The sequence below is a fragment of the Eublepharis macularius genome, chromosome 10 (assembly GCF_028583425.1).
Source record: "Eublepharis macularius isolate TG4126 chromosome 10, MPM_Emac_v1.0, whole genome shotgun sequence".
Classification (NCBI taxonomy): Eukaryota; Metazoa; Chordata; class Lepidosauria; order Squamata; family Eublepharidae; genus Eublepharis; species Eublepharis macularius.
This window is the reverse complement of record NC_072799.1, coordinates 67,573,681-67,717,859: the sequence shown is the minus strand read 5'-3', so window position 1 is coordinate 67,717,859 and position 144,179 is coordinate 67,573,681. Positions and strand designations below refer to the sequence as shown.

The following is a 144,179-nucleotide window of genomic DNA, read 5'->3' as shown; positions in this document are numbered from 1 at the left end:
ATACTACTAAATATATTGCCGCTCCTGCAGCCTATTTTTACTTCCTTGAATCCGGTAACTCCAGAAGGGCATTTAGTTTAGCTAGAAGTTCAACTCTACCCTCTGCCGTTCTGGAAGGAAAGTTTAAAGCTGTCCATTACTCTCTTAGGCTTTGCTCCTATCCCCTAAGAGAAATTGACTCAATGGAGCACATCTTCTTTAACTGCCCAAGTCATAGTAAAATTAGAGCGGAAACCATCAGTCCATTAGTAGAAAGATTCCCTGGAAGTTCAAATAAAATCAAACTTGATTATCTTTTGTCTGATCAGAATCACCAGACAACACATCAAGTAGCAAGATTCTGTGGCCAGGTCTACAAGCAACATAACTCACATAAGGCAGACTGAATGTATTTTAACCTTTTAAACAACTAATTTATGATGATCTTATTTTTTTACTCTTATATTTATTCATCGTTCTTCCCCTGTATCCAGTCTCGACTGTTTTTAAACTGATTTGCAAATGGTTTTATATGTACTGGTCGCAGACTGTAATAATAAACTTGACTTGACTACCTCTGCACTAAGAACAGCAGAAATACCTGAACCTACTTCATGGGATGAATTATCCTAGCTACCACCAGAAGAAGCTGAGAAATGGAGAAAAACGGAGGGTGTGGTGTCAGTGTTGAAGAGAATGATAGCACATTGAAAGAGCTCCGTCTCTCCCATGCCTGAAATTTAAAATTTATGTTGGAAGGGTAAAGTAAAAATATTTACCCTTCCAACGTAAAGATACACTAAGAGATCCAAAAGGCAGATTCATATTTATTAAAGGCACTATAGAAAACCAAACTTACACATTTGGCTCAATTTATGCCCCAAACCAAGACAGCCTAATGAAATTCTAAAACAAAGTTCACATGTATCACTTAGTATAATGTGCTCTAAACCATATTTTCATGACAAACCCACAGAAACAGCAGCAACATAATCTAAGAGTATAATGGAGAGCAACAACTAGAAACAGAAGGCTTAAAACTCACTAGGCTGGAGGCAAGTTCTGACAACAACAGGGCCAACAACAAAGATTCTCAGGTCAAACTCCATGGTCAAGTAACAGATTCCAAAATCAAAGACTGTGACCCACCAAGGCTCAGGCAGCCAGAACCGAAGAGCTCACCAACAGCCAAGTCTAGAATACCACAATTGTGACTAGCTAATCCCATGCTAGCTGTGGCCTTATAAAGGGAGTTTCTCCTACAGGTGAGGCTGGGTTCATTAAGCTTCTTTCTCCAAGCTGGCTCATCTCTGCTACTCAGGAGGAGTAGATCAGATCCTGTATTGGCTCTCCTGACATTTCCTCAGCAGGGGGAAGGCTGTGGGCTCCCAGGCATGTGCTCCTGTGCTTGGTCCATGCCTCTGCCCATACCCTCAGCCTTCACTGCTCCTGAGGTTCTTTGGGAGACAGTGGCAGGTCTAGCAGCAGGCAGGTCCATGCTAAGGCCGCCTGGCTTGATGACACTGTGGTTGCCAACCCTCCTGGAGATCCCCACAAATTACAACTGATCTCCAAATGACAGATTTTAACATTCTCCGAGACATGGAGGCTTCTTAGGCTGGCCTGTGTGGAATTATACCCCACATAGGTACTACCTGACAATTGATGCCAACCCACCTAGAGAACTCCGAGAGTTACAAATGACTTTCAAATGACAAGTTTTAATTATCGCAAACAGAATGGTGGCTTTGGAGTGTGGCTTCTGTGGAATTATACCCCACTGAGGACCCTCCATATTGTGATTGCCGTACCTGGAGATCTCCTCCCATTTCAGCTGAACTCCATATGTCCTATTTTACCTAAATTGGAGACAATGGTGGTATTGGGTATTGGCAACTGGGGTGTCTGAAGCACCTCCTTACAGTAGTTGCCAACCCGCCTGGAGATCTGTTTCCATTAAACTGAACTCCATATGGTGACGTTCTCTCTCTTGGAGACAATGGTGTCATTGGAGGTCCGTGCCTGTGGCATTATACCCCTCCGAAGCCCATCTTACTGTGCTTCCTAATATCCAGCTGGTATCATCTGGCCCATAATTTAAACCCTATCCTCTGCTGCCAACAGGAACAGCTCCCTGCCCTCCTCTAAGTGACAGCCCTTCAAATACTTAAAGAGAGCAATCATGCCCCCCTATGACATCATGCAATTTGGATGTTATGCCTCTGTTGATAGACCCCAAGATCGCACTCACCTTTTTTGTCACTTCATCACACTGGCTGCTCATATTTAACTTACGTTCCATCTGAACCCCAAGATCTTGTTCACACACACTGCTAACCAGAAGTGTATCCCTCATCCAGTATGTGTGTTCCTCATTTTTGCTACCCAGATGTAGAACTTGGCACTTATCCTTGTTAAATTGCATCTTGTTCACATCCACCCACTTTTCCAATGTGTTCCGATCTCGTTGAATTCTATCCCTATCGACTGATTTTGTTTGCTGCTTCTTCCAATTCGATGTCATCTGCAAATTTAATGCATAGCCCCTCCACACCCTCATCCAGATCATTTATAAAAATATTGAAAAGTACCAGGCCCAGTACCAAGCCCTGTGGCACCCCACTGGGCACCTTCCTCCGTTCAGATGAAATGCATTGACATCTACTCTTTGAGTGCGGTTCTCCAACCAGTTCCCTATTCACCTAACTATCCTAGAGTCCAGTCCACAGTCCTTTAATTTACCCATCAGAACATCATGAGAAACCTTGCCAAAAGCTTTACTGAAATCCAGATAAACTACATTAATTCTCACAATCCAGTAAGCCTGTCACTTGATCATAGAAGGAGATGAGGTTGGTCTAGCACGACCCATTGAGGACAAATCCATGCTGACTTCCGCATATCACTATGTCGTCCATCAGATGCTTGCATACAGATGTGTTTAATATCTGTTCCAATATAAATTTTTTTGTCACTGCATCACACTGGCTGCTCATATTTAACTTACATTCCATCTGAACCCAAAGATCAGCTGTAATTCAAGGAGAACTCTTCAAATCAGCTCTGCTGTTCTCCTCTATATGCTTGAATCATCTCTCCATGCACTTACTGATGCTTTAGTCAAATCCCTCTCCAAATATCCACGCTTTGTGCAGCTTTCTGACCAACATGTCGCCAAGTTTTGTTCACATTCATCCACTGTTCAATGTTCACACACAGCCCCTTTCCATTATTGTTGCATTCACCTTCATTTTGACCCACTGACTGAACTGATCTATGGGGAAGCAGTTTCCTTTGTTTGGTTGATTATATATATTAACTAGCTTGATGACCGTGCTTCGCTATGGTATTTAACTACTTAAAATCCAGTTATAATATTTATGGGTAAGTAACGTTTTTGGTTTGGGGGGGCAGGTTGAGTTGGTTTTGTAGTATAATAGCATAGTACCCGAGCTTCACAAAAGTGTTTGAATAAAGCGAAGGGTGTTGATGCCTAAAACTGATGAAGTGAATTTCGAAATGTAACATTTATTGAAGAGATTTTTAAAAGGAAAAGATTGTCGTGCAAGAAATAAAGTGAAAAATACGTACAACGTTATTTTTCTACTGAAGGACCTCTTTATAAACCTCATGGGTGGTTTTCTCCCACTTTGGAGAACCCACTTTGAGGAGAAGCTTGTGGGCTTGGAAGTCAGGAGGGTTGAGCACATTAAGGAACTCCACAGGGAGTCATTGAATGTGTCCTGAGAACTGTTTAGAATGTTGGGATAATGACCAATCAAGGCCACATATGCAAATGACCTCAGGGCACAGCGGCGGAGTTGGCAGTTGGCAGGGGGAGTGGGATGAGCAGCCTCCCAGCCACACAGGGAAGCTGCATCCCCATGGGAAAACACATTTTACCCCTTTTTACCTCCTTAGGGGCCAAATTTCTTAAAATCCCTTCTTAGTGAGCCTCTACACCACAAAAGGAACGTTCTCCCCAAATTTCATGCTTTTAGGTTCAGGGGTTTGGGCTGGGCATTGATGAGTCAGTCAGGACACTTGTCTTTAGATAGATAGATAGATAGATAGATAGATAGATAGATAGATAGATAGATAGATAGATAGATAGATAGATAGATAGATAGATAGATAGATAGATAGATAGATAGATAGATAGATAGATAGATAGATAGATAGATAGATAGATAGATAGATAGATAGATAGATAGATAGATAGGACATCTGTTTTTGATTGTTTGTTGGAGCCTCCAGCCAGGCAACCGGTATTGGCTTGAAGCCATATTCTAAGCCCCAGACTAACTCCAGACAATGGGGAGGGGGTTTGAAAACCTGATCTGGGTGCACATAAAGCCCCGAGCCACTGCAGAAAACCCTGCTGTCTGCTTGTGAGGCCCCGCCCTACCCGCCACCGGCCCCCCCTGCTCTGCCGTACCCTTGGACCCCGGTTGGGGTGGTGGCAAAGGAATTCCCTCGGCCTCAGACTGGGCAGGGGCAGCAGTTGAGCCACTGGCTTCTGCCTCCTACCAGCTGCCTGGAGAGCCTATGGCCGTTTCCCCTCTCCCTCTCGCTTCCTCGCTCTGGCCGTATGCGCTCTCCCCGCCAACTTCTCCTCCTCGGCGTCCTCGGGCTCTTCCCTTTTGTGCCACCGCCTCAACCCGCTTCTCCCCTCTCCCCCAATCCGCCACCGTGCTCCGTCCTTTCCCCGCCCCGTGCTCTGCTGTCCGTCCTGTCACTCGTGCCTTCCCTTGTCTGTTCCCACCCCTTTCCTCTCAGCTCGCCTGCCTCCTTCGTCTTCCTCCCTTCCCTGCACTCTGCCGACCCCCTCTCCTTCCCCCTTCTCGTGCCAGTCTCTTCATCCTGGGGAGCCCTCCCAACCTTCTGCTCCCCAATCTGGCTCCGCGCTGCCCCGGGTGCCCGCCTCCCTTCCGCTGCTCGCACCCACGCCCTCCCCCTTCCCGGCCCGGGCCTGGCCCGCCCGGCCGCCATATCTCCGCCCAGCCGCCTCCTCGGTGGAGGCCTCTCCAGGTTTTCCCCGCCCGCCGCCGCCCGCGTTGTCGGGGACGCCGGTCTGGTGCCCATCTGTGGGGGTGGCGGCGGCGGCGGCGGCCCGGCGTTCCCCGGCCCAGCCCCTTCCTCCGGCCTGCCCCACACCCAGGCGCTGCTCTGCCACTGCGCCCGTTGGCACTCCTTCGAGCCAGCTTCCCCCGGGTCTTGAGGTGAGCGCTGGGGGTCTGGTGAGCGGGGGGGTGTTGGCGGGGCCTGGCCTTGGTCCAGGGGGGGCCCTGGGGGGGCCCAGTCCGGTGTGGGAAGGTCCCGCTCCGGACACACCCCCTCCCTGGACCCAGCCTTCTGGTCTTCCGGGGCCTCTTCGGGGATCCGCGACATGTAGTCCGCATTCACATGCAGCCTGGTCGATGCCTCAGGGTGAAGCTGAAAGGGAGCAGAGAGAGGTACCACCTAAGGATGCGAGCATTGTGGTCCTTCATCCGGGCCATCCATAGTAGGGGGCATGGTCCGTGACCAAGGTGAAGGGGTTGTTCGAGAGGTAGAACTGCAGGGCGCCCACGGCCCACTTGACGGCGAGGGCTTCTTTCTCCACTGTAGCGTATCTGGTTTCGGCTGGCTGCAGCTTCCGGCTGATGAACAGGATGGGCTGTTCTTGCCCCTCTACCTCCTGGGACAACACCGCTCCGAGCCCCACGTCCGAGGCGTCAGTCTGGACGATGAAAGGACGCCTGAAGTCCGGGTTGTGGAGGACAGGGGCGGTGGACAGGGCCCCTCGGAGAGTCTCGAAGGCCTGTTCCCGGGTCGGGTCCCACCGGACGGCGGTGGGTTGGCCTTTGCGGAGGCAGTCGGAAAGGGGGCTGGCCAGGCTCGCGAAGCGTGCTGTAATAGCCAACCAGCCCCAGGAACTGTCTCAGCTGCCGTTTCGTCCGTGGGCAGGCGCTCTGTTCTAGGGTGACCACCTTGTCGGGGACCGGACGTAACACCCCGTGGCCTACCCTATATCCGAGGTAGGTCAGCTCACGGAACCTGATGCGGCTCTTGCGGGGGTTGGCCCGGAGGCCAGCTTGCTGGAGAGCGTCCAGGACTATGCGTAGGTGCCTCAGGTGCGAGGGCCAATCGAGGCTGAAGATAATTATATCATCAATGTAGGCCCGGGCGAACTCTTGGCAGTGGGCGAGGATGTGGTCGACGAGCCACTGGAAGGTGGCCACAGCCCCGTGGAGCCCGAAGGGCATTACCTTGAATTGGAAGAGGCCCTGAGGCGTCACGAAGGCCGTCTTTTTGTGGTCCTCAAGTGCCATGGGGATCTGCCAGTACCCCTTTGTGAGGTCCAGGGCCGAGAGGTACTGGGCTGTTCCTAGCTGGCCTATGAGGACATTGGCCCGGGGCATGGGGTAGGCGTCGAAAGTGGCGATGGCATTTACCTGCTGGTAATCCACGCAGAAGTGCGCCGAGCCGTCGGGTTTCCCTACCAACACTATGGGGCTCCTCCACGTGCTGCGGGACGGTTCGATCACGTTCAGGCGTAACACTTCCTCCACCTCCTGGGCTACGACCTCCCATTTCTTCCACGGCAGAGGCCGCCATGGGGCCCGGGCCACCTGCCCTGGCGGGGTGGGGATGGGATGAGAGATGACCGCTGTCCTCCCCGGGCAGCGCGAGAAGACCCCTGAGACTTGGCGGAACACGGCTCGCACCTGCTCCTGCTGTTTTGCCCGGAGGTTGGGGTCCAGATCAGGCTTTTCCACCACTGACACGTCGGCCGCCCAGGGTAGGTCTCCTTCTGAGAGTTCTAGGGGCTCTGGGGCCAGGTTGCACTGTAGGGTCGCGGGATTGTGCCACGCTTTTAGGTCGTTCACGTGGAGCCGCTTCCGATGCCGGGGTTCGGGGCCGCACTGGACCTCATAGGACAAGGGCCCCTTGACCTTGGTGACCGGGTAAGGGCCCCTCCACGGATCCCCTGGTCCAGGCCCCATGACTCGGTGATGGACGAGAACCTTATCGCCGACCCAGAACTCTTGCGCTCGGGCGCCTCGGTCGTAGTAAGCCTTTTGGGCTTCCTGGGCCGCCTGGAGGTGTTCCCGTGCCTCAGCTCGACAGGTCTCTAGGCGGGCCTGTAGTTCCTGGACGTAGGTGGGGATGGGCTGAGCTTCCGCTGCTGGCGCTGGTCTCCATTGTTCCTCCACCAGCCCCAGAATGCCTCGATGGTGGCGGCCGTAGAGGAGCTCAAATGGGGCGAACCCCGTCGAAGCCTGGGGAGTCTCCCGGACCGCGAAGAGCAGGGGGTCTAGGTACAAGTCCCATTGCTGGGGGCGGTCGTGGGCCAGCTTCCGCAGCATAGATTTCAGGGTCTGATTAAACCTTTCCACGAGCCCATCCGTCTGGGGGTGGTAGACGCTGGTGAAAATTTGGCGGACCTGCAGAGTCCGACACAGGTGCCGCCTGAGCTGAGCTGTGAAAGGCTTCCCACAATCGGACAGGAGCTCCCGCGGCAGGCCCACATGGGCAAAGAAATGCAATCGCGCCGTGCCACCCCGGGGGCTTTCATGTCCCTCATTGGGAGGGCCTCGGGGTACCGGGTGGCATAATCCATAAGGACCAGGATGTAGCGGGCCCCTCGCGGCGTCCAGGGTAGAGGTCCTACGAAGTCCATTGCCACTCTGGTGAAGGGCTCCTCAATGACCGGCAACGGGGCAAGGGGGGCCTTAACCGGGCGACGATGGGACAGCCGCTGGCAAAGGGTGCAGGCCCGACAGTGTCGTCGTACATCCCTGGCCAAGCCGGGCCAGTAGAAGTGGGCTTCGATCCGGGCCATTGTGCCCTGGTGTCCTGCCCAGGGCGTCCCCCTGGGCGTCCCCCGCGTTGTCGGGGACGCCGGTCTGGTGCCCATCTGTGGGGGTTGCGGCGGCGGCGGCCTGGCATTCCCCAGCCCAGCTGCTTCCTCCGGCCTGCCCCGCGCCCGAGCGCTGCTCTGCCGCCGCGCCCGTCGGCACTCCTTCGAGCCAGCTTCGCCCAGGTCTTGAGGTGAGCACTGGGGGTCTGGCGAGCGGGGAGGGCGTTGGCGGGGCCTGGCCTCGGTCCAGGGGGGGCCCTGGGTGGGCCCGGGGAGGGAAGGTCCCGCTCCGGACACTGCTCTTTTTTTTTTTGAACTTTTTATTTTCTGATTTTCTGGAATACATAACAATTTTAACAAAAATTTTACACATAACATTCAAAAAACATAAACAGTGAACCTTGGAACAGTCAATAAGAGATCAGCTATCACTGAAAAGTACATTATTGTTAGAGAAGGTACAATACTAGAGAAGACTCATAAGATTGCCAAAAAGCTGAAAGTGTTCATATCTGCATTCGGCAGTTGATTGGTAGCATGAAGATGGTTCAAAAAAGGCATTCATTGTGTAAAGAACATTGAATGATGCTGTGGATTATCAGTAGAGTGAAGATAATCCACTATTTTCTCCATGGTGAAGATATCCCACACTTTCTGTTACCACTGCTGCAATTTTGGAAGTCTGTCTTGTTTCCAGTATAACGCAAGAAGCATTTTCGCTGCAGCTAATAACAAGAGTATTTAGTTTCTCCTGATCGTTGGTACTGTTGGGTCTTCCCAGAGACCCAGCAGGATTGTCTCAGGATTTTTAGGTACATCATAGCCTGTGATTTCTGTAACAGACCTCAAGATTAAGTCCCAGAATGACTGGATTTTAGGGCACGTCCACCAGAGATGAATATAATCTCCAATTTGGCCACATTGCTTCCAACAAAGCGGGGCTATAGTAGGATTAAGGTGATGGAGGCAACTAGGTGTCACGTACCATCTCGACATTATTTTAAAAGATGACATTTTAATATTGATTGCTTTAGTTTTTAGTTGTCTGCCTGACCAAATCAGGGCCAATTGGTTGTCCGTTAGTATGTTCTTGCAATCCCTATTCCATTTCATTCGGTATTTTAAGGGTGGATGTTCATTTTTTTAGGTTTAAAATGGAATAAATTCTTGCTGTCCCTTACGTTGAGATATTTGTTTTAGCAGGAACTCAAAGTCTGTTAGCTCACGTTTCAAAGCATTTGCAATTGGTTGGCTGCTTATAAGGTGTGATAGTTGTAAGTATTGGTAGCGGAGGCTAGGTGGATTTTTGAACTGAAGAGCCTGACGCCGGGTGGTTTAAATCTCTCAATGGATTATTCCTGTTTCTTAGGGTAATGGGGGGGGGGGTTTCCTCTCATATTTGCCTGTTATGTATGTATTAATTGCCTACTTCTTGTATTTGCCTGTCATGTATGTATTAATTGTTTATGTGTTGTTTATTTCCTGCCATGTATTTATTGTCTCTCTGTCATTTTTCTGTGTTTTCTGCATTGGATGGTGATTTTGGTTACAATTCTGTTTTGTGATCCAATGACACCGCCCCTTTAAGGGCTTTTCTATTCTTGATTGAATGACCATAGGAGTGTTATTTAAACATGGGGTGTGCCTGGTACTAGTTGTAACTATCGGTATACCTGGAACTGTAATGGTGTGTGGAGTGGGGAGAGATGCCAGTGGACAGTAAGGAAACCTCTACCTGTCTACATTGTAAATGACTAGCTATATTGTTTAGGCTGTGTATAATGTTTATGACTGATGGGTTGATTTTATCTATAGTCCATAGAGTCTAGCCCAGGATGAAGAAAAACCGAAACGGGAATTGGAAATAGCGAGCTGAAGCCCGTCGGCTAGGTGTCTTTGGACACGTCCTTTTTCCATTCTTGGACATATGGACAATTTCCACGCGCATGTTTCCATCCGTCTGCACTCTCCCACCACCAGAATATTAATTGTATATAGAAATATATTTATTGTTCATCCGATAGACTACCTCTTCTTGTATATATATGCACTTTAAATCTTGTTGGATACATATTTGCACTTTTGCACTTTTGCACTTTGGATATAATATAATAATTTATACCAACATTGCATGTTTGATTTTTGTGACCCTGGTTGTTGTACCTTTGAGTTGTCCGTGTAGCCAGGGGGTTCCCTTTGTTGTTTTGCAGTATTGGTACCATAGCAAGGTATCAGCTGCATCTTTTTCAATTTGCCCTTTACTTAGGATGGCCCCTTGTTTGGTTATATCCATAATTCTACTTTTCTTAAGTATCTTCCATTTCTGGAATGAGATTAAATCCTTTCCAGGTGGAAACCAAGATTGGTCCAGGAAGGATGATAACGGAGAAGGAGTGGGGGCTAGATACTGCCTTACCCTGTCCCAAGTTATTAGATCCTGAGGAGTTAGCCGTGTTAGTCTGTAGTAGCAAAATCAAAAAGAGTCCAGTAGCACCTTTAAGACTAACCAATTTTATTATAGCATAAGCTTTCGAGAATCAAGTTCTCTTCGTCAGATGCCTGATCAAAACTGGGCAGATACAGAAGAGGAGGGGGAAAGAGAGGGAAGGAGGGGAGCATAAATCACAAGAAGGCAGAATGCAATTAGCATAGAGGCAATCAAAACATTCCTTTGCTTGGAAATGTAAACATTTCCTTTTGGTGTGCAGTCAGTTTGTAGCAGTGAAGGTATCCAATTCCTATGTAGTATAAGCCTTCGGTAACCACAGCTCTCCCTGCCAGTTGCATCTGACAAAGAGAACTGTGGTCCCCGAAAGCTCACACCAGGCGTCACTGGGCTCCCCCAGATCACGCCTCTGTAAAGAGAATCTGTTACCTGTGGTAATGTGATAACCATTCATAGTCTCTATTCAGTCCCCGCTTGACAGAGTCAAATTTGCATATGAATTCCAATTCAGCAGCCTCCCATTGGATTTTGTTTTTGAAAGGTTTCTGTTGAACCACAGCGACCTTTAAGTCTTTGGTGGAATGTCCTGGTAGATTGAAGTGTTCTCCCACTGGTTTCTGGACGTTTCCATTTCTAATGTCAGATTTGTGTCCATTTATTCTTTTGCGTAGAGGTTGGCTGGTTTGTCCAATGTACAGAGCAGAGGGACATTGTTGGCACATGAGGGCATATATCAGGTTGGAGGATGAGCAGCTGTAAGAGCCAGAGACAGTGTAGTTGATGCCATTGGGTCCTGTAATTGTATTCCCTGGGTAGATATAGGGGCAGAGCTGGCATCTGGGTCTGTTGCAGGGCTTGGTACCTGTGCTGGTGACTCTGCTGGCCGATTCATGATTGTAAGTGAGAAGTCGTTTAAGATTGGGGGGCTGTCTGTAGGCAAGGAAAGGTCTTCCACCCAGGGCTTCTGAGAGAGAGGTATCATTTTCCAGGATGGGTTGTAGCTCACTGATGATACGTTGGATGGGTTTGAGCTGGGAGCTATAGGTGACAACCAGTGGTGTTCTGTTGTTAGTTCCTTTAGGTTTGTCCTGGAGCAGACTGTTTCTGGGTACTAGTCTGGCCCTGTTAATTTGTTTCTTCACTTCATTTGGTGGGTACTGTAGTCCCAAAAATGCTTGTTGTAAATCTCTTAAGTGTGAGTCTCGGTCGAGAGCATTGGAGCAGATACGGTTGTAACGTAAGGCTTGGCTGTAGACAATAGACCGAGTGGTATGTTTAGGGTGGAAGCTGGAGGCATGTAGATATGAGTATCGGTCTGTTGGTTTCCGGTATAAGGTGGTATTTATTCGTCCATTATGTAGTTGTACAGTGGTGTCCAGGAAGTGTACCTGTTGTGTAGAGTGGTCCAGGCTTAAGTTGATAGTATGGTGAAAGTTATTGAAGTCCTGATGAAATCTCTCAAGGGCTTCCTTCCCATGGGTCCAAATGATGAAGATGTCATCCAGGAATCTTAAGTATAGTAGTGGTTCCAGTGGATGGGAGCTGAGGAAGCGTTGCTCTAAGTCCGCCATGAATATGTTAGCATATTGTGGTGCCATGCGTGTGCCCATGGCTGTGCCATTAACCTGTAGATATAAGTTGTCACCAAATTCGAAGTAATTGTGAGTGAGTACGAAGTGACAAAGTTCAGTGGCGAGGTTTGCTGTGGTTTTGTCCGGGATAATATTCCGTATGGCTTGCAATCCATCTGCATGTGGGATATTGGTGTACAAGGCCTCCACATCCATGGTTGCTAGGATGGTGTCATCTGGTAGGTTGTCAATGGATTGTATTTTCCTGAGGAAGTCAGTGGTGTCCCGTAAATAGCTGGGTGTGCTGGTGGCATAGGGCCTGAGGATAGAGTCCATGTATCCCGAGACTCCTACTGTGATGGTGCATTTTCCTGCAACAATTGGGCGTCCTGGGTTACCCGCTTTGTGGATTTTGGGTAGTAGGTAGAATCTTCCTGGTCGTGGTTCCTGGGGTGTGTCTGTATGGATGCATTCTTGTATGTCCATGGGGAGTGTTTTTAATATTTTATTGAGTTCCCTTTTGTATTGTTCAGTGGGGTCAGAAGGTAGTATTTTATAGAATGTTGTGTTGGAGAGTTGTCTTTCTGCTTCTTGTATATAATTTTGTTTATCCATGATGACAACTGCTCCGCCTTTGTCAGCTTCCTTGATTACGATGCCATCGTAATCAAGGCATCGTAATCAAGGCATCGTAATCAAGGAAGCTGACAAAGGCGGAGCGGTTGTCATCATGGATAAACAAAATTATATACAAGAAGCAGAAAGACAACTCTCCAACACAACATTCTATAAAATACTACCTTCTGACCCCACTGAACAATACAAAAGGGAACTCAATAAAATATTAAAAACACTCCCCATGGACATACAAGAATGCATCCATACAGACACACCCCAGGAACCACGACCAGGAAGATTCTACCTACTACCCAAAATCCACAAAGCGGGTAACCCAGGACGCCCAATTGTTGCAGGAAAATGCACCATCACAGTAGGAGTCTCGGGATACATGGACTCTATCCTCAGGCCCTATGCCACCAGCACACCCAGCTATTTACGGGACACCACTGACTTCCTCAGGAAAATACAATCCATTGACAACCTACCAGATGACACCATCCTAGCAACCATGGATGTGGAGGCCTTGTACACCAATATCCCACATGCAGATGGATTGCAAGCCATACGGAATATTATCCCGGACAAAACCACAGCAAACCTCGCCACTGAACTTTGTCACTTCGTACTCACTCACAATTACTTCGAATTTGGTGACAACTTATATCTACAGGTTAATGGCACAGCCATGGGCACACGCATGGCACCACAATATGCTAACATATTCATGGCGGACTTAGAGCAACGCTTCCTCAGCTCCCATCCACTGGAACCACTACTATACTTAAGATTCCTGGATGACATCTTCATCATTTGGACCCATGGGAAGGAAGCCCTTGAGAGATTTCATCAGGACTTCAATAACTTTCACCCTACTATCAACTTAAGCCTGGACCACTCTACACAACAGGTACACTTCCTGGACACCACTGTACAACTACATAATGGACGAATAAATACCACCTTATACCGGAAACCAACAGACCGATACTCATATCTACATGCCTCCAGCTTCCACCCTAAACATACCACTCGGTCTATTGTCTACAGCCAAGCCTTACGTTACAACCGTATCTGCTCCAATGCTCTCGACCGAGACTCACACTTAAGAGATTTACAACAAGCATTTTTGGGACTACAGTACCCACCAAATGAAGTGAAGAAACAAATTAACAGGGCCAGACTAGTACCCAGAAACAGTCTGCTCCAGGACAAACCTAAAGGAACTAACAACAGAACACCACTGGTTGTCACCTATAGCTCCCAGCTCAAACCCATCCAACGTATCATCAGTGAGCTACAACCCATCCTGGAAAATGATACCTCTCTCTCAGAAGCCCTGGGTGGAAGACCTTTCCTTGCCTACAGACAGCCCCCCAATCTTAAACGACTTCTCACTTACAATCATGAATCGGCCAGCAGAGTCACCAGCACAGGTACCAAGCCCTGCAACAGACCCAGATGCCAGCTCTGCCCCTATATCTACCCAGGGAATACAATTACAGGACCCAATGGCATCAACTACACTGTCTCTGGCTCTTACAGCTGCTCATCCTCCAACCTGATATATGCCCTCATGTGCCAACAATGTCCCTCTGCTCTGTACATTGGACAAACCAGCCAACCTCTACGCAAAAGAATAAATGGACACAAATCTGACATTAGAAATGGAAATGTCCAGAAACCAGTGGGAGAACACTTCAATCTACCAGGACATTCCACCAAAGACTTAAAGGTCGCTGTGGTTCAACAGAAACCTTTCAAAAACAAAATCCAACGGGAGGCTGCTGAATTGGAATTCATATGCAAATTTGACTCTGTCAAGCGGGGACTGAATAGAGACTATGAATGGTTATCACATTACCACAGGTAACAGATTCTCTTTACAGAGGCGTGATCTGGGGGAGCCCAGTGACGCCTGGTGTGAGCTTTCGGGGACCACAGTTCTCTTTGTCAGATGCAACTGGCAGGGAGAGCTGTGGTTACCGAAGGCTTATACTACATAGGAATTGGATACCTTCACTGCTACAAACTGACTGCACACCAAAAGGAAATGTTTACATTTCCAAGCAAAGGAATGTTTTGATTGCCTCTATGCTAATTGCATTCTGCCTTCTTGTGATTTATGCTCCCCTCCTTCCCTCTCTTTCCCCCTCCTCTTCTGTATCTGCCCAGTTTTGATCAGGCATCTGACGAAGAGAACTTGATTCTCGAAAGCTTATGCTATAATAAAATTGGTTAGTCTTAAAGGTGCTACTGGACTCTTTTTGACCAAGTTATTAGAGTAGATTTCAGAAAAGGATTGGTAAATGTTTGAACTGGTCTGCTTTTATGATCTGTCCAGATTATATCTTTTATGTCATGTGGGGAAATGTGTGTTGTTTCAGCATAGCTCCAGTCTAAATTTTCTGTAGGATTTAACAAAAGCACTATATTAGCTAATTGAGCAGCCATGTAATAATGTTTTAAATCAGGTATAGCCAATCCACCTCTATTGGAGGCACGTTTCATGGTTAAGAAGTTGATTCTAGGGTGTTTGTTAGCCCAGATAAATTTATTTATGAGACTTTGCCATGACTGGATATCTTGATCCATGAGATGAATAGGCAGCATATGAAAGTTAAATAAGAAAAGAGGTAAAATCATGGATTTGACTAGCAGTATTTTTTCAGCCCAGGACAAATTTAACTTGAACGACAGCGACCTTTAAGTTGCTGTAGTTCAACAGAAACCTTTCAAAAACAAAATCCAATGGGACTTCCGGTTTGGGATTCATGGAGGTCTAACACAGCTCAGGGAGCTGAGCTGTCCATGCCGCTGTTTGTAGGGGCTGGAGGGGCGCAAACTGCCCATAGCCCCCTGTTCTCAGGCAGAGAACAGGCAAGTACGCTCAAGACCTTGAGGGCGCGTTGATCTCGGGTGTGAGGGGGGTTCTACGCAACGAGCCTCCATCCACCCTTGAGGTCCCACCTGAAGAAAGGTAGCCAAGATCTCTGCAGCGGCTCTGGAGTCAATTTGTGCCATAAAACCTACATGCCCAAGCTTCAGCAAACCAAGAAGGAAACCTGAATCAATTGGATAATCAAAGCAGTGACTACAACCCAAGAGAAACATCTAAGAAGGTAAAGATTGCTATCTCTCAATACGGGACAGATTACAATAAGAAATAAAGTGACAAAGAAAATTAGAAAACTGCGAAAGACTTGATATATTATTGAGAAAACTCCGGCAAATAAATTATTAAAAAGTGACATTGTAAAGAGAAGTAAGCGCGGAAAAACGATTATTGTTTACATACCTGCGGCTAGGAAGAGATAGCGGACTGTGAGAAAGTTTTAACATCGCGAGAACTGCTGTGAAATGGAGAGGAACAGGAAGTGCATCAGAATCATTAAGAGACTGGCGAGAAGCGTCTTGTAAACAACGGAAGTGGAATATCGCCATTTTGAAGTAGGGCAAAGTGGCGGCTTCAAGGAAAATGGAAGTAGGCCATCTTTGATAAGGGTAAGGGCAGTTGCCTCAAAATAAAACCATAGAGAAAAGACGCCTGACGTTTTGGATTCCGCAAACACTAATTTGTAGAAAAACAACCTAAATTTGGACTTTTAAAAGCAAAAGAAAATAATTAAGCAGCACCACGGAGTTAAGGAAAAGGGCAGACTCGTGGGAGCGAAGCAAAGCTAGCCCCACGATGTTGAAGAAGGAATGGCAAATGGCGCTGGAAAACTTAGATAAAAAAGTTTCGGAAGGAAATAAAGAGCTTAAAGATATGATGCAAGAGATGGCGAAAAATTTGAAAGACTTTAAAGAGGCACTTAAATCGGAGATGGCAGAATTAGCTAAGAATATGGATCAAGTTCAAAAAGATATGCAAGTCACACAGCAGAGAGTTAACGCAGTTGAAAATGCAGCTGACACCTTGGCAGATGTGCAGAGAATGGAGTTGAGAGGCGTGAAGGGAAGAATGGCCGTAGCTGAATGTAAACAAATGGAAAGACAAGTTAGATTTCGTGGAATCCCGGAAGTTTTGCAAAAAACAGCCCAAGAGCAGATTACTGAAATTTTGGCGGGATACCTGGGAAAAGAAGAAGAGGAGATTGCAGCGCTTCTGGACGTGGCATACAGAATTAATTCAAAATTTGCAGCTCAAAAGAAGTTACCAAGAGATATGATTGTGCAATTTACAACTAGAAATATAAGAGAGTCAATTGTGAGTAAACAATTTCAGGATCCATTAGAAGTTGATGGGAAAGTGGTGAGAATTATGAAAGAGCTGCCCAGATCAGTGTTGTTGGAGAGGAAAAAGTATAGAGAGTTGGTCCAGATGTTAAAGGATTTGAAAATTAGATACAGATGGGAAATACCTGAAGGACTGGCTTTCGAGTTTGGTGGAGTAAGGAGAAACATCAGATCTGGCCAGGAGATGGAAAAGTTCATTAAGGACAATGAAAAAGACTTACCAAAAGGAGCTAAAATTTGATCATGGAGTGTAAAATTATATCTTGGAATGTAAACGGACTAAATTCACCTTTTAAACACAAGACTATTTTCCACTGGCTCTTAAAACAAAAATGTAACATAGTGTGTTTGCAAGAGACACATATTAAAAAGCAGGATGTAAAATATTTGAAACTTGCAAAACTTGGCAATGAATTTGCAGCAGCTTCCAAAAAGAAGAAGAGAGGTGTTGTACTGTATATAAAGGAAGAGCTGCAGCCAAAATTAGTTTAAATGATACAGAAGCCAGATATATAGCAGTGGAAATAATTTGGAATTCTAAGAAGATCTTGGTGATTGGAATTTATGCGCCTAATGGGGCAAAAGAATTTTTTTTCAAAGATTTACAGAAACAATTAGATGAACTGATCTATGATCAAATAATTCTGGCAGGTGACTTCAATGGAGTTACAAACTTAGAAGAAGACAAGAAATCTAAAAGTGCACAGAAAAAAAGAGGACTTTTGCCAAAATCGTTTTCTGTGATTAAGGAACAAGAAAGTCTGGAAGATGTATGGAGGAGACAAAATCCTAAAAATAGACAATATACATTTAACTCTGCAAGACATTTTACATTATCAAGAATTGATATGATCTGGGCCTCCAAAGAATTGGTGGTATGGACTAGAGACGTGGAGATAATGCCTAAGGTAGGCTCAGATCATAATCCAATCATGTGGAGATTTGGAAAAAATACTAAAAGGAGAGGATGGAGGATAAATGAAGATTTGCTGCAGACGGAAGAAAACATTGCATTGTTACGAAAGGAGACCAAATTCTTTATATAGTACAATTTGAACAAGGATGTATCAACCTATAAGGTATGGGACACATATAAAGCTGTGATTAGAGGAATACTAATGGATCTGAATGCAAGAGCTAGGAAGAGAAAGGAAGAAAAGAGACTTGAAATTATGGAAAAAATCAAAGCCAAAGAGATACAACTTAAGAAAAGACCAGGGAAAAAGAAAATATATCAGGATATGAAAATCCTGCAGGAACAATTGACGGCAATGAATAACAAGGAATTGGAGTGGAATTTTAAAAAAATGAAGCAGAAGTCGTTTGAAGGTGAAAATAAACCTGGGAAGAAAACCATAACTAAGATTCAAGAAGAGGATAATATATTGATGGATCAATCAGCCATTGGTAGAGCCTTTTTTAAATTTTATGCAAAACTGTACCAAAAAAAGGAGGTGAATAGAGATTCAATAGCGGAATACTTGGAGAAAAGGAAGCTTCCAACAATTTCAGAGGAATGGAAAGAGAAGTTAAATAGGGAAGTGACAGAAGAAGAAATAAAAGAAGCTATACAATCAACAAAATTAGGGAAAGCGCCTGGACCGGATGGAATAACAGCAAAGTTTTACAGAATGATGGCTAATGACCTGACACCGTTTTTAAGGGAGGTAATCAATGGAATTCTGCAAGGCCAAAAGATTCCTGATTCATGGAACGAAGCTAATATATCATTGATTCCGAAAGATGGACAGGACTTGACTAACGTTAAGAACTATTGGCCAATTTCATTGCTGAACAATGATTATAAAATATTTGTGAAAATTATGGCGGAAAGATTAAAAGGATGGATGTCGGAATTTATTGCAGAAGAACAAGCTGGATTCCTACCTAATAGACAAATTAAGGACAATTTAAGGACAGTAATAAACGCTATTGAATATTATGACAAGCACTGTGATAGGGAAGTTGGTTTCTTCTTTGTGGATGCAGAAAAAGCTTTTGACAATTTAAACTGGGACTTTATGTTTGCCACTATGGAAAAGCTGCAAATGGGAGAAAAGTTCATACAAGCAGTTAAAGGAATCTATAAAGACCAGTGTGCAGCGATTGTAGTTAATGATGATTTGACTAAAAAATTGAAAATAGGTAAAGGTACAAGACAAGGTTGCCCATTGTCTCCATTGTTGTTTATTTTGATTTTGGAAATTTTGCTGATTCAAATTCGAGAGGACGATACAATTCGTGGCATAAAAATAAAGGAATTTTCCTACAAAGTCAGGGCATTTGCGGATGGTGTAATGTTGATAGCGGCAGATCCAATAGACAACATGCCAAAAATAATGGATAAAATAAAGGAATTTGGTGACTTGGCGGGATTTTATGTGAATAAAAAGAAGTCGAAGATATTGTGTAAGAATATGACAAAGCAAAAACAGCAAGAATTAATGGAGACAACAGACTGTGAGGTAACTAACAAAGTGAAATATTTAGGAATTGAGCTGACTGCGAAAAATATAGACTTATTTAAGAATAATTATGAGAAACTGTGGCAACAAATAGAAAGAGATTTGATCAAATGGAATAAATTAAATTTGTCATGGTTGGGAAGTATAGCAGCAGTGAAGATGAATGTGTTACCACGAGTGATGTTTTTGCTGCAAACAATTCCAATTATCCGGGACTTCAAACAATTTGACAAAATGGCAAAGAAAAATTTCAGACTTTGTATGGGCAGGCAGGAAACCCCGAGTGAAAATGAAAGTATTACAAGATTCGAAAGAAAGAGGGGGACTGCAACTGCCAAACATAAGATTATATTATGAAGCAATCTGTCTGGCTTGGTTAAAAGATTGGATAACGTTAAAAAACCGTAAATTGCTGGCCTTGGAGGGACACAAAAAATTGTTTGGATGGCATGCATACTTGTGGTATGATAAAGTTAAAGCGCACTCTATGTTTTTGCATTATTATATTAGAAGAAGCCTTTTCACAATCTGGAAGAAATACAAGAATTATATGGAAAGTGGTATCCCATCGTGGGTGGTACCATATGAAGTAATACACCCGAGAGCTGTTTATAATGAACAACAATGTTTAACTTATAAAGAGATAACGTCGATGGAACATAGAATATTAAAAAATAAAGACACAAGAAGAGCTATCTTCTCAATATGGATGGTTTCAATATAGGTAAATCAGGGATCTTTACAACTTGGACTGTTTAAGTGGAGGAATAAAGACTGAAAAACTCGGAGTTAGAAGAAGTGATTTTACAAGAAGGTAAAAAAGATATTTCGAAAATATATAAAATACTTCTAAAATGGCATACGGAAGACGAGACAGTCAAAGTCCAGATGGTGAAATGGGCAATAAACTTTCATAAAGAAATAACAATGGAATCATGGGAATACTTGTGGAAAAATACTTTGAAGATTTCAACTTGTACCAACATTAAAGAGAATGTATACAAAATGATGTATAGGTGGTATTTAACGCCTAAGAAGATTGTGCTTGGAAATGCAAATATGTCAGACAAATGCTGGAAATGTAAAAAACACGAAGGATCATTGTATCATATGTGGTGGACTTGTGAAGTAGCTAAGCAATACTGGGGAGATATAATTAAAATAATTAATGAGGTGTTGCAAATCCAAATAAATAAGAACTCAGAATTGCTGCTACTGAACTTGGGAATGGAAGATGTTCCAAAACAGCATAGAACATTGTTATTTTACATGATTACAGCAGCAAGACTTTTGTACGCGCAGAAATGGAAAGTGCAAGAAGTACCAACTATAGAAGATTGGATTTATAAATTGTTATACATGGCAGAAATGGACAAAATGACAAGTTGAAAGATCTTGATCCAGGAGAATACATTGCAGACTGGGAGAAGCTGAAACAATATCTAGAAAAAAAATGGGATGTGAAAGGAGAACTGTGGCAGTTTGAGAATTATTAATATGTGACTTTATAAAGGGGAGAGAGAAGTAACTTTTTATCACTAATGGGGAAATTTAGTTATTAATTAATCTAAGCTAATATTAGTAATAAAAATTGTATTAAAAATAGATAGTTGAAATAGTGGAATGTAGATTGATATATTGGAAAATTGGAGATATAGAAGAATTTGAATATGCTTAGAATAAGTGATACAATTTATATAAGATTTAGAAAAATTATAGTTAAGAGTAATTTAAATAATAAGATGGGTTGGGGGTTGGAAAGCTGTTGGAAGTAAATAAGGAGGGTGGGGGGAAGGGTGGGGGCTGAATAAATTAGATAAGACGGGGAATTTGTGAATTTAATAATATTTTATGTACTCACCAATAAATTTTTTTAAAAAAAAATCCAACGGGGAGCTGCTGAATTGGAATTCATATGCAAATTTGACTCTGTCAAGCTGGGACTGAATAGGGACTATGAATGGTTATCTCATTATCACAGGTAACTGATTTCCTTTACAGAGGCGGGGTCAGGGGGAGTCCAGTGGCACCTGGCGTGGGCTTTCGAGGACCACAGTTCTCTTTGTCAGATGCATCTGGTGGGGAGGACTGTGGTTATCGAAGGCTTGTGCTGCAGTGGAATTGGATAGTCTAGGTGCTGCTGCTGAACTCTTTTTGATTTTGCTACTACAGACTAACACGGCAAACTCCTTTGAACCTTTACACAAGCAAACTGATCCCCACACCAAAAGGAGCTGTCTGCATCTCCATATCAAAGGAGTTGTTTTCTCCTCCTCTATATTTGACCAGTTTCCTTCTGCCCTCCATGCATCTGACAAAGAGAACGTGATTCTCAAAAGCTTATGCTACAATAAAATTGGTTAGTCTTAAAGGTGCTACTGGACTCTTTTTGATTTTGCTAAATTTAAGGGAATCATGATACCTAAATAGTCCCAATTATTACAAATCCAGTGGTATTCAAAAGTAGAAGCTATATGTGAACGTATGGCTAGGGTTAGATTAATAGGGTAAATTTCAGACTTGGATTTATTAATTTTGAGGCCTGATAGTTGCCCAAATTTATACAAGATATTTTCCAGGGGAGTTAATGAGGCAAGTGGGTTAACAATATAGAGTACCATGTCATCCGCAAAGAGGGAGACTTTATATTCGTGTTTTTTTATTCTAACACCTGCAATCTCAGATGTTTGTCTTATGGTTTATGCCAACGGTTCGATATAGAGGGCAAACAATAATGGGGAGAGGGGACATCCTTGCCGGGTCCCTCTAGTTAGCTTGATGCTCTTTGATATCATTCCATTTATTTTCAGTTGAGCCGTAGGTTGGCATAAAGCAAATTGATCAAGCATATAAAGGATGGGCCAAAACCCATTTTTGACAGGAGTTTCAAAAGAAAATTAGTTTCTAAGCTATCAAAAGCCTTTTCTGTGTCCAATGCCAATAACAGTGCCTCAATTTGGTTAGTATTACAGTAGTTGATAATATTAAGAGACTTATGTACATTATCTGTGATGTTTCTATTCGGGATGAAGCCAGTTTGGTCAGGGTGGACATACTGGTTTACGATTTTGTTCAATCTATTGTCTAGTATTGCTATAAAGATTTTTGCATCCTGATTTAACAGGGAAATTGGACGATAGGATGCTGGCAAGGTGGCATCTTTCCCTTTTTTGGGAATCACAATGACCGAAGCTTCATACCAGGACTGGGGAAAGATACCCTGTGAAAGAACTGTGTTGCAGGTCAGTCTCAATGGTTCCACTAGAATGTGCTTAAAACTTTTATAAAATTCTGCAGGGAAACCATCCCTCCCCAGGGTTTTATTAAGTTTGAGCTTTTTAATGATCCCTGTGATTTCCTGAGTGGAAATGGGAGAGTCTAAAAATTCCCTATGTGCTATAGTGAGTTGCTTTAAAGAAGTACAGGAAGCTAGAAAATTGTCCATTTCTGATGGAAGGGGATTTGTGGTTTTATAAAGATTAGAGTAAAAAGCATGGAATACTTCCAAAATTTCTCAATTGTTGGAAGTATAAGCCTTGTTGCTTTTTTTGATTAGGTGAATTTGTTGAGAGGAGGCTTTTCTTTTAACCTTCCAAGCAAGCAAATGCAGTGTCTTAGAATTGCTGTGCCAGTATTTGTTTCAAAAAAAAGTAAATTCTTTTTTATATTGGAGGACTCCAGCATTTCAAGCTTTTTCCGTTCTAGCAATAATTGGTTGTTGTGGGTTTTCCGGGCTGTATTGCCGTGGTCTTGGCATTGTAGTTCCTGACGTTTCGCCAGCAGCTGTGGCTGGCATCTTCAGAGGTGTAGCACCAAAAAAAGGCATTTTTTTGGTGCTACACCTCTGAAGATGCCAGCCACAGCTGCTGGCGAAACGTCAGGAACTACAATGCCAAGACCACGGCAATACAGCCCGGAAAACCCACAACAACCATCGTTCTCCGGCCGTGAAAGCCTTCGACAATACATCTAGCAATAATTGTTTGTAAGCCTTTTTACTATTGTATTTTTTGTGTTTGTATTCTAATACTTGGATTTTATTTAAGATGTCTAATCTACACATGGAATTTGTTGCCACAGGAGGTGGTGGCAGCTACAAGCATTGCCAGCTTCAAGAGGGGACTGGACAAATATATGGAGCAGAGGTCCATCAGTGGCTATTAGCCACAGGAGATAGATGGTATTCTCTTTGTGGGGAGGTGGTGCTCTGTTGTCTTGGTGCTGGAAGGAAGGCAGTGGGAGGGCTTCTGGTGTCCTGGCCTCACTGACAGTCCTTTAGATGGCACTGGATTTCTAGCCACTGTGTGTGACAGAATGTTGGACTGGATGGGCCACTGGCCTGATCCAACATGGCTTTGCTTATGTTCTTATGTTCTTATCTAAATTTTTCTCTTTCTTTCTTATAGAATGAAGTTAAAGAAATGATCTTCCCTCTAGCCACTGCCTTCATGGCGTCCCAAATTGTTGCCTGAGAGACTTCTCCTGCAACATTTTCCTTAAAATAATTCACAAGCATTTTCTCTATTTCTTTGTGGATAGTTGGATTCAATAAAAGGGATTTATTTAACAACCAATGTGATTCATGTCTCGTTTTTTCTGCCAGATCTAGTTGACTTTCCACCCATGCATGATCTGACCAAATTTTACTGCCTATACTAGAGGAGGTAAGGTTTTGATAAATTTTACACGAGGCCAGAATAAAATCAATTCTTGTGTGAACCTGGTGGCGAGCAGAAAAGAAGGTGAAATCTTTTTCTTGCCTGTGTTGATTATGCCATACATCTTTAAGAGCTTCAGTGAATCTTTATTACGGTCATAGACCACACAATAATAGCATACAACCCAGTCATGGTAAGTCATATTATTTACAAATCTATTCACTAAAATTTCAGGGTACAGAGTCTTAAATATTTAAAACCTTAAAACCTGAGTGCCTAACAGCGCAATCCTATGGCCGGCCCCAACGCCGGCGCGGCTGCACTGGTGGTGTGGCGGCGCCACCGGGCCGGATCCTGTGCCAGCAAAGTGTGGCCGCAGCGGCGCCCGCAGCGGTGCAGAGATGCAAATTTGGAGAACCAGAAAGTGTTGTGGGCGGGTCTGATGCACAGCCGCCGCCAGGCGCAGCCAAAGGGCACTGTTCCTGACAAGCGGCAGGGGGAGGGGCCAGGAAAGGCGCAGCCTATGGGCAGCACGCGATCCCGGCCAGGCCCCAGAGCAGCAGGCAAACCGCGCCCATGCCGGCAGACTGCCTCGGCTCGTGCGTCGGGCGGGGCTCGCAGTTGGGAAGGAGAGGGGTGGGCATGGTCTGAGGAGCCTCTCCCCCGTTTGCCCAATGTAGCACCAAGTCCGTGGCGGCCGCGTCCAGAGAGGTTGGCATGGGACTGGCAGGCGCCCTGCCATGAGGAATCCAGGGCAGCAGCCAGTCTCTGGCAGCAGGGGACAGCCCCCACGTGGCGCCGAAGGGGAGGGCTGGCCTGAGGCCGCCACCAAGAGGCAGACACAGCGGGCCTGCCCCCTCGTCCCCATCCCAAGGCAAAGAACACAGACACCCATTGCACAGAAATCAGCCTTTATTATTATATCATCCCACCTCCCCCAGCAGATGTGAGGAAGGGGAGGCGTGTAGGAGAGCCGCCTGTGCAGCAAAACACCCCACCCCACCCCCAAGGCGGCAGCGGCGGTCACCGGCGAGGCCAGCGGCCGGACCCCCTTGGCCGTCCACGGGCCCGGCCTCTCGCACGCAACTGGGCCCGAGGGAGGGGTGCCTCTGGGGCGGGTGGAGCTGCTGCAGCGGGTGGGGCCGGAGGGTCGAGGATGGCGACGAGCTGCCCGAGCAGGGCTTCGGCACGGGCTTGAGAGGCACGGAGCCCTTCCCCCACTTCCAGTACCGCAGCCATGAACTCCCGGCCGCGATTGTTCGCCTCCTCCCATGCAGCGTGCACCTCTAGCCGCTCCCTCTCGATCGCCGCCCACATTGCGGCTAGTGTCGGGGGAAGCCGCTGGGCAGGGCGGGGGCCGCGAGCCCGTGCGCCTGGAAGGACCCCCTCCATGGGCCCCTCCCCCTCAGAGGCGGAGCCAGGTCCTTCCCGCACACGGCCCATGGCACCCGGGGGCGGGGGGGCTGGAGGGGATGGTGCTGCAGGCTGGGACAGCTCCTCGAGCGGCTCTGTCGATGAGGTGTCCTGAACCGGCGGAGTCCCAGGGCCACCTTCACCCTCCACCGACACAGGGAAGCCGAGCGACTGCAGGAGAGCCGCTCCGGCAGCAGAGGTCCTCCGGGAGGGTGGCAGCTCGCGCAGCTGGGCAATCACCTCACCGCCTATCTCCAGGCGCATGGTCCCTGCTGGAGCGAGACATGGGTGGGAAGAGGCCCCAGGGAGGGAAGAGCAGCGGCCCAACATGGGCTGCCACAGGCCACCGAGCCGGGCCAAGCACACCCATTCCAGCTGCGGCCGCAGCCCCTCGTCTTGAGACCGGTCGGCGCCATGAGGGGCCTTGGATGTGTGGCCGAGGCCGGCGGCCGAGCTGGTCCCTGGCCCCACCAGCAGCAGGGCCACAGATACATACCGTGCTCCGGATCCATGCCCCCCGACGGGCCCGGTTGAGGCTCCTCGTCGCTGGCAGCAGGGGCTTGCTGTGGCGGTGGAAGGGCTGCCTGTTCCTGGGCCCTGCTCCCTGCCAGGGGGGGCACAGACTCCGCTGCCTCTGCCTCCGCCTGGCTTGGGTCTGGACCCTCAGGGGCCGTGCCTACTCACGGGAGAGGCCCTGTCACACATGTGCCACGATCCATTCGTTCCCCCCCCCCTCGCCTCCCTGAATCCACAAATACTAACCGGGCAGGACCTCAACGCCCAGGCCGCCCACCACCGCCTCCGGGATGACCGCTCGCATGACCGCCTCTGGGCCTGGGAGCCCCTCGTCAAGGGCCCGCTCATAAGGAACCCCCTGAGACATGAGGAGGCGCACTCGTTTGTGCGCGGGCCCGAAAGAATCATTCCAGCGCTTCATTGCCGAGTGAGCAGTGCGGGGCGCGTTGCCCACAGCCGAGACCCTGTCAGCTGCCATCTGCCAGAATGCCCGTCGTCGAGACCAGGACGAGGCGCCCCTGTGCGTGCTCAGGGCGACCTCCGCATTCTCCACCACGAGCCCAAAAAGCAGCACTCTCTCGGCTTCTGTCCAGGTTGCCTGGCGCTGGCTTCCGCCGCCACTAGTGCTCTCAGCAGACATGGGGGTAGTGCCTGCTGGAATGTCCGGTCCCCGAGATAAGTGGTGGGAACCAGCCACCTAGTCATGTGCCCACCCATCCCCTCGGCAAGATGGAGGAGGGCACAGGGGGTGCAGGACCGGGAAGGGTGGCTGGGACGGCCCATGCAGCGGACAGAGGACCTGCTCCTGAGCACCACTTGCAACGGGCCGCTGAGACCGGTAGGCCTGCTGCTTCCAGGTGCGTGGGGGGGGGGTTCAGGGTGCTGGAACTCAACCTGCGCTCCTTCCAGGCAGGACCTCGATCATCCCCGCCTGGTGCCCGCCACTGCCGCCACGGCTCCCAGCCATCCGGACCAGCCACCTCCTGCCAGCCGTGTTTGTCCGAGCGGCCCTCAGGCGGCGCCGCCTCAGACGCCGCTGCCGGTTCCAGGCCAGGGTGCCATCCCTGCTCCTGGGCAACATGACTTGCCTGGACCGCTTCCGCCTGGACAGGGCAGCCATACAGGCTCTGTGCGAGGAGCTCGCGCCCGCCCTTCAGGGGCAAGCTGCGGCTCCCTGGGGCATCCCCGTCCTCCAGAGGGTCCTGCTGTCCCTCCGCTACCTTGCGACCGGCTCCTTCCAGGGAGTGATGGCTGAGGCCTTGGAGGTCTCCCAGTCATCCGCCAGCCGCTGCCTGCATGCCTTCCTGGACACCCTAGTTGGTCGGATCCGCGAGCACATCCACTTTCCCACCTCGGAGGCAGAGTTGGCACCCATCCGGGCTGGCTTCTCCTCCCTTGCAGGCTTCCCCAATGTGATTGGAGCAGTCGACTGCACGCATGTGGCCATATGCGCTCCCAGAGAGGAGCCGCAGGTCTACAGGAATCGGCACCGGTTCTACAGTATCAACATCCAGGCAGCCTGTGACCACCAGGGGATCTTCACGGACCTCGTTGCCAAGTTCCCGGGAAGCGTCCACGACGCACAGATCTTCACCACCTCCGGCCTGAACAGGCTCCTGTCATCATGGCCTGAGGGGAGAGGCTGGCTCCTAGGTCAGGAGTTGGTGGGGGAGCTGTGAGGGGACGGGGATGGGAAGGGAGATCCTAACACCGCCTCCCCTTGAAGGTGACCGTGGCTATCCATTGCTGCCTTACCTCCTGACGCCATACCCTGCGGATGAGCCCGCCGACAGAGCTAACTACAACCAGGCCCACCGGCGCACGAGGATGGTGATCGAACGTGCTTTCGGTTAGCTGAAAATGCGCTTCAGATGCCTCCATCACACGGGCGGCCGCCTGGCCATGCAGCCGTTCACCGTCGCCAAGCTCGTGGCTGCCTGTGTCATGCTGCACAATATTGCCGTGCGCCAGCAGCTCCCCTTGCCAGCCACAGAGGGCCCAGGCGAGGACCCCTGGCTGCCGCCCGCCGGTCGCCTTTCTCCTGACGCCCCTGCAGAGCCCCAGGAGCATGACCGAGCTGTGCGAGACAGGGTCGCGGAGCACCTGTGGCATGCTGCGCGCTGAGGGCCATGCCTGGCCATGGGGGGCTCGGCCGGCCAAACACTCGCCCTTTATGCCCCTATGGTGTCCCAGGCGGCCCCTCCGAGTCCCCGCTCCCTCGACCCCTGCATGTAGAGAGCATGGGAAAGCCGCCCCGGCCAGCAGCCACCGCCCCCCATGGACGGGCTGCACTGGAAGAGCGGTTAACGAACTTGGCTTTATTCCCAATCGATTCCAGGGCCGCATCAGGCGCCCAGAGAGCAGCTTGCCAACCCAGAACCCCGGCCTCAGCAGCCAGGAGGGTGAGGGCTAGGTAGCGCGTCGGAGCAGGGGGAAGCCAGTGGCCCCTCCACGGCATCCCCGTTACAGAGCAGGGGCCCGGCTGGGGTCCCAGATGCCTGTGCCTGGGATGGCATATCGGCAGCTGCCCGGCCGTCCGCGGGGACGGGCTCCAGCTTCGGCCGCTTCCTGCCAGGCCCCTCCACTGGGTCACCCTCTGGGTCTTCAGCAGGTGGCGGGTAGCGGGGTGGAGACCAGGCGGTGAAGCCCCTCCCAAGTTCCTCCTCATCTGGCGAGGGGCTCTGGGCGGGCGCCGCTGTGGGGGCAAGAGGTGGGGGATGGGAGCGTCAGGGCCCCTGTGGGCTCTGGGGTTGTCGTCGCGGCCGCAGGCCGCCCCACCCCACATGCCCGTGCCCCTCCTGTTGTCGAGACTCACATGGTGCCGCTGCCCGCGCCTGCTGGAATGCCCCGTGAACCCGTTCCATGGCAGCCATCCACCTGTCATTGATGGTCCCTGCAGAGGGGGGAGAGAGGGAGGGGGGCACCCGTTGGTGGCAGCCCGGCATGTGCTGCAAGCACCTGCAACCTGCGCCTCGATGGAAGTGGCTGGGACGCCTCCGGGCCCTTACGGCCTGCCCTCTGTGGCAGCAGAGGAGGCCCCCCGGATGGCGCTGAGGACCCCGACTTACTGCACGTGGGGCCCGCAGCCACCTCCTCTTCCAGGAGGTCATGCTCCACCTCGCACAGCACCACGTCTAGCCACGCTCGTATGAGGTGGGCCTCCTCCGCACGGCCAGGGAAGAGCTCCTCCAGGTAAACTGGCCGCGCAGTCATCGCACCCTCATCTGCCAAGAGGTCATTCCCGGCTGCCTTGGCAATGAGCTGGGCCCCGAGCCTGGCCGCCCACTGCTCCCGCCACCCGTCGCCCTCCATGCAGCCAGGACCGCTGTGGGTATAGTGTTTCTGTGCTGCCCGCCGAACTACACTGCCCGCCAGCATGACCTTGGAGGGTCTGAGATGTAACAATTCCCTATCTTCTGTCTGGCAGCTGCATAGTTCATGGATAGGTTCAGCACAGGCCCCCCGGCTCAGACCTGTGGGTTGGAGGGGAGGGGGCCGCGGTGGTTGGCTTCCTATGGCCCCAGGGCCCTCTTCCCTTTCGGGGATGCTGTGCTGCTCAGGTGCATCCTTGCGGGACGCGAACCCTTGGGCCTGGCCGTACGGTGCGCCGTGGGACTGGGAATAAAGCTCATCTACACATGGACCCGTGTCTGCCTGCGATACTTTGGTGAACTGCCAGCCATATCCTGCCCTGGCACCATGAGCGCATGACCAGGCCCGCGGTGACAGCACATCCCTTCCAAGAGGGGGGGTGCTTAGGATGCACAAGGACTGGCCAGGGGCCGCTCTGGCATGTCTTCCATATTGCCCTAACGCACCTGCCCTGCCTGGCATGCCGCCCTGAGCTGGGGCAGTCACGCAACCTGCCATCGGGGGGCCCTCCCGGGGCCTGGGGTGACCACCCAGCCTGCATGGCCCGGCCGGGGGAGGGGCACGCTGTGGCAGCCAGCCGGGGGGCCTCGGGCTCCCGCATTTTGGCCACTTTGCGCAGCTGATGCGCTCTTCCACTGCCCCTGTGGGCGGGGCCAGCGGCCTTCCCTGCAGGATTGGCGGGGCTGGCAGCCTAGGAGTGTTTCCCCCCCCCGGCAGGGCAACACGAGCGGCCACAATTGCTGAACGCAGGAGACAGCGCCGGGCCAGGGCGGAGCCACAGGCAGCCTCGGACGCACCCCTTCCCTCCCAACAACCACGCGGTGTTGGTGCGGGGGCCTCGCAACTGCCCCACAGGATTGGATGCGAGGCAGGACGCCCTGGGGTGGAAGGTGTTGGAATGACCAATGGGGCTGCTGCAGACGCCCGAGGGGCTGGACCCACTCTGGGAGGCGGCCGCTCACGGGACTGTGTTGCTGGGGCTGCGGCTGCGATGGGGGCGACCCTCCCCAGGCGCGCGAGACCTCCTGCCCGGGATATGGCATCCGCCTGCCACCACCCTGGATTCTCCACTGGTGGGGCTAGGGTTCCAGCGAGCGGACCGTTTCCCCTGCCATCTCCCGTCCCCTTGCAGCGGCAGCTCGCACCACCCTCTCCCTGGCTTATCGGGTGCCAGCTACTCTCCCCACCAGGGATTGATCCCCCTCCCCGCTCACATGCCCCGCCCCAACCCTCTACCTGGCCATAGATGCAGGGGGGTTAGCCGTGTTAGCCTGTGGTAGCGAATTCAAAAAGGGTCCCGTAGCACCTTTAAAACTAACCAATTTTATTGTAGCATAGGCTTCTGAGAATCAAGTTCTCTTCGGCAGATGGGTGGTACAGACACTGGTCAAATACAGAGGAGGAGGGGGGAGGAGGAGGGAGGGAGCGGGCGTTACTGTGAGGGGAGGGAGGGGGCGGGGAGGCAAGACGGGGTGTGTCGGATACATTTGTGGCAATGTGCAGGTGGAGATATGTGACGGGAGTGTTGGGGGAGGGGCGGAGGACGAAGTCAGACTCGCAGACACAGAAGACAGTTGTTGTACATCTCATTTTATTGCACTGGAAAGAGCGGGCTTGCGTTTAGGCTGGCGAGGGAGCCGGAGCATTCCACACAGCCCTCCTTCCCGCTCGGAGGGGCGGGGCTGGGATGCAGGCCGCGGCGCGACGGTGCTTCCTGGGCTGCAGCCAACCGTCTGTCAGAGATGTTTGGGGAGGGCGGGGCGCGGGGGAGCAGCCATGCCCTGGACGTGCCTGCGGGAGAAAAAGACACATGTGGGCTTTACCTCATTCTACTGCTGAGGCAAGCCCCACGCTCCGCCATCCGGGGGGGTTGCACATGGTCGAGGGCAGCAGCTGATGCCTGACAGTCTGGCGAGGATGCACTCGGCCTTGGGAAGCCTTTACCTTTATGGGAGGGAATGAGCTGGTCACAACAAACACCTGGTCACATGTGGTTTTCGAGGCGCCTGCCTCAGAGGTAGCCAGGGGCGGCCATGGTTGCCCCCCACCCCTGCTGGGCCTCACCCAAAGCGGCAAGTGAGCGGGTGGGTTCAGGTGAATGGGCGGTTTGCACTAATCTGTGGAACGCCCCCCCACCTCCTCCTCACCTGTCAGCGCTCCGTCGGTCATCACCAGGTGGGAGCGCCAGAGTCAGGGCACCTGCAAGGAAACGGGAGAGCATGCAGTTAATTTGCAAAGTGTCATTCCCTTCTGTCACGGAAGGGTTAGTTTGTTTGTGCTTAGTTAGAAGCAACTAGCGTGCATGAGTCCAGTTAGATGTTGAGTCATTCTTTCTATCACGGTAGAAAGGGAGTTAGGCAGACATTTGCACCTCTTCCCCTTTACGAGAAGTTCCCCCACTTTTTCGCAAAGTCCCCCGAGTGCATTCTGCGCCTGCCAACGTGAATGCCCTCAGCCCGTTTCGGTTTTCAAAGGGGCAATGCCACTCAGCACACGGGCAGAGCCTCCGGCAGAGTGCTCACTTACCTGGGGGTTTGGGAGGCGCTGGCCGGATGTTTTGTAGGGCGGGTTCTCAGACGATTGGGTGCAGAGAGGGGGGCTCGTCCACGCCGGGCGCGCACGCTGATTGGTCCCCGGGATAGTTCTCATCCTATGCTCCTTCGGGCCATAGGGGCGGGGCTGGGCGCTCAGAGAGGGGGCTGATTTTTCGCCGTTCCATGGACGCCTATGGGCTACGCCTTCTTTTTCTGTGGCGTAGCTTTTTTGCGCCGCTGTGGGCGTTCCCGCTTCTGGAGGAGCTTAGGGAGCGGACTAACTCTGACCCCGCCTTGTTCCCCGCCCCCCCCTGCGTCGGCGTAGGGCTCTACGCCACTCCTGCGCCGCCGCCCGGGCGCCTGTGGCTTGCACCGGTGCTGGCCCGCCGGCGGGCCAGCGCCGCGTCCCAGCGCGAGCGGAGGGCCACTTACGCGGGCGTAAGGGCCAGATGCGCCGTCGCAAGCCTTAGTTCGGTTCCTATTCACTTTCCCCGCCCTTCTTAGGATTGGGCTGCCAGACCAAATTATTAAATATTAAAATCCTTAACATTATAAAATATTTAAATATTTCCCCCTGTGAAATACTTCCTAATCCGTATGGCTTGCACAGCAAAATTTGCCATCTTTAAGAGCAAATTTATCAAATAGAAGTTGCAGGTTTGATTGACGTGGTTTTTTCCTAAGACGACTCCTATCATTCTGGGACCAGTCTAAATTAAAATCTGCAATACAGTTAAAATCCACCCCCAACAGAATTTCCCCTTCCGCAAACATGCATAAGCTGGATATGGTTTCATGAAGAAAATCAAGTTGTTTATCATTTGGCGCATATATAGAGGCTAAAGTTATCTTTGTTTCTTCCAGAGTCTCCTTAATAAATATAAATCTTCCTCTTGGGTCAACTTTGGAGTCTAGCCACTGAAATTTAACATTTCTCGAAAACAAAATTGCAACCCCCCCCCTAGCGTTTGATGAGCCGGGGGCTTGGAATTGCATATTAAACCTGTTAGATCTCAGTATCTGAGGCATTTCCTTTTTATAATGGGTCTCCTGCAGAAATAATATGTCTGCATTCTGTTTTGCTAGCGCTGTGGAGACATGTTTGAATTTTATGGCGTTGTTTAAACCTCTGCAGTTAAAAGTAATAATTTTAATTCTGTCCATAGTGTATTAGCATTTAAAAGAATTTCACTGTTAAACACAAATTGTAGAGTCAACCCCAAGAAACAAAGAATTTGTAATGTTAGAGATGCACCTCCCTTAGCTTTACATAACTGAACAGAAGTGTCTGAAAATAAACGATCGTTCCAAGGATTAGCCTCAACAATACAATCCAGTACCCAACTCCCCCCAACAAACAACATCACAAACTTAACTGTCATAACCCTCTGCTCACTTAAAACAAGGAGCAATCACTCCAGAGGCACAAAGTTAGACACTCTGTGCAATGGGTAGAGAGGAGAGGAGACTCTCCCTCTCTATGTCTGAAGATCCCTAAGAAAAACTGGGAACAGTAATAAGAACCAGGTGATTCCCCCCTCCCCCCACCAACCATAGGACTAATAGTAAAGGATAGAGCTGCAGATAAAGGTAAAGAAGATAAGTCACATAGTGATAGTAGGAAAGGAAAGGATGAGAACAGAAGAAAAGAAGAAAGCAGCATTAGCACAGCCAGTAGCTGTCTTAGACACTGTACAGAGAAGATCAATGCTGGCTGAAGATTTTGAAAAGTGATATCCGTCCATCAGCAGTGAGATCAATGAGGCCATTGAGATCAATGAGGCCATAGCTCATCGCTTTCAAAGGAGACAAGAAAATATCGCTGTCTGTCTCAGGTGGTTGGTTTTTCAGGGATCGTGGTCCAGCTTGACCGAGATGAGGGGTTCTGAATGATATCGTCATTTGTAGGTTTAACGACCACGTCCAGTGGAGGCAGGTTCAGCTCCTTGAGTAGGGTTGTGCCAGATAGAAGATCCGTCGCATGGAGGGCTTTTCCCTGATGAATTACTCGGAGTTTGGAAGAGGTCACCCATTTATATCTAATGTTAGCATTATTTAGGTGAGTGATTATGGGTTTAAGCTCTCTTCTCTGCAAAAGGGTTTCACTAGACAGATCTTGAAAAACATGGATTCTCTTTCCTTGGAAGAGGAAAAAGCCCTTTTCCCTTGCCTCTTGGAGAATTTTCTGTCTAGTGCGTGTGTCCATGAATTTGACAATAATATCTCTGGAAATGTTCTTTCTTAAGTTGCGGAGGGAGCCCATTCTATAAGCAGACACTATATTTGGCACCACACCATCCTCCAATTGCAACTACTGTGCTAACCACCCAGCCAAGAAAGCTGTTAAATCAGTGGAGCCTTCCTCAGATTCAGCAAATCCACGAAATTTTAAATTATTATATTTCCATTTATTCTCCAAGTCCATGATTTTATTTCTCATCCAGCTCTCACTGGCCTGCAGGGTGATTGTTTCTTTCTGTAGAGACAAACTGAGCTCTAAAGCAGAATCTGCAGTATGAGTCACTTGTTGGAGTGTTTCAGTGATTACTTTTAACTGATCACTCACGGGCTTCAAAAGTCTCTCCATTCTGCTAGCAATTTTATCCTCTAATTGGTCAATTTTATGATTAATATTGGGTTCCTGTACCTGGGTTGCTTCATCAGATGTCTCCACAGTAGTAGCGGCAGCCATCTTAGTTGTGAGACATGATTCTGCTGCAGCTCCCTTTCTAGGCTCTCCTGCTGAGAAGTAAGTTTTAACCAACTGTGGAGTCAGCTCCACGGCTTTATTTTTGCTGCCTCCTGTCTTACGCATCTTTATGGCATAAAAAGATCAGGCTAGAAAGCTTTTAAAATGATCGGGGGGGGGGAATGGAGCCAGGAGCTTGATCCTCATGCGTCTGGCATACATGCTCACGATGCCCCGCCCCCATCTGCTGTTCTGATCCCACTCTCTATTGCTCTCACCTCCTGAAAATCTGGCAAACTCGCCTTTCCAGAATTCACCCGTAGCTCATCCGAACCTTTCTATGGAACCTGGCAACCCCATATATTAGACAGTATTTGTGCAAGGTCTGAGCAAGTGGAAGACTTGATGGCTAGTTTAGATGGATTGCAAGTTTGCAACCTCCATGTTTAGTTCAAGATTTTTCTGTGAACAAGGGCACATGTGATATTTCTAGAAACTACTAGCATTTATTTAACGCCCATACCAGCCTGTTCCGTGGTGTTCCAGGAGATTTTGACAGGGAAAGGGTTAATAAAAGAACAATATTTTCCTGTTTTCCTTTCAAAAATATTGTTCCCTGGTGCCTTTAATGCTTCCCACGGTTTTTGTGGTACTGGCATTTCTTTAGTGCCCATTCCGGCCCATTCCATGGTGTTCCAGGACCACTTTGTCAGATAACGGGTTAATAAAAGCATGCCACTTCAGTACTTGCACTTCTAAAATCTTGTTCTGCACTGTCTGTAATGTTTCCTACTGTTTTTTGTGGTACTGGCTTTTCTTTAGTGTCTGTTCCGGCCTGTTTTGTGCTCTTCCTGGAGCATTTTGACAAGGAAAGGGTTAATAAAAGCATACCACTTCAGTGTTTTCATTTCTAAAAACTGATTCTCTGGTGTATGCAATGCTTCCCACTTCTTTTTGTGGTAGTAGCATTTCTTTAGTGTCTGTTCTGTGGTGTTCCAGAAGCCTTTTGGCAGGGAAAGGGATAATAAAAGTGTATCAGTTCAGTGTTTTCACTTCTAAAATCTTGTTTTCTGCAACGTCTGTATTGCTTCCCACTGTTTTTTGTGGTACTGGTGTTTCTCTAGTGCCTGTTTCAGCCTTTTTGTTCTGTTCCAGGAGCATTTTGGCAGGGAAAGGGTCAATAAAGGCATGCTACTTCAGTGTTTTCTAAAATATTGTTCTGGAGTGTCTTTAACACAATCCACTGCTTTTTGTGGTAACAGCATTTCTTTAGTGCCCTTTCCGGCCCGTTCCATGGTGTTCTGGAAGACTTTTGGCAGGGAAAGTGTTAATAAAAGTGTGCCACTTCAATGTTTTCATGTCTAAGATCTTGTTCTGAACTGTCTTTAATACTTCCCACTGTTTTTTTTTTTTGTGGTACTGGCATTTCTTTAGTGTCCGTTCCAGCTTGTTCTGTGCTGTTCCAGGAGCATTTTGGCAGAGAAAGGGTTAATAAAAGCATGCCGCTTCAGTGTTTTCCTTTGTAAAACCTTGTTCTCTGGTGTCCATAATGCTTCCCACTGTGTTTTGTGGTACAGGCATTTCTTTAACATCCCTTCTGGCCTGTTTTGTGTTCTTCCAGTAGCATTTCGGCAGGGAAAGAGTTAATAAAAGCATGCTACTTCAGTGTTTTCATTTATAAAATCTTGTTCTCCAGTGTCTGTTATGCTTCCCTCTGTTTTTTGTGGTATTGGAATTTCTTTAGTGCCCGTTCCAGCCCATTTTGTAGTGTTGTGGAAGCTTTTTGGCAGGGACACTGAGCCTTGCTACAAGTGACATTTTACACGTGAAGGATAAAGGATCATTTTCGCAAGTATTTCTGGGAACTGAAGTTCCTTTCCCCCACCCCTTTTCCTTCTGTTCCTTCCCCTCGCTGCCTGAAGAGACAGAGAGAGCCTACGGCAACATCCGCTTTTGCAAATCGTCTTGCTGGGGGGGGGGGGGGCGGGGAAATGCTCCGGAGAAAGCTGAGAAAGTTGCAGCTGCCTGCCCCAAAGATCATCAAGAGCAGGCTTGTGACTGGAGAAACGATTTGCAAAAGTTGCTGTTGCCGCAGGCTTTCTCTGTCTCTTCAGGCAGCAAGGGGAAGGAACAAAAGGAAAAGGGGTGGGGGAGAGGAACTTCAGTTCCCAGAAAGACTTGTGAAAATGATCCTTTATCCTTCACGTGTAAAATGTCACTTGTAGCAAGGCTCACTGTTAATGAAAGTGTGCCACTTCAGTGTTTTCACTTCTGAAATCTTGTACTGCATTGTTTGTAATGCTTCCCACTGTTTTCTGTGGTATGGGCATTTCTTGAGGAAGGGGGGAACTATAAACCCTCTGAAACCCAAAACAATCGTTGGATCACTCTAAAACACACAGATCTGAACTCCAGAGACTGTCCCCTACAAGATGACATGTGCTGGTGCTGATAGAGTCTCTGGTTCTGGAACTAAGGCCTCGAATGTGGCTTGCCTCCAAGCACCCTGTATTAGACATGGCTTTGAATAAGGAAGTGGTGAAAATATAAGCCCTCTGAAACGCAAAACAATGTTCGGATCACTCCAAATCACACACCCCTGAACTCCCGAGACTGTCCCCTACAAGAGGACGTGTGCTGGTGCTGATCCAGTCTCTGGTTCTGGACCTAAGGCCTCGAATGTGGCCTGACTCCAAGCACACTGTATTAGACATGGCTTTGAAAAGGGAAGTGGTGAAAATATAAGTTCTGTGCAACCCCAAATAATCTTTGGATCACCCCAAATCACACACCTCTGAACTCCAGAAACTGTCCCCTACAAGAGGACATGTTCTGGTGCTGATCCAGTCTCTGGTTCTAGACCTAAGGCCTCGAATGTGGCCTCACTCCAAGCACCCTGTATTAGATATGGCTTTGAATAAGGAATTGGTGAAAATATAAGACCTCTGAAACCCAAAACAATCTTTGGATCACCCTAAATCACACCCCTGAACTCGAGAGACTGTCCCCTACAAGAGGACGTGCTGGTGCTGATCCAGTCTCTGGTTCTGGACCTAAGGCCTCGAATGTAGCCTGACTCCAAGCACCCAGCATTAGAGATTGCTGAGAATAAGGAACTGGGCTATAGAAGAGCCCACTGCACCCCCAAATAATCTTTGAATCACCAGAAATCACACAGATCTGTACTCCAGAGACTGTCCCCCTGAAAAGGACGTGTGGTCATGCTGATCCTGCCTCTGGTTCCGGAGCTTCGATGTTTTATTTACGCTACCTCCCAGAAACCTGTATTGGGAACTGCTTCTGTTTTAAAGCCGGACATGTTTTGGGCCTGCTCACCTTTGGAGCCTGGACTGGAGTGCTAACTTATCCATCTGAGTGCCTGATTGTAAGTGGTCACACTTGCTGTCATGAGCCCCTTCTGCCTCTTCTTGCCATGAAGGAGCTGCTGTCCCTTCAACATCCTCTACCTTCTGGACCTGGTAACTATAATCCCAACTGTGACGTAAGTGAAAAAGTTACCCCTCCTCTTGCAAGCTCCTCCTTCTGCTTATTCCCTCCAACTTGCTAGGAGACCATTGTTGGTAACATGATTGGGGGTGCTTCCTAACAATTTTTTTCATCAATGCCATCTTACACTGGTTTTAAAAATGTCTTGGGGTGTGTGTGTGTGTGTTGCACCGACCTTGGAAGTGATGGCTGCCTAAACAACTAGCTCCTTCCAAATGGGAAAACTCAGAGTTGGAAGAGACTATACTACAAGAAAGCAAAAAGAAGATATCTAACATTTATAAAATACTTTTGAAGTGGTATACAGAGGATGAGACGGTCAAAGTACAGATGGTGAAGTGGGCAATTAATTGTCATAAAGAAATAACAATGGAATCATGGGAATATTTATGGAAAACTACACTGAAGATTTCAACTTGTACCAGTATTAAAGAGAATGTTTATAAAATGATCTATAGATGGTATTTAACGCCAAAGAAGATTGCGCTTGGAAATGTTAACATGTCAGATAAATGCTGGAAATGTAAAAAGCATGAAGGATCATTGTATCATATGTGGTGGACATGTGAAATAGCCAGACAGTTCTGGGGAGATATTATAGAAGTAATAAATGAGATACTGCAGATTCAAATAAAGAAGAACCCAGAACTATTGCTATTGAACTTAAGCATGGAAGATGTTCCTACTCAATACCGAACACTACTATTTTATATGACGACGGCAGCAAGACTTTTATATGCGCAAAAATGGAAGGTACATGAAATACCAACTATTGATGATTGGATGCATAAATTGCTGTAAATGGCGGAAATGGATAAAATGACAAGGAAGCTGAGAGATCAGAATCCAGCGGAATTTTTTACGGACTGAGGAAGATTGAAAACATATTTAGAAAAGAAGTGGGACGTAAAGGGGGAATTATGGCAATTTGAAAATTATTAGAAATGATTTGTTATTAGAAGAGATAGAGTCTTTACCATATGAAGTGAAGTATTAGCTAATTGTTAGCCCAAATGTAAGTGGACTTAGAATTAATATTGTTAGAATTACTAAAGTAGATATTTTATTCGATGGTTAGTTAGTTTAAATTTAAATATATGTGGAGCTAATATAAAGTAATAGATAATAGATTTTAAGTTTATAACAATATTTTTGAAGTTAATAGATAGGGCTTAGTTGAATAAAAGAGTAAGTAAACATGAGATAAGGAGTTACAGAAAAAGGGGAATGATTGGGAATAGATTAGACTATAGGGTTGGAAAGCTGTTGGAAGTCTTGGAAAAGGGGCAGAGGGAAAGAGTGGGGAAAGGATAATGAGATGCTATTTGAAAGTTGTATATTAATATTTTCACCTAATAAAAATTTTCTAAAAAAAAAAAGAACTAGCTCCTACTAAAAGCAGTCTACTACACAAAAATAACACAACTCACTTCACATCAGAGAATCACTCAAACGCAATTGCTGTCAAAAAAGGTAAAGTGGTCTGTATTATTTTGTGTAGTATGCTGCTTTCATGCCCTGTTGTGCCCTCCTACTGTGTAACCTAAAACAGTTAAAGAAATAAAGTGTTTTCGAAAGCAATTGTGTTTTCGGGTGATTCTTTAATGTGAAGTGAGTTGTGTTATTTTTGTGTAAGATACTTCTGGCATACCCTTTGGTGTGCCCCACTGCTGTGTAACCTAAAGCTGTTCAAGAAATAAAGTGTTTTTGACAGGAACTGTGGTTTTGTGATTCTCTGATGTTAAGTGAGTCATGTTATTTTTCTGTGTGGGGGACTGCTGGTGTAATGTGTCATAATGCTTTGCCTACTTGTACTTTAAAAGTGAGAAAATAATTTTTTTTAAAATTTATTTTGTGTTGTTTGTGTTTTATTCTTTGATGTGCAGTTGGTTCCCCTCATAGGAAACAGTACGGCAGGCTGGCCAGGCTTCTCTGTAGGTGGTGGGGGTGTCAGGGGGTGGTTGTCTGTGTGTCAGGTCAGTTGCTCTTTCCCAGGGACAAGTTGGCACTCAGAAGTTTGCCCACCATTGTGGCACCCCTGGGCTGTGCGGAATTGCCCTGGGAAAGAGAGTTTAGAAGTTCTCAGCATAGGGAACGAAGGGGGAGGGCTGGCCTTTGCCAGCCTGTTCCTGGGGTTATGGGTGTGGGGCTGCTGGGGGTGGATTTGGGTCTGTGAGGGGCTAATGTGGGGAATCAGGATTTGAGTCTGTCTGTGGCTGCTGGGGGGAATTGAGTTTGTGTGGGGCTGTGGGGGGGACTTTGGGGGCTGAGAGCACCTACTTGGGGAGGCCATGAAATGCCCCCCCAAGTGGCAGCAGGCTGAGCCTTGGTGGGGAGTGGGAGTAGAGGTGGGAGAAGGGCCCCAGAGGGTTGGGGGGCATTTTGCATGCAAAATGCCACCCCTGGCAAGACAAGCCTCCCCCAGGTGGAATTGGTGGAGAAAAGAGCACCTACTTGGGGAGGCCATGAAATGCCCCCCCCCAAGTGGGAGCAGGCTGAGCCTTGGTGGGGGGTGGGAGGAAAGTTGGGAGAAGGGCCCCGGAGGGTTGGGGGGCATTTTGCATGCAAAATGCCACCCCTGGCAAGACAAGCTTGCCTCTTCATTTTTTCCCCATAGGAAATAATGAAGAAGATTAGCAGCAGCAAGCTAAAAATACGTTCACGTTTCCCTTTTTTAGGCGAGGATAGGGGGACCTGGTTTGGAGGGCCATAACATGGCCCCACAAAGTCCAATCGGTCTGAAACTTGGGGGGTTGCTAGAGAGGTGTTAGAGCAAGGTCTCCACTAATTCTGGCTTGATTCAGTGGAAAAATGCCTCCCCCAGGCATCCGGGAAGACGGAGGCATTTTCCCATCAAAAAGAAACCCGAAACAACTCGAAACGATACCCAAACCACTAAACCCGAAATGGCTTGCTGTTTCGGATTTAGCTGTTGCTGAAACAGATTCTCATTTTGGGTATACCCAAAATGAGAATCCCGAAACAGTGTGCCTTTGCACACCCCTAGTCCCAACACAAATTATATATAGGGTTGCCAGGTCCCTATACCCTCCTACCCAGGGCAGGGGGTGAACTGGCACTTAATTTGCTCTTCCTGGAAATCTTTCTCTTGCACGTGGGAAGTGACATCATCATGCTGATCACAGGCATGCTCCCACACTTTGCATGGGTCAAATTCAGCCTGTTTGGGGCCAAAATTGGCTTCAGCAAAGTGCAGGAAGTAACATCATCGCACCCCAACGTAAGTGTGCCTGGTGCGCACTTTCTTGGGTTACCTGCCAATGGAGGGCAATCGTGGGGTGGTGGTTGCCATCTCCTGTAGACTGGCAACAATTGGCAGGCAATGGGGCAAACCTGTGAGATTGCCTGCCACCAGTAGGCAACTGGGCAGCCTAAGTATACATGCCTCTTGCTACAGGAATGTCAAAAGGCAGAATTCCTCCACTCTTCCCCCACAGCAGAATCTTGCATAGTGGTTAGGTAGTTGAGATTCAAATCAGCGCTCTGCTGGTTTGAACCTCACTAGGGTTGCCAGGCTCCAGGTAGTGGCTGGAGATCTCCCGGAATTACAACTGGTCTCCAGGCCACAGAGATTAGTTCACCTGGAGAAAATGGCTACTTTTGGGCCTGAACTCTATGGAATTATGCCATGCCAAGGTCCTTTCCCTCCCCAAACCCCACTTTCTCTAGGTTTCACCCCCTAGATCTCCAGGAATTTCCCAACTTGGATCTGGCAACCCTAAACCCCACTATGGCCACGAGCTCATCAAGTGACCTTGAATAAGCCGCTCCTCTCAGCCTCAGCTTCCCGCTGTACTGGGGGAATAACAACGCTGACTTTGTTCTTGCTCTGAGTGGGACACTATTCTGTCTAGAAGAGCCGTATAAAAGTGCAGTTACTATTATTATACCACCATCTTGTTCAAACACATTAAGAAAGCAGGTCAAGGCGCTCATCACAGAGCGCCGGTTGCATCCTGAAACAATGTTTACTGTAGTTTACATTCTATACCCAGCATTAGGCTTTGTTCTGTCCTCAAAGGTTAAAATGGGTGACTCGGAAAGGGGCCAACACTTAAGTGAACCAGATCCAAGGCGCCCCAAGAGCGCGCTGACGAGACTTCGGACAAGAGCTTAATTTGCGAACTGAACAGAACCGTCAGCCTCCCCCACACCCAAGCGGCCCTCTCAAAGTAGCGCGCGGGGCCCTTTAATGCCGCCCCGCCCCCACCCGGCCTGGCGTCACAGAATAGGGACGACGCCTCCTACGCCGGAGGAGGAGGAAGAGGCGGGACGACGGCCGGGCGGAAGGGGCGGGCCTGCTTTTTTCCCCTTAGCGACGGGGAGGCCACGTTCCGTCTCTATGGTTGCGTTTTTACGTGATGATGTCACGCTGTTACGGCGACCCTTGCCGCTTCAGGAGGCGGGGTGTTGAGGCGGGAGCTGAGGCGACGGCGGGAAGGAAAATGACCGGAGGTGGGAAGCGGCGGCCTCGCGCGGCTGTGCCGGGGCTGGAGCAGGTAGCCGCGCTGCTCCTTCTTTGAGCAGCTTTTCTTCAGGCCAGATGACCCTGCTACGCAATCCTGTGACTTCGCTGTGAGCTCTGTCTAGGCTCGGCGATGTAATAAAGGACGTGCCTTCGAGCATGTGCAGAGTACCTTTTCCTCCTCAGTGCACAGACTTGGCATTATTAATTTGTTTCTACGGTTATTTCCTTAATTTTTTGCTAGAGAGAGTTAATCAGAGTAGGCCCGTACTTAATTCTCTGAGCAAAGAGCACACTTCTGGAAAAAGAGATGGACAGAGATAAAATACTTATTTTTATTTATGGTTTGCTTTTCTCACTGATGCTCAAGGTGGATTATATAGTGTAAGTCAATACAATAAACAGTTGGGATATTCAGTAAAAATGTAAAATGTGCAGATTTGAAAACGAAACAGAATTATGATGCAGGGTTGAACCAGAATGAATAATTAAATCTGGTATTAAATTGAGTTCAATGGGATTACAGTGGAGAAACTGCATAGGATTACACTGTAAATAATGTAGAAATTACCCCGTAGGAACGTACTTGCTGCAACAGATTTTCACAGTAGTAAAGGCTACAGCCCCTATCGCTGTACCAGTGTATCTCTTTGGACAATTTCTTTATATGAATATGAATATGAAGCTGCCTTTCAAGCTCCCCCCCCCCCCCGGAATGCCCCAGCCCTATTTCATAAGAACGAAATATTGGGTTGTGCCATGTAATTTTAACAGCATTTGTCTTGGTTAAAAATGCCCATCTACAGAAACACCTGAAGAATCTATCTTTCAAGCACAAGGTTTTGTTGCATTTCCCTCTTCATCTTGCCACTCTGCCCTCCACAACAGGCCTCTTGTTTACTTAAAGTATGCAGGCATGAGTTTGCAGCTTCCTCGGTATGGGAGTAGAGTAACAAAACTGATTTGTTTTTTGTTGGTAGTGTGAAAAACCTAAAGATATAAAAAAGAGACGTTCCAGCGAAGCAGACATCCCTAGTCATTTGTGCCAAGAAGTGGAAACTTGCTATCAGCTCAAAATGCCTGAAGATTTCTATCATTTTTGGAAGTTTTGTGAGGAGCTGAATCCTGACAAGCCATGTGGTGGGTTTTCAAAATAGGAAAATTCATTTTATGCTAAGTTTAATAAATAATAATAAGCACTGGGCCATTATTTGAATTAAGTGGCATTGTTTGAATTTAAAATCCAAATCTTGTCTCCTGAGTGTGGTTGAAAGTTGACTGCAGTCTGTTCACTGCCTCTTCTAATATACAGAATAATCAGGGATGTTTTCATGACTGTTCCAGAGTACATGGTGTGTGGAAAGACAAAACTACACCATTGGAAGACCTGTGCACATCACACACCCATTTGTTGCTTCCATTGGAGTGTTTTAATTCAAATGTCTTTATGTTATTTAAGAATTTTTTTTGTCTGAGTATTTAATAATAGAGGATGAGGTTTACAGAGCCTCAGATTTCACTACAGATATATAGAATGCTGATCACGGATCAAAGAAACTGATATAATCCTTGCTTTTATAGATCAGCTGACAGTTTCTTCATGGATGTTCTTGGTTGTTTTTTAAATCCAGTTGGGAATGAGTTTTTTGCTCAAATCTTTGTTTTTAAGTAACGGTACAGATTTCTTGTTTACTTTTTATAGAAGCACTTCAGTCAAGCATTGGACTTCAGCTAGTTGGACCATATGATATTCTTGCTGGAAAACACAAAAAGACAGACAAATCAGGAGATACGAACTTTAATCTTCACTGGAGATTTTTTTATGATCCTCCTGAATTCCAGACTGTCCTTACTGGGGACAACAAAATGCAGTATCATATGGGATACTTCAGGTAAGCATTTAGTTTGGGAAAGAGGATTGCTTGTTTTCTTACCTTTTGTAATGTTGTCATACAGAAAATTTTGATGATTCTTATTTTCAAGTATTTCTTCTTGAAATATATGTAAGGCTGAAAACCAGTTCCTATAGCATCAAGTGATGACTTTTTGAAGTAATCAGAATGTATTGTCTATCACATTTTTGAACCTGTGAAGCTGCCATCAAAGTCAGTATTGTCAACTCAGACTGGCAGCAGCTCTCAGGGGTCTCAGGCAGGGGTCTTTCACATACTGCCTGGTCCTTTTAACTGGAGATGCCAAGAATTGAACCACACCTGCATGCCAAGCAGATGTTCTACCACAGAACCATAGCCCCCTACCCTTTTCCCAAGTAACTCAGGGAAGCATCTCTCCCCCAAATTATTTCTGCAGCAACCTAGTGAGGTAAGTTCAGCGGAGAGAAAAAGTGTGTGTGACCAGTTCAAAGTCACCCAGTGAGTTTCATGGCTGAGAGCAGATTTGAACTCAGTTCTCTCCAGTTTTAGCCTGACATTCTTATGACTAAGGCACACTCTCATATATGCAAAATTATATAGTATAATGGAGATAATTTTGGAAAATGCGTGTCAGAATAAGTTACGTCAGAATGACTTGTGTGGTGCCAAGTATTTATTCTATGAACTGTCTCTGACATCACCATGGATGAGATCAGCTGTCTCTGACAGCTTTAAACCATGGGTAGCTGTAAGAGTAGATGGTTCCCATTTAAATTAGAATTTTGGAGATATTCTGTATAGATGGCTAAGTTCATTTTTGTCTCTGTCTTGTTTGGATCATGGTTTGCCTGAACCTAATTAAAAAGTAATGTTAGTCTATTAGCATAATTAGAATTTGAGAGGCATTTCAATCTCAGAGAAATATAGGATCTACTATCACTGTTTTTTACGGGAAAAAATACTGGGTGGGATTCCATGACTTCACTGGAAGCCTCAAGCTCACTGTGTTTGACTCTGCAAAGCACATTAAGAATGCGAATGTAATATGTTACGGTCTGTTCAGCTGTTACCATTTCTGAACTTCTGGTGTGCATATTGTTTTTAATAGGGACATGCCAGACGAATTACCAGTGTGGGTCGGAGAAAACGAAGCTAAGAAAGGCTGCGTGATTTCTCAAGTTGGTGACAATATATTTGCTGCTGTAAAGTAAGGTTTACTTTCACCTGAAGCTTTTAACAAAAAGATATACATTTAGATTCCATTGAGTATTTCTGCAGGCAGAGGGATACGAGCTCGTGAACACACAGCTTTCTCACATCCAGAGGAGTTATCCATGTTAGTCTGTAGTTGCAAAATAGAAAAGAGTCCAGTAGCACCTTTAAGACTAACCAACTTTACTGTAGCATAAGCTTTCGGAAATCACAGTTCTGTTCGTCAGATGCAAGATGAAGAGAACTGTGATTCTCGAAAGCTTATGCTACAGTAAAGTTGGTTAGTCTTAAAGGTGCTACTGGACTCCTTTCTCACATCACCACTGTAGGAGGTTCCCAGGAACAGGATTGTAGGGGCATTTCAGGTGAGGAAGTCAGGGAGAAGCAAGACAGTGACATTCTGTGAGTATTTATCCCTCCACCTGAAGAAATACATGGTGGGATGTAAGCCGTTATCTGGACCAAACCAAACAATACAGGGAAAATTTTCCAACAAGATTTCAGTTGATTTTTAAAAACGGGGGGCTTGCAAAATAGAGGGACAGCTTAAGCTTTCTGTCTGAGGTCTGTTTTGCTTGAAACTATATCTCTTCCAGCTTCTTAGAGGGGAAAATATGTGGGCATTGTATATCTTCTGTGTATGGGAAAAGTAGTTGGGGAATGCGATTTGGTTTGAAAAAATGGCCTTTGGTGAAAGTCTTAAGCTTCTCTTCTGTCCCTGTATTGATCAAATTTGTGCATGTACACACATTTTGGTAGAGGGGAAAATCTTTGGAAGACTGCTCCTGTTCCGCTCCTAGTTTTGTCATTAGAACTAGTAATCTGAATACTTCTCTTGTGTGCCCTTTGATTATGTTTTTTCCCCTGTAATTGGAAAAAAAATCCCAAATACCTGGTGACATGGCTAAAACCTTTTGAATTTAAGCTTCTTCTTAGTATGTAGTATTATTACTAGGATTCCGTATGAGAATGATACTTTAACATAGCAATTTATGCTGGGTTTCAGACAGGGAATATGTGAAGCTGCCTTATATGTTTCTGTTTTTTCAAATGCTCCTTTTCTGTAAACTGGATTAGTAATTGCCATTGTATGTACGTTTTCCAAGCACTCGCTCAGAAAAGCAAGATTGTTTTAGTGCCACTGAGAACACTGGACCATTTAGTACAGACAGTTTTTCCTTTTGCGTGTTGGGATTGGCACAGGGTTTTTAATTTGAAAAAGTGCCTCAAAGTCAATTCTGAGCATCTTGGCATCTTAAGTTAGCTTTATCATAAACATCATAGTTTGGGAGTGCTGTTTGTTTATGTTGGTTACGCTGTTAGTTGATGTTCATTTGCTGCAATCAGGTAAAATTACTTGCAAGAACAAAAATTACGCGTTCATAATTGTAGAAAAAGATGGACTATAGTGTAATGAGTTTTCTTTTATTTCAGATTATTTTTATCCAGAAAGCTTAAGGATTTGCCAGATAAAAAGAAAAGTGGCATTTTGAAAGCAATAGATGAAAAACTAACCGAAACAGCCAAAAAAATGGGTTATTTACTGGAGCAAAAAACTGTGAAGATGAAACAGAGAGATAAAAAAGTATGACTTGATTTATTTTCAGATTCAGTGAAGTAGGAAACTAAAATTACTTCTAATACTCTAATTCACGATTCACCATTTTCTTTCCCCCCGCCACTTAAGAGTTCAACTAGTACTAATATACAATTAAGAATCACAGTCGAGGTGCTGTCCTAGGAAATGTGCTGGTCATGTAGTCACCTTTTAGAAAGAGGAAATTTCCTTAAAAATTAGGACAATTTGCTGCCCGTACATGTGTATTCTCTGTGGTGGCCCCTGCCTTGTGGAATGGCCTGCCTGAGGTCAGGAGAGCCCCCCCCCTCTCCTGGCTTTCCACAAATGATTCAAAATGAATTATTCAAAAGGGCTTTTTTACTTAGATAGGAGGGCTATATTGTAGGGAGGGGTTCTCAAAAAGATGCTTCACTGAGTTAGGGAACATAGACAGTGTTGCCGTCCGTACTACCTATTGCTTTAAGTATGTGCTCCTATGTACTACCTGTGCTTTAAGTATGATCCTACTGGCTAGCTCTGTGTTGTCTAATGTCAGTCCTAGAATTGCTTATGTTCTGTTTCAGCACTTCTTCAGTTCTGTATTGGATTTTTGAGAATGTTACATCTTTGTACACTTGCATTTATTTACCTTATGGCTTTCTTTATTGAAATGCCCTTGATATCGACTGTGCTAATCTCACACTATGTAATCCGCCTTGAGTCTCAGTGAGAAAGGCGGACTGTAAATGATATAAGTAAAACAAAAATAAAATAAATGCAAAGTATAGTTTGACCCTATCTGTTTTAAGAGCTATTGGCGCCACAGTGAATGACATCCGGAACAGAGAAGCATCTTCATCATTTGTCATTAGAAAAATAAATCAGCTTTTAATTATAAAATTGCTTTAAAGGTAGAGAGGCTCTAGTTTTATATTTTAAAGATAGAAGTAGGAGTAGAACAGATAAAAGCACTAGTTTTGGGGACACAGAAGGAAGAACCGCAAATTTTATATAAAAAGACCAAATCTGGAATTGTGAATAGATGAGCAGGACCCCATAAAAATTGCAGGGGTGAGAGGGGTGTCCACGCTCCATTGCACAGAACCTCCCCCTTTTGCACCTCCCTTCCAAACACTGTTCCCCTTTGTTACCCCATCCATCCAAACGATAAGGGGGATGAGAAAGGGAAAAGGTGTTTGGGAAAATGAGAACCCACAAGGAAATTGGGAGCAGCCATCCCATTCCTTCCCCTTTTGCTTCCTCCTCTGTCCTCTACCCCCTCTCTCACTTTCTCTGTCTCAGTATTTCTTTCTCCCTCCCCTAATGCCTATTGTATCATATACGCACACTCACTTTCTCTATTACTCACCCCATAACTCTTTCACCCACCCCCAACTTTCTTGCTCCATCCCCCAGTGCCTTCTGTCTTCCCTTCCCGGTTCTCCCCCTCCCCCTGAATACACACACATGCACACATGTGTACTTTGTGCCTTCTGGCTTGATCTTGGACCACTCAATGCTGCCAGGCCTGGACTCTCCCAGTCTTGGGGCAGCTGGTTTTGGCTGCACCTGGTCTTTTCATGGCTTACTTCTGAGGTGACTGGGCTCTCCCTGCTTTGGAGTAGTTGGCTTCTGCTGTGCTGCAGCTTGTTTCTAAGGTGCCCAGGCCCTCTCAGTCTCAGGGAGGTTCGTCTCTGTCATGGCGAGCCTCAGCGTGGCTTGTTTTAGTAGCACCCAAGCTCTCCCAGCATTGGATTGGCTGGCTGCCACCATGACTGGCCTCAGCATGGCTTGCAGCTGAACTGCCCAGCCAGGCAAAGGCCTGTCCTCCCCCCCCCCCTCACTTGCCAAGAATAGTTAACTGTACTTGCACTGTGAATTGTTCTCTTTTGGGTGGGTTTGAACCCCCACCTCCCATTTTTCCACTTTCAGATTTTTCAGGAAGCTTGGGGGGTCATCAGTATTGAAGAAAAATCCTCCTTGTGTCATGGTGGCCCCAATTTGCAGCTTTAAGTATCCCCAGGCGGGGTACTTGGCTATTAGCATTTAAGATTGTGACTCAACTAGAAAACTACAAATTTGGATATAGACAGCTAGATCAAAATTTGTTGGTTACCGAAAAATCATGCTGAATAGAAAACAATAGAGCTAGCCCTACAGTACTGTGAGCAAGAGACACAGCTGCTGCTACAACAACCTTGGGGGCTCTCGTTACAAAGTACATGAAACGCTGTTTGCTAGTCACGATGCTACCTTAGTCAATCATGGAGAGAGAGAACAAGAATACCACAGCCTCTAATGCACTTTATCATGCACAGGATGGCAGTTATAAAGTGGGTTTAGTAATTCTTGGAATATTAGAAACCTTTCCCCTTTTTTCTAAAAATCACCATTTTTTGTTAAGGATAACAGCAAACTTACTCTGCTTCTATAGGGGTTGGTAGTTGATCAATTTAATGTAACATCCTAGAAGAATTTCTGTATCCAAAATTAATGTTTCAGCTTGGCTTTTGTGTAATATAAGAGGCTGAAGAATATTATATAGTAAGCACACTAGTCTGCCTCTTTCTTTTTTCAACACAGGTAGTGACGAAGTCATTTCATGGAGCTGGTCTGGTTGTTCCCGTAGATAAGAATGGTGTTGGGTACAGAGAGCTTCCGGAAACAAATGGTAAACTAATACTAAGATTTCTCTTCTCAAAACAGAAGTTTATAGCTCATTCCTAAACAGAATTACACCCTTCTAGTCCCTTTAAGATTAGATTCTGCTTAGAATTGCATTGTTAGAACAATGTGAGTCAAGTTATAAGTACATATCTTTTATAGAATAAATGTCAAAAATGTCTCACTAGTTTTTCATTTACTCCACAAGAATAAAAATATAATTTTGTTGTTAATAATAGGTATTTCACTAAAGTTAAATATTTAAAAAGAATCTGTGAAAGCTATATTATGTCATAAAAATTAGCATGAAACAGCTAATTATACTATTGCAAGGTTCCCCAACATGGTGTCTGTGGGCACCATTGTGCTGGCCTCTGCCTTTCCTGGTGCTTTTGCCAAGCATGGCTTCTGATGGGCAACTGGAGATTTGATTTGCTGTATAGATTTTTAAAAACATTGCTTTGGTAGAAGCTTCTTCCACAGCAGAAGGACTGGTTCAGCGCATGGGCCATTTTGTGGCTGGCTTCACTTCCTACAGCAGCCATTTTGTGGCTGCGCCCATCACACTGTGTCAGAATTCCAAATATGCCCACAGTCTCAAAAAGGTTGGGGACCCCTGTACTATTGTAGCTTGAGAGACCATATTTAGTTTGAGAAAAGCAACAGTACTATGGTGCATTAAATTAACTGTTTTACTGTGGCATGAGAAGTAGATGCTTCAACATTTTTTTTACCCTTTTAGATGCCCCAGGATTGTGTTGTAGTAAAATGGATGAACATGGTTATGTCAGTGATGTTTTCTTGAAAATAGTTGAAGAAATTCCTGTAAAAATCTGGAGTGTTCATCTGTAACTCAGAGATTATCTTACGTTCTCCCTTCTCTGTCAGTGGCTTTAAACTTTGTAACCTGAAATAATGCTTTCTGTACTGACCTGTATTCCTTATTTGTCTGTTATGAAATACTTACATTATGAGGCATACTTTCTCCATTTACACGGGACTCTGGAAAGTCCGGCAGTGAACCAAATATACCCTAAGACTTCTTTAGCTGCTAATCACTGCTGATCTTCTGATAGAAAAACTTCTGATAAGCTTCTGAGGAACCCCAGCATTTCCTGGAATGCAGTGTGAAAACCATAGTTTTAAAACTGTAATTCACAAACATTTTACAAAAAACTCATGCCAGACTCCTCCATCTAGAAATGTCTGATTCTGAGTTCTTATTTGCCTCATATTCTCCTGTATCATATGAAGCTCCCTTATACTGAGTTTAAGATGTCACAGGTCCATTGGTATCTCTTGCTCAGTATTGTCTGTGCTCCCTCGCAGCAGCTCTCCAGGGCCTCCAGTAGGGGAAAAGTCTGTCCCAATGCCAGCTGCCTGAGATCATTTGAGTGTGAAATGGCAGGGGTTGGATGGGAAGAATATAAAGCATGTGACTTCCTGCTGAGCTACCCCCAGACTGCCTTTTCCCCACTCTGGACAGCACAGTGACCTGCATACAATATTTCAGAAGTTCAGAACATTCAACATAGTCAGGGATATTAATTCAGTTGTTTTATGTATTTACTTGTTTTACTTCATTTATATGCTGTCTTTCTCTCCAATGGAGATGTGAAGAAGGTTTGACATATGGTAGACGGAGAGAGAGAGAGATCCTAGTCTGACACTCGAACCGCTGTGTGTTACATACCATGAAGTCACTTCCAACTTATGAACTAGTGGTAATGGCGAGTGCCATCAAATCATAGCTGACTTATAGCGACCCCTGGTGGGATTTTCATGGCAAGAGACAAACATTGCCATTTCCTGGCTCTGCAACCCTGGTCTTTGTTGGAGGTCTTCCGTCCAATTGCTAACTAAGGTCAACCCTGCTTAGCTTCTGAGATCTGATGAGATCAGGCTCACCTGGGCTATCCAGATCAGGGTGACCCTATGAATTAATGACCTCCAAAACATCTTATTGTTGACAGTCTTGCTCATATCTTGCAAACTGAAGACCATTGGCTTTCTTTGTTGAGTCAAACCATCTCATTTTGGGTCTTCCTCTTTTCATACTGTTTTCCTCTTTTCCTAAAATTGACTTTTCCAGTGAGTCTTTTCTTATGATGATGTGACTAAAGTACAATAGACCCAGTATTGTCATCTTAGCTTCTAGCGAGAATACAGACTTGATTTGATCTAGTACCCACTTAGTTGTCTTTTAGGCTGTCCGTGGTATCTGCAAAACTCTCCTCCAGCACCATATTTGATATGAATCAATTTTCTTCCTCTCAGCTTTTCTCATTATTCAGCTTTCATATCCGTAACCACTACAATATGTGAAGGAAGCAAATTCCCACATTGTTCTCATTTGGCTTCCTTTTTCTCTGCAGCTAGTCTTAGAAGAATTTGTAAAGCCATTGTGGATGCTCCTAATGATGACCAGAGACTGAAAGCCTTTGCCCCTATTCAGGAAATGCTGACTTTTGTTCAATTTGCGAATGACGAATGTGATTATGGAATGGGGTATGAACTGGGCGTGGATCTGTTCTGCCACGGGTCACATGTAAGTCACAACATTCTTTCTCTTCCCCCCAGATGGGTTCTTTTTTAGAACGATAGTTTGTTTCTGAGTCTTCAGTTATTTAGTCTATAATCCTAACGGCAGTTTTGCAGTAGTCCCACGTGAAGAAAAGTAGCTTGCTGCTGTGAAAGGAAGTGGCTTCAGAAAGGCTGTAAATGAACTGTGAGGCATGAGAGCTTAACTCGGCAGTTCTCTGAGTGGTGTTTCTGTAACTGGGAAACCACAAGTTTTTGACATGAAAAACAGATTAGATATGGATATCAGTGTATAATAACCATTTTGGGGGAGAAGCTATCAATTATAACTTGTTCTTATCGCTTGCAGTATTTCCACAAGATTATTGGCCAGTTGCTGCCTCTTGCTTACAGTTTGCTGAAGAGGACCCTGTTTGCAGAAATTATTGAGGCTCATTTAGCCAATAGAAGAGAAGAGAATCTAGACCAACTCGCCGTGTGATATAAAATGAGATTTGTATATCAAGTTTTTCATTAAACCAATGTAGTTTCTTTGTGTGATAAATAAAATGTTTTTTTCTAAACAAGTATAACTTACTGTGCAGAGGAGGGAGGATAGAAACCACATTTTTGTCACTATCATGACACTCCCATACACACTCTTTGTTTGTCTTGTCTTGTCTTGTCTTTGTTTGTTTGTCTTGGCTTTAAGTGCAGCTTTAGAAGGCAATGGCCTTCAAACCATATTCCAGAAAATCTTGTGATTCCCTAGTAGGATCTGCAGTGGCAGACCAGCGGTTTTCTAAAGGCATCATTGTCTGATATTTTAGAGAAATGCCACGGGACTGTTGCATGTGTTCAAGGGGCCACTCTCAGGGCCAAGCTACAAGTGACAAATGGCACTTGAACGGCAAGTGAAGAGACTTGCGTGTATTCCTCCCTGTTCACTTGTGCTCCAGTGATCAAGTGGGGCGTAAGTGAACAGGGAGGAATACATGTGAGTCTGTTCACTGGCTGTTCAAGTACCATTCGTCACTTGTAGCTTGGCCCTCAGTTAACACAGCACAGTCATCAAATGCAGCCAGCACCCTTGTGGTCCCCACAGTTCAGGAACCTCAAAATAGGTGACCATAGGGCAGTCCCAGATGATACTCTTGGTGACTCCAATTAGTTGGCAATGTGTATTTCTGAGTAGTTATGGAAAGTGTATTGATAAAAGCCAAGTCAAAGAAGTCACCATCAGGAACAAACAAGTGGGAACTTGTGGGGTGGGGGACAACATTCCACCCCTCCCTGCTTTCTGTTTCTGCTGCTGCCTGTCTCCCTTCCACCACTGCTGCCACCTTCCTTTTCCACTGTCCTGTCCATCACTTCTGCTTCTCCCCCTTGTTTGCTCACCCTCTTTCCTTTTCTGCTGCCTCTCTCCACTTGCTTGTGTGTGATGATGTCCCTCTTGTTTGTCGTCGATTTCCCTCTGCTGTCTCCTGCCACTACTGCCTTGTACTCCTGATGGTGGCTACGACCACCTTCTGTAATGGTGCAGGTGGCTGAGCAACCTTCCTGATGATGGTTGTGATCCTGAAATACAGTATTTTTCTTTTATTCCCCCCTGTATGTTGTGGGAAGAGCGATGAAGGCTTGGAAAAAATAGGTAAATTGGAAATTTTGGGGAGTACTAAAAACAACAACTATGAAATCATTCTTCTAGAATTAACAAAATACTTTTAAAGACAAGATGGGCATGCTGTAGACATATACAGCACTTAAATGGAAATGTACTTGAAATTGTACGAATCTCATGCTGTGTAATCCACCTTGAGTCTCGGTGAGAAAGGCGGACTATAAATGACATAAATAAATCCAAAATGCATTTCTGCACTTAGACGCAGACCTAATCTTCATGAGGGGAGCATGCAGGCCTTTCATTGCTCCTCAACTCTTGCATGCTTTCTGTTGTCCTGACTTTCCTTGTGGTTGACTTTTTCAACTTTCTCTCAAACCATTGTGACACACATACCCACAAATTGGGTAACAAGATCAGGAGGTGAGGTAGAAACTGCACCAAAATCTCAGAGGATAACTCTGAAAGTTGCATTGATAACCGAGCTCTCTAACCAGTAGCCAAACAAGGAAGAAGACTGTAGCTGGAACAACATCTAGCTGTGCAGATATTTAAAACTAAGAGTTTAATTTGTTGTGAATTTAATAGAAAACTGTACTCAATAGTTTAATCATGGTAGTTTGAAAGTGCAAGAGTCCAGTAGCACCTATAAGACTAACACAGTTTGTGGTAGGGTATGAGCTTTTGTGAGTCACAGCTCAGACTGGTATCTGAAGAAGTGAGCTGTGACAAAAGCTCGTACCCTACCACAAATTTTGTTAGTCTTAATAGGTTCTACTAGACTCTTTTCTAATGCTACAGACTAACACAGCTACCTGTTTTGATCTATCTCCATGGGAGTTTGATAATATATTTTATGTTATTTAACGCACAGCTTGTGTTTTCTGATTAGCTTGTATTTTTCTACTTTTTAGATACTTTTCAGCTATCTGAGCTAAGGTACCATAGAGTGCATCAGCTTGTAGTTTTCTCTCAAGCGTTGGGTATATTTGCAGTTTTTCAAATAGAAAACTAAGACATTTTTGAAATTCCATAAATATATCAAATATTGCAATTTTATATGCTAAGCAAGTTATAAATGTATTTTGTGGTGGTAAAGCAGAAAATTAGGTTTGATGAAACAGTAAACATTGCATTTATTTTAACCCCCTCAAACTTCTGTTTTATTAAGAGGGGGCATTATTCCATGGCTTCCAAATTCCTTGCATTTTTATATTTCTAGTTGTGTATTTGGGGTTTTGTGATCATTCATTTTTCTGCAAACTAATTTTCCTCAGGTTTGTAGAGAAATCTCACCTAACTGTATATGGCCCCATTGCATAGAATGTTTAAATTGTTCTCTGGGGGGCTGTTCTTCAGCACTGGATATACGATAAAAGAATTTTTACAAGTAAGTCGTCAGATGGATATCCTTGGACAGTTTAATTGACTGAATGCATTCTTTGTTAGGGTCTTACAAGAAAGGTAATCCATGAGGCTTAGCAACAGTGCTAAAAATGACACGGAAAGGAGATAATAAAAGGTGTATCAAACCAAATTAGGATATGTTCTCCTGAATATACTCGTCAGCAGGCTCTCTTTGAGATCCAATTTATATAGAATGTAATATGGCCTCTATCAAATTATCTTCCTCCTAAGGTCAGGCTCCCCAGCACTTTGGTAACATAATGCAGCAATGCAGGCTACAGTAGAGGTATCATCCACAATGAATCATACCCAATCATAAAGAATATGATACTCAAGTATTGCATTTGGACACTTGTGGAGAATTAGCAAGGCTAAACCCACTTCATACATTACCTATCATGGGTCTGCAACCTATGACTTCAGGGCCAAAAAAAATATTTAAGGTAAACTAGAAGGGTAGGGGGGATCGTAGAATAACCAGTGTGTGGAGGACAAAGGGGCTTTGAAATGCTTTACAGAAGGAAAAAGTAGACAGCTACCGGTTTCCAGACCACACACACCGCACCAACTCAATCACAGAGAGCGCTCCTTTGTTTATTATTGTGAAATCACGAGTGCCACTTCTTAATGCAGTAAGAAGTGTCAGCAGCAGAAACTTTATGGATTTTTAATCAGCGTCAATTACCAGTAATTTTAAGCTGTATATTTTCATTTATACAAATTGACTTTCATATAATGGCTTTTTCTTGATACCCTTAGAATTTTGATGTAATTTGGCTCATTAATTAGAAAGGTTTGCTGACCTCAGACCCGCTTAGTGTGGTTGCTGCCTCAGGCACCTTCCTCATGCCATTCTTTCTCACGTGTTTGACTGTACAATCACTTGAGCAAAAGCTTTGCACGTTACAGGAGCACTGTGGTGGCAGCTATTCAGGTGTAAATCAGGCCTTTGTGGATAAAGCTGTGACGTTTACACATCCATAAAGCAGATATGGGCTTTTTTTTGCTTCCTTCATTAAGGTTAAATACCTTGAACATCTAATGAAGCAATTAATTTGAACTGGTTACCACATGTTTTAGAACTGTTTTTTACTGTGTGTCCATATTTTTCCACATCATTTTTCCTTGGCCAGGAAAGTTTAACTTGGCCAGAGGTTTGGAAGCTGAAACTGGATGGTTAAAGCAGAGCCTACTGAAACTGAACCCTGCTAAGATGGAGGTCCTGCACCTGGACTGCGGGTTGTCAGGTTCTGGGATCCGGCTCCCAACTCTTGATGGGGCACCACTTTCACCTGTGCCATCAGTGAGAAGCTTGGGTGTGGTCCTGAATGCCTCCTTATGTATGGAGGCCCAGGTCACAGCAAGTGCTAGAGCGGTGTTTTTCCTTTGCCATTTTCAGCAACTTTCCCCCTACCTCTTGACCCATGACCTAGCTACAGTGATCCATGCAAAGGTCACCTCCAGGGTTTTTTTATATATATATATAATTTTTATTTTATAAGCATCCAGGTTTGACTACTGTAACTTGCTCTACACTGGGCAACCCCTGGACCTGCTCCGGAAGTTACAGCTGGTCCAGAATGTGGTGGCACGTGTTTTGACTGGGACTCTGTTCCAGTCACATATAACACCAGTATTGCTCCAGCTGCAGTGGCTCCCAGTTGAATTCTGGATCAGGTTCAAGGTCTTGGTCTTAACCTTTAAAGCCCTTAGTGGACTGGGACCAGCATATCTATGGGACTGCCTCTCACCGTGTGTTCTCCGGAGAACACTTAAATCAATGGATAAACATCTCCTGGTGGTCCCTGGCTCCAAAGAGATCTGCCTTGTCTCAACCAGGACCAGGGCCTTCTCAGCCCTGGCTCCCACCTGGTGGAACTCTACCCTGGTCCAGCAGGAATTATCTTTCCATCAGGCCAGTAAGACACAGATGTTCTGCCAGACATATGGTGGTTCAGGTGGGTGGGCTGTAAAACGGGCCTCCTGCCATGGGTGGGGTTTACCCCTCCTCTTCTGTCAACATCTAATAGTTGGCCAGCTGGCCCCACAGATTGCTGTTTGGGTTGTGCAATATGTGTGCTGCTGTCTTTTAGAAATTATATGTTTATTGATGTTTTTATCTGGTTTTAAAGTATTACGTTTATGTATTTTATGTATGTTGTATTCTGCTCTGAGACCATTCGCAAGGAGAGTGGATTAGAAATATAATAATCTATGCAAGGTCTGAATAAAGAGTCAAACCAAGAGGGTAATACACAAAATTTTAATGTTTTATGATGAAATCATTACAGTAATAGAATTTTATTTTACTGTAATGATGCAACTCTACCACAATAGTATAAATAAAAACAGTTAAGATCAATGTTTAATACAACTCTATGAAATATCACAGATTAACAGACTATGCAGTCTTTATGAACAAAAAAGATGCTGACACCACCCCTGCCTTCTCTCCCATATCCTGTTCTACTCTTGAGTAAGGCGACTCCTTTTGCTATACAACATAGGCACGCTTATTTCAGTTCCTGAATCATCATGACACATGGAGATTTTTCTATATGCAGGTAAAGAAAAATTGGATAAGCATTATCTAGATGTGGAGTATTAAATGTGAAGTCCTAACATTTAAATTCACTTTGTGCTACAGCAGGCAGTTTGAGGACACTGCCACTTTATGTGATTCCTGTTTTACTGTAAGACATCAAATTGTCTAACCATCGGGGAGCTTCAAACTGAACAGGAAGCCTTAAAAATTAAGATATTACTTAAAGCACATGATTAGAACTAAGGGCAGAGGATACTTTAATTATTTGCAGACAGTGATAAATAGAAACATCTCAAGTCTCAAACAATATATATAGCCCAAATTCTTCAGGGATAACACTGATTGACTTAAGTACCAAAAGGCCCAAATGAAGGGTATTCCAGCTTTATACCTAAACAACTAAAATGACACTGGGTTTTTTAGTGGAAATAAATGAACAGAATGACTTGCTGCCAAAAGCATAATTTTAGCAAGAATTCCAATTGCTGTTTGAGTTTGAATCAAAACTAAACAGGTCTACGCAAACCAAGCAGTTAGGCACTGCTGAGAAACACCAGAGCTTTTCAAAGCTATGACCTTAACCATCACTTTTTTAAAAAACACCAGTATTTAGGCCACAGTTAGCCAAGCACCTGCTTCTAATTGTTAAAATATGGTTATGTATTCCTGGTGATTTCACTAAGACCAAGGCTTTAGATATTACAGTGCCTGAATGTTTTGCAATAAAGAAACATGTTCTTAATTTGCTTCAGCCACAACCCTAAGAGATCACTAAAGGTGTGTACACACATCAGAGCCTCTGGCTCTACTTTTATAAATGGCTTTCCTGGGCTGTCTCGCAGAGTGTTTGAAAACTCCCGAGTTTCAAGAAGAGACTCATTAACTGGGGATGATGTTTGGGAAAGCTTACTCCATCCTCACTATGCATGTAGAGCTTACCATCTAGTCCGCCAAATCATTTTATAACTATTACTATTAGGATAACCAGCATAAATGCTTCCACTGTTAAAGAGATGAGATGCCTTGGAATGGTTAGACACCATTCAGATCTACAAAATCATCTGATCCAGCTTCCAGTCTTACTGTGGTCAATAGCACGGGATGAAACTTCTTGGGGCTGAAATTCTGCTCTTAAGTAAATGAGCATTCAACATTCAGAAATACATAATGAATCAAAGAAGCATGTTCCAAATTAGTTGAATTTACATCTTCAATTTAAATCCCACACAAACTTTTTCAATTCAGTATTTGAAGTGAACTATAAACGAATTATTGCTACATTTCAAAGTTCCTGTAAAGAGAAATCAAGCAAAATAGGTACATAATAAAATATTTCAAAACCTGCAATGTTTACAAATGTATTACAGTTCTTTGATTAGAAATAGAAGCATTATGGTTATGGGAACAGAAAGTCTGATTAAATTACGAAGAAACATTAAACCTTCCTTTTGCTGGCAAACTTTTGCCCAATCCTTTGCTTGTAGAGGATTCTGAATGGTTGTACAAAAATCACATTATAAAGGTAAAAGTAACCATGTGACAATTGATTACTTTGTATTTAGTATATTTTTAATCCATAAACAAAAATAAAAATCAATGTACATCTAGTGCAAGTTATGATTACATTTCTTTCTTCAATGTCAGCAATGGAACATTTTGTTGGAATGGGAAACAAAAAACGATCCATCTTAATTTACTGAGGGGGAATCATCAATGTTTGAGCATGCAGTTGTTATCAGATACATATTTATACAGAATTGTTCCAGTTCTTAGTAGAATAGCAGCAATTTCCTTACACTGCACAACAATGGTATATACCTTAGTGTTTTTAATAATACAAAAAAATTGCATAAACCCATCATCATCTTGCAGAAGAAGCACTCCTTTTGGCCTTTTAAGTTACAGCTCCTAAACTGCAAGATTTCAGACATGCTTCATCTGTGTTATTTACCGGTTTAATCTGCTTTTGTGGCAGTAGATCTAAACTGCCCCATGAATTTCATGATATACAAACACTAGGCTTAAATGGCACAAGAAACAGTTCCTTCTTGTGATCAAACTCAGCAGGTCACAGTACATCTCAATATGAGAAACTACCATTTCAAAAGGGCACACTGATTCTAAAGAGGCTTTGTTACGGCTCAGGAGAGAGACGGAAATAAAATCTCTTCTGGAATGTAAAGAGGAGATATGGAATAACTATGCATTTCATGAGTTAACACAACAGTGCTCTGTGGTAAAAAGGGCAAAATCTTGCAGTCTTCAAAAGATGGCTCAATTCAATGTAATCCCTCCAGAAATAGGGACTAACAATATCTCTGATACCAAAACAACAGGGTACGGATTGGAGCTTTCCATCTTCCCACACAGCTTTCCCACTGCACTATCATGGCAGATCTAGCAATTCAGAACGCATCCAGTGCAGGACTGCAGAAATCCACTTTCATTCCCTTTGTTACTGTGAGAAATTTCCTCTGTCCATCTATCTGCATTTTCCTAAACCAACTTGTGAATCCCAGCAGCATGCGATTCCAAAAATCCAGCCTTCCTCTTGCATCACAGAACAATGCCTTATGCTATAGTGTTGTGCTATTCAACAAATGAACTTCCTCTTCACTTTCCTCTCTTTCCTCAGTTACTGAATTCAGTTGAACATTATTGATGCGGGGTCTTGGTTTGCCGTCTGGGCCATATGACGGAGGATATCTTTTTTTGTTATGATGCCAAGGAGGCGCCTGGAAAGAGACACACAGAAGACGGCCAATTAAATAGAAGGGAAAAAGGAAATCGTCACACTAAATCTGTAGACAGCTCCTTTTTGTTGACAGGAACAGAGTGCATTAAACCCTGATTTTCTTATTTTAAGAAATGTATTTTATTGTAATCTGGTAACCATCATTTTGTTAAAAATGACAGCAATATCATGCTACTAAACAGGATGGTCTCTAAACTATTACCAATTTTCATAATCCGAATAAATAAATACTGAGCTGATACTCACTTATAGTTAATTTTTTGTTGTTGATAGTCATATGCCAACAAAAAAGTAACAGAGGAGGACAAAGGGGAGAGGGAAAAGGTGTGAATAAGTGGTATTGATTCCGTTATCAGAAGAAAGTATGGTTCAATCTAGCAAAACTCAAAATTGCTTTATAATTCAATTTTGATAATCTACCCAGCATAACCTATTGGTTTGGGTATCTTCATAAGAGCACAGACAGATACATTTGAACACATAATCACAGGTTAATTTATCTGAGGTTCAGGGGGAGGGGGAGGGAAAACCATATATTTAGACTTTTTTTCAAATTCTGAAACAGTGCTCTTATGATTAAGGTATTATTAGCTGATAAGAATATACCAGTTCTATAGAAATATCAAGGGATGAAGGTGCCCTAAAAGGATATTATTATAAGACAAGCAGAAGCAAAGAATGAGCTGCTGACCTTGTTATTCTGGTTAGTAGTTTTGCTGTAATTTATTATTTTTTAAAGAGGATGCATGAAACACTTGTGAAGTATTAGAATAAAGTACAAGTTCAATTAGCATATAAGCAGCTAAACTTGGAAGATAGACTTTAATAGCAACTGCTGCAGAGCAACAACTTCTATCTAAGTGGAACAGAATACAGCAAGACAGACAACTGACAAGTGGTATCATTGTTCATAATCTTAATTATAACGTATCTTTCTAGCAGTCACTCTAGAAAAGTGACTTTCCAAGTGCATAGAACGAAGAGATAGAAAACCTAATAATGCAAGATGAACATCCTCCTTCAGATATCAAAACTAAAATGAAGTTTGCACGTTGATTGGTAGCTATTGTTAAAACTGGAAAACATAAAACCCACCAGTTTTGCGATGTATTTTACACAAAACTTATCCGAAAGAAAAAAGGGATGTGCATGACACCTTTGAGAATAGTAGTTCTTCTAGTCTTCCTAACCCACTTTTTCTCACAACATTCTCTTTTAATTAACAGTACATTTTCAGGTCTGTTTCATTTAGCATATTTTTCGCAACTGGATTTTATTCATGTTTCAAATTTACACTGAAGTCTAAATGAAAAGCCTCTGTACTTGTAAATGAAGATTTGTTGTTCAGCTGTTGTAAGAGAAAACTGAACAATTCACAAGTTTCATGCTTCCTGACGTCTAAAGTGTCTAATGAGGATATCTGATATATCTAATCACCAAGGGTTCGACGTGCTGCTTTAGTTGCTCGAGATGCTCTAATATGTTCTTCTTTGTGATGATCCCCAAGACAATCCTGAAACAGATCATGTTATGCTAATAACTTTGTGTGAAATCAAACAAAAAAGATCCAATCACAATGAGAGAAGTTCAGAAAAAGTAAAATGAAAATATGGACTGCAGAAATGCTAATAATGAAAAGATTAACTGAAAAAGTGAAGATCAGTACCCCCTTTCTGTGGGATCTAAAAACCTATCTTGCTGCAGCTAGCTGAAAACGCATATTAAACTCAGAATAATATAATACAGAATTAGTTGTTTACTATTCTTATAATGAATCAGATGTGAACACAACTTTTATAAATATCAGGAAATAACAATTTTAACCACCACCACCACCCCTCTGGATTCATGTTGTATTGGAAGATGGTTAAGCAAGGCTGCATGGGGTCTGTACCATTTCCCTTAGCCGTACCTGTAAATTGCCTAAGTTCTGCATCTAGAATAATTTGGCTGAATCAAAATTTGCATGTTATTTGCAATTATTTTAAAAAAAAACGAATGAAGGAATGGAAATAGGAAAGGATGTGGAGTCCAGGGAATCAAAATCTTGTTGGAACAGAGCCATGTGACAATGGAAAAGGTGGATGGATAAGAAATCATGCCAGAGTCCCATATCTTGACTTCTGGAGATCCTGTTTAGCCTCCTACTGGAGCCTTGGATTTTCCAAATATTACCTATGTTTCAACCTTCTCTCAAAAGTCAAAAAGCTGGAGGCTTTTTGAAAAATTGAAAACAAAGATTTTCAAATGGGAAAGTCTGTACCAGCTAAGAAAGCCCACACTTACACAGCAATTTCATGGAACATGAATATAAACATCCCAATAATAAGCAGTGTTTTGCAAATTCTCCAGTGATATTCATTGTCTTGACAATGTAGAATGTACAAAACCAAGGATTAGAGTCGTTCCAATTTAGAAACTTTTTTAGAGTCAAAGATCATACTTTTACTGATGGTGACTTATAAGTAATGTCTGTAGGTCTCTTACAACAAATATTTTGTTGACTAATATTTTTCAAGATCTACAAATTTTGTACTAAAAAAAAAGTACCGCCTCAGATGCCCGCTGCTTTTTTCCTATATAGATATCGTGAGAAGCGGACCCAAAATGCTAATCAGGATAAAATCCTAGTGGTTTGATGGTGCCATTATGCAGCAAGCATACAAATACAGATGAGGGTTTTTTTAATGTTTGGGGGTTTGCTCCCAAAATTGAGAAAGGGAATCAAGTCCAGCAACTGTGAAATTATGAAATTCAAAATACATTAAGTACCTGAAGCAAGAAAACACAGAGATATTACAAAGCTACAGGTTGACAAAGCAGGTGACATTTTTTTCTAAGAAATTCACTTAAAATTTGTTAAGTAATTTAATATTAGATTATCTTTCTACATAGTTATTTATTATTTTGGCTAATCAGAGCCTTTCAGATGTAGTAAAGAATAACAACACATTTTACTACACTCCAATTTGTTTCAGATATTATCAACGGCTTTAACTGATAGATCCCAAACCCAATGGCTTTAACCAATAGATCTCAAAAGCCACTATCCTGAAGGGAAAAGGTCATATTTAACAATATATATTTGGAAGCATGACTTTTTAAAAACAGAGTCATTCATCCAAATAGTATCTTAAAGTATTGTAGTGCACACAACAACAAAGCCATACGCTTTAGAACTGCCATATAAATGCAACAATTTATCTTTTAGCGTGGGTTGAAAGTACAAATACTTTCTTAAACACTATTAAAAACAGTAAATGGAAGCAATATACTGCATCACAGTGGTATCAACCACCTAAAGTTTAATATGCAATCTCAAATCATAATAGTAAACTAAAAACATTTTAAATTGGTTGTCTTGATTAATAAATTGGCAAAATAGCAGACTCCTCCTCCAACATTATGCTGCTCACAAGAGCAGGCCACCTCTCAAAGCAGTTAAATGGGCAAGCAGTCCTGCCACACAACATCTGAACTGTAACACAGCGGCTCCAAAGATCTTGCTGGGAAAGCTCATGCCTTTAAGTTATAAGTTTCAATGGAAGGAGAGGAGCAGCTCTCATTACGTCTACACACAGACAAGCTATGTTGAACAGAAGCACTGAAAGTGGAACTGCATGTCAGAAGGAATTTAGGATTGCTCCAAAATTTTATATTCCTGTCCATAACATCTACTTCAACTTATCGAGTGTCCTGAAATCTCCGCAGAATATGTTTGTGAGCCCAACAGCGACGCTAGATGATGTGGAGAGACCTCCTTATGATCAGGGCAAAGATAGCAACATCAGAAGACAGAGTACGCTGAACAAGATGTAACAGAGAAGTATGGATGGCAGTGTGTGGCAGCAATAAAAAAAATCCCCTCTATGTTGGGGATTATTAGGAAAGGGACTGAAAATAAAAATAACCAATACTGCAATGCCCCTTTCTATGGTCATTTAGATTACTTTGTACAGTTCTGATCACTGTATCATCAAAAAAAGATATTGCAATGCTGGGAAAAGACCTGTGGAGAACTATCACCTTTCCTGCGAGGAACGATTACAGAGTCTAGGGCAGGGGTGGCCAAACGGTGGCTCGGGAGCCACATGTGGCTCTTCTACACATATTGTGTGGCTCCCAGTGGTCCCTACGTCTTGCCATGGCCATACATTTTATTTTATTTTATTTTATTTCCCTCTCTTTCTTTCCTCTTTTCTTTCCATGTCTTTCCCTCCCTCCTTTTCCTTCTTTCTTTCCATGTCTTCCCCTCCCTTTTTCCTTTTTCCCTTCCTTCTTTCTTTCCATGTCTTTCATATTTTCAATAAAAATGTTAGGGTTGCCGGGTCTGACTCAGAAAATACCTGGGGACTTTGGGGGTGAAGCCTAGCAAGGCTGTGATATCCCAAGCTCCACCCCTTCTGATGATGTCACTTCCAGCATACTGCACCAAAACCCCACCCCTTCTTGTGATATCACTTTCAGGATACTCCCCCAAACCCACCTCTTCATCTGAAGTCACTTCAATGCATCATGTCTTGTGGCTCTCAAACATCTGACGTTTATTCTATGTGGCTCTTACTTTAAGCAAGTTTGGCCACCCCTGGTCTAGGGCTTTACAGTTTAGAAAAAAGTGGGGGTGGGGAGGCATATTTATAAATTTATGCAAGTGATGGAAAATGGGCTGAAAGAACATTTTCTTCTCCCTCATACCAGAACTGAGAGGTGTTCAATTAAATTCATCAGCAGTAGATTCAGGATGGACAAAAAGAAGGACTTTTTAAATCAACAAGTATTTAAATTGTGAGATTTACTGCCACTGGATGTAGTGACGGCCACTAACAGATAGCTTTAAAATGGGATTGGACAGATTCATGGAGGATAGGTCAATTAGGGGCTGCCCACCATGGTGACTAAAGGTAACCTCCACATCCAGAGGCAGCAGGATCTGAGTCCAGTGGCACCTTAGAGATCAGGAAGATTTTGGGGATATAAGCTTTCAAGAGTCAAAGATGCCTTGCATCTGAAGAAGAGTGCTTTGACTCTCAAAAACTTATACCCCCAAAATACTATTGGTCTCTAACGTGCCACTAGACTCCAATCCTGCTGTGTGAAAGAGGATGCTATACCAGATGGGCCATGGATCTGATCCAGCAGTCCAGTAGGACTATTTTAATGATTGCTTTAAGATTGTTCTTGATTTTATAGTTGATGATTAATTTATTGTATTTTCTGGATGATGTGAGCCACCCTGAGCTCATTCGTGGGGAGGGTGGGGTATAAATCAAATAAATAAATAATTTTTTCCTTATATTAATATGAACTCCATTTTCAGGAGTGGCTCTGTTCCTTTTAACATACAGCTCCTTCCCACACTTTTTTTTTTTAAGGGAGAGATGCCGAAGCAGTACAATATCAAAAGAGGAAGAAAATCGTAAGAAAAGATAGCTACTAAACCAAAGGTCAGTTGCATTTGACAGTAAAAGCAACATAATCACAGACCGTACAAATGAATTATTATAAGGCATTAAGTGTTATAAAAAAAATTTGTCTCATGAGAATTCTTGCAAACCATTCTTCTCACACTTGCTATGTCTGAGAAAGGCACAAAAATTCTTACTGAAAAATGGGTGCAGTTCAGAGACACGGGAGCTTTGAGGCAGTTATACATATTATCCCATCCCATATGAAGTTTTCTGAGACATTGGAGTAATCTGAAGGTGTGATCCCAATGTTTTAATGCAATACAACTGATGACTCTTAATGACGTTTAGCACTTCTGCATTTTTCATGATGAAGGAAACCACTGAGCACAGGAATATTTTCTCATGTCACAAAACTAAACTAAGATGATGATTCTCAGGGCTTATTTTGGGTTGTGTGACAGCAAGCTAGGCGAAATGGTGAGATTTAGTAATACACAAAGGAAAGCATTCATTTGGAAAATAAAACTGGGAGGAAATGGAGATGCCTGACCACCCAATTAGATCATCGCCCCATACTTAATGTTTTTAAACTGTTTGGGTGCCAAAGTTCTGTCAGAGTAATTGGAAAGAGGTAGGAAAATAAGCACTCTCAAACCTTTGTGGTATGAACAGCATTTCCCATCACTGGACTCACCCATTGTGTGTTACAAGGCACTGCCTCAGGCCCAACTTGCGGAAAATATCCACCACTATCTCCATCGGTGTGTGATCCGTTACAGTAAAAGGGCTCATATCAAGAATGCTTCTAAGCTTCAATGGGCGAGGGCTTTCTGCTGGAAGTGATGGGGTATGCTGGGCAAAGCAGACCCGGGAACTGCCAACAATGCCTTCTTGTTTCTTTCTGGCACTTTCTTTAATCGAGAAAGGAAAAGAAAAATAAGAGAAGTTGAATTCACTCTTCATTTAAAATAATGTAATGTGCTTTCAAAAAAGACGCAAGAAACAACTAGATATCCACGAAACAACTATACTTGCTACAAATAGAATTTTTTTCAATACCCATGTCACAGTGTTACATAATATTCCTAAAATTCTAAATATGAATAGGACCATTCAACCTACTAAATTACTAAATTTAGCAAGTGCCACCTGCATTGTGGCATTCTAAGAAAAAAAGCAATAGGGGGTGCTGATTATAGAAAGCAAAAAAGAGTTGTTAACGCATAATTTTCCAGAGACACAAAAATTAATTCAAGCAATAACTTGCTTTCCTATAGAACTCCATAACAAATTAGCATCATTTCTACAACTTCATAGTCTCCTTCAAAGAAACCTAAGGGACCATCTGAATGTGGCAACTGTGATTATTTTTGTGGACCAGTATCAAACATAAGAATTAAGCTGTGCATCTCATGAATGCATCCAATATATACCGCTTTAAAATGAGGTGGTCATATACAATACACTCTGTTTCACAAAGCTACAGTAGCACAATTACATTGAAAATGCCACAAAGCAAAAATACAGGACGCATGTAGCAGAATGAGGGCACTTCTGATACCCAAATACCATCACCCAACCCATATCTGCTATGCTTATCTTCAATATTAACTGTTCTGAAGGGAGCACACACATTCAGAAGACAGAAAAACAATTACCTATTGCAATAGTCAAGTCTCTCCTTAGAGCAAAACCCACTAGTCTCTGGGACTCTTTTGACATTATAACAGGGAAACCATTATAGCTGGTTTCATTGATCAAATGTTCTATATCATTCACTGTCATATTATCTTGGGTTAATACTGCTAATGGTGGGTCATTTCTTCGTGGCCTCATAACATCAGCAGCCAGTGTTGTATGGGTGAATTCTTCTTTTGCATCCAGGAAAGGATATCCATTCAGACGGATGTGTGCTTCATAAATACCTTCCCTGCCAAATGCATCTCCTACCCACTTGCTTGTCATTACTGCAGCCATAAGGGGCACGATGTATTCCAGGCCGCCTGTTAACTCAAATACAATAACCACTAGAGAGACAGTCATCCTTGTTACACCACCTGAAAGAAAAGGGGGAAAAAAACCCTTTGCTCATCAATATGCTCTTATGGGATAATATATAAATGTGGTGGTCCTTGACCACTGAGATACTGCCAGGTACAGACCTGGTAATAATTTCCAGTCCCCAGTATTGTTTAATATTAATTCATTTATTAGATACATATGCTGCTTTTTGACCAGATTTCTCAAAGCAGCTCATGATATTGTTAAGTATAGCACTTCATTAAAAATAAAGAACACTTCATTTTAAAAAAAATATGTACAATATAAATGGATCTGTGAGAAGATGCATGATTGGGGGAAGAGGAAAACAGGCTGAACAACAAAATTTTAAAATACTAAAATAAAAAAAAAATCCAGAAAGAGAAAATTAAAAGCCAAACAACAAACAAAACACCTTCGCATTAGCTGAGAGCATGTGGAAAGTGAGAAATAAAAGCATCAAATCTGAGCTGAATCTGGAGCATGCGTGTGATGGTGTCTGCTTCTCTCTCTCTCTCTCTCTCTGCTCCATATGTAGCACGTATAAAAAGCTGCTAAGTGAGATAATCATAGCTATTAAGTTGGTCCTCATCAATAAAACAGGGTTGCACTTACCTGTAACTGTGGTTCACTGAGGTCTTCTGTGCAGGCACACATGGGACTGTGTATATACAGGCCTACCAGTCAGTAGGTTCTGCAGTTTTAAAAAATGTAGAAGGGTACCTCTCCCCCCACCCCCAGAGCACATGCACTGCTGTTTCCTGCTGAAACAGCTCTCACTCTGGGAGAGACAGCGCCCTTCACCCTCAGTTCCACTTAGCTACTGGACTCTCCAAGGTAAGTAAGTATAAAGAGCACACAGCACAACAGGAGGGAAGATGGCCACATTCAAAGCAAAAAGCAATTCTAATGCATCCATTTATGTAATTTCCTTAAACAGACCTAGGTAGGCCACCTAAGAAGGGACTAATTTCTTTTATTTGCTGTGTTACAATTCAGTTACCTAAGCATGCAGCAGCACCAACCATAGCATAGAGGCCTGGGGTTATACAGTCTGCTCCAACTTCACACCACTCCTTGAAGATAAACCAGTCATGGTGGTAATAAGCAAGCTGCTCTACAGCAATTCCCACAATTCTTCCAGCTATTGCTCCAATGGCCATACTAGGTATGAACAAACCTGAGGGAACCTAACAAGAAAAAAGAAAACTAATGAAAATTATAGTCTCAAAGGAATGCTTCACAAGCATTAACTTTAGACATTTTTATCAACCATGTGATAGCATGAAAGCTTCCAAAGGCACAAGCCTACATATGCCTTGCATCCTACTCTCTTTTCCTTTTCTTCTCATAGGAAAGTAGCTGGAAAAGAATGAAAGGCTTTTCTTCAGCACTGTAGTTAACCAGGGCTCTAGAAATGTGAGAGTAGCAGCACAAGCTTGTACACAGGAATGGCAATGGTAATGCAGAAAGTCCTCTTCTACTGCTACTTCTGGGAAGTGAACAAGGACAGAAGGAGACAGGCACAGAGCCCCTGCAGCTATATCTTCAGTTACTTGTGAATGTTCATCAAAAGGGATTCCCGAATGTCTAAGCACAGGTGCAGCATAGCTATGTTAGAATTGCATGTACTTTCTCTCTCAGCAACTCCTAATGGAAGTCAGTCAATGCTACATTATGCAAACACTCCACCTACTCACATTCTTCTGGTTGCTGCTGGGCAGAACAGCTAACCTTTATGGCAGGGTGCTTCGTACACAGGCTACTGTAGCTGGAAACAAACTCATTTTTTTCCAACGAAAAGAAATCCTACATCTGAAATATTCTTAAAAGCCTACACCTGAGTTGGCCTTACACCCAAATTGCACAAATTCATTCAAGTTCTTAAGCTAAATTCCTCCATCAAAACCGGACTCATCCAAGATAAAGCAATCTGCCAAGATATAATTCAGTTTCTGCTCCTTACAACAGCATTTGTCTTTAGACACTCAGCCATGTTCATCCACTCACCTTTCCACTAGTTCCACATGTTACTTTAAAAGGTAGCTTACTAAGCATTTTACTACTTCATGCGAGAATAAATCTGTCTCATCTGAACTCCTATACCAACTCTTGTCAAAGTGCAAAATTAAAGAACGACAACCCTGCCTGCCTCCAGGGAGGAGCGTCTACCCTTCAGTTATGATTATGACTGTTCCACCCTGGAGCACTGGAGAATTTCAAAGCAGTAAAGACCTTATCTTCTGAAGGCTGGCCTTCTAAGGCCCTCATGATTTATTATGGAGGAGTTTTCATTCGCCTACTGTGGAGTCACCAATTTAAAGGAGAAATTATACAGTGCAATAAGAAGTGTTACTCCAGTCTAAGCCCATTGAGATTGATGAGTTTGGACTAGAGTAACTCTGTTTAGGATTGCACTGAGAGTGTACATATTCCTGACACCCAACAAGCAATCATTTGATTTCGGTCCTAAATTATACTAGAAGCATGTTCTTTTGACTGCTATAAACTTTCCATTATATATTTGAATAAGAGGAGTCAAATGGGAAGGAGAAGGGCAATGATCAAAGAGACAATTTCTCGTATCTTACCTTGATTCCAAAGGTGAAGACTGTCATTATAATCTTAAATATAAGAGCTAAACATAGCTGCCATATAGCTGAATACACTCCAGTGCCTGCTGGACGGTCAGGAATATCAACTATTTTACTGGCATTCATATCATTTCTGTAATCACACAGGGAGGAAGATTCCAAGGGCCCACAGTCTGTAAAGAGTTCTTTAATCAGCTCACTGGTGTTGACTCTGGTGTATGGGTTTGGGAAAGCAATGACAGCAGTTATTGCTGCTACAACTATGACCTCTAGAACTGGGTACTTTCCAAATTTCGTTGACTTGCGGCGGCGACACCAAGCGATGTTTGCACGGATGAAGAATGCTCCCCACAATCCACCAAACACTCCCAGAAGAATGAAGGGTAACAGTTCAAAAAGATACCACGGGGTATGGTATTCAACATAAAAAAGTACTAGGCGGCTGTTACCAAAAGGATTGATAGACCTCAAAACAAATGCAGCAACCAAAGCAGCAAAAAATGATCTCCATAAGGTTTTCAGAGGAAAATAATAACTGACCTGTAAGAAACAAAAGTCGATTTCACTACCTACTTGCTTTCCGCTTTGCTTAGAAGAGATAACCATACTAATCAATGGCAATTAAAGTTAGTTTATGTTTTTAAAATAATAGGCTACAGTGTCCCAAGCAGAAACTCTCAAAGTGATAATGAAACAGTGATAACGCATGAAATACAAAACTATTTATGTCAAAATATTTGAAAATAGACCAAACAATCAGGAGGTGAAGTACACATGGCGTGAAACCATGCAAATTTAGACTTGGATGGTATATGAGAGACTCAAAGCCAAGCCATACATGAGGACAACAATAATGAAACAATATGTATTTTAAGCACTGCTTATATATACCTCCTCCAGGCTGAAAAGAACTCCGCCAATGGGGGCACCAAAGGCTACTGATACTCCTGCTGCTGATGCAGCTGATAATACCTGTAGAAAGGACAACATCACTTAGTGTTCATGGGCAAGTCATATATAATAACCAGTGTTACTTGTTCAAAAGTATAATGCAAAGACTGGAATGTACAAAACTGTAGTAAAGCTGAATAATCAACAACAGAGACTCTTATCCTTCATGGCCTCCTGGGATTTGAAGGTATTCTCTTTTCAAGATTGGAAGCACCAAGAAACTCACTTATCTAGTTCGTTTCTTGTTCAGTTGGTTCAGGCTTCTGGCCTACCTATAGATTTATTAGTCCTGGAGAAATAAACATTTTTCTTTTGGGAGATTAAAGCTGGTTGGCACTGGCAGTTTTCAGAATGCCAGTGCCAGTTTGGTGCCGCAGGTGAAAAATCTTAACAGATCTCTAGGACAAAGCCTGAGGAAGGCTGGACCTAGCCTTCTGAGCATTACGGGAATAAGTAATTCATTCTTCCCCTCCACCTGTGAAGGCAAGCACCTGCAGAGCCTGTTGCCACAGGTTAAGTCCTTTCTGACTGGCTAAGTTGGTTGGGCCTGCTGTGGGAACCTGGCCTTAAAAAGTTGTCTTTTAGTCTATCTTCCCCCTCCTTGGGTACACTTCTTTCTAGAGGACTCATTTTGCTCCCCTTTGGAAGAAACTCTTGCTTCTGAATGCTATGATGACACTGATGGATTCCTGATGCTAGCATCCTTTTTACTTTTGTTCTCTGGATTTCTGGACCTGAGAGCCTAAAACTCCCACTTGGATTTTGAAACCTGCTGAAAGCTAACATAAGGTACCAGAATAAGTTTGCAAGTGCATGACGGTATAGCTAACTAGCCTGTTGTTATTTTTGTTTCTCCAGCTTACACACGTTTATGTTTCTTTATTTGCATTTTCTTTAATAAATTTCCTTTCCTATTGGTGTGGAATTATTAAATATTGCAGCTTCAATCTGAATCTAGTACTTTGGCCAATTTGCCATAAGCTACCTAATTATGTGTTCTCTGAATCAAGCCTGCAATGTGGCTACCTTGCCAGGTTGGTTTTGCCTGTTAGTACCTAGAAGGTTTGAGGCTTGCCTCTTGGCCTTAAGCTACAAGTTGGAAAGAGGCTGGTGGCAGCTCACTATCCTGGCTAGTGAGGCTTCACTTGCCACAGTTTTGGAATTCTGCCCTTTGACACCACCTTAGGTGACCGACAGCCCCCCTGGGGATCTAGGAAGGGTTTGTCAGGAACCTTTGTTTTATAGGGAGATTATGTGAGGGACAGTTGCTTTTTTCAAGGCAGAACAGTCACAACAGGGCAGTGGTTAAAAAAAATCCTGCTGCTTTCTGCTGTTAACCCAGTATCTCAGAAGCTATAACCAAAGTTTTATCTTAGATTGATTTTTTTCATATATTTCTATCCCACCTCTTCAAAATCCTGCTTGAAGTAGCTTACAATTTAAACAATATCACAATATAAAATCAAACCATTAAAACCCTCTCTCTCTCTAATACTGCTACTGTGATCTCATCATTTTCTACCCCTTCCATCAGAAACAGGCAAAAAGCAACAGTGATTTGTGAAGGGGGGAAAGTGTATAGGAACACTCAAGGAATGGTTAGGGGGAGGAACCTCTATTATCTTATCAAATGGGAGAATAAAAGGTGTTATTCTACAATGTACTATAAGAAATAGAATATCACACAATAACTACTTCTGAAAATCCTTTTAATAGTACTTACTGGGTATTTGTTCCAGAACAGATTTGTTCTACTGGAGCAAGATGTGTAGGACCTTGGATACTGCACTTAAGGTTCCACCTCTATTAAAGCACCAAGCACCTTACAACTGCTGCAAAACCATATGAGTAGAGTCTGCACTCTAAGGAGTCCCATCTCCCGATCATATATTCTGTTGTTAGTGCCTAACATTGGGCTCTTAGTTCATACTACCAAGAAGCAGGAGGCAAGAAGGCATGGTAAAATTTACTCTTTTCTAAAATCTAGATTCAGCGTTGGTGTAAAGCTCCTGAAATATCTTAAAACAAAAAGTCTGGAACAACATCTTCTTCGTATATTCTCCATTCTTCATTCTTCCTGTCTTGTTTTATGAAGATGACAATATTTTTTTTTCAGAATTTATTCATTCAAACATATTTCTAATATAGGAATATACTACTGTCTATTTAATCAAACTATGTCATTATAAATATATTTCATTGATAATTTTAAGAAGGACGTACCTCTCTTTTTTTGGCTTCATTTGTACTGTACTTTGGAAAGAGATAGGAAAAGATATTGCCGCAACAACAAGCAACATGTACAAGAGGGCCTTCTTTTCCTAAACTCAAACCTGAGGCTACAGCCAAGACGAGAGTGACTGTTTTTATCATCAAGGTCCACTTTCCCAAGTATCCTCTAATTATGAAGCCACTCAATATAGTTTTGATCTAAAAGAGAAAAGAAATACACATTTTAATGGCAAGGAAACCCATTTTGTAATGTGCGAGTATGTAACAAAGTATATCATGGAACTGAAACAACTGTTTTAACACAGCTGATTAAAATTATTTCATTTGAGTCATAAATCTGATTTATGCCTTGAACAGGAATCCAAAAGCACTTTTCTTGAATTATCTCACTTGACATCCAGTTTCATTTTGTACTTTAAGGTTTAATAAATTATACGCTACAATAGTCCTTAGTATGATTTTTCTTAAATATAAAGGTAACAAATCCTACCTCTGGAATCCCAGAGCCACATGCATAAGGAGCAAACACTTTTACAAGAGAAACTGCTAGGAAAGCAAAGCTCAAAGCCCAGAAAATATACATTATATAGTTCATTATGTAGGAGCCTGGGCCCTGCAAAAAGAGAGAAAGAGAAAAGTGTTAACAAATTTTAATAGCAGCCGTGTGAATATTCTGCAGCATTTTAAGCAATGTATTTAACTCAAACGCAAAACTGGGTTTCTTTAGAGGGTTTATCTTATATTTGGGGTCTTCCTTTTGAATAAATACAGTAAACTTTTTAAAAAGACAAGCAATTGAGAAAGTGGGGAGGGAATTGGCTATCTAAATTGTTTTATAAAATCCTCTAAGTAACGAAATTGATTACTTGCAGTGCACACTATAGACCAGTACTCTGTTTCCAGAACACCTACCACTCTGCCTCCTGATACAAAACCACAACTAGTATTGTGCTGGTTTCCCATACCCTGATGTAAAATACAGAACAGCAGCAGCAAAGTGCCAGCCAGAACACTGAGGAAGAGTCAGGATCTTGTTTAGCCTCATATTATAAGAGACAGGAGGTAGAAACCTAGATTCTCTCCAGCAAAGAGCACAGCTAGATTGCCAAGTGCTACCTGCCTGGTTTATGATAGATTTACAGACTAATACTTGAGATGCAAAAGCACAATCCATCACCATATGCTGAGAAGTTTCTCAGCCTGCCTTTCCTTCTTAGCACGCCACAAAGATCAGTGTACCCTCCACACCCACGAGGGGCTGCCACTGGAAGGGTAACAGGCACACACACAGTGATGCAGGCTTGTACGAATGGGCCTATATGGACCCTAGCCACTATTTTTGCTGTTTTAATGTTGAAATGTTCTAGTGTTTTGATATTCATCCCCTTGGGAAGCCATTTGGATGGAAAGACAGCACAGAAATGTTTTAAATGTTTAGAGAGCCATTGTGGTGTAGAGGTTAGTGCTGGACTTGGGTCTTTTCTGCATATGGCTTTTTCACTGGCTCTGGCTCCATACAGCTTCGATGTATCCGCCAAGTTCTGCATACAGAGTCAAAATACCCCGATTCAGTCTCCAAACTGCTTCCCAGACGTTTTTGTATTCTGCACGGGAAAAAGCTGCATGTGCAGCAGAATCGATCTTTCCCTGGCTTTTCTGCAGCTTTTCTCCCTGCGCGCACACACCCCGATGCTTTGCGGGGGTTTTACATCGAAGTTAAGATGGCTTTTTTAAAGTGCAGAATGGTAAGCCCCGGCCCTGCCTTTCACCCTCCTCTTCCATGCATCTGACTGGTTGAACAGCAATGTATAACTACCCCCTTTCTCCCCATTTCTTCCTCGTCACTCTCTGTTGCCATCTATTTTTTTTTTTTAAAGCCTAGTTTTGTGTTGTATGTGCTTGCTAACCTTTGCAGTTAACCTGGTCAGTAAATCGTCTCCTCACAATACAAGAAGCTATCAGGCAAAAAAGCCCTGTGGGAAAAAGAATGTCACTTTTCCTGTTTTTTAATTTTTTTGTTAAAACAACGTTGCAGCATTCTGTTTTAACAAAAAAAAAAAAAAAACCACACAATCACAATGTTGGAGGAAAAAACATTGCAATGGCTAACATAAAAACTTTGCAGAGAGCCATGAGTCCTGCTTGATATTTTAAAGTTTCCTTTCAGAACACCAGCCAATCACACAATCCCCTCTAACATTCAAACATTACAACGCATGTGTAAAAAAACCCCACACTGATGAAATCATTAAAGTGTTATCTTCCACCAGAAAGCCTGCAGTAGAAATGAAGCATTTTTCTACTGCAGAAATAAAAACCAGACACCACTTCAATTCAACTCCCTCAAGTGCAGAATTGATGAATTAAAGCTTTATGAGGGCCAGAACTGATGAATAATGGATCCAATCCTTGAGGGCCAAGTAGATATAAACCAACTGCAAAGTTCACCATACAGAAGAGGCATAGGATCTGCAAGATCCAGGTTCAAATCCCCACTCTACCATGGAAGATGGTTGTTGTGGATTTTCCAGGCTGTATAGCCGTGGTCTTGGCATTGTAGTTCCTGACATTTCGCCTGCAGCTGTGGAACGTTAGGAACTACAATGCCAAGACCATGGCTATACAGCCCAGAAAATCCACAACAACCATCGTTCTCCGGCTGTGAAAGCCTTCAACAATACATCTACCATGGAAGCTTGCTGGGTGACATTGGGCCATTTCAGCCTAACCTACCTCACAGAGTTGTTGTGAGGATAAAATGGAAGAGAGGAGAAATGTGGTTCCCCCACTGGGGAGTAAGGTGGGGTATGTATGTATGCACAAAGAAATAAATATTTACCGTCTCATGGCGAAAATATTATGAAATTTCTGAAGTCAGCGGCTCTGGTTCTACAAAAACAATGTTGCACTTATCTGTGACTGTTGTTTGTTGAGTATCTTCTGTGCAGACACACATTGGGACTGCGCGCACACAGGCCTGTCATGGAGAGGATTTTCTAGCTTAGAATCTGTTAAGGGGGGTGCTTGCCCCTACTGTGCATGTGCAGCAACATTCCCACCAAAAACGTGGTTGCTAGGGCAAGCGCCCCCAGATTCCCTCAGTTCTCCTGAGCTGCCAGAGAGGCAATACAGTTAAGTAACATTCACAGCGGGGTAGAGGGGAGGGAATGTGTGTCTGCACAGAAGATACTCGACGAACAACAGTTACAGGTAAGTGCAACACTGTTTTTCGTCGTCGTCCTTCTGGGCAGCCCCACGCTGGGAGTATAGCAAGCTACTCACCAATGGAGGAGGGTGTAAGCGATCAGCCAAACAGCGACTGGAGTACAGCCTTTCCTACTGCTGAATCACGTCTTGCGTTTGTGTCCACAGAGTAATGTCTGATGAACATGTCGGGGGAAGACGAGGTTGCAGCTTGACACGTCTTGCAACAGCACACCTCACAAGAATGCAGCAGAAGCAGCCTGAGCTCACGTAGAATGAGCTTTGACCAAGAAAGGACAATTCTTGCCAGCATTGTGATAACACAGTTTAATGGTTGATATAATCCATCAAGACAATGTCTGAGAGGAAGCGAAGTGTCCTCTATGAGTGCCAGAATAACACACAAACAAAGACTTGGATTTACGAATGTGCTCTGTTCTCTAAATATAGTACAATAAAGACCTTTTAAGATTCAGTGCGTGTAGTGATTTCTCAGCACTGGAAGTTGGATTGTGAAAGAACACAGGTAACACTACTTTCCGTTGCAAATGAAATTTTACAGGATGCCAGTGGTTCAAAAGGGGGTAGTATCAATTGGGCAAGTACTAAGGGCAGGCTCCACTGTAGAACCAGAGGTACCTTAGGATGGAAAGTCTTAAACAGGCCCTTAAGAAATTGTCTGGAGATACAGTGGGCAAACACTGTTTTACCATGTACCTTTTGTGAAAAGCTGAGATAGTGGCTATATGTACCTTTATACTATTGATAGATAGGCCCGTTTCATGGAGACCCAAGAGATACTGCAAAATGGGCAGGTATTGGGCAGGTATTGGGCAGGTAAAGGGGGAGATCCCACTGGGCAACAACCAGTGAGAAAAACGGTTCCATTTCTGACCATAGGAAACCCTGGTAGACGATTTCCATGCATTTAGAATGATTTGCGATACCTCTTTAGAGCACTCTAAATTGGAGGATTGAGCAACCAAGCTGTTAGCTTCAAGGTGGCAATATGGTGATGCCAAACGTCCCCCTTGTGTAAGAGATCCTAGGCCAATGGAAAATGATGGAAATGGCCTCAGGCCATCTAATGGAGTGTTGAAAACCACTCCTGGTGTGGCCAAAAAGGGGCAATTAGAATGCAATGGGTTCAAAACATTCGGATCCTGCAAAGGACCTTGGTTATTAATGGAGTGGGGGGGGGAGCATAAAACAGGCACTGAGACCAAGGGATCTGAACTGCATCTCCCAGTGTCCAGGGGTCTGAATACTGCTTGAAGGTTATGCTTTTTCATAAGCTTTCCCATCTTTTTATGAAAAAAGCATAACCTTCAAGCAGTATTCAGACCCACCCGAAAAATACAACAGATGCTACGATCAGCAAAAGACAGTAGAGACCCCCTCACCTCTGCAGGAGTATACCGTATACCCTGCAGCTGTGGACAAGTTTACATCGGGACCACAAAGCGTAGCATCCAGACAAGAATAAAAGAACATGAAAGACACTGCAGACTTGGACAACCTGAAAAATCAGCAGTGGCTGAACATAGCCTAACTCAAACAGGGCACAGTATCTTATTCCAGGACACCAAAATACTGGACAACATTTCCAACTACTTTGTCAGACTGCACAGGGAAGCCATTGAAATTCACAAGCATAAGCAAAACTTCAACAGGAAAGAAGAAACCTTAAGAATGAACAGAGCATGGTTTCCAGTTCTGAAAAACACCAGGCTAACAAAACATTCTATCCCCGACAATAGCCCTGCAGAGAAGATTAGCACATCAAGTACCAATCCATATGCAAAAGAACCTCCTCAGGATACAGTGAAGCCTCCCGCCATTAGCATTCCACACCCTGGGAAACTCTTACAGGATGACTCAGCTCAACCCCACCCCTCCTGAGTAGATACAAATGACCTACATCTTTTCCACACCGTGACACTGAGAGATCTCGGTCTTTTGGTGCTACACCTCTGAAGATGCCAGCCACAGCTGCTGGCGAAACATCAGGAACTACAATGCCAAGACCACGGCAATACAGCCCAGAAAACCCACAACAACCATCGTTCTCCGGCCGTGAAAGCCTTCGACAATACATGGTTGGCCCTGTTTTCCTCTAGATCTTGAGGACCTTTTTGAAGAGCGGCGTTGAGGGGTAGAATATGAACGCTGTCCATAAACTGGCTGATAGGGATACCTTCCTTGACGTGACTGGTAGGCCTGTTGGTAAGACTGATGGTAAGGTTGAGACTTCTGGAACCAACTTCTAGGTTAGAAGGTTTGTTGAAAAGCAACAACCCCAAGAGACTTAGCAGTTTGATCAAGGAGAGAGACACATCAGTCTTTTCAGAAAAGAGGAGGCATCTCTCAAAAGGAAAGTCCTCGATCTTGGCCTTTTTGTCATTGGGAAGTGCAGTTGATGTAGCCATGCATGGCATCTCAAAACAACTGCAGATGCTATGGATTGGGAGGAATAATCAGCCACATCCTTCCCAGCTGTCATCTGTTGTTTCGCCAGTTTTATTGCCTCACTTTGTAGCACTTTAAGGACTAATTGCCATTCCTCAGGATGGTCTTGTATGTAGGTGTTTAGATGTTGCCAGAGAAAAAGGTTATAGGAGCCCATAATGGCTTGGAAATGGGCAATTCCAAAGGTGAGAGATGCAGAAGAATATAGCTTTCGCTGTATAGCATCTAACTTCCTGCCTTCTCGGTCTGCTGGGGCTGAAAGAGAACCGTGACGGTATCGTGCTTGTACCTCTTCAGCTACCAGAGAGGAGGGCCATGGATGATTAAAGAAATATGGACAGTCTTGTTGCTTTAACATAGTACTTCTCAATTTTTCTAGAAGTAGCTTGTGCCAAAGACAGAGACTGCCGCATGGTTTGTGTCATATCAATGAGATCCTCTACAGGAGGAAAAGCCACAGTTGCAGGGGAGCCAGAATATAATGCCTGTAACACTTTACTTTTTGGCTTGGTGGTTGAAGTAGAAATGTCTAATTCCAGAACACTCTCCATACACACCATTTGTTCTGAGAAAAGATGGTAATCATAATTGGGCAATGTTGAACCTGAGTCCCCAACCATCTCCTCTGGAGAGGGATCAGAAGCCAAGTCAGACAGCACATCAGACTGGGAGGCAATAGCCTCCTCTTCTTTGGAACCAGAGAGTTCTGGTGAAAAATGACACGTCCGATGGTGAGGAACTCCTCTTGGAGCAGAAGTCACAGGAACAGAGACAGTAAGTTCTGAAGACCTGGGCAGAATCGCAAAGGTCAGATCGAAAGACCTTGATGGAACCACAAAAGTTGGATCCGAAGACAAGGGTGGAACTGTGGAGAAAGAACAGTGGCAGATGGGGGGGGGGTTGTAGGAGGCATGGGTGTAGTCAGGTGACAAGCAAATACAGTCAACAACTGGAGCCAAGTCTCGAAGTCCTGCCAGTTCATGATGTTACCAATCCTGGAACGGAGTGCCAAGATGGGAGAGGAGGAGGGGCTCCAATAGCTGTCTGTTGCGGCCATTGTGTTGTCGGTGGATGATGTTGGGCTGGTTCTGCTGTTGCCATTGTGACAGAGTCAAACGTTGGGACGACTCTGAAAATGGAGACATGAACGGTTCCAAAGTTGAGGGTGCATCAAACTGCAGCATTGGATCTGACAGCATAGGCAGGAAGTTCACCTCATCTTCATGAAGGGACGGTGTGCAGAGTGGTGAAGGAGCATGTAGGAGTTCAATGACGTCCTCCTCAGGGATCACTGGCGGAAGTGGAGTTGTGGCTGTGAGGTTGAAGCTGCGCACTTCCTATGTTTAGTTTTTTCCTTGGCTTTCTTGGAAGGGGGCTCTGAAATAGCCCAGTCAGGTTCTGTCAGATCTGGAGAGCGACACTTTCTACGGTCCAGAGTTTTACTACACACTGTATTGCTCGTTGTGGAACGAACCTCTGTGGCAGACATATCTGGAATTGAGGGCCGATGTCTTTTTGGATCCAACAGACGATTTTTTTTTTATCCGAAGAGTGCTTTGACGGAACAGAGGACCCCGATTCCGAGCAAGGGGACTGCCCTTTCACGGCAGATTTCTGCGATGCCGGTTTATCAGGGCTAAGTAAGGATTTCTCCTATAACGCAGCTTTCAAGCGCGATGCCCTATCTCCTCAGGCCTTGGGATTGAAACTCTGGCAGAGTTTATAGGCAGAAACATTGTGACCCTCTCCTAAACACAATAAACATAAATCATGTTTCAAGAACAACTTAAAGGCTGTAATCCATGCTCTCTTCTCAATTGAGGGTTGGGCGAATTCCACCCTAAGTGCAGTACCTGCCACGCATCTCGGGACTGCCGCTATCTCCCTCAAAAATGTGTGTAGAGGGGTGTCAAGGTTGTCGGATACACCTTCAATCCACACTCCACACCCATAAAGTATCTGTGGGATAACCTTAGCATTAAAAATCCTAATGGCTGCTGGTATATGTTTTGCTCCTTTGGAGTAAAAGAATTTTTTTAATTGCCATTGATGAAATGTTTGCGGCCTTCAGAGCAGCCTGAATATGTGGTTTCCATGATAGATTGTAATTAAAAGTGATACCAAGATAACTAAAGGAGGGGACTCTCACCAAAGCCCCTCCCAGTACTCTTATCAATTTGGAACCGTTATGGAAGGACCTGGAAAATCTCAGGACTTTTGATTTAGCATAATGAACTTTAAGTTCCTCATTATTACAATATGTGATAAATGCGTTAATTAGTGATTTTAAACCTAATTCTGTTTTGGAGATAAGGAGAGCATCGTCTGCGTATAAAAGAATCGAAATTGGAGTATTTGCTAGATAAGGGGGGGGTCTGGTATGTGATTTCACAAATGGAATCATATCATTAATGAATAGATTAAATAAGGATGGAGCCAGCAAACAACCTTGTTTCACACCTTTATCGGTTTGAAAACTTGGAGTTAATTGACCCTGCCAGTTGTACCTAATTTGGGCGGAAGTATCAGTATATAAGTTCATAATTAAATATAAAAGTCTTTTATCTATTGTAGATTCTGACAATTTACGCCACAATCTAAAACGATTAATAGAATCAAATGCAATCTTCAAATCCATGAAGGCCGCAAAGAGTTTACCGCCGGGGGGTGCCAAATATTTGCTTGCTAGATGGTGTAAAACCAAACAATGATCCATAGTCGAGGCCCCTGTACGGAAGCCTGTTTGTTCAAGGTAGAGTACTGCTTCTTGATCCATCCAATCCGTTAACCTATCAAGAAGTTGTGCCGCAAAGATTTTCCCTGGAATAGAAAGTAGACTTATAGGACGATAGTTATGAGGGTCGGACCTATTACCTTTCTTATAAATTGGGATTATAATTGAACGCTTCCAGTCAGACGGCATGGAACCTGAACTATTTATTGATGAAAAGATGGGAGCTAAACAAGCCCCCCACCAATCAGGGTTCATTAGGAACAATTCAGGAGGGATAAAATCCAGTCCGGGTGCTTTGCCCCGTTTCAGACGTTTTATTATATTAGTTATTTGGCTTGGAGAGACCATTGGCCAAGTTCCAATGTTCTCATTTGAAAAGCAAGGTACTGGGATAGTGGTCTGTATAGGTTCTTTTGTACTCTGAAGGGCACTAAAATGAGAAATCCACTGGTGTGTGGTAATATCTGAGTTTTTATGTGAGTAAGTAGATGAATTTTTGACTAGCTTCCAGAAAAGCTTATGATCATCAAGGAAAGTTAGAGACCTTGGATCATATAATAGTTTTTTTCCCTAAGTGGAGTAAAGAAAGAGAGAGATTTATTATTCCTATTATGTTAAAAGAAAAGCTTCTCTTCCTTCCTTGGGCAATCTCAGTGTTATTGTCTGATAACTTTCCTGACAATCAAACCTCTGCTATAGCGGCTTCCTTTTTAGCCACAGTGATAAAGAAACAAGATTTTCATGAGTTTAGATAGTTTAAAGTGATAATGACGAGTTATGTCTATGTGAATTGGGTATGTTCAAGTGTACAGTTCATATTTTGTTGGTGCTTGTATGGCTTATGGCTTCGGCCAGAAAAGCAATAAACATATATATATATATAAATCATGTTTGTCTGTTTGGGTCATTTTAGTCCCACACTGCTGACATTTTTAAACAGGAAAGATTGAGACATAATGAAGGAGAAGAAGACAAAGAGAACGGTGATTAAACCTTTGAAGAATGATGGTAGGAGAATGCTAGAAAGGAACCTCTCTCAATGGCAGCGAAGAAGAACTAAGAGAATCTGGGGGCGCTTGCCCTTGCAACCGCATTTTTGGCAGAAACGCTGCTGCACATGTGCAGAAATGGTGAGCGCCCCCCTTAACGGATTCTAAGCTAGAAAAATCTGTCCACGGCAGGCCTGTGCATGTGCAGTCCCAATGTGGGGCTGTACAGAAGGACAATGACAAATTCTACATTCTGATATTAACTTCCTTATAGGGAACTACAGTTCTCCATCTCTTCTCTTTGTAACTTCTATATTTTAATATCATATTCCTGATGAGTTTGCTCTTAAGCACAACCCTAGAGCAAGCAGACCAATCCACAAAACCCATAAATAGTGTAATAACTTATAATAATGCAGATAAGCAATCAGACTTCATTGTGTGGATGAAATAGTATCTTTATTTCACAACCAGGTTACCAGTCAGCCAAAAGTAACTGCAATATTGCTCTGTTTAAAAGCTATACTTACTTCTGCTTGACCAATTATGAGTTCTGCCCATGTTTTCCATTGTGGGCACTTGTCTCTCTCTTCAAACGTTGCCTCATTTGATGTCCAGCAGCACTGTTCATGGTTAAACCAAAGGGCACTGAGACAAATACCTTCCTTTAAGTCAGTCATCCAGTCTGCAGCAATATCTATCAAACCAGCTAATGCACCTGTTATATAAAAAGTGATGGGTTAGCATTTTCACAGGCTATATGTGTAACATCTATTCACAAAGTAGTAACGTGCAAAGGCTGCCAAATGCATGGTTTCTGGGATTAGATATCAGTCATGGTTATACTCAATTTCCAAACCATGGATCAAGAACTACACAACTAGCTACAATTATTTTTTAATCTTAATGGATTCATACAGATTTTTATTTTGTAGTTTGTGTATCAGAGGAAGCCTCTGCCTTTAGTTTTAAACAAAACAAAAATTAAGATGCATGAAAATCAATACGTTAATTAGAATACCAACCATATCCCTTTTTTCTTACATAAAAAACCCTGAATGCACCGGTTTGCATCCAAAATGCCCCTTAAGTAAATGAAAGACTCTTCCAATTAGAAAGGATGGAGTTAGGTGTCAAACACTCCTTCCCCCATGCCCAGGAATGGTTCTTCAGGTGGCATAAAGAGTTGCAGCAGGAGGATGGAAGGAAATGTCCTGTGGTGTACATCCCATGGTGGTATTTGGATGCCATCACAATTACCAAACTTAAACCTGTTGTCAGTCTCTGGCAGTTAGATCCCCAAGTTCTCCACAGTTAACACACAGGTGTTCCAGTTGAAGTGACTTTATTAGAGATCCATTCAGTACAAGGAGCTCAGACAGTAGAATTGGCAGAAGTGACGTATGTGGGGCTATCAATGTTAGTTATAGGGAATATTCCTGCCTCTGGGAAAGAGGACTGTTAACGAGAGGGGGTGAGACATTGTTTTAGAGTAGACAGTGAGAAAGATGGTATCTTTGGTTCTCGAGAAGGATACATTTCAAGCCAGTTTCAGCTGGCAGTCAGGGACACTGGCTCAGCGGAGCGAGGAAGAGAAAGTAAACATTTGCGAGATAACCTGCTGGCATTACAGCAATAAAGAACTTCCCATACTCTCAGATACCAGAGGTAGAGCCAATGTACATTCATGGCAGATATGCAGGAGGCATATATGACATACTGCCCTCCTCAAGGAAGTCCTTCCATCTTCACAAAGGACCTGGCTTATTGGGATAAGCCTTATGAAATTTACGTATCAGTTTGGGAGCACTTACATCTGAGGCTTTTACCCACTCCCTTTGTCCCTCATCAAAGTGCTCCCAGCAAATTAAGTAAAATAATTCTCCCCGTTTTAACTTAGAGATCAGCATGTCCTTCACTTCGTGGTGCACTTGTCCATCCACTATGAGGGGGGGAGGAGTTCCTCAATCTGGATGCCATTTGTCAGGAGGGGGCGCTTTCTTCAGGAGGCTGAAATGGAATACAGGGTGGACATTTTTAAAGTTCTTGGGTAGATTTACCTCTACAGTGACTTCATTTATTATCTTTTTGACCTGAAATGGTCCCAGAAATTTCCAGCCCAGTTTTTTGTTGGGTTGCTCCCCTCTTAGATTCTTAGTAGAAATGTACACATAGTCCCGTTTGTAGTTTCCATGGAACTAATCGTTTTTTATCAGCCTGTTTTTTGTAATCCCCTTTGGCTTTTTCCAAAGTCTTTTTAATTATTTCCCATTGAGTTTTTAATGTAGACCACCACTCTCTTAGGTCTCCTGGTGCGTCGCTGCCTGGGGTCTTCACAAAGGGCATTGCTTTGCCTTCATAACCATGTGCTACCGTAAAGGGGGAGGCTCCTGTGGAGCTGTGTACTGTGTTGTTATAACAATATTCGGCAAAAATCAGTCCAATTGTCTTGTTGGTAATTAATGTAGCACCTTAAAAATTGTTCTAATACTTGATTAACCCTTTCGGTTTGCCCGTCGGTCTCGGGATGGTGGCCAGAGCTAAACCCTTGTTCAATTCCAGCCAGTTTAAATAGCTCATGCCAAAAGTTGGCAACAAACTGGACTCCGTGATCTGATATCACCTTGTCTGGAAACGAGTGTAGTCTGACTATCTGTTGCATGAAAAGAGTGGCTAATTTCTTGGCAGTTGGGATTTTAGAGCACAGAAGGAAATGGGCTTGCTTGGAAAATAAGTCAACCACCACCAGAATTACAGTTTTCCCTTTAGAAAGGGGGAGATCAGTTATAAAGTCCATTGAGATCACTGACCATGGCTGGGAGGGGGTCTCCAGGGTCTGGAGGAGAACTGGTGGTCCCCCCCACCCCTGGCTTTCCCCATCAGGCACACTTGGCAAGTGAATACGAATTGAGATATGTCTTTTCTCATGTTTGGTCGCCAAAACTGTATTTGTACCAAATGCAATGTCTTTAAACAGCTGAAGTTGCTGGCCAGTTTAGAATCGTGACAGTGTTTCAGCACCTCCCTCTTCAAACTAGCTGGTACAAATAGTTTGCCGTGATGGTACCATCTACCTCCCTCTCCTTTTTGCTGTTCATCTTTGGGCAAGGCATCCCCCTCCTTCTCTGCTTCCTTTTTTGCTTTCTCCTCCCAGTCCATGGCTGAAGGCTTATGTTTCACTGGCTTTGCCCAGCTTCAGGTGGTTACTGCCCCCCCACTGGGTAGGAGAAAACATTGTGTCCACTACGTCTTCTCTCTGGCTCTCATGTTGAGGCATGCACGAAAGATTTGCCAGGGAGGTGCTTCAGCGTGAAATTAAATTTGGAAAAGAACTCCGCCCACCGGAGGTGCTTGGTGCCTAATTTTCACAGGGTGCATAAGATTTCTAAATTTTTATGAGTCCAAATTTCAAATGGCACCTTTGCCCCCTCCAGCCAATGTCTCCAAGTACATAAAGCCAGTTTAACTGCTGAAGCGTCTTTGTCCCACACCGACCAGTGCCGTTCAGCCTCAGAGAATTTTTTTGATACATAGGCACAGGGGTGCAGCTTCCCCTCCTCATCTGCCTGCAAGATAACTCCTCCCATGGCCACATCGCTAGCATCTACCTGTACAATGAACTGGCAGCACGCTCCAGCTGTCTCTCCCTCCAAAATCCTCCTCGGCCTTCACAGGAACCTGAAGGCCTCCCCTGGCCCCACCTCCCTGGCTCTGGCCCCAATCGTCACCCCGTCTCCCTGACTGGCCCTGCTCCCAGCCTATCTGACAGGAGGGCTGGGTAGACTCTGTAGTCTCCTGGCCCCACCCACTCCATCCCCACCTGGGGTGTGGCATTTGGTCTGCTCTCTGCCTGGCTCGCCCCTGCTGCTTCTGAACCTTCCCCAGTGGCTCCCTTGGCATCTTGGGGCCTGCGCCTGCCTGACTTGTGCTGATGGCAACCTCGTGTGAGCCTGGATGAAGTGGAGTCATCTGGGCAACTGCAGGAGACAGGTGAGTCTGCTGAGTGGCTGCAGGCTATTCCCCAGAGTTGTGCCTGGGCGTCGGCTGCAACTGGCCTAAGGGTGGGAGAGGCCTGGAGGCCTGTAGGGGCTCCTGCAACTGAGGTACTGCCAGAGGCTGTGCTGCAGGGCCTAAAGGGGGTGCCTGCTGCTGCAGGGCTGGTGGTGAAGGTGGACAAAAGGCCAGCATCGCCGGACAAGGGTAAGGAAATTTGAGCAAAGCTTTTATGAATGGTCTATAGAGGTTGGCAAACCCCAAGGAACAACTGCAATTGTCTCCTGGTTTTGGGGGGGGGGTCCCACCCCACCACAGCTTGAATTTTTGCGGGGTCCATTTTTAACCCTTGCTTTGATATTCTGTATCCCAGGAAATCCAACTCTTCTTTACGGAATTCACATTTAGATAATTTCACCGGCAGGTGACTGACCCAGAGTCTTTAGTATCTGACATACTAGTTTTACATGGGACTCATAATCTTCCGAATAAATCAACACATCATCAAGATAAACAACCACGTCCTTATACAAATGTTTGTGTAGTACTTCATTAATCAGATTCATAAACACCCCCGGAGCCCCTTGTAATCCAAAAGGCATGACTCTGTATTTGAATTGTTCCAAGGAGGTGTTAAAAGCTGTTTTCCATTCATCCCCCTCCTTTATTCTCACTTGGAAGTATGCGTGTCAGTTCCTGCCAGGTAGATCCCTCTGTCCCTCTCCAGTGAACACACATTGGTTCCAACAGAAAAGGCTTTATTCAGGATTTTACAGTTCAGGTCTGAACTCCATCACAGAGCTTGGTAGAAGTGACAATTCAAAACAACAGGTCAATATTATACTTGAGTTTTCCTGCATTCCAGCAATGGTTACGTTTTGGCACACAGGGTTACACTGGTTCTGTGAGAACCCATTATAGTTATGGCTAAGCAATGAGAACACAATACTAGATTTCCAGCTTCTGGGCAAAGTAACAAATGCAGGCGCCTGGAGTCTCCAAGGTTGTCTCTAGCTTGGAGAGGCATAGTTCTGTGAGATAACATGAGGCCCAGACTGGGTCTTGAAAAGTAACAATTACAATATGGAAAGAAACTGGCTAAGGAGAGAATACATCAGGTTAGAATTAAGGTAGTATAACTGCAGTATAGTGTGACATCAGTGACAGCACAAACAAACATGGCATGGATATACATAGACATGACAACACGTCTCATTAGTCCAGTTCCGAAAATTTTTTCCCTTGAGACACTACTCAGGGGGATGGGGTAAGCGTTGGATCTCGACACAGCATTGATCCACCTATAATCAATACACAGTCTCAGCCCCCCATACTTCTTTTTGTGGAACAGTACTGTGTGCTGTGTGAGGGGAACTAGCCGGGCAGACGAATCCTCTGACCAGATTTTTGTCAATGAATTTATACAATTCCTCACGCTCCCCTCATTGAGTAAAGTTTTCCCTTTGGCAGTTTTTGACCCAGGATTAGCTCTATGGCACAGTCAGTAGCCCTATGCGGGGGGGGGGGGGGAGTTCGTCAGCTTCCTCCTCACTAAACACATGGCTCAAATCCTGGTATTCAGGGGGAATTTGCTCAATTTCTTCTTGAGTTAGCACAGCAGCCTCTGGAGGTATGTGTGTGCACTAAGTGCCCATTCTGGGTTCCATACATGACTTCGACAATCCACCCCCCCCCCCACACACAAAGTCTCTAGTTTTCCAATTCACATATGGGTCGTGGTCCCATAGCCACTGTATTCCCAACAGCAATGGGAATTTGGTGGTGTCAGTTACTACAAAAGTTCTGGCTTCCCAATGGTTCCCTATTCCCACTGGGACCATTTCAGTTTCTATATTGGCCGGGGCTCCTTTCATTCAGGACCCGTCCATTTGTTCAAATACAATGAGGTGGTTTAATTTACACACGTTAAGCCCCAATCCTGTGACTAGAGCTGGGGCAATCAAGTCCCAAGTGCATCCAGAGTCAATTAAGGCCGGCACTCTAATGTGGGTTCCCCACTGGGGGTTAACTATAGTCTCTGGCATGTAAAGTAAGGCCCCTTTTGGTCTCACCTCAAGCGGTGGTGACTCCTGTAGGACCTGTCACCGGGGCCTCCTTAAGACAGGTCGCTGGCATTTCCCACCGGCTGGTCAGGAGTTCCTTCTTCTTCCGACGGTTCCTCACTTGACCCCTCCGTAGCGTTGAGACTGGTTTCCACTTCTCTTTTTGGGAGCTTGTTTTGGCGGCTTGGTGGTCTGTGGGGTGGCCGATCTTGTGGTGTGGCTTCCTTTCATCCGCCCCATTCTGCTCCCCGGGCATTCAGTGGCAAGATGGCCAGGTCTCCCACATTGTAGATATAATCCAGTCCTCATGCAAATACCTTGCTCCATGTCTGAGGAACATGGGTTGAAGGTCTTCTTCTCTTTCCTCCCCGATCCCATGGGATGCTTCCTATTAGTTGACTGGTACTGCATCTTTATGAGCTTCAACATGTCTGAGGAACATGGGTTGAAGGTCTTCTTCTCTTTCCTCCCCGATCCCAAGGGATGCTTCCTATTAGTTGACTGGTGCTGCATCTTTATGAGCTTCACCACCTGGTCTTGGTTTTCAACCTTGCAGGCCAGTTGGATCTATCCTAATAGGGTAGCCAGATCGTCTTATTTATTTATTTTATTTATACCCCACCTTCCCCACAAATGGGCTCAGGGCAGCTAACAACATTCATAAAACACAGTGAACCAATCAAAACCATAAAATCAATAATAATCTTTAAAAGTCATTAAAATAGTCCAGATGCAGTCTATTTAAATAAGTATTTGGGAGTCCGTATATGGGCATAGCAGATGGCCAAGGGCAACCCCAGAAAAAGTGGTGGTCTTTGATGGAAGAAGGGGAACACATGCTGGCACTCAGCTGAAGGCCTGGTGGAAAATCTCCATTTTACAGGCCTTGCGGAACAGGTCCCACAGGGCCCGGTCCTATGGGAGAGTGTTCCACCAGGCCGGAGCCAGGGCAGAAAAAGCCCTGGCCCTGGTTGAGGCCAGACAGACGTCCTTCGGGCCAGGGACCACCAGGAGTTGCTTGTCTGCAGAGTCTTGTATCAAGGCTTTGGCCACCAGGTCTGGGTTCAGGCTGGCCCAGAAAAATTCGATTTTGACTCCTTCAGACCAGTCACGCACCTTCGCTGCATACTGCCTGAATTCCTTAGTGTATTCATGGAATGGACAGTTCCCTTGCAACATCCACTTTAGTTGCGTCCGGGCTCATTCTCCTTCCAGCAGGTCCTCAAACTGAGCCTTCAACACTTGCACGAACGCCTCGAGGTTCTGAAGCTCCAGGGCCCCAGCCTCGTATAACGTGACATACCATTTAGCTGCCCGACCCCCCAACTGGGATCCTAGATGGCTTACCCGGCTGAGGTCATTTGGGAAGAGGTGGCCCCATTCTCAAAAGAATTCAATGGCTTGCACTATAAAGTAGCCCAGTCCTTTGGGGTCCCCCTCAAATCGTGTCTCTAATTTTTGCAACCCCTGTTGGGGTATTATCACATGAGGGGCCCCTCCTGGTATGGCCGGCATCTCTATTAGTGGCCAAGCCGGGAGAGGGGGACCCGGAGGTAAGGGTTGTAATGGCACTCCCAATGGTACACCTCCGGGTGGAGGGATAATTGGCCCTCCTGGTGCTACTGGTATCCCCCACGGTGGCGAAGTGGGGAAGGGTTGAACCGGCAGCATGGGTTGTAGAGGTGCTCCAATCAGTGCACCTCTGAGTTGCGAGATGGCCAGGCCTCCAGCTGGCGGCTGAGGATGACTGGGAAGTCCCACTGGCCGTGCTGGTGCTCCTGGCTGCAGTGGGACCACTGGGCCTCTTCACAGTGGGGGAGCAACCAACAGGCCCCCAATGGGTCTAATCAGGCCCCTCTGTGGAGGGACAGGAGGGCAGGGGGGAAAGGTCCCTGCAAACCATTCCCCTGGCCCATCCCCGTTCCATCTCCATCAGGCCTCGGCCCGTGGGGTACTCTCATCATCGGCATATGACCCATCATGTCTTGTATTCCCTGCATCACTTGCGCCATGTCCCTTTTCAGACCAGTCATTTTCCCCCATACAGCTTGTAGCTGCTTCGATTCAGTCCCAGGGGGTTCTTTCTCGGTAGTTCTTGATTTATCCTCTGACCTCGGAGATTTTATCAGGTTGGCATGAGCTTCTTCCAACTTGAGCTCTTCTAGATTCACCATACTGTGACTAAACACCATGCCCTGTTGTCACAATTTCTGTTCTCGGGTTGAATGATCTGTCGACCTTTGGGGCACCCATTCTCATGGAGTAGCCACTAGCCAGCTCAGATTGTTGGCCCCCTTCTTCAGGATGGCCCCCAGTTCTCTCCCGTGCATTAATTCGCCCGCAGATTTTCCGGCCACCCCATCTCCATGGAGTAGCCCTAATTCCAGGTTAATTACTTGTTCCCTTGGGTACTTCCGTGGACCATTCAGGGATCTTCTCAGCTTGTGTCAGTGCCGCAGCCGCTGCACCGAACCCACACCATCCGGCTAGGTCTTTAGGATAGGTTGTTGGATCCTCTGGGTCATCGGGGGTTCCCGCATTCAAATAACTTGCCATCACGCAAGTGATCTCGTTTGCGGTTCCGGTCCCAGAAGAAATAAGGGACTTCTGCCAAAATGTCAGTCCCTGGCAGTTAGATACCCAAGTTCTCCACAGTTAACACACAGGTGTTCCAGTTGAAGTGACTTTATTAGAGATCCATTCAGTACAAGGTGCTCAGACAGTGGAATTGGCAAAAGTGACATATGTGGGGCTATCAGTGTTAGTTATAGGGAATATTCCTGCCTCTGGGAAAGAGGACTGTTAACCGGGGCGGGGGGTTGGGGGTTGGGGTGAGACATTGTTTTAGAGTAGACAGTGAGAAAGATGAACTTATCTTTGTTTCTCAAGAAGGATACATTTCGAGCCAGTTTCAGCTGGCAGTCAAGGACACTGGCTCAGCGGAGCGAGAAAGAGAAAGTAAACATTTGCGAGATAACCTGCTGGCATTACAGCAATAAAGAACTTCCCATACTCTCAGAGACCAGAGGTAGAGCCAATATACATTCATGGCAGATATGCAGGAGGCATATGTGACACCGGTCATTTCACATTTATTCAGAATTTTGGTGCACATGGACATGGACCCATATAATGAACTTTTAATATCCCACCCACTTGTGCTTTCATAAATGAATTTTTTAATTAAGTTCAATGAAAATAACTACAACCAGGAAAAAAAAACTTTGGGAAGATCAAAAGACAATCTTTTAAAGGCTTAACATTCCCTGAAGCTTTGAATACTAACCACATTTCTTCCTTTTAAATTAAATCAGAACAGGGTTAAAGTCAAGGTGTCTGGCTCAGGACATGAATCAAATCTGACAAGAACGGAACAATCAGTCAATAGAATCCAAGTAGAAAAACTGTTAGTTCTGAAACAATGTGCATTCTCTCTCTCTCTCTTGCACACACATACAAATTCCTGCAAGGCCTCTGATCTCTGTGACTCAATTACCCAGGCAGCAAAAAGAACAGTAAAGCTTGATAATCCTTTGTAATGGATGCAGATATTTCCCTTCAATATGCATTACTGGTGGAAGGGAGGAGGGAAATGTGTGTGTGTGTGTCTGTGAAAAAGGAAAATAATATTTTTAACTAGGAAAAGGAGATGCACAGGGGCTAATTTCATGGTAACACTGTTCTCTGGTCTGTCCTTGAGCCCTGTGAAACAGATGCACTGGGTGTTCCTAGGGGAAACTCGATTCCCATGCACATATATGGCCTGAGTTGGATCAAGACTGTTGTGCTTGGGGAGAAGGAACTAAGCCTCCCCCGTCCTGTTTTCCTGATAATACTACAAAAATGACCCCAATTCTCTTATTCCAGAGGAATCAACCTGGGTAAGCAGCAGCCCCTAGAGCATCTTATCATTCAGTTAAGTAAGATGAGCATAAAATGACCTCAATATAGAAAGACATTGATCCAAACATTCCACTTTCACTAGAATTGAAACACAAGATGGAAACACAAGAAAAAGACTGTCATAGCCACTTGCACTACGTCAAACTTATTTGTGCAAGATCTGGAGCAACTAGTATCTGTGTGTCTGTGTTATGTGCCATCAAGTCACCTCCGGCCTAAGGAAACCCTATGCCCTAGTATCTGGGCACTATAATATATACAGAGGAAAGTGCTAGTGTTGTACAAGAGAATCTATGCCTAGTCTGCTTCTGTTTTTGCTTGTGCATTGTTGGATGTAAGCCTGAGTGTCTTACCGCTGAGGCTCTGGTGTGCATGTAATACCTCTGTTAACACACATGAGGTTCACACAAGCAGAGGTGATCCTTTTCTGTTTAGATCAGCAGAAATCTACACAGTGACTTGTGTGTGATTTGCAGAAGTTTACATCTTAGCCTATTCATGTGCTATAGATACATTTTTAATACAAATGAAAAGAATCAGTTCTGAAATGGTTAATACATTTTCCACTCATCTCTTCAACTTCTAATAACAAATCTTCACAACCAGCCTAACTTGTTCCACTAGTAGAACAATTACATTCTTTACTGTTGTATGTTAATATTTTACTTGGCAGGGAAACAACAGAACACCAAAGTGAAATTTCTCTTTACCAATTCACGTAAACATTGCAGAGATAAGAAAAACAATAATGTACGCAGGTCAACAACAGGGTTTATTACAGAGTTTGGATTCATGGATAGAAAAATAAGTGGAAAGCAGCTGAGAACTGCTGGGAAGACAGGCATCTTCTTTATATGTAGAGTCTGCAGCAGGACTCATTAAGAAAAGAAGCCTCTATCATTACCTCTGCCTCACAGCCACTTCCCCATCATATACCACATACTGTTCAGCTTAGTTTATTCAAGGAAAGTGTTCAAAAAGCCCACGGGCTGCTGGATTCTTAAAATGTAGTCAGAGAGTCTCTATTACACAAGAAGACCGTAAGACTATGTTGAGATATAAAATACATTGATATAAAATAATTAATATGAAAAGATGTTTAATATATGTTTTAAAAGTTTTTCTACATAAAAAATTAAGATTAAAATTGAAATCTGTCCTAGAGAGGACAGTACTGTGGTGCAATTACTCAGAGCTGTTGAAACGTATTTAGCAACAGTTTCTATGAAGCAAGCAGGGAAGCTCTAGGATTAGCAGACAACTTGCAAGAAAAGAAGACGTGAGGGACTGACTCCAGTATCTGGGCATACTGTGGACTGACAGTGTTATAGTGATCAGAACTTAATACATCACAAATGTCACAAGTAGTTCTGTAAAAACCCAATGGGCTCTTTCCAGTTGTCCATACCTGATGCCAAGCCAGTTAGCGTTACAACCAGCCATCCTGACCATGCATCATACAAACTCTTCATCATCTCCCATGCAGATTCTTTCTTCTTGCTATTGATCTGTAGAAATAAAATATTACCTTGTATTTTATAATTAATTAAAATAATCTACATACAAAGCATGAGCACTGCTACTGAGCTACAGCCCCTTTTTGAGATGGGATCTTGATATATGCCTCCTTCTCACCCAATAACCAAACAGATCTGCTGCTTGTGGCAAATTTTTAGACACTGGAGAATCCAAATCCTTGACCTCCTGCTGGATTTTTTTCCCAGTCCTCCTGCTCTTAGACTGAGGCTACAATGAGTCCACTCAAATGCTCTGTCTCCCACCATTCTAGGCATAAGAAGCTTGGAACAGAAAGCACATCTTCTGCACTTTCTGCCCAAATATCTTTCTCTCCCTGTCGCCACTAGCCAGCTGTGGGAGTGCAGGCTGAAAGACGGTGTCTGGCATGTTAACCAGGCCACTTCTCACAGCAGGGATGACTGGGGAACAGTATGGAAGTGAGCAACGGGATGTCCTTGTGGGCACTAGGGGTGTGCCCTGAAAAAAAATGTGGGTGATCCAGATCAGGGTTTCAGGGATACCATAAAAATCTGGTACCCCTGAAATCCAGGTCAGATTCACTAATCTGGCTAGAAAATCCTGAATTTATGGGGGGTCATTTTTCAAGCAAACTCCACCAAATTTTCAGGGAACCTACTCCTTCCTGTCCATTAAAGTCCCCTCAAGTTATCACTTCATCTCAGAGAAATTACATGATAAAATCCTCCAGATGGAGTACTTCCCAGGAACCATAAATTTTCTAGAAAAGTGGCTTCCCTTCCTTGAATATCTTGAAATTAATAGACCCCATCCAGGCTTAAAACAGTTTTATTTACATTCATGTGTGTAAATTACTTTTATGTGTCTTACTAAATTTAAGGGTTTTTATGTATATTGTTGTGTATAATAGTATTCATTCGCCTTTTGACTCTCATAAGCAATTGCTATATTTTACTACACTATATTGTAAAGTTTTTTAATTTAAAATTTTCTGTAAATGACAAACTACAATCTGTATCTTATGTATTTGATTACAATAAAACTGTTTAATTAAAAAAAAAAGTCCCCTCAAGTTACAGGAAGATTGGATCCTGGGATCCAATTCTACCGGCCCCTGAAGAAACTGCCCCAGCCACTTTCCACTTTTTCCCATTTCCAACGCTTTCTATGCAAAGGCAAATCCAAAGCAAAGGCAACATCTGCCCCAAAGCCAATCCCAAACACAAGTCCCACTCCCACACAAGCTGAACCTACAAAACCCAACAGAACCAAAGTGAAGGGGAGGAACAAATGTTCAACCAGAGAATCTCAATGTCCAATCAGAGAACCCCAATGTAAAAGTAGAGAATCCTGACCTGAGCTGAAACTGGGGGGAGGGGGTGAAACTTGCCAGAGCCATGACATTTAAGAAGTGGCTGGAAGCAGCTTGAAGGCCTCTTTTGGAGCTCAGGCAGGGATAGAGGTGTGGGATGGGAATCTGCCTACTGTACCCACCAGCCTCGCACTGCTCTCCTGCTGTGGCATGAAGCTTGCCTCCACTTCGTGCTGCTGCTTTCTCACTTGCTGACTGCTGCTCCACCTCCCACTGTCCTATAGGCTCATGGTGCTCTCCTGTTACATAACAAAGCTTGCCTCCACTTTGTGCACTGCCCTCACACTCACAGGCTGCTGCTCCGTCCCCCACTGGCCTTGAGGTTTGCGCCACCCTCCTGCCACAGTGCAAAGCTCGCCTCCAATTTGCTCCACTTTCCTCTTGTTCTCTGCTGCTCTACCTTTGCTGTGGCTGCCTGCAGTTGCCTGTGGCCAAATAATCCAACAGAGTTCAGTTCACTGGATTTGATCCAAGATTCTCTTATGTGATTTGACATAGCATAAATCTGGCTATAAAGCCAGATGGCGAATCCCGGATCAGCACCTCGCTTGTCATTTACTAACTCCAAACATTTACGAACTCCAAACATCATCATAAAATGGCAATAAAATAGTTTTAAATACCCGTCTGTGTCTCTCTCTGTCTTTGCATTTCTCTCGCACCCAATCAATGGTGTGGAAGTCATCGTATGTTCCAACTCCAGGAATAGGTTCATCCAAGAGATCCAGTAAGTGTGTTGTACTGTTAATACTGCCGCCATTTGTCATTGTATAATGAGTTCCTGCTGTAGAAAGAAAATAAAAAATTATTAAGCTCTCTAATGGATGAAAATTATCAATATAGTCTATGCTTATAGACATTCTGCATATTATTATAAAGTATTATACACTGCTCACCAGATTGGGTTTGCTAGATTTCTTTGATACAAATCCTGTTTAGGTCCACTAGGAGACCCACTATTTACTAGACTTTTATTACATTTCTCAACTTGGAAGGTGCTTAAAGATAACAAACATTAACATAGAAATGGTTAAGCCGTACCTTTCAGATAATGGTAAGCCCTATATGCAATTAAGAGCAAAAGGAAATGGGATAAACATCAAGCTGTATATGGCTTCAGAAGTTCAGAAGCCTAAAGCACCTAAAGAAAAACCTCTTTCAAAGATCTTAGCTGATAGGCAAGTTGACATGGGAGCACGTGGCCCTTAAGTGGCCCAAATCAGCCATTATGGCTCAAAGGAGCCTCTATTTTCAAAGGCAGTATTCCAGTAAATACTAATTACTGACAGCCAACACCTGCAGGGGAAGGATACTCCCTTAATGCCCTGCTTCTGAACTTCCAAGAAGCATTTGTTTACCTCCTGTGGAATATAGGATAATGGACTAGATGTTCCTTTAGTCTGATCCAGAAGAGATATTGTAATGTTCTCATACAAGTGTGTTACTTAGTCTCAATATCTGGTTGTAGACCTACATGATCAGCAAGGAGAGTAGTTTCTGGGCAAATCAAAGGCTGGTCCCTGATAACCTCATTTGGCAGGGTTAACAAAAACCTAGCATTAAAAATACTGATAGCTACTATTTTGCCATTTATGACAACAAAGAACACCCAAACAGCCAAACTTCAAATATTCAAAACCAAATAAGGCAACTAAAATCATAAGGCAGATCTGAAAGTCATTAGCTTCTAAAAAGTGCAACTTTTTTGCTTTGTGTTTGTAATTTACTACACAAAACATGCACATTTTCCATATATTGCCAGCAACAACTATTAGAGAGGGAAACTTGAGTAATATAGTGGATGTTTAATATATTGCTTAGTGGTACAGTTATTTTACTTTTTAAAATCAAAATGTAGTAAGGTGGGCACAATTCCCTCCATACCTCATTCAATGCAGATGTTAAACAAGTTTCATTGCACCTAAAAGCCCTTCCTTGCAAGATACTCTTCTTTCACCCTGCCTATTTCACCATGTAACATTTTAATAGAATCAACCTGTTTATTTCAGCAACCATTGCTTCATACTTGTTTGCATCTCCAGTTTTTAAAAAAATCTCTCCTATATATAGATACTTGCCTCCCCTTCACAAATGTACTTGCACGATTCAGAAACAGCTGGAACAGTGTTGTGAAGGTGTCCTTGGCTCAAGGCTAGGCTACAAAAGTAGGTCATAATACTGCGAGTATATTAAGCTAACAAGTTTCAAGTAACACGTTTTAAAACGAGTAGAATGATTTCTTAACACCTTTAAAACACTCATGGTGAATCACGAGTCTATAGTAATGTTTTCAAAAGCATATCAAGTAAAGTGTGTTAGCTGACAAGCTTTAACTTAATTTTATTACTTTCTAGTGCAGTTTCCACCATCAAAGACTTACTCCTGCTACAGTAGGTATCAGTCAATGAAATAATCTATATAATACTGTTGGTCTGCTATAATGGATGCCACTTCGTAAAGGGAGATCTAATTAGTGGTTCTTAACCTTTAATCCATGTCTACACACCGAGTATGCAACAGTGTTACCGAATGCTCCCCAAGTAAAAATCCAGAACATAAAAACAGCACTCAAGGCAACAGAACTTTATATACGTATATTTATGATATATCAATACAATACACAAATTTCGGGCACATGCTCTTTTTTTAAAGTTATTTTTATTTGTTTTAGTTCCATCTTATTCTAATAACAAAATTAATCAAAAGTCTTACATTCTTTGGATACATGTTATAAATCATACATTTCATCTCTACAATTCCATCATAGTTATACTATTTTCACTACGTTATTGTCACTATAAGTCTACATTCTTTAATTCTAGTACTTCTTTACTCTGCTCATTCATTTGATTGTATTCTGCTAACATATAGTTATGTCTCTATTTTATAGTTCAGTTTAACCCATCTTTAAAATGGGGTACATTTTGGTTTTCCATCATGTCCGTTTTTTTCTTTTATTAATTCTGTCAGTGTGTCCATTTCTGCCATCTCTAAGATTTTCTCTATCAATTCTTCTTTTCTTGGTATATCTGTGTTTTTCCAGTATCTGGCATATACTATTCTTGCTGCTATTATTATATGTATTATCAAGTATCTATTTTCCCTATTTAACTCCTCCGGTGTTATATTTAATAGGGGCATTTCCGGTTTAAAGGGTATATTTATTTCTAGCACCTCTTGCAACAGCTCATGTATCCCTTTCCAATATCTCTTCGCTTTTTTACATAGCCACCATATATGGAAGAAGGTGGCCACTTTCTCTTTACGCTTCCAGCATTTATTGGGTACTTCAGTGTACATCTTTGCTAATTTTTCTGGTGTTACATACCACCTATAGAACATTTTATATATGTTTTCTTTAAAGGTGGTTGATTTTGTTATTTTGATGTTTACTCTCCATGACTGTAGCCACTGCTCCAGATCTATGCCGTGCCCCAGATTTTGTTCCCGCTTTGCCATACGGACTTTTAAAGCCTCTTCTGTCTTCAATTGTTTCATGAAGGCATATAATTTTCCTATCAGTTTTCTGTCTGTTTCTAACAGCAGCTTATCAAAAGGGCATCGTTCCATGTAGAATCCCTGTGTTTCAACTTCAGCAAATCTGGATTCTATTTGCACTCTTAGCCACCATCCTGTCTCTATGTTCTGTTCTTTTAGTTCTTCTGTTGACTATAGCTTACCATTCTCCCCCAATAGCTGTTCATAGGTGTAGATATTCTCCCACCTTAGTAAATTTAGTTGGGTGAATGCTTCCACTGGTGATATCCATCTTGGTGTTTTTGTATATATGTTTGGGGTTTTATTTTTTACCAGACATTCATCAGGGATTTTCTTATTATGTGATCCTTAAAATATTTATGTGTATCTTTTTTTTGGTACCAGAGGTAGGCATGCCATTCCATTTTAAGATCATGCCCTTCTAATTTTAAAAGCCTTGGATTGCGCAATAAGATCCATTCCTTTATCCATACCAATATACAGGCCTTGTTGTATAACTCCCAGTCAGGTAGCTCACCTCCTGCTTTCTCTTTGGAGTTCTGTAGGACTTTGAATCTTATTCTTGGTCTTTTACCTTGCCACACGAATTTCGAAGTTATTTTATTTAATTCTTGAAAATATTATTGCTTTCTTATAATTGGGATAGTCTGAAATAGGAACATGAGTTTTGGTAGTATGTTCATTTTAATTGTGGCTATTTGGCCCAAGAGAGATATATGCATGTCTTTCCATTTATTCAGATCTTCCTTAACTTCTTTTAGCAATTTCTGATAGTTATCTTCCTTTAAGGAGGAAACTCTGTTATGTGGCTTCCTAAATATTTCACTTTTTTCCCATTGAAAACTGGATTTCTCCATTAGCTTCTTGATTTGTATTTTTGTCATATTCTTGGTAATTATTTTTGTTTTTTTTTGTAATTAAGTCTCATTCCTGCCATTTTGCCAAATCTTCTTAGTTTCTCCATCAAGGGATCTATTGCTTCTGTGGGTTCTTCCGGAATGCATATCAGGTCATCCACAAATGCTTGTATCTTATATTCTTCTCCTTTTAGTTTTGTTCCTTTTATTGCTTCCATCTTTCTAATTTCATTGTTTAGCACTTCCAATGTTAGGATGAATAGAAGTGGTGACAGAGGGCATCCCTGTCTTGTTCCTTTTTCTATTTTTATACTTTCTGTTAAGTCCCCATTCACACATATTTTTGCCTTTTGTTCCATATATATCATTTGGATCATATTTACAAATTTGGCTCCATATTTCATCTCCTTTAGTTGTTCTACCATGAACTTCCAGTTAACGTTGTCAAAGGCTTTCTCCGCGTCCAAGAAAATTAACGCCAATTGTTTTTCTGGGTGTGCTTTGTAATATTCTAAGATACTTAATACTACTCTAACGTTAATATTGAAGGAAATGAGAGACAAAACCTTAAATATAAGAGGAAATGAAGTAAAGATACTTAGAGAGGTACCATGGTCTATGAGACAAAAGAGTCAGTACTGACTCAAAATGAAATCACTTACAGATGGCTCATGCTAGAAGGCCTCCTCTTTACATATAATAGCCAGAGATTCAAGATTGATTCCATGCACAAGGCAAGAGACTTTCTAGACAGACAAGGGAGAAACCTCAAGAAGGGGAGAAGGTAGAAGAAAAAAACAAAGAAATCAGGAGAAGAGGTTTCACAAGAAAGCTCAAAAGAATCAGAATCGTAACTAGAGGGAAGAACTAAATTATCCCCACTGAAGACAAGAGGACAGAAGGAAAAAAATGGTAATTAACCAGAATTGGGAAATGGATAGGAAGCAAATGAAGCTGCTCTCTATTAATATTAATGGATTAAACTCACCGCAAAAAAGGAAGAGAACATATGCACAGCTTAAGGAGTTAAAAGTAGATATAATTTGTTTGCCTGAGACACATATTAGAGTGATCAGAGATTGTTGGAATGTAAAAAATTGGGAGAAAGCTTTGTAGCTTCGGACCAGAGCAAGAAAAAGAGAGGCCTTGTAACACTTATCAAGGAAGAATATGATCCAAAATTAGTATATGCATTAGAAGATGGAAGATTACTACTAACAGAGTTCCAAAAAGAGGAAAAGACAATACTATTAATAAATCTATATGCACCGAATGATCAGCAAGAAGGTGTTTTTAGAACAATACAGCAAATAATAAGAAACTATGACTACTCCCAGTACTGCTGGATGGGGGACTTTAATGCAGTATTTGACAGAAAAATGGACAAAAAAGTTTCCAAACCAACAAAAAGAGGATCAACCCAACTCTCAAGAAATTTTTTACAAATTGCAGAAGAACATAATTTAGTAGATGTCTGGAGAACAAAAAATCCAACAACAAGGGACTATACCTTCTATTCACAGAGATATGAATCATGGTCAAGAATAGATATGTGCTGGGCTTCTGCAACACTGATGAAGGATATAATGGAAGTAGATATATTGCCAAGAACCTTTGCGGACCATAACCCACTAATGGTGACAATGATAGGATCTATAAAAAAGTGTAACTGGAGATTGAACATATTCCAGTTAAAAAATAAAAACTTTGTGTATTTTTAAGCAAAATACACAACCAGAAATAGCTATGGCAACAGCGTGGGAACACAAGTAAGGCCTTCTTTAGAGGATTAGCCATAAGGTTTCCTGCCCACCAAAGGAAAGAGAAAACATGGAGATTCCAAGAACTGACAAAGAATATGAAGAAGAATTAAAGAAAAACCCTACAGTACAAGAGTTGAAAACAAAAATAAAAATATTGCAGCACCAAATTAATGAATGCTTGATGGAAGAAATCGCAAAAAAGATTAAATTTGCAAGACAAAATTATTTCAAAAATGCAAACAAACCAGGAAGATGGTTAGCATATAAAATTAGGAAAGAATCAACGAAAACAATAATAAATACATTAAAAGATGAACAGGGAATAGAGAAATATGGAAAAGAAGAGTTAAAAAAGATCATAGGAGAATTTTATAAAAAATTATACCAGAAGGTAGAAATTTGCCCAGAAAAACAGAAAGACTACCTGAAATTAACTACAAATACGAAATTAATGGATGAGCAATGCAGAGTATTGAATGATCCATTTACTATAAGGGAGATAACTGAAGCAATTGCAAACCCAAATAGAGGTAAAACACCAGGACCAGATGGACTCCCGTCGGAATACTATAAAACATTTGAAGAATGCTTGGCAATACCCTTTAAACAGCTGTTGGGAAAAATTTATGAAGGAGGGAAGATTCCAGATTCATGGAACGAAGCAATTATATCTGTGAGGCCCCGCCCTACCCGCCGCTGGCCCCCCCTGCTCTGCCGTACCCTTGGACCCCGGTTGGGGTGGTGGCAAAGGAGTTCCCTCGGCCTCAGACTGGGCGGGGGCAGCAGTTGAGCCACTGGCTTCTGCCTCCTACCAGCTGCCTGGAGAGCCTATGGCCGTTTCCCCTCTCTCTCTCGCTTCCTCGCTCTGGCCGTATGCGCTCTCCCCGCCAACTTCTCCTCCCCGGCGTCCTCGGGCTCTTCCCTTTTCTGCCACCGCCTCAACCCGCTTCTCCCCTCTCCCCCAATCCGCCATCGTGCTCCCTCCTTTCCCCGCCCCGTGCTCTGCTGTCCGTCCTGTCACTGGTGCCTTCCCTTGTCTGTTCCCACCCCTTTCCTCTCAGCTCGCTTGCCTCCTCCGTCTTCCTCCCTTCCCTGCACTCCGCTGACCCCTTCTCCTTCCCCCTTCTCGTGCCAGTCTCTTCATACTGGGGAGCCCTCCCAACCTTCTGCTCCCCAATCTGGCTCCGCGCTGCCCCGGGTGCCCGCCTCCCTTCCGCTGCTCGCACCCGCGCCCTTCCCCTTCCCGGCCCGGGCCTGGCCTGCTCGGCCGCCATGTCTCCACTCAGCCGCCTCCTCGGCAGAGGCCTCTCCAGGTTTTCCCCGCCCGCCGCCGCCCGCGTTGTCGGGGGCGCCGGTCTGGTGCCCCTCTGCGGGGGTGGTGGCGGCGGCGGCGGCCCGGCATTCCCCGGCCCGGCCGCTTCCTCCGGCCTGCGCCACGCCCGGGCGCTGCTCTGCCGCCGCGCCCGTCGGCGCTCCTTCGAGCCGGCTTCCCCCGGGTCTTGAGGTGAGCGCTGGGGGTCTGGCGAGCGGGGGGGCGTTGGCGGGGCCTGGCCTCGGTCCAGGGGGGGCCCTGGGTGGGCCCAGTCCGGGGCGGGAAGGTCCTGCTCCGGACACACCCCCTCCCTGGGCCCAGCCTTCTGGTCTTCCGGGGCCTCTTCGGGGATCCGCGACATGTAGTCCGCATTCACATGCAGCCGGCCTGGTCGATGCCTCAAGGTGAAGCTGAAAGGGAGCAGAGAGAGGTACCACCTAAGGATGCGAGCATTGTGGTCCTTCATCCGGGCCATCCATAGTAGGGGGGCATGGTCCGTGACCAAGGTGAAGGGGTTGTTCGAGAGGTAGAACTGCAGGGCGCCCACGGCCCACTTGACGGCGAGGGCTTCTTTCTCCACTGTAGCGTATCTGGTTTCGGCTGGCTGCAGCTTCCGGCTGATGAACAGGACGGGCCGTTCTTGCCCCTCTACCTCCTGGGACAACACTGCTCCGAGCCCCACGTCCGAGGCGTCAGTCTGGACGATGAAAGGACGCCTGAAGTCCGGGTTGTGGAGGACCGGGGCGGTGGACAGGGCCCCTCGGAGAGTCTCGAAGGCCTGTTCCCGGGTCGGGTCCCACCGGACGGCGGTGGGTTGGCCTTTGCGGAGGCAGTCGGAAAGGGGGCTGGCCAGGCTCGCGAAGCTTGGTATGAACTTGCTGTAATAGCCAACCAGCCCCAGGAACTGTCTCAGCTGCCGTTTCGTCCGTGGGCGGGCGCTCTGTTCTAGGGTGACCACCTTGTCGGGGACAGGACGCAACACCCCGTGGCCTACCCTATATCCGAGGTAGGTCAGCTCACGGAACCCGATGCGGCTCTTGTGGGAGTTGGCCCGGAGGCCGGCTTGCTGGAGGGCGTCCAGGACTATGCGTAGGTGCCTCAGGTGTGAGGGCCAATCGGGGCTGAAGATAATTATATCGTCGATGTAGGCCCGGGCCAACTCTTGGCAGTGGGCGAGAATGTGGTCGACGAGCCGCTGGAAGGTGGCCGCAGCCCCGTGGAGCCCGAAGGGCATTACCTTGAATTGGAAGAGGCCCTGAGGCGTCGCGAAGGTCGTCTTTTCGCGGTCCTCGAGTGCCATGGGGATCTGCCAGTACCCCTTTGTGAGGTCCAGGGCCGAGAGGTACTGGGCTGTTCCTAGCTGGCCTATGAGGACATCGGCCCGGGGCATGGGGTAGGCGTCGAAAGTGGCGAGGGCATTTACCTGCCGGTAATCCACGCAGAAGCGCACCGAGCCGTCAGGTTTCCCTACCAACACTATGGGGCTCCTCCACGCGCTGCGGGACGGTTCGATCACGTTCAGACGTAACATTTCCTCCACCTCCCGGGCTACGACCTCCCATTTCTTCCACGGCAGAGGCCGCCACGGGGCCCGGGCCACCCGCCCTGGCGGGGTGGGGATGGGATGAGAGATGACCGCTGTCCTCCCCGGGCGGCGCGAGAAGACCCCTGGGACTTGGCGGAACACGGCTCGCACCTGCTCCTGCTATTCCGCCCGGAGGTCGGGGTCCAGCTCAGGCTCTTCCCCCACTGACGCGTCGGCCGCCCAGGGTAGGTCTCCTGAGAGTTCCAGGGGCTCCGGGGCCAGGTTGCACTGCAGGGTCGCGGGGTTGTGCCACGCTTTTAGGTCGTTCACGTGGAGCCGCTTCCGATGCCGGGGTTCGGGGCTGCACTGGACCTCATAGGACAAGGGCCCCTTGACCTTGGTGACCGGGTAAGGGCCCCTCCACGGATCCCCTGGCCCAGGCCCCATGACTCGGTGATGGACGAGAACCTTATCGCCGACCCGGAACTCTCGCGCTTGGGCCCCTCGGTCGTAGTAAGCCTTTTGGGCTTCCTGGGCTGCCTGGAGGTGTTCCCGCGCCTCAGCTCGACAGGTCGCTAGGCGGGCCTGTAGCTCCTGGACGTAGGTGGGGATGGGCCGAGCTTCCACCGCCGGCGCTGGTCTCCATCGTTCCTCCACCAGCCCCAGAATGCCCCGAGGGCGGCGTCCGTAGAGGAGCTCGAATGGGGCAAACCCCGTCGAAGCCTGGGGAGTCTCCCGGACCGCGAAGAGCAGGGGGTCTAGGTATAAGTCCCATTGCTGGGGGCGGTCGTGGGCCAGCTTCCGCAGCATAGATTTCAGGGTCTGATTAAACCTTTCCACGAGCCCATCCGTCTGGGGGTGGTAGACGCTGGTGAAAATTTGGCGGACCTGCAGAGTCCGACACAGGTGCCGCGTGAGCTGAGCTGTGAAAGGCTTCCCGTAATCGGACAGGAGCTCCCGCGGCAGGCCCACATGGGCAAAGAAATGCAATAGCGCACGTGCCACCCCGGGGGCTTTCATGTCCCTCATTGGGAGGGCCTCGGGGTACCGGGTGGCATAATCCATAAGGACCAGGATGTAGCGGGCCCTCCGCGGCGTCCGGGGTAGAGGTCCTACGAAGTCCATTGCCACTCTGGTGAAGGGCTCCTCAATGACCGGCAATGGGGCAAGGGGGGCCTTAACCGGGCGACGATGGGACAGCCGCTGGCAAAGGGTGCAGGCCCGACAGTGTCGTCGTACGTCCCCGGCCAAGCCGGGCCAGTAGAAGTGGGCTTCGATCCGGGCCATTGTGCTCTTGGCGCCCTGGTGTCCCGCCCAGGGGTGATCGTGGGCGGTCTTCAGGATCTCGGGTCGGTAGGCCGCAGGCGCCAGCAGTTGGGAAACCTCCCCCCGGGCTCCCTTCACCTTCCGGTACCAACGCCCCCCCTCCTGGACGACTTGGGGCCATCTTCCCGCCCGACGGGGGTCAAGGACGGCCCCTTCGCTTACCGCCACCATCCGGCGTAGATCCTCTAGGGTGGGGTCGTTGGCTTGGTCTGCCGCGAACTGAGGCTCCCCCCCCCACTCCTGGCGGAGCTGCTCAGGGGCACCTGCCGCCTCGGCCTCTGCGGGGTTGGCCTCGGGTTCGTCCACCTCTTCCCCGGCCAGGGCTTCTTCGTCCTCCTCCCCCTCGACCACCGGAAGCGCCTCTCGCATGGCGGGCCGGAAGTGAGGGCCATCCCTTCCAAGTAGGACCGGGTATGGGAGAGCCCGCACCCGCGCCAAGGGGGTGTCCCAGGTGCGCCCCTGGTAAGTGATGGGTACCAGGACGACGGGGCACTCCTCGATATGGTTGTGAAAGCAGGCAATGGTGGCTTGCCGGACCACGGGGAGGTCCGGGGGCAGGAGATGGGACCGGATCATGGACACTGAGCTCCCGCTGTCGAGTAGGGCCGTCAGCCGCCGCCCTGCCACCCGGACATGTACCAGCATGGGTGGGGGCCGCGAGGTTCTGAGCGAGACCGGCAGGGCGGTGTCCCAGCCGAGGTCGCATTCCATGAGGGGGCATTCACGCTTCCAATGTCCCCACTGCCCGCAGGTGAAGCAGGGGCCTTTCTCGCTGGTTTCCTTCCCGGCTCCCCCTCCTGGTCGGGCCGCGGGGGCTGGGGTTGGTGGCGGCAGTACAGGCCAGGGTGCCCGGGGCCCCACCGGCACTCCCGGTGGGTTCCGCCCCCTGGCGCCGGGCGGGGGCCCTCGCACCCCGGGTCTCGCCCGGCCGCCTCGAGTCCCTGTGGCGGAGCCCCCTTCCCCGCTGGGCCGGGTGTCCCCCCGGGGAGGCTCCCGGGTCTCAGCCGCCATCACGTTCTCCCACAATACGGTGGCCTCCTTCAGGGTGCCCGGCTTGTTGTAGGCCACCCAGTTCCTAGCTCGGGTAGGGATCACTTGGAGGAGTTGCTCCAGGACCACCTGGTCGGCGATTCGTCGCCCCTCATCTGTGGTCGGCTTGAGCCAGCGGTAGGCGGCGTCCTGCAGGTTGGCCACGAGAGTGCGGGGGCGGTCCGTCTTTTGCAGGGTCAGGGCCCGGAACTTCTGGCGATATGTATCCGGCGTTATCTCGTACCGGTCCAAGATGGCATCCTTCAACTTGGCATAGTCGGCGCCCTCGGCCTTGGGCAGGGCCTTCAAGGCGGCCTGAGCCTCCCCTGTCAGGTACGGACCCAGTATGAAGGCTCACTGGGCCGGGGCCCATCCGGCGGCTTCGGCCGTGCGCTCAAAGGCCTCTAGGAAGGCATCAACGTCATCTTCCGGGCCCAGCTTGGCTAGTTGGAACGGTGGACGGGGGGCAGGGGCGCCGCCTCCTGCTCCAGCTACACCCGCTCCCGCCCCCGCCTGGGCAAGGACCTGCTGTAGGTCTCGCACCAGGGATGCTTGGGCGTCCTGTTGCTGCCGGGCGAGGGCGGCTTGGGCGTCCAACTGCTGCTGGGCTACCTCGCGTAACAGCTGCCCTTGATGCTCTGTCAGCCATTGCCCGAACTGGGTGAGGTCCATGCCGGGGTTGGCGCTGCCGGACGGCGCGGTTGTCCCTGGGGCGCTTAAGGTGGCGGGCTTCAACAGCGAGCGAGGGCTGCGCCAACCTGCAGGGGTGGGCAGGTAAGGGCGGGGGGTCTCACGGGGCTGCCAGCGCCTGCCTTCTCCACCAGTTTGTGAGGCCCCGCCCTACCCGCCGCTGGCCCCCCCTGCTCTGCCGTACCCTTGGACCCCGGTTGGGGTGGTGGCAAAGGAGTTCCCTCGGCCTCAGACTGGGCGGGGGCAGCAGTTGAGCCACTGGCTTCTGCCTCCTACCAGCTGCCTGGAGAGCCTATGGCCGTTTCCCCTCTCTCTCTCGCTTCCTCGCTCTGGCCGTATGCGCTCTCCCCGCCAACTTCTCCTCCCAGGCGTCCTCGGGCTCTTCCCTTTTCTGCCACCGCCTCAACCCGCTTCTCCCCTCTCCCCCAATCCGCCATCGTGCTCCCTCCTTTCCCCGCCCCGTGCTCTGCTGTCCGTCCTGTCACTGGTGCCTTCCCTTGTCTGTTCCCACCCCTTTCCTCTCAGCTCGCTTGCCTCCTCCGTCTTCCTCCCTTCCCTGCACTCCGCTGACCCCTTCTCCTTCCCCCTTCTCGTGCCAGTCTCTTCATACTGGGGAGCCCTCCCAACCTTCTGCTCCCCAATCTGGCTCCGCGCTGCCCCGGGTGCCCGCCTCCCTTCCGCTGCTCGCACCCGCGCCCTTCCCCTTCCCGGCCCGGGCCTGGCCTGCTCGGCCGCCATGTCTCCACCCAGCCGCCTCCTCGGCAGAGGCCTCTCCAGGTTTTCCCCGCCCGCCGCCGCCCGCGTTGTCGGGGGCGCCGGTCTGGTGCCCCTCTGCGGGGGTGGTGGCGGCGGCGGCGGCCCGGCATTCCCCGGCCCGGCCGCTTCCTCTGGCCTGCGCCACGCCCGGGCGCTGCTCTGCCGCCGCGCCCGTCGGCGCTCCTTCGAGCCGGCTTCCCCCGGGTCTTGAGGTGAGCGCTGGGGGTCTGGCGAGCGGGGGGGCGTTGGCGGGGCCTGGCCTCGGTCCAGGGGGGGCCCTGGGTGGGCCCAGTCCGGGGCGGGAAGGTCCTGCTCCGGACAATATCATTAATCCATAAAGAGGATACAGACCCCAAAGAAATCAAGAACTACAGACCTATATCATTGCTGAATGTCGATTATAAAATATTTGCCACAATAATAGCAGCCAGGCTGAAAAAGATATTAAATCAAATAATTCACCGAGACCAAATTTCAGGCACGTGCTCAATGAGGGCCAAGCTACAAGTGACGAATGACACAGGTTGGACACTTGTCAGCTTCCCTCAAGTTTTGATGGGAAATGTAGGCATCCTGGTTTTGCAGCTTGGCTCTCCGACTGCTGTCCAATCGACTGTTCAACTGTAACTTGTCCAACATTCAGCCAAGCTGTCTACATTTCCCATTCGTCACTTGTAGTTTGGCCCTGAGACTCTTGTGCCTGATGGACAACAACTACCTCTCTAATATTTATTCTTATTTGCTGCGTGCCACTTTTTAAGGGCCTGGGGTGAGAAGTTTCAAATTTTATCCTCATGATGGAATAAGCAATATAGAACAAGTTTCCTCCACTGGCTGTCATAAGCCATTACATGGGGCAAGAGGTTGCCAAAAATACCAGATGTCCACCATTTCCCATTAATGCCACTCAAGACTTGTGCATTGTCCCATGGGGGCTGTGCTAAAACCTTATGCCAATATTCATGTATACATGTAAAATCATTTCAATGTGTGCAAACAAACATTAACTGCCTAGAATGGCAATCTCTCTCACGCACACATGAATTACTATTATTATGTTCATTTATAGCTTGTCTTTCTCACTGAGTCTCAAGGCAGATTACAACATATGAAAAAGTAGTACAATCAGAAGACAAAGACCTCCAAAAAACAGTGCAGGAGAACTGCATTGTAGAACTGGAAAACAATAAAAACAAAAACATGAAAACTGTCTAAGTCACGACAGTCATGAAGAAAGGGTGTTACCAAGGTAGAGGCAGTAAAAAAGGAAGGGGATATGTACATTAAATATTGCAACAGACTACAATATTATCCCTTCTAAAGCAACCTCCTATGCTGTTCTATTCTACTACTGTTCCAATCTCTTTGTAAAAAGTGCTCCTGAACCTTCCTGTTTTGTATATTCTGCAAAATGATGCAAGTCTGGGGTTCTTCCGGACAACCTCAGGCAAGCTGTTCCACTAGGTGGGAGATGCCACAGAGTATGTGCATGAATGATTAAGTTGCCAATTTTACACATTTGCTGGATGGCACCTTTAGAAGGTTTTGCTTAGACGAGCGAAGCTGCCATGGTGGAGCATAGCAGGTCCTGCAGGTATGAGGGTCCACGGCCATTAAGGGCGTTGTAGGTGATAACCAGAACCTTGAACTTGGTAACTGATTGATAACCAGCGAATGTCTGAAGAAAGGGTGTGACATGCACATTCTGCTTCATGCCCAATAGTACCTGGGCTGTGGCGTTCTGTACCAACTGGAATTTCTGAGTTGTCTTCAAGGATGGACTCATGTACAATGCACTACAATAGTCTAGCCCAGAGGTAACCATAGTGTTGCTCAGAAGGCACTCTCCCTGCAGGAGGCCCCCAACCTTGGAATCTTGTACCTTTGATGTATTAAACAAGGGGAAATGGCCACGACCTATTGGTATTTTGGGGTATATTGGGGAATCCCAGTAACATCCAGGATTCTTGGATATATTGGTACTGATGGTCTCAATCTCAGAAATATTTGGAAATAACCAGGGCTGCCATTTTAAAGGTTGCAGCAACTTCTTTTTCTTACCTTTGTATGCTTCCTGGGCAAAAAAGGAACGGGAAAGGGAGATGGGGCGCCCTCCTAGGCAAATGGCATGGCTCATTAAGGAGAGCTCCGCTGTCTGTCCAATCACAACAATTCCTGATATGTGGATCTTCCCATGCTGGTTTCGTATTTAGATCTGGGTCGGAGAGGGGGGCGGATTTTGAAATTAACTAGGTCCATTATTCCCTATAGGGGAATCTTTGGGGAGGGGGGCTGGAGGGATTGTTTTTCATGCAGATGTCAACAAAAATTGCAGCAGAGTGAAGGCTGTCTGTCTACTAATGACCCCCCCAAAACGGAAAAACTGCAGGCCAAGTGCTTTTGAATGCCAAGTGGGTGGGAAGGTCTATTTTTTACAGGTTATGCCAACACTGGCACCATTTCCTTAGCCTCAGCCTTAACGGCAGCTATTCCTCCCACATACACTGGAGGTCTTTTTTGTTTTTTATCATGATTTGCTAGATAGCATTCTAATAAACTATTATCACGATCTACTAGTTCACAGCTTTCAATTTTTTAATTTCTCTAGCCCTTTTCATAGTGAAGTTATAAGAGGAAAGTACAGGCTGCACATTTCCCTTTACAACTCTGCCAAAGGAACGGGCTGAAGACTAACTTTTTAAAAATAACTTGAAACCTGGGTGCTAGTGGATCATGACATTAGATTGCTTTCATGTTATAACACTATAGTGTTATATATATAGCAATTCTTGATTATTTTTAAAAAGCCCTCCACCAAGGATTGGGGCAGAAGAGAAAAGAATGATGGCCATAGGGCATTATAAAAACTGCTGTGTAGAAGTTCTGCTGGGATGCAAATCCCTCTGCATTGCAATGGGATGCAAATCCCTCTGCTGCAATGAGAACTACACAGAGAACTGTCTAGAAGCAGGCCTTGTTTCAATTCCCACCCCATCTCTAATCTAATCTTAATGGATAAGGTTAGTAAATAGTTATCTCAAACTTCATATGAGAAAGTAGTATGAAGACAAATTCAAATATAAAGTGCTTTGTCCATTAAAAACATCTGCATAAAAATTAGTAATTTAAAAGTGGACATGACTTCATATACTGCTTGGTCTTCTACTACACAAGATGCAAAAAGGGCTGAAACCTGGTCAATGGGGGGGAAAGAGGTGACAGAAACATAATTAAGTTTCTGCAAGTCACAAAAAAATAACAATTTCAAGAACAGAAGGCATTAAGAACCTGTAATTTGTATCAGCAGCATGTCAACTAACAATTATAAGTCCAACATCATGTCCTAGCAAACTCTAAATGAAAATGCAAGGATTTTTCACAGCAAACATTGGTAGCAAAGTCACAAACATGGTTGTCTTACAGCATTTAGACTCACAACACAAAAACATTGTAACCTTCAACTCTTAAATATTATCTGCCATCAATGACCCTATAAACAATATACAAATCTCTTCTGCTCAGTTAAAGTCAAATAATTTTTATAAAACACTTTTATCCATCAGTTTCAAGCATCTGGTCAGAAATTTACAGGGCAACCTTTTAAAGGGCACAACAGCCAAAACAATATTAATTTTTCCAGGTCAAAACCAGTAAGAGGGCTCTGGCCCATGAAAATTTACACTATAATAATTGATGGTGCCCCAATATTTTTCAGAAGGTTAACAGTGCTGCTTAATGTAGTCTAAATGATTGAGAAAGGATTTGGTGACGAGTAAGTAAAAGACAAAGTATTGGCATTAGTCAGTATCTCAACATAACCCAGTACTCAGTGGCCTGGGAGCCACATGCAGCTCTTTGACATGCTAAATGTGGCTTTTCCCCAATGTGGTACCAACCCTGCATTCCAGGAAACGTGAGGGTCTGTGGTTAGCAGGTGGTTCCCACCTTAAAACAACTGCTGCTGTAAGAACTGGAGAAAGCATAAGCTGAGTTGTGGGCTCGTTCGGGGGATGGAATAAAGGGCCTGTCGTCTCCATCAACCCCGCCCCCCTCTTCTCGGCAGCCTCTGTGCTCTCATCTCAGCACTGAGGCAACTGCTGGGAGGACAGTCAGCTGACTGCAGGGAAGACAGAATAAAACCACCACAGCAGCTGCCCAAGAGAAGAGCAAGCATGGGGGGTGGGGGTCTACAAACCCTCTCTCCACAACCCGCCGGTCTTCTTCTTGGTGCCTTGGCACTCTCACTCTCTCACCCAATATACTGTGCCTGCTGCTAAGCGATAAGGCAGAAATGGAAGCATAAAGAGGTGCTAACGCTGCATTCCCGCACATACCACCAGAAAAAAAACGCCCTGGTTGTATTGCATATGTTTGGTCAAAACAGCACACAGGGCATACAGTACTGATGTGGCTCTTTTGGTTGCCACCAATTGCCAGTGTGGTTCTCTGTGGGCTGCAGTGTGACATAACCCACATATATATGTATACATTAGAGAGCTGCTGCAGCACAGTGGTTTAGTGGTTCAGCTGTGAATCAGCACTCTACTGGTTCGAATCCCACTGCTGCCTTGAGCTCAGTAGGTGGCCTTGGATAAGCCACTCCTCAGCCCCAGCTGTATTGTGGGGAGAATAACACTAACTTGTTCTCCGCTCTGGGTGAGGCACTAATCTGTTATTATTAAGTATGAGTATTCAACACACAAACCTAAGGTATTAACTATGCACTAGACATTGTGAATAGTCATCCTTTATGCTCATCATCCACTGCTTAAATCAGTAATGGCCGTGACTTGCCAGAGGTCTGTGTCATTAACTGACACAACTAGACAGAAGATACAGCAGAGCAGTAAAACCACATGAAGCAGAAACAAATGAAGCTTTCCAAAAATAGGTAAGAGTTTGCACCTGTTAACAAGTGCAAACTGAAGCAAAGAGTGAAATGGATTTTCAGCAGACACACATCTTCTATTTTACATGTGTTAAATCATCTAGGACTTTTAGGTCATCCTGCCACCCTTAATACACTGGCGTATTGGATTTCATTAACGTTACTACATCATTCTGGACAGAAGTACAAGCTGAAGTTTATGACATAAATCACAGCAGAGATTTGTCCCATAAAAACAAAGAATAACAAACCCATCACATCTCATTACTGCCGCTATGGAAGTGAGATGCAGATAAGATTTATAGAGCAAGATGCGGGTCCAGTAGCACCTTAAAGACCAACAAGATTTCCAGGGTATGAGCTCCCTTCTGACAGCTTGACCAACATTTCAGGCAAATTTCTCTTTGGTTTAGGTTTGGCTAAGTATGGGAAGAGCCACACAAGTTATATTATTTCAAAATACAAACAACCTCAAGCACAGTTCTGGTAATGAAATGTACCTTTCCTGCCTCCTCAGAAGGTCAAAAGATAGTCCATGTGGCACAGCAATCTTCAGCAGGAAGGGAAGGGAACAGAAATGGTTCCTCAGAAAGATGTTGGGGGATGCATATTGTGGGGTTAGACTGGGCAAGACTTGGGCAAGAAATGTAATGGGTATTCCAAGAAAATTTATATAATCTATTAGAGAAATAGTTGTGGATAAAGAGGGTTCAAAATATCTCTAACATTCAATTTAAAAAAAAAATCACCACCTACCCTGTATCAAAATAAAATGATGAGGTGGGTGAAGCCATGAGAAATGGCACAATACAGACTGGTGAAAATCAAGACATTGCAGTAAAAAAGACTGGGGGGAAACAAGTTTCAGAAAGAGCGGAGAAAAACAGAAACGCTGGGACAGCAAGGGATATGCAGTGAAGCTCTGAGAAAACAACACAAAAACACTGTGATGAAGGGAAATGAAACCAGAACATTAAGGCTATTGTATGATGCCAGCAGGAACATGGTTTCAGTACAACTGGGGCAAAACAACAGCAGCTGAAACTAACTAGTAGGATCAGGCTATCCCAATAATGACTGTAAACACAGATTAGCCCCTTCTGCACCAGCGACATAACTCCTCACTATCCCTGAAATCAAGCCGAAAGGCGTGGAATCGGCTTATATGTGGCCATTCGTACCTCTTCTGTTTGGTCCGTGTGGCCCTGGGTTTTTTTGAGTCTGCACCATGGCAAAATGAGTCGGGATCATGAGTGCTTGCATTGTCATCACCAATGCGTCACAGTGCCATTCCTTTCTTCCTTTTTTTTGCTCATGCACTGAATCAATGCATCACAAGAGCGCTGGATCAACCTGCTTCCTGGATTTCAGCCGCACCACCCCTCCAACCCTCCCTTTGTTAATCCTGATTGGCTAACTTGCCTGTGCATTTTTTTTCCTTTTAAGGAACTCCATATGTGATTGGCTGTAAGAATTGTCTATTGGCCAGCCAAACAATGGAAACAAGAAAGGAAGGGGAGCCAATTCATACATGAGCTTCAATCACTCGCACGAACAAGGAAATGTTCTCACTCAGAAACAAATGGAAATAATATTTTTTAAAATGAATTTTATTTTGAAGTGATCACCTCATAGGAGCAGTGACGGATCTCTGACAAAGCTCCCTCCCTGCCTCCTTCTCTATTGCCTACATGCATCTATTTCTTCATCACAGGATAAAAGAGAATCTAAAACTCAGTATTAAAATCTTTATTTCTGACACCCAGATATTTAGCTCCCTATACAATATTCCCACCCATGCCAAAGCAAAAAGAATAAAAAGGGAACTCCCTACCTGCATGCCTTTAAACCAGAAATTCATCAATCCTGTGCTGGACTCAATTTTTTTTTAAAAAAGTGGAAAGAGGGGAGAGGTGGGGGGATGGAAAGGAGGAGAGAGTGGCTGGATATATGAGAGTAGCCAATCATAATGAAGTGGGCTGGCAGGGGGCGGAAGAGGAGGGGGAAAGGGTGAAACAGCCAAACCGGAATAAAGAGTGTGCATGGGGAAACAGCAGAACGCAAAGCGGATTTTTTTTTAAAGTCGTGGTATAAGTGCTCCTAGGAAAGCTGCGGAAAAGCCGCATAGTGGCAGGAGTGACTTCTTTTGGCGGCAAATCTGGTGCAGTCAAGAAAAAAACGCTGCAGTATGGGAACTGAACCAGCGAAATAGACCTGTGCAGACTCAGCTATTAATGGAGGACAAACTAGCACAACATATTTAAAATCATGTTCTTATGTTTGCCATTACAGCAAGTGGAAATATTCATTTAAATTGTTACTTTGCTGCAGCTGCTGAGTTGCTGCTACAAACACAGAGAAAGTCTTTTTATCAAGACTGGGTAAAAAGTTGTTTTACTTTTTTCTACTGTTCACAATATACCAGACTTTGTATGTAGAACATAATGAAGATTTAGTCACCCATATTATAGTGCATTATAACTGCATTCACTGGTGTTATATATATTTAGAAGTTTAAGAAGCTGGTGGAGTAAACCTGATTGTGTGGGGTATGGCATGGCAGCTGTTAAACTAAAACAATGGCATGGTTCGCTTGGTTTTCTCTATACCAAGCTGGCCATTTTTATTATAACTAAACATTTTGGTAACCCAAAGGCGGGAACTTTCTATACACATTGCCCAAGCTACCTTGAAATACACAAGGAAGCTGCTTTCAGGTGAGTAGCCATGTTGGTCTGCAGTCAAAGGGTGAGATCTGGATCCAACAGCACCTTAAGGACCAATTAAAATTCCAAGGTATGAGCTTTCAAGGATCAACTAAGTGGGGGAACCAGTGTGAATCTATGAAGCCAACATAACCACTGCTGAAATAATAATCTAGGTAACAAAATTTCTTTTTGCATGCACAATCTCCAGCAATGACAACAGTCAGTGAAATTATTTATATTTTATCCAAATTTCTAACTAAAAACTAATCAAGGGTTTTCATTTACGAAAGCCTCAATCCTAGTGCAAGAGATTCTCACAAAGAAATCTGAAATGTATTAAATAAATCAATACATAGTTCCAGTGCCTAAACAAAAGAATCATAAATCATAGTACCACATATGCACAGAAGCTCTCATACTCAGCTACAGCCAATTGATTATATATAATTAACGGAAGTGATTAATTACATATTGTCATCTTTAATTCTGATTGTTGCTATTAAGTGTTCGATCAAGGGAAATTAGAGGAAATCAATTTCTACCCCCATCTCTTGCCACTTCCTGCATCTTCCCACTTTTTATATCCTGTGGAGATGTAGCTCTGTTAATGATGTCATTAATAATTTGTTTCTGTTTCAGAAACACAAACTTGGCTAGATTTAAAACTTTTCTTAATTCTCCTATTCTTCCTGTTGAAATGTTTCAAGAGCAATGGAAACGCAGAACTTCAACAACCGTAAACTCAAGCTGGTTGTATAACTAGCTGGGCTGTGTTCCTTTCTGAGAATAGTTAACAGTTTTCTTTCACAGTTTAGTATGTTTAAATATTGAAACATTGCTGTCTAGGAGTTCCATCTAACATTCACGCACACACAAACACACACACACACACACACACACACACACACACTGTTTTCCTATCCACATATTTCTGATTCCAAGTCCCTTACTTAAAATATGAACAGTCTCTTACCTAAAATGAAAAGCCAGGATTGGTTATTTAAACATACGTTTGATGCTGTTTTGTCATGCTGGGACTGATCATCTACCTTAAGACATGCAATTAGTTTTACTTTATAAGATGGGACTCTCAGATGTGGACTACTGAGGGTTTGGTCATCCTAAAACTTTCCTTTCTTTCCTTTTAGCAAGAATATTATTAGCATTCACACTGAGCTCTCAAAAATGTCCAGATGACAAATAAAATACACATATTTTAATCATATAAATCTTTAAACTGACCAAGGCACAATTAGAGTGAAAAAATATCTGGAAGTTTTGAAGCCATAAGGAAAAACCCATTGCTGCCATTCTTCTCTGCTATGCCACTGAAGGTTTTCCCCCGTTTTTTAAAAAACAGTAATTGATATATTGCTGTAGTGTTATAAAGCAGGAGATGGAGCCAGATGTAACAAGCACACAGGGACAGGGGTATGTAGATGCCATTCTTGCCCATTTCTGTAGCGCTTACTGCTGCTGTCAACAAGGGAGGTGCATTTTCACTCCTGTCTGGATGCAACCATTGGACCAAAACAGAACAAAGCAAGAGAAAACCTGGAAAGTGGATTCATAGAATACACCATGTATGGATCCCCCCCCCCCCCATAAACTACTATTTGGACACCAAACCAGAGCAAAACATCTGTGTGGAAGACACTTGTGATCAAAACCAGCACATGGTCTTAAAATCTGGACGTCAAGGGCTACACTGCCACAACCAAAGCATTTTCACATCTAGATGATCCTAGAAATCTGGGAGATATACCATGGATTGACCTGACTTATGCCTCATTTTACCTCTTTTGGGCATGAAACCAGGCTACAGATGCCATTTCTAGGTACAATTCTCCTTAGAGTTCTTCAGCTACTAAAAGAAGAGTATATGATTACATTTTACAGGAACTGGAAAACTGGACATAACAGAATGAACTCTTCACAATACTGTACAAGAACAAAACAAAACCAAGCTAGAGGAACCTGAGATAAGGTACTCAATACAATATTTATGCATAATATTTGAAGAAAAGGTATGGATGACAATCTATTGTTAAAAGGCACATTTGTCCTATGCATGCTTAGTTATCAATTCTAAACCTTGTTACCAATTTGCCTGGCAACTACTAAAATTAACAATTCCTTACTGTTGTATTGTCACAAGACTCATAAGGTTAGACTTAATAATGATAATTTAGTCCACATTAATAGGAACATAAAAACAAAATCATGCACAGAACAAAGTGACTAAAACAATTAGAAACAGTTACAGTGAAACTATTTAATGCAGAAAAACCTTGGGCAGTATTCTGTGGAAGTCAGTGGCAGTCTTACAATCAGTCAACTAGGTCCAGCCCCACTACCTAACTCAACTGCATATGATCAAGCAGCTACTTAGAAGGGCAAGATGTGGGGCTAAAAGCAGTAAGTGGTATTAGAGACGAGGCCAAGATTCTGCAGGTCAGACAAAAAAGTTTTTGACAGGCTTGATATAGCCAATGATCTGCCTGTTGAAGAACATGGTCTTACAAGAAGATGGTCATGTTCAGATGTGGTCATGTCTTTAAAGCCAGGGCTCATTTCGAGGGGGAACGCACAGGAACGCAGTTCCGGAGTTCCCCAAAGAGGTCACATGTCAGGTGGCCCTGCCCACCTGACTCTCGGCCTTTTGGGGCCCGTTTCGTCCTGGATTGGGGCTGAAACAGCCCAGATTGGGCCTCTGACGGGTGGTGGATCACTCTCCTGTTCAGCAGCAGCCCGATCCTGACCATTTTGGGCCCCTTTTTGGCCATTTTCAGCCCCTTTTTGCCATTTTGAGCCCAATTTCAGTCCTGAATGGCCAGGATTGGGTCCAAAACAGCCAGGATAGGTGATGTCAGTGGGCATGACATATGCAAATCAGTTATGCTAATGACACATTTCTGGTGCTGTCAAGGGGCATGGCATACGCGAATAAGTTGTGCTGATGAGTTATGCTAATGAGTTCCTCCAGCTCTTTTTCTATGAAATGACCCGTGTTTAAAGCTATGTGGAAGTGCAGAGGTTCCTGGCATTACTAGTGCTTACAAAAAGCTGAGGAAAGGCTGTCCCAGGCATGCCAATGCCAGATAAAGAATAGCAGTAAAGGAGCACACAGCAACTCAAGGGGTAAAAAAACAAGTTTTTTTTCCCTTGAGTTCCTATGAAAACTAGTACAGCATTTCACTGCATCTGGCTTTTAATTAATTTTTACAGTCCATGACTCATTTAATTAGAGAAACTGTTTTGTATCAACCAGGAGCACTTTCAGATGACAGAGTGCTATTATTGCCTGAATACTGACTATTTTGTTTTTGCTGCTCAGTATCTATGCATGTAACTCAAGGGTGCCATGTTTACTATGTACTGAGAATACATGACTTAAGCTAACGCAGGACCATATCCAGCAAGACCTTTTATCTCACTCTAGTGTGTTTCTGTTTATTGTAGGAACAAATTAAAATCATTTCTCCTAAAAGATAACCAAATAAAACAAATGACACATGATCATGTGTCTACTAATGAGAATATATGGGAGTAATGAAGGCGGCTATACATGAAAGACCACAAAATAAACATTGCATAATTTAGATGTTAATCTTCAGCTATATGGACAATATCTTATATAGTAATTAAATGTGACTCAGAAAAAAGCCTTCCTGCCCTTTGATTCAAGAACTTGCTTTTTACCCATGAACGCTTTTTACAATAGGGTTGCCAGCCTCCAGGTAGTGGCTGGAGATCTCCCGGAATTACAACTGGTCTCCAGGCCACAGAGATCAGTTCACCTGGAGAAAATGGCTGCTTTGGGGGGTGGACTTTATGGAATTATGCCATGCCAAGGTCCTTTCCCTCCCCAAACCCCACTTTCTCCAGGTTTCTCCAGGTTTCACCCCCCAGATCTCCAGGAATTTCCCAAGCTGTAGCTGGCAACCCTATTTTACAAGCATACAGATTTTCTGCTTTGCTGTTAAGTGCTTATCAGCACCGGTAAGAGTTGGAATTCAGGTGCCTTCTGGATACTTTTCTAAAGGCAGGTCTTTAACAGAAGAAAGAGGCTTTGGTTTAAAGTGCACTGTAGTTAATTTTATTCTTCATTTTGATATCAATGTGGCAAGCACATGAATGACTTTTTTTAGAAGTAGCTCCTTGCAACTTCATTTTTGCCCACTGTGTCAACCTTAAATTCAATCCTTTGCAGGAAAATTACTGTACTGACATTTTTTATTAGACATGAATTAACCTGAGGTCCTCATACAATATCTAGTTTAAAACTGTATTGCTCAATGCATCATTTTAAAATTCTTGTGAAAAAATTAATAATATGTTCCAATGGCATTGGATTATTAAAATAATTTGAGCAATTCCTAGAGCTTCTTGATATTGCACCTTTTGGGGCTGATATCAACGCCATTTTAACATTCCATGCAATCAGACATCTGCTTCCTTAGAAGCTGAAAAAACTTTCATAACTGGTATGCTAACCAGGCCCCTTTATGTAGTACTGCACTGAGTAGAACAACACAGTACTTCTTCTGACAGAAGATCACAGGGTGGAATTTTTGCCTCTCCACCCCAATTACTTAACCTAAATTGCTTAATTCTGCAATGAGACAAAGCTTTCTTCTTTCTTTATTTTTATGTATGTTAGGCAGGCCGAAACAGCATATGACACCCCCCCACACACACACCAAAAAAAGCGACTGCCTGAAAGACTCATGATCTCAATGAGCAGAGATACATTGCCATTAAAAAGGCTTAATGTCAGATGTATAACACTGTACATGATCACCCATTATCTTTACATGATTTCACAGTCAAAAATAGCAAAAATGTGCTAACCACCTGACACATGACAAATCACAAGCCTCATTGGTTTCTGAAAACTAGCTTGTAAAATAGTAGATTTAACATGAAAGTAACATGGTCAAGTAGTTACTGCACAAGAAGTCAGACATCTTAGCTTCAGTGAAAAACTCTAAGAAGCCTTGAACATAATGTGACAAGCATGAAGTACTTACCACAAATTCTAAATGGACAAATTCTTGGCCTAGTCACTGCTAAATCTATAACCCAAAACTTAATAACCTAGGTGTCTAGAACTCACAACAAACGTGTTGGATATAAATCAAGATACTATTCACAAGCAACCTTACCTCAAGCTCCCAACACAAACCTTCTGAAACAAGAACACACAGAACTCACATTCTATTTTTAGCTCAGCCAGCAACTCAGGAGAACCTCACATGGAGAATACTGTACGTATTTTGCAATTACTGCATGTAATTGCAATTTCAAGACCAAACAAAATCCTACAGTCACAAGACTCCAAGATTTAATTATATTTATTCAATTTCTGATGTTATTCCCCTGGTCTCCAGAGAACAGAAATCTCAGCTCAAAATCTCACAAATGCACCTTGATGGCAGCTCTCTGTGCCCCCAAGGCACAGAGAGGCCCACACTTATATGGCATTTTGTTTAGCAATCGTTAATTTGGAGTATGCCATTTAGAGCCAACTGTACAAAATGGTCTGCCCTTTCAAGTAATGGAGATCAGCAAGGAATAGTTTCGTCACTGCATGGCTTGCAGTTGTTCGGTGCAGAGAATCAGCACAGCAGACACTCCCCAAAAATTCTCTGCCTGAAACCTTCCATAACTTTACTGATCAGAGAAACACTGGTTGACATCATAAACACATTTTAAATACCAGTATATATTATACTCCATAGACAGATTATTCAATTAATTATAGCAGTTGTCCCTTAAAGAAAAGAGAAAACCTCATTTCCTGTGAATGGTAATCTAACTGCAGTCTTTGTACTTTAACTAAAATGGCTGTTTGAATCCTGCAGTAAATTCATATTGCACCATACTTCCAAGACGTCATGAAGGAGTTAACTCCAAAAGCACATACAGAAACTTCAAAGCCCAGTACACACAGTATTCCCTTTAAGTTCTCTGAAGAGAGGAAACAGCTTCCTTGAGAAATTCTTGTTAACCTGACTCCAGGCAGCCATTACTACTGAGCAGTTTATTTCACGGCTTACGTAAAAGAGACAGGTTAGTGTTTGTATCCTTTTAAAAGACTGTCACATACTGAAGATGGAGTCACTAGCTGATGTGATCTGAAGTAGAACTAATCTGCCAATTTAAGAAGAAAAGAAAGAAACAAAAGCAGGGGACACGGTTAAGCCCTGCTAGAGAACCAGTACAGCCTGGGTTTTTCCAGTATAAAATACATACGCTGGAGGGGGTCAGTGACGTGCCGCAGCATTTTAAAAGCAATTCAGAACTCCCCCCTTCAAGCAGAAGCAGCCCGCCCCCCCACACACATGCAGACATTCACGAAAACTGAATCACAACATGCATTTGCTATACCTCTTTTATGCAACTCTCTCAGTGGAATGCTGTCTCCTCCCCCATCGTATGGTAAGTAAGGATCAGACGATACTTCCATGAGCGAAAACAAACAAACAGTGGGTTTGTTAGATCAGAATGAATAACCAAGCCATTTCTTATAGAAGAGCAGCAGGCTGGGAAGCTGCCATATTTGATCAGGATTTGGACAGTGTGCTGGCTGGTTGCAGCAGCTCCGTTCTCCCACAATCGATGATGTCATCAAAGGGAAATTATTGCAACCTGGTTGCTACTGGCTACAATCTAGGAGTGCTTAAAGGCGGAACAGCAGACTTAATCTATGAAGCCTGCTGTGCCTGAAGGTGACTAAACCTGAAGTAAAACAGAATAAACTGGTTTAGAGAACGGGCACCAGGCAAACCAACACTAGTGTAAGAAAAAAAACACACAAAAGGAGCCATGTTTGGCACTGAGCTTGGGGTTTTTAAATAATAATCCAAAAACTGAGATTTCATTTCTCAAAAAGAAGACTGACAAATGTGTTCTCTCACTGGATTCACGTTGCCAGATTATAAATACACAAGGTCTACATGTTTGAACTAAGAGCAGCTGTGTAATAATTTCCCATACCACAAATGGCTTAACAACTGGGAAGTTTTTTCACACAAAATGAAAGGGAAAGTGAGTCTGTCAGCTGAGTTCATCTTCAGTATGGATATTTCACTGCGCTAACTTAATGGACAAAAGAATGAGATTTAAGTTGCACTCCTAGACACACTTCCTAGTCTCGGCAAATGCCATGAGATTTACTTGAGTTATCATGCACAGCATCAGGCTGCACATTCACATCCAATACATACACGTTAAACATGCTATCAACAGTTGCCATTTGCCTTGCGGATGGTCTGGCACACTGCGTCTGCGTAGTTGTAAACTGCCAAAATACCACAATTTCTACAGAATGCTGAATAATAAGACAAAGAGTAACTCTGAGGCACAGTTCAGTCAAAATGGCAAACCATGGCTTGTCAATATTCTGAGTCTTATCAATGGCCATTGTATGTATATGTATTTTAAAGCCAGTATCCTGTGTGGTGTAGTGGACAGCGTCAGGCTGGGAGACCCAGGTTGAATCCCCCACTCCGCCACAGACTCTCACTGGGCGACCTTGGGCCAGTCACATACTCTCAGCTTCATCTTTTTCACAGGGTAGAGGAGGATAAAAAGGAACAGAGGAGAATGATGTAAGCCACCTTGGGTCCCAGTTTGGGATAAAGGTGGTGTATAAATAAAATAAATTATGCATACATATTGCCTACATACTTCACCCAGCATCCCCCTGACTTGCAGTGAAAACACAAGTCAGTTTGCCCCCAAAGCAGAAATAACTCAGTAGATGGCTCAGGGAAAGAGACAGCTTACAAGTGTGAAGATCCTCTAAGGTGTGTTAACAAAGTGAAAGGCCATGCTTTCCTATTACTTTTAAAACATGCCCAAGATCTCTCCAACAGGCATTTGTGTATTATTGTTTTACAGGCTCCACTCATGCTGTCTAACTTGTGGACAAAACAAGTGTTCTGCATAAATGCTTTGGGGATCAAGTATCTATATTCACTTCCAAGAATCTTGCCTTGCCATTAACATACGTGCCTTTCCCCTGACTAGTGCTAATTTTCTGCAAAAACAACATCGGATAGGTTGGCAGAGTGATCAGAGAGAGACCAAAGGGGGGACAGGGGAGGCAAAGGGCCACTTGAGGTCAAGGTGGGATATCACAGAACAGAAGAAATCACAAATACACAGAAGGCAGAAGAATCAGACAAAAACAACCTTGCTGCCAAATGAAACCATTCATTTTACAAGTAGTTCTATGTCATAGCAAAAATGTACAGTCATCGAAGCAAGGATATAAAACCAGTAAGCACGGGAGTACTTTCCTCTCTTCTCCTCTCCCAACATCACAGGACCTTGAACATACATGCTGTAAAGGCCACTCCTATGTAAATGATTTTTTTCCTCCCATTATAAAGTTATACTACTGCCAATCGTATCTGTATCAGTGAATTCCACATATCAACAATGTCTTCTTTAATGTAAGCTGATTCACAATATTGTATTTTATAGCAGTCTTGTATTTGTAACGTTATGTTCTAAAATAAAATTTAAAAAAAAACAATGTCTTCTACGAATACATTAACTTTTAATATGTTGATTTTATTAGTAACAATTTGGAAATTAATGTAAATGAAACTGTATTTCCTAAGCTCTTTCAAAGCAACCCTGACCAAGCATAAGGCATAATGGACAGAAAACCTCCAGACAATAGAACCATTCTCCTAACTCTGTGTGTGAGTATGTGTGTGTGCGCGTGTAAATGTGTGGCAGAGAGCCATGTCTCATGCTTTCACATGTCTTCCGGGAAACACTTTCCACTCCTCCTTTCAGTCATAACCATCTACAAAAATTCAGAGAAGGGATATATTACTGCAAAGGTCACTTAAAAAAGCATTCCAAAGGTATCAGAGGACATTATGAGCATGAGAGAGGACTATGCTGAAGGGTTCATAAAACTATTGTAGCTGTTATTTATTTAGTATGTTTATATGCTGCTTATCCACTTCAGAGCACTTAACATGTAAACATATAAAACAGTATCACTATAAGAAGCAGTAAGGACACAGTATTACTTTGCATGCATCACTCAAAGACAAGCAATTCCCAATGGGAAGCCATGTTAGTCTTTAGTGGGGGGGGGAGATCCAGGAGTCTAGCTACATCTCAAAGACTAATAAAACTTATTCAAGCATAAGCTTTCATGAATCAAAGCTCATTTCACTAGATGCATGGAATGTTCAACCATTAGTCATATATATGCACAGTAAAAGCTGCAGCCCTAGTTAAAACTGCAGCCCCCCAGGGGTCAGCGAAAAGCACAAGATAGAGCTGAGTGTCATCTGCATATTGGTGGCAATCCAGCCAAAATCTCCAAATGATCTGCCCCAGTGGTTTCACGTAGGCGTTGAAAAGCACAGTGACCCACAGGCCAAAGAACAGGGGGCTGAGCAGCAGTCCTCCGAGGACCTTCTTTTGAAACCCACCCTCCAGGTAAGGCAGGAATCACTACAAAATGGCCCCTATTAGTCCCAGCCTGGAAAGGTAGCTCAGAAGGACAGCATGATCGATGGCATCAAAAGCTGCTGAAAGGTCCAGGAGAATCAAGAGAGTTGCACTCCCCCTGTCCATTTCTCAGCACAGGTTATCCACTAGGGCAACTAAGGCTATTTCATTCCCATAACTAGGCCTAAAACCAGACTAGAAAGGATCCAAATAATCTGCTTTGCCCAAGAATGCTTGGAGATGTCCAACTACCACCTGTTCAATCATGTTGCTCAAGAATAGAAAAATTGAGACTGGTTGTTCAAGGTAGGCTTCTTTAGTAGTAAATGTACCACAACCTGTTTCAAGGCTGGGCCAACCACCCAGCGTCAAGGAAGCATTTCCTCTCAGACCCAGTCAGCCAGCTCCCATGCCAGCAGACTTAAGTAGCCAGGGAGGGCAAAGATCATACAAACAGACGGAAGGCCTCAAATTTCCAAGGAACTTTGCCATATATCTTATGGAAGCAATGGGATCAAAGGACCAACAATACATTTTTAAAATTTCACCCTTTCTCCACAAATCTCAGGGCAGCACACACAGTTCCCCTTCTTCTACAGTGGTGTAATGCTTAGTGTGTCAGACTAGGGGCTGGGAAACCAAAGTTGCAATCCCCTCTCTGCCATGGAAACTTGCTGGGAGACCTCAGGCCAGGCGCACACTCAGCCTAACCTATCTCGCAGGGTTGTTGTGAGTATAAAATAGAGTGGAAAGTGATTTAAGTCACTTTTGATATCCGTTAGAGAGAAAAGCAGGGTATAAATAAAGTAAATGAAATAAATAATTTTATCGTCACAATCATCCTATGAGGTAGGTTGAGACAGAGTGGCTAGCTCAAGATCACTGAGGTTCAGGGCTGAAAAGGGATATGAATCCAAAGTTCCAGCCGTTTCTCACAATATGACTATGCCATGCTGACCCCACTGTTGTTATTACTTAGCACTAACCTGGCAAGTAGGGCTTAACTCCAGGGGAAGTACTGAGGTAGAACAACTATGCATCAGAATTTGCTTTAGGAGATGAACTGGCATAGCCCAGTTGCCGGAATTACCTTGTTTCCTTAGCCAACAAAGGAAAGCACTGGTTAGCACATGAACTGAGCTCTCAGTAAATCCTCAAGATTAACACATACAGTACACTCACAAACTGGATACCAGTAATCACAGTTTTAAACAGTACCTGTGCTGGGACTCAGATGAATTAAGTCAAGCCCCTGGGTCAGATCCAGACTAAATCGGCAATTCTCACCAATTCCCCCTTCATGTCATTCCTCAGATTGCACTAGGGTTGCCAGGTCCCTGGGGGAATGAAACTGGGAGATGGGGTGGGCGTGTGGGGGCGGGGGTGGGGGAGCCAATCTGGAGACTTAATTTATATGAGCACTTCTGCATTGGGCCAGGACCAGAGAAACTGCGCTGGGGGGGGGGGCATCATTCTGACCCCAGAGCAAGAGTCTTGAGATCCATCCCACATCTTCCTTGCTTCTTTTCAGTTCAGTAATGTAGTCTAATGGAGCCAATGCAAATCAATGGGAATTCATCCCTCCCGTTGTATCCAACGGGCCTTCAAGCCTCTCCCATTGTTTCTAATAGGCATTCTCATCATTCATTTCAGTACGTCCCCAAGCTGTGAGGGAATCGATCTCCCCCTCCCAACTGTGATGTCCCCTGCAGCTACTTGGGATCATACAGACAGTATCACATTCAACAGTGTGGCTCTGTGGAAAAATGCTGGAATAGCTGCTAGGGCGGCAGACGGAGAGGCAGCCTAAAGCTCTGGGTCTGACTCCCGTAGTTCGCAAACAGCAAAAGGGAGAGTGGGCTGGCCTTGCAGGGAAGATGCCCCAGAGTTCCATCGGTTCCACCTGAACATCACTCCACATTCCCCCCACCCCACACACATCTTGGCATCAACCTCACCCCCCACCCCTGAACCAATCTTCTGCCTAGCTTATTAGACAGCAGCAGCTATGCGGGTGAATGAGTGTCTTCGCTGCCCCCCCTACACACCTGCCAGATACACACAGACAACACTCCAAGTCCCACCTCACTATCTGCAGCAATGAGGGAAGCTAAGTGGGGCAGAAGCCTCCAAGGTGCCACTGGAGCAATGCTCTTTATGGCAGCAGAAGCAAACAAAGGTGCAGGGGCACCTGGAGCATCTTTGGGGCCTCCCCATCCTTATCAGCCCAGAGCCAGAGAACATTCTCCAGGATGTGTGAAGGGGCAGCCCTAAGGGGAAGTAAAAGATGGGGGTGGGAGGAACCACTGTCATCCACAGGCAAGCAAATAGACAGAGAAAGAGCTGGTGTTAAATACAGACTTTATTCAACTGCTCAAAGTGAAAAGAATGGACACGGGTTGAGAGCCAGTCTGATGTAGTGGATAAGAGCACGAGACTCTAATCTGGAGAACCAGGTTTGATTCCCCACTTCTTCACTCGAAGCCAGCTGAGTAACCTTGGGTCAGTCACAGCTTCTCGGAGCTCTCTCAGCCCCACCCACCTCAAAGGGTGATTGTTGTGGGGATAATAACAACATACTTTGTAAACCGCGCTGAGTGGGCATTAAGTTGTCCTGAAGGGTGATATATAAATCGAATGTTGTTGTTGTTATTGCCAACTCCCCTCATCTGGGATGGCAACTATGCCTGTACGTGCAGCAATAAGTCAGGAGAGCAATTTGCTGTGCAGCTTCCCCAGGAGTGAGGTTGAGTCACAGGCCAACTGGGGAACCATTCCTGGAACCAGGCTGGAAAAGCAGTCATGAAGAATTACTGGGGGATGAAACAGCCATTCTCCCTCGACTCCCGGATGGGTTGCGACCTGCACAAAAGGGAAAAAGAGACATGTACAAAAAGGGTGAGGGGCTCAGCCTTGCATAATCCACAGCCAGGTTTGCCATGCCTTGCGGGAGTGTCTGTGGCCCCAGTGGCAGCTCCGTCATCACAGGTGCTGCTGACAAACAGATGATTAATACCCCTCTAGCTGCCACTACTTGGAGCTCTGATCCTGTGATGGAAACAGCTGAGGGACTACATGGCTGCCATCGTAGGAGAGTTATGAGAGTGAGCACCCAGTCACCCTGACCCATGGCTGGGTTCTCTCTTCTGCCCAAGGGGGGAGTGCGGTCAAGGGAGCCTGCATGCAGCTCTGATATGGCCTGGTAGCATCCTCACCTGACCCCATACAAGACAGCTCCATTGAGAGCAGCTCCCTAGGCAACTGCTCCCTGGGCAAGCATGGGCCATAGTGCCTTGGGGTCAGGGGCCATGCCCCCCCCTCCCCTGGCCACCAGCCAGACTCAACTGCAGAAGCCAATGCTTGGGGGGAGGCACTGGCCCATGTGCTAGGAGAGCGAAGAGGCGGGTGTAAATGAGCAAATCAGGACAGCCAGCTCCTCAACTCCTTTACTTACCTGTCAGTACATCTGCATGTCCCCATCCAGCTGAGACTCTGGAGGCAAGTGACCTGTAATGGAACTTGAACAGGAGTTGTTAGTCAAACATTCTAGACTTAGCTCTCCTCCCATGTGTGACTGAACACTGCTCACCAAATCTCTCAATGTGCCTGCTGTGCTCTCATTCCCTGCCACCATGTGCACTCTTTCCCGCCTCACACTCTAATTCCCTGTGGCAGAGGACTCTCGGGCAGAGCCTCGTGCTGTGTCCCTACTTACCTGGGTTAGTGGGTGCCTCCGTTGGGAGGTTTTGTAGGGTGGAGGGGGCTGTGATTGAGCTCTTGGGAGGGGGATCAGCCACTGAGAGGGCATGAGCAGACTGGTCATGGCTGTAGTCGGCATCCTATGCTTGTTTGGGCAGGGCTCAGTCAGCACTGGGGAGGCAGCTTTTTCTGCAACATGGGAGCATATAGGCAAGGCCACCTCTTTTTGTGGCATAACTTTCCGCTGCTGTGTGGTCGTTCCTGGGCTCGAAATGGCTTAGGGAACCAATTAATTCACTCCCAGCCCCCTCCCCCGCCATGCCTCCTGGCTGGCACAAGGGGGTTAGGCTGCAGATCGACCAGTGCCTGGCCAGTGGCAGCAGGGCACTGCACTATTGTAACTGGAGGTTACAACGGCTGAGAGGTCAGATATGCCAGCGTAACTCCAAGTCAGTTTCTCGAGCACTTTCCACCCAGGATTGCACTGGTAATGTACTTTTGTGTTTACAGGCTGAGGTCAAACATTTCCTCAAGCTATTAGGAATCTAAAAATAAAATAGCGGTTGGATTAAGGAGAAAGCAGACTGAGACTTCTAAACAATTTATGAATAGGGGTGTCCACAATTCAGTTGATCTGGATCCAGGTTTCAGGTATACGGGGGGGAAAACTGGTATCTCCAAAATCTGGGTAAAATTCTAATCTGTTTTGGTAAGATTAGAGAATTCTGGATTTATTTGGCCATTATACCCTATGGGGAAAACTATCCAAGTAGCGGGGGGGGGGGGGGCTTTTTCAAGTAAACTCCACCAAATTTGTTGGAAACCTTCTCCTGACTGTCCATTAAAGAACTCTCAAGTTTCAGGAAGATTGGACCCTGGGATTCAATTCTATGGGTCCCTGAAAAAGGTGCTCCCAGCCACTCTTGTTTCATATGGTGGGGAAAATTCCATACGGGCCCTCAGGCAAAAATGCACAGGGGTAAGGCAGCCATTGGCCAAAGGCACAGTCCTAAATGCAGGCTGAACCAAGAACAAGCCCAACAGAACCAAACTGAAGCAAGAGAATCCCCAGAACCAAAGTACCCCCTGAACAAGGTGCCCATAGCCACTTTCTATTGCTTTTTTAGGGTTGGAAAAAATTCAAGCTGGCTCTCAGGCAAAAAATACACAGGGACAAAGCAGTCCGTGGCCAAGAAAAAAACCAACAGAGCAAGGCAGCAGAAGCCTAGCTGAATTTTTAACTAAGATGTGTGTGTGCAGCCTGTTTATCTATTTAACTAGAACACAACACCCGAAGCCTTCTTTATTCCTACACAAGCCTCTTAAGGGAAAAACTCTGTTGGTTCCTAAAAACTAAAAATTAATTTGTGCTTGTTTGTTACAAGGCTTAAACTTAATTTACATTTAAAAACCTTTTGTAAAGTTCACCTAATTCTCTGAACAACCCACAAGAGTACCCCAAAAGTCCACTAGTGGAAAAAACAATAACAACAATAATGACTGCAGCAGAACAACATGCCTCTAACTGGTGAAAAGCAATCCCCTCCCCGCAAAAAACTGAACAGGAACTTTCACAACAAAGTGAAACTCTCTTACTTGCCTTTAAACCAGCATGTAAGCAACAACAAAAGAAAAAGAGCCCCCAGAAGAACAGTCTGTAAATAAATGAACAGCAACAATTTAGCTAAAGCCAAAGCACTACCCCTCAAAACAGCGAAAGTAATTATTAAAGATAAATGTAAGAAAAAAATTGCCCCTTCCCCCAGCCTTCCCTATTCCTCCCAAACACCAGGAAAAACCCCTTCCCCCAAAAGACAAGCATTGGACAATCCCAATTGGACAATTAACCAAGCTCGTTCCCACCACTGACCATTCACTCAGTCCCCTGCTTCTTCCTCCTTCTCCTTCTCCCCTCTCTCCTCCCCCTCCACTGCTGGGAAAACCCCAGAAGACTCAGAAAGTCTGAGAACCAGCCAGCCAACAGGCTGAAGATGCATTTGCTGGATTAAACTGAATTAACCCAGTTTAATCCAGATATTTTGATCAGGCTTCTTGGATTAGATCTAGGATTCTCTGATCTGAACCAGCATAGCTGGATTTTGCCAAATTGGCATAAATCCAACTATAAAAGCTGGTTCAGAAAGCTAGATGGCAAACCCCTGGTTATGAGTTCCTCTCTTCTGGTTTAACACAGGCCAGTACCTGCACATTGTCCCAACTGCTGCTCTATAACTCTGCTTTTGAATATAAAACATGCTTCCCCCTGCCAAAACGAATGTCCCATGTATAAAAATTAGTTGGATTTCCGCACTCTGAGCAACAACAAATGGAGAGCATAAAGCTATATGAATAAACAATATCAATGAATGTACTTACAATGAAGATTCTAAACCAGGATAGAATTACAGCTTTAATATGATTAGGTTATAAGATTACACATTTTAAGATTATGGTGCAAGTATTTACAGACAGCATTAAGATTTTATTAAAACAAGTAACATTTGATTTCAAATTACTATCTGTACTATGTAAGGGCAAAATATACTAAAATGCTTTTTTTAAAGTTCTCGCTGAATCATCTTTAGATAGTAAAAAGTTATGTAAGGATGATGGGAAAGTGTTAGGTAGTCTCATAAACACAGCACTTAAACCCTGGTCCATGCTTCATCTTCCTGCCATTATCTTGCAGATTAGCCTGAGTACACTTAAATGAGTAGTTCAGATAACTGTGTCCCATATAATGGACACTTTTCTTCTTCCTGATGAAGAGCTCTAATAGGCTTGTTTGTCCTTTTTATTCAAGATATGAAACTTGCACAAGTGAAATTAAAGTTGGGTTTCAAAAGTTAAAAAATAGTAAGACCACAAATCCATGTATAGTTTAACAGCTGCGTTTTGAAAAATACCAAGGACTAGTTCACTAGTTACAAACTCCACATGGTGGACATATGAGCTGTCAACAGATATCATCTAAGAATTCTGTGCTGGAAACTGATTCTCAGACACATACAGATCCAATTCAGACTGTGACCAAGAGAGGAGGTTTAAGCGTTTCCTGTACTATTTTCCAAACCTGAAATGGTCCCAAGGAGCCACTACTTATACTGTGGGGAAAGTGTATGTGTTGCCACTAATACATGTAAGTTTCCTCAACACGGTAATCAACAGTTCCTGGGGGACTTTGTAATGTATGAATTCACTCAACTCCTTGCTAGTGGTCCTGTTCCCAGTGATTGTCCGTGTCCAAAACAAAGATCCCCTCCCCAAATTCTCTGCAGACTGCAGGGAACTCCACCAAAGAAAGGATCGCTGAACTGACAATGAGACAGTAATCTTGTTCCCCTCAGAGGTGTTAGGGGGAGGAGGGCAAAATTAATTTATCTCACTTTATCAGAGAGATCACTGTCCTAAGATGTGCTGAGAGAACAAGACAAGGCAATAATAGACACTGCCAGGTCCCAGTATCCTCAGGAGCAAACAGGAGAAGCCAGAGCTGAATGCAGGATTCAGACTGCTGCTCTCAATAAATGATTTGCATGGTGCAAGGTCTTCCTCAACAAAGAAAAGCTGAAAATTATCCAACAGAAAAATCAATCAACATCTAACAAAAGAAAATAATCAGAAACACACTACAGCAGCTTTTCTTTCCAATTTAGCTGACAAAGCTATGTTCAGCAGGCTTGCACACACAGACCTCTGGTCAGCCAGACAGAGATGGTAAGCCAGAGAATCAGAGTCTGAACAACAAACCTGGTACCAGCACTGAAGGTACAATTTTATACAACTGTAATTTAAAATTGTCAAATGGAAAGGACTCTTTAAAAAACAGTAATTGTGATCATAGAATTTCTGAAGCCTTCAATTATTGAGAGATGGGAGAGCACTGATTTACTATGGCGCTCATCATTCTTTTTAAATGTTCTGGGAGAATATGACAAAGCAATGTCTGCTGCCTAACAGCAGCCTCCCAAAGGAGCAAGTGGGAGAAAATGCAGGGCTGGATACTGGTCAGTAGCTAGACTACTATGGCTGTTCGTTCCAGTACATACGAGGAGCCTGGATCCTTCTCCCAATCTGACCTGCTTTTCCCCATCCAGCAATAGTGCTATCATACAACTCTCTGTGTTGCTCCACTGTTTGGTGGCAGTGAGATAGTAGGGGACATTCTTCACCAGAGTTGGCTCCTGAAACTCAGATACATGGCATGAGTTTAGGGAGACAGAAATTGAGATCAGAAAACATGATAGTTGGAGACATGCCCTATTACAGCAGTACAAACATTTTCTACTTTGCTTTGTAAATGCTGAGTAGAGATGGGCATGAACTAGGAAAATTCTGAACCATGCAGTTCGTGGTTTGTTGCATTTCATGAACTACGAACCACAAATTTTCACAAATTTGTCCCAAGCAAACTGGTTCATTTGGTTCATGAAAACGTCACTTCCAGGTCAGCAGAAGGTCTGCAGAAAGCCCCTCCCCCGATGCCTAGGAAACTGATTGGCACCAGGCTGTCTACAGTGAGGAACTGAAATACGAACCAAATGAACTGGGCTAAAATGAATCACGGTTCATGAGAAATGAGCTCCCACAAACCACCAGTTCGCAAACTACGAACTGACCTGGTTCATGACGAACTTCGGTTCGTATTTCGGTTCATGCCTGCCTCTAATGCTGAGCTTACACTCTATGAATGCTCAGCGGTTAAACTGCCCTTACAAGTAGTTTGATCAAAAGAAAGAGCCACCTCCCCTCAAGCTGCAGAGTTTAGGGCAATAAAGCTGTATGATAATGCTGACAGCCTGGGAGACAGGGGAATGGGTTTTGTACAAGTATTCACTGGGGATCTTCCCGCTTCAAAATGATCAGATGGCTGTAGCATCTTTCTTTCCACCCCAGTGAATTTACAATAGTTTTAAGAGTTTGTGGGTAAAAACAGACGTTCTTGAAGAAAGGTAGCAATTTTTAGAGAAGAAGAAGCAGACATGTTAGAGACGCTCAGATACATGCTAGAGACTTTGTGGGGACTGAAGAAGACACACACAAACCAGGAATCATTAATTTATAGGCAAATGTTTATACCTATTTGATTTTCCTGTACTCAAGGAGCAGTAGTCTTTTGCTGTTCAATTGTATGCTTTTACTTGCTGTATCCACTGAATGCTCATTCTTTAACATATTTTTTCTAAAATTGTGGCGTTATTTGGTCTTTGCAACAATGGAAAAACACTCATGCTTATCAAAATATAACAGAGAAGCAGGGAGAACCTGCTAATCAGGGAATATCTCTAACAACTGAGATTTCCAAATTTTCCCCTACCTCCATGTTTGCTGAATTAAGGAGGGGAGTCTGATTTGGCTGATCTGACTGTAAGCTGTCATACTGCAATTCTATGACTGGCCGGCTGGTAGTAGCAGAGAGTAAACACTATTTGTAAGGGACTGAGTAGTATAAAGCTGGAGCAGTGAACACTTTGGAGTCTAGCAGCTTAGGCCAGCTGAGTAAATCCATCATTCTCTGTGGTAAAAACAAGGGCCTAAGTGAGCCCTTGCTACTGGCCTCTGAGATAATAACTAGGTCTCTGCCCGGTAGGACATGAACCCAGGCCCATAGTGGCCCAGGACCCTCTCCCTCTCCACAGGAACAACAGTGGCAGAAGGTCCAAGCTGAGGTGAAGTGCCAAACTGGCTGCATGCGACCTCCCTGTAGACCCAGTGCTGAGAGTGGTACTTCCTCACAGGATCCTGGCCAAAGCACAGTACGGCCTCGACAGCTTAACACCTGCCAGAAAGTGCAGCTAAGACTTGAGAAGGCTGCCTTGGAAGATCAACCAGTCCACTAGGCACAAGTCCTGAGTTCCAAGTTCCCTGCCTGCAGCTCCATGCTGCAGTCTGCCTTCCCAAGTCTAACCTGTCAAGCAGGTGGCCCTACTCCAAATGATCCCAGACCTGGCTAGCCTGAAGTGCGCAGGACAGTTACACAGACTGGACTGTTGTTCAGCTACATGAACTCTAAACATAGTTTCAACAATTAGCTGTGTGAACCACAAGTAACATGTTCCTGTACCACAAGATTTACTACATTAGATAAAATATAATAGAGGGAGAACACAGGGGCTGATAGAGAAGTAGAACAAGTAAGAGACAAACTATTTTTTCCATCACAGAATTTAAATCAGCATACACACAGTCTTTATCAGATTGCGCATTCATGTACTAACCAGGCCCATCCATGCTTAGCTTATGCAGGTTTGCTGTACCATTTATCTTTAAACCAGACCCTGGGACCAACAAGGCTTCATAAAGTTTTGTTAAAAATACAGAGCAAAGAATATGGTCTGACAGGTAAGCTGACTTTTCATGCTAGAAGGCAGACTGAAGCAAGCTTCAGAATCTAATGCACAACTGTGTGTCTATTTCATACAGAATAGCTTCCCTCTATTTGCACATTTCAACAGGTCTTATTACTTAATTACAACAAAAATTATCAGAGGGAGCAGTTAGCAGTGCACTAGGGTGACGGAGATTACATTCAATGTTAAAATAATTATGTTTCTCTCCAAGAAAACCAAACAACAATACTACAGAGTAGCAAATGCACTGCATCCCTAATTGTCTGAGGCACCATTTTCCTTCATGAGTTTCTAAAGTTATTTATTAATGGCTCAGATCTGTAATTCATTCCTTCATTACATGGAGTTGCTTGCCTTGTTTATGTGAATTAAGGTAGTGTTCTTTGACCTGCCCAAACTATGTCTCGCTGTTTTCCTTTTTGGTGTTTTCAAGTCTAAAAACCATTCACCAATCACTTTACTATCGAACTATTTAATGCACTGTGTGTTTTCCTCTGGAGCTTTTCTTAAAAGGTAATAGGGGTTACACATTTTTCTCCCTGTAATTTATGAATAGCCCGACTGAAAGATTCTCGTAAGACTTTATTCTTATCTTCTTCATTCCCCACCCTCCAAATGTTCTCAAGTATTGTTTGTGTTCTTGTCACTTGTGGTGTACAGCTAAAATATGCTGACAATACCAAAAGAAACAGAAGGGAGGGAGAGCGAGAGCTTTTCCTAACAAGTTAGTTTAGAAAACCCTGAAGTGCTCAAGCTGCTTGAAATGGAAAAGACAGTGGGACTCAAGTATAGTTCCTAAATGTATGTATTGCACCAAAATCAGAAGACATGGCAGGTGGCTGAATGCTCACCCCCCTTATATAGCCTCAACTCAGGCATGTTCAGAACAGTCAGTGGAGAGAAGGGGGCACTGCTTTCCAGAAGGCTAAGGTCCAACTACACACAACATTCAACTCGAATATGTGGAAATGCATGAAGGTTATTTGAATACAGCAATGAAATAAAATATAGTACAAATGGGGTTTAGATTAAGAATCTCTTCAAATAATACAGTGTATAATTCTTTCATTTACTGCATCTGCCTGCTGTATTATAATTTTATTCTGCATTTCGACTGAAAAATCTGTTTGTCCCTAATATACTACCAACACTAACAAAAAGACATGACCACAGGGATACACGGACATCCTCAAAGTCCAATCTTCCATAAATCACTAAATATCACAAAACAGTGATCAACTGACTTACCAACAGATGCATCGCCATCTAACAAATTGTCGTCTTCAGAGGTCTGAAAGTCCATGATGACCCCGGCTCCATCTAGAAGTTCCTCATCGCTGCTTGCACTAGTTATGCTATTGTAGCTATTTCGGTAGTACCCTCTATGGAACAGCTGCTCCGACTCCATTTAGCTGTTTTTTATAACCTAAGAGGACATTTAGTGTTAGATCGTAAATACATGGAAACAGAATTCAATTTTATTTACAGGATAAGCTCCCTACATTAGGAAGAAGAGTTCAGTGAAGTGCAACTACTATCAACTAATTTATTCAACAACAGCTACTCCAGATATATCTTTACATTCAGACTGATCTGAAAAATCAATTGCTTCTAGGGTTTTTTAGTCAAATCTCCTCCACAGAAGGAGAAACAATGAAATTGTTTCTCTACTAGAAGATATTGTTTGAAGTCTATACTACCACTCTCTCTTTTCAATGCACTTAAGGGAAACATTACATTAGACAGGAAGAAGTAGTCAACAATTTATTCAGATAGATGAAGTGCTCCAAGTTGATACTGTTCCCATTCATATGTGAGTCTGAGAAAGGAGACATGCAGCAAGTTTTCTATGAAAGGCTTGTATAAAGGATCTCTCTTGGTGGAATGTGAGGAAGAAAGTAGATACGAAAAGATGTGAAAGAGGTGGGAGTATGAATAGGAAATAATTTATCTACTAACTCCCACCCAACACTCATTCTGCACCTTGGGTGATTAATCTGATTTGCTATTTCCCAACAGTGAAACTGCAGAGAGAGATCACAGGCTGCTTATTCTTATCAGTACACAGCACCACTGTTAAACTGCAAAAGACAAAACATGCCACACAGAGACTGGCTCCAGTACAAACACATGCACAGACTGAAAGCATTTCCACATATATAGGGATTTAATCCTTCCCTTACTGCTTCTGGAGTGCCACTGCAGAGGCCTTCTTAGTTTTAACAGGGGAAAGGGAGTGTCCAAGGCTGGTTCCAAGGAAAATGTCTTCTGATGGTCCCTCCCTCAGTAGCCTACATGCCCACTCCTCCTTGTTGATGATAGACATGTCCATCAGTTTCCTATTAACATGTGCACTCTCCCCCTCCCTCCCCAGCAGCAGTGGCTGATGTTGCTGCTACTCCTGCAATCAACCAGAGGACCTAGATGGAGGCCAACATCTGAACCACCACTGAAGGTACAAAGCTAGCCCAAGCCAGCAAGAACATCACAGGACAGGAGAGAAACCCAAAAACCTCGCGGCTGCTCATGAGTGGCTATGGTAGTGTTCCCCACCCCCTGGGATAATAGGCCCAGAGAGTGCTGGACCTTGGGTTCCTTTTTCAGAACTGAAAATTGCACCCAATTTCTCCTCCAGTTTTCAAATTTTTCTCAAAACCTGGAGGTCCCCACAAATTTGCAGAAACATCGCCCCATCCTTGCATGACACCATTGTGCAGATTTTTTTGACCTGCAACAAGTTCGGAATTATATATATGAGAGGCCTTTGTTGTCTAAGAACTTAAGTTACAGTGGCACAGAACTTTCATTTTTCATTTCTCTATCCATAAAAAGGCTAGGGCAAATTTAGGTTGCAATTCAGAGCTCTTTTTTAGGAAATCAAGAAAACTTTATATCAACCAAAATGTACCCTATCTTCATTATCTCACTGTTCTATACTAGAGAAAAAAGGATTGTTTTATTGTAAATTCTGTCTGTCTCAATGGAAATACACTGAATTCAATATCCAAACTTTATGGGGCTTTCATTCTGTTTTTTTCTTAAATCTTCAAGTGAAAACCTACTATTTCATTTCTGTGTACATTCAATTCATGTTCTAAAGTCATATGATTCTTAAAAAATACAGTAGAATTATTATTGAAGTTTATTACCTCTTAGACATGCCTGAGAGCAGAATGCATATTACAAGGGATTACAACACTAATATGGAGTTGGTTAAGGATGCTTATAAGGGAACATTTGTGAAGGTAGGTGCTTATGAATCCCTGCTGGGCTCTGAAATCAAAAGAAGTCCACTGGAAGGAAAGTGACATGGAAAAGTATTTGTAGGAGAGAACAGCAATCTTGCATCCTCTCCCATTTACCTCTACATTTGGGTTCTCCCCAAGATCATTTATTTTCCCCTGTGCTTTCTTCATGAAAACTTCACCATTTGTACTGGGGCCAGCAATCCAAAATTAGATACAGGGGAGTGATTACCATGAGAAGTTCACTGAACCACATTAACTGCAAGTTCAAAACCAGCATCAACCATGAATGTCACAGAGAACAATACAAAGTGAGAGATTTTTAAACAGCTTCCCTTTTTAATACATTTTGCACTAAGACCAAGAAAATGTTTTATAATGAAGAATTGAATTCTTATGACAAAAATATTAAAAGCAAGATTTCCACCTTCACCCATCTTTGTTTTTGAGAATGAAGGGGTATTCAGTTTCACAAACATGTACAGCATGCCTTCACTTCCCAAACATTTTTACCAATGAGATGTCCTTTCCTCTACAAATCCTCACAGATCCCCTGTTTATCTTATATACTATTAACCAAGTGGCAAAAATCTGAGGATACTCAAATCTGAAGATTGGAGCCATGACAGATCTTCCTAAATACCTGAAAAAATGCCCCAGGTTTGCAGAAAAACCTGAATTCTAAAAAGAAAAAAAATGGGTTGGAGGTAGTAAAAATCCAAAACGATAAAAGAAGTGCCTGTAGCTTTAACCAGATACTCTTAGCAGCTGTTGTTAGGCAATTATAGTTTTGGTTTCTGACAGTAAAATGTAGCGGGAGGCACACAGCCCCTTTGGCCTTTGATGGAGGACTTGCCAGGCCCAGGCCCAGAAGCAACCACCAGACAACTTGATACCACATGACTTGCATGACTCCCCCAGACCCACCTGCTTGTTACTGCTCAGCAGCAGCTCCCACCCACAAAAGCCAGCATAGTGTAGTGGCTACACTATGAGTTTCAGAATAAGATATGGAAGACCCAGGTTCAAATGAAGAACTGAATTCTTATGATAAAAATACTAAAGGAAAGATTTCCACACACTCTCAGCCTAACCTACCTCTTAAGGTTGTTGTGAGGATAATATGGAAGCAAGGAAAATGATGTAAGCTGCTTTGGGTCTCTGTCAGGACACTCACTTTGTTGGTTTCCTGTCAAAACAACTGTCAAAGCAGTTAATTGGAATTTGGTTTTAAATCAATTAGAATTTGGTTTATGGCTGGCAGAAGCACTTAAGTTTAGGGCCTTTTTTTCCTCTATGACCCTTTTCTCCCACCCACCCCCATCCCAATTCCTTTTAAGAGCTGAGAAACAAAAATGTTTTTTGAAGGCTGGAACTATTTGGTATCAACCTGAGGGCTGATTTGGAAAAGCCTGTCTCTGGAGGTGTCAGGATCTCAAGGCAAAAGGCTTTGGACTGTTCAGGTGTTGCATTCCAACTGATCAGCACAAGGCTTCTTGGGGCCTGTCTTCTGATTGGCTAACCTGTAGGCACCCTGCTGGCGGTATCTTTTAAAAGACAGCCTTCTACTGTAACCTTTGTTTCTTCTGGGGGTATTATCATGGTGTCCCTAAGGATCTAGTTTGCCTTCTTGTGTATGCTGAAAGCTTTATGAGGGGGGGAGGGAGGAGGAGGAGACCATTGTCTTAGCTGTTCTTTGGACCTTTTGATTCCTTTTGGACTTGTCATCTGGAAGCCTGCTGTTTGCCCAGAAGGTAACATTTGGAAAATTAAAGTTAGTGCTTTTTGTATAAACTAGATTATTTAGCCTTTGTTATATTGCTTGCTTGCTGCACTAGTCTATACTTCTTGCTAATTTATTTGGAACTCAGTCTGTGGGGTGCCTACCTTGCAGGACTGCCTTTTGGTTGTTTAGTACCCTGAGAGCTCTGGAGGTTTGCTTCTAGGTCTCTAAGCTGTGGGGGTAATTAGAGAGGCTGGTGGTAGCTGCTACTGGACTTTACTTGTTGTTTTGCCCTTTTGGAGATTCCTGGGTTGTTCTCTTTTGGAGGTTCTAGGTTGGGGTGTCCCAGGCTTCTCCTACAGTCCCCATTGTGGAGAAAGGCAGTATATAAATGAAGCAAATTCAGAAATATCAGTGAAGGTGGGGGACAGATTAAAGGTACGTCATTTAGTGGGTTTGAAAGAGAAGATGACACAGGGAAAAGTGAGCATATGGAGGCTGTCTGGAAGACGGAAAGAGAAAATAGTGTAGGGAAGGCAGTACAGAGAAAAACAAAATACCTCATGCAAGTCCTTGTAGGTGACCCACCCTGCAACTGGGCTCGGTTCATCTGGCACCATGCAATTGGGCCATGGGGAGAAGCGGGGGGGCGGGGTGAAGACAGGGGAAGAGACAAAGGTGGGTGTGAACAAGAGAAGGAAGCAAGAAAAGGGGGAGAGGCAATGAGGAGGAGGGAATGGAAAGAGGACATGTTGGGGAGGGGGAAATGAGATGCCTCCCATGAGCCCTTGTGGGTCCTCACCTGTTTATCTAATGCGTAGATTATTTTTGATAAAATTCATCATACTATACATTCTGAGTAAATAAAGTTCTCCCTTATAAAGCATTTAAGTCACTACAAAAGAAAAAATATTTCTATGAAAAAACTGGGGGAATCCTTGAAAAAGAATATGAAAAAAACATTTTTTTCACGCTTTGACATCCCTAATCATGCTGAGAAGCTACTCCTTGCTACAAAACTAAATGTGACATGTCCCTTCCCCCTAAATTCTCCAAAATGTTTATTTACTGCATTTATATCCACCATTATGTTGCTTTACGTATTATCTGTTGCTCTGAATACGTACTCGTATATACTACTTGTGCTTCATGTTGTCTAATGTCAATCCTAGAATGTGTTATGTTCTGTTTCAGCAGTCCTTCAACCCTGTATTGGATCCTTGCTAATGCTATGTCTCTGTAAACTTGCATTCATCCACTCTATGACATTGTTTATGGAAATGTCCTTGACACTGTAAGGAAATGCCTACCCTTGTCCTTGCTACTGATTGTACTGATCTCACACTATGTAAGCCGCCTTGAGTCTCAGTGAGAAAGGCGGACTATAAATAAATAAAATATCCTTGTCTTTCTCCCCAATGGAGAACAAAATGGCATGCACTGGTCTCCTCTGCTCCATTTATCTTCACAACAACCCTGTTAGATAGGTTAGACTGGGAGTTTGTGACTAGCCCAAGGTTACTCAGCAAGCTGTCATGAGAGAGGGGATTCAAGCTTCAAAAGAACACAAGAGAGAAAGAGTATGTTAATTTGTACAAGCCTGAAGTTTGGTGAAGTTGCTTTTAGTAAACTGTATCATACATAGCAAATCATATACAAATCATTCATTTATAGAGTTTCACATGATTCTGGTTTCAAATAAACAGTTTCTGACTGCAAATCATATTTGTGCCAAAATATATTTCAACTTATTCATAACAATGTATTTCTAAGAACAAAACACTATGGAGATACTGAGGCACTGCAGTTGCAGAACTTTAAGACTATTTATTTTATTTAAATTATACTTTGCCTTTCTCAGTGAGAAAATGGATTACATAGTTTCAGTATGAGGACCGCTGGAACATCCCATAAACATTACATAGGTTACAGCTACAGTCAGTACGCAGTAGTATAGTCCTCAGTCCCTAACTGCTGAAGTATGCATCAGTCACTGCTGCTGAATAATCAAAGACTACAAAGTATTATTCATCTTTTGAGCAACTAGTACAAAAAGTCAGTACTAATGTATCACTGGATAGTTGGAGGATAGCACAGCGTTATTGCCATCAACCGCCTTTCTCGCCCTGTCCAATCACTAGAAGCCAAAGGGCTAGACTAACACTTACAGAAAAGAGCTTTCCTAATGGAGCCTTCTATTGAGAGGCAGCAGTTTTTGAATCCTCCACAGAAACACTTTTTTTTAAAAAAGCCACCGATTTTCGGCCATTTAAGATATATTTCTCTCCCAAGACAGGTTCCCAAAGATGATCCTGAATTCAGTAATTGTGGAAGGCTGCTTGGGCAGAAGCCTCCCTCGTGGAAACCACCACTGCTCAGGGCAGCGAGGCGCCTCAAAACCCTCCTTTCCTGTTGGTTTTGGGAAGAAGGGGAAAGGCGAAGAGAGACGGCCCAGGTTCGGTGAACAAAGAGCTCAGGGGGATGATGCTGTACGTTTGTCCAGCCCACTCGGAAGAGAAAACACACCGCTAACCACCCGCCGCACCGAAGCCCGGCTGCGGCGCTGAGCATCCCGGCAGCCTCCTCCTTCCCCTTTCCCCGCGGAGAAACGCCGCCCCCCCCCCCACGTCCCCTCACACTCCGGCGCCCACAGAAACGCCTCAGCCTTCGCGCGCTGAACGGGGCAGCAGGCATGAGGTGACCAAGAGGCCAGAGGCAGCGCCAGCCCCACGGAGGGGCCTCCCCGGCATCGCTGCCCGTGCCCGCCGTCTCCATCCTCCCCGCCCAGAGTCAATGGCTCCGGCCGAAATCCGCCCTACCTGGCCGTGTGGCGCCGCCTGGTGATCCCCAGAGAGGCGCTCACACATCCTCCCGCCGCTGGGCCGGGCGGAGAGGCCTGGTCCCTTGCAGGAGGGGAGGAGCCGGGAAGGGAGACGGGGAGGCTGGTGAGAAACAGCCGCGCGGCTCCCCCGCCGTCATCCCGCCCCCCGCAAGCGGCGGCTGCCCAGCAGCAACACTAAGGTGCGGAGCCCCGCCTTGCCCGGCGAGGTGCGGGTGGCGTAAGCGCTGCACGGCGCAGCCGCAATGCAAAGGCCCTGGGCTGTTTTGCAGCGCACCTTCCTAGCCAGGCTCGGAAAGCCCGGAGGGGGGGGGGGGTCGGAAGCCCCTCCCTCGCCCCGCTGGTTTTCCTCTACGAAATTGCTCGGCTGAGGCTGACCTCGAGTCTGCCCGCTAACGCAAGCCGTCTAATGGCCAGAAGCAACTTTGCTGAGGGAGGTTCTGAGCCCTTGAAATAACGTGGAGGTTTTGGGGAAGGGGGACCCCCCGCATTCTCCTGCAAGGAAAGATGGGCATCAAGCTTTCAGGAGCGATCATTA

At 44.7% G+C, this 144,179-nt stretch overlaps 2 protein-coding genes across 7 annotated transcripts; one reads left to right on the top strand and one right to left on the bottom strand.

Moving 5' to 3' along the window:
* The first annotated feature begins 42,291 nt into the window (after positions 1–42,291).
* LOC129336899 (histone PARylation factor 1) lies at positions 42,292–53,048 on the top strand. Its single transcript, XM_054990306.1, has 8 exons — positions 42,292–42,373; positions 43,320–43,479; positions 44,042–44,231; positions 45,322–45,420; positions 46,860–47,010; positions 49,567–49,654; positions 52,023–52,195; positions 52,538–53,048. Exons 1-8 carry the CDS (start codon positions 42,320–42,322, stop codon positions 52,667–52,669), a joined length of 1,047 nt encoding a protein of 348 aa, XP_054846281.1. The 5' UTR covers positions 42,292–42,319; the 3' UTR covers positions 52,670–53,048.
* Positions 53,049–57,444: 4,396 nt separating this feature from the next.
* CLCN3 (chloride voltage-gated channel 3) lies at positions 57,445–143,779 on the bottom strand. Of its 6 annotated transcripts, none has more exons than XM_054990669.1 (14): positions 143,622–143,779; positions 137,083–137,260; positions 96,568–96,728; positions 94,484–94,583; positions 83,647–83,834; positions 74,211–74,333; positions 73,712–73,918; positions 71,429–71,509; positions 70,535–71,077; positions 68,947–69,133; positions 67,562–67,960; positions 66,598–66,814; positions 61,933–62,008; positions 57,445–60,475 (listed from the first exon to the last, which is right to left on the bottom strand). In XM_054990669.1, the coding sequence occupies exons 2-14, from the start codon at positions 137,240–137,242 to the stop codon at positions 60,317–60,319; spliced, it is 2,601 nt and encodes an 866-aa protein (XP_054846644.1). In that variant the 5' UTR covers positions 137,243–137,260; positions 143,622–143,779; the 3' UTR covers positions 57,445–60,316. The 6 variants fall into 6 exon arrangements, with proteins under 6 accessions (XP_054846644.1, XP_054846645.1, XP_054846647.1 ...); XM_054990670.1 differs by lacking the exon at positions 143,622–143,779 and adding an exon at positions 140,178–140,196; XM_054990672.1 differs by lacking the exons at positions 137,083–137,260; positions 143,622–143,779 and adding an exon at positions 122,690–122,881.
* Between the last annotated feature and the right edge of the window lie 400 nt (positions 143,780–144,179).

Coding starts and splice junctions, on each gene's coding strand:
- LOC129336899 (XM_054990306.1), top strand. CDS start 42,320: ATGACCGGAGGTGGGAAGCGGCGGCCTCGCGCGGCTGTGCCGGGGCTG. Junction 43,480..44,041: donor GAATCCTGACAAGCCATGTG/GTGGGTTTTCAA, acceptor TACTTTTTATAG/AAGCACTTCAGTCAAGCATT. Junction 44,232..45,321: donor TATCATATGGGATACTTCAG/GTAAGCATTTAG, acceptor TGTTTTTAATAG/GGACATGCCAGACGAATTAC.
- CLCN3 (XM_054990669.1), bottom strand. CDS start 137,242: ATGGAGTCGGAGCAGCTGTTCCATAGAGGGTACTACCGAAATAGCTAC. Junction 96,729..137,082: donor AGATGGCGATGCATCTGTTG/GTAAGTCAGTTG, acceptor TTCTTTCTACAG/CAGGAACTCATTATACAATG. Junction 71,510..73,711: donor ATGAAGCCAAAAAAAGAGAG/GTACGTCCTTCT, acceptor TCCTTTCTACAG/GTATTATCAGCTGCATCAGC.